General features: G+C 39.3%; 5 protein-coding genes across 10 annotated transcripts in view; 3 read left to right on the top strand and 2 right to left on the bottom strand.

Annotated features, from left to right (window-relative positions):
* The window catches only part of LOC138853961 (SOSS complex subunit C homolog), a 5,734-nt gene extending 2,435 nt beyond the window's left edge, over positions 1–3,299 (top strand). For both annotated transcript variants that reach the window (XM_070094025.1, XM_070094026.1), the window contains exons 2-3: positions 2,060–2,172; positions 3,144–3,299. In XM_070094025.1, the coding sequence (XP_069950126.1) occupies positions 2,060–2,172; positions 3,144–3,299 (269 nt within the window). The remainder of the gene's footprint in view (positions 1–2,059; positions 2,173–3,143) is intronic.
* Positions 3,300–3,404: 105 nt separating this feature from the next.
* On the top strand, positions 3,405–5,534 carry Mettl5 (Methyltransferase like 5). The gene is made up of 2 exons (XM_070094024.1): positions 3,405–3,634; positions 4,150–5,534. The coding sequence occupies exons 1-2, from the start codon at positions 3,405–3,407 to the stop codon at positions 4,553–4,555; spliced, it is 636 nt and encodes a 211-aa protein (XP_069950125.1). The 3' UTR covers positions 4,556–5,534.
* Positions 5,535–8,693: 3,159 nt separating this feature from the next.
* Positions 8,694–20,048, bottom strand: LOC128697493 (uncharacterized). Of its 4 annotated transcripts, none has more exons than XM_070094023.1 (6): positions 20,031–20,048; positions 15,883–16,012; positions 14,929–15,156; positions 12,650–12,740; positions 11,823–12,053; positions 8,694–9,794 (listed from the first exon to the last, which is right to left on the bottom strand). In XM_070094023.1, the coding sequence occupies exons 3-6, from the start codon at positions 15,141–15,143 to the stop codon at positions 9,678–9,680; spliced, it is 654 nt and encodes a 217-aa protein (XP_069950124.1). In that variant the 5' UTR covers positions 15,144–15,156; positions 15,883–16,012; positions 20,031–20,048; the 3' UTR covers positions 8,694–9,677. The 4 variants fall into 4 exon arrangements, with proteins under 4 accessions (XP_069950124.1, XP_053645201.1, XP_069950123.1 ...); XM_053789226.2 differs by lacking the exon at positions 20,031–20,048 and adding an exon at positions 17,087–17,424; XM_070094022.1 differs by lacking the exon at positions 20,031–20,048 and adding an exon at positions 16,892–17,025.
* An 18,369-nt stretch (positions 20,049–38,417) lies between these two features.
* On the top strand, positions 38,418–110,734 carry LOC128697490 (condensin-2 complex subunit H2). Of its 2 annotated transcripts, none has more exons than XM_070094028.1 (15): positions 38,418–38,497; positions 40,645–40,785; positions 41,709–41,834; positions 45,473–45,705; positions 48,872–49,091; positions 49,797–49,878; positions 60,987–61,152; positions 62,621–62,789; positions 67,147–67,275; positions 67,415–67,625; positions 75,426–75,595; positions 77,218–77,337; positions 78,684–78,797; positions 99,428–99,570; positions 104,531–110,734. In XM_070094028.1, the coding sequence occupies exons 2-15, from the start codon at positions 40,684–40,686 to the stop codon at positions 104,706–104,708; spliced, it is 2,163 nt and encodes a 720-aa protein (XP_069950129.1). In that variant the 5' UTR covers positions 38,418–38,497; positions 40,645–40,683; the 3' UTR covers positions 104,709–110,734. The 2 variants fall into 2 exon arrangements, with proteins under 2 accessions (XP_069950129.1, XP_069950128.1); XM_070094027.1 differs by lacking the exon at positions 38,418–38,497 and adding an exon at positions 38,601–38,705.
* Positions 110,735–131,450: 20,716 nt separating this feature from the next.
* On the bottom strand, positions 131,451–141,627 carry LOC128697489 (transmembrane protein 263). The gene is made up of 4 exons (XM_053789216.2): positions 141,502–141,627; positions 141,202–141,318; positions 139,427–139,601; positions 131,451–133,482 (listed from the first exon to the last, which is right to left on the bottom strand). The coding sequence occupies exons 2-4, from the start codon at positions 141,241–141,243 to the stop codon at positions 133,298–133,300; spliced, it is 402 nt and encodes a 133-aa protein (XP_053645191.1). The 5' UTR covers positions 141,244–141,318; positions 141,502–141,627; the 3' UTR covers positions 131,451–133,297.
* Between the last annotated feature and the right edge of the window lie 2,552 nt (positions 141,628–144,179).

Genomic DNA, 144,179 nt, shown 5'->3' with positions numbered 1-144,179 from the left:
TAGTATATCTGGTATCATATTTTCATTAATAAGATATCTTGACATGTCACATAGGTTATTAAGTAAGTAAGTAAGTAAGTTTATTCAGGTATACACAAATACAGTTACATAGAATTATCATACATAGCAGCATATGTGTAGTGGACAGTTAAGCACATAGTGTTCAAGACAGTGACCATATGCCTGATCACATAATTTACATTTAGTTTGATCATCATGTGTGCCTCCCAAACTGCCAGAAGTACTTGTAACCAAGCCTAAGCCTGGCCACTACAACATCAGTCAGTACTTGTAACCAAGCCTAAGCCTGGCCACTACAACATCAGTCAGTCTGTTCACATTGCACATTGCTCCATAAACATACTTATCTATGTTCATGTTATCATAGTGGGTTATAGATCTACTGAGGCTTCTAACTGCACTCCTATAACAATCATTTTCATTATTTACTAATCTCCTAACATTATTCCTAATGCTAGACACAGATATACCAAAGTTATATTCTACATTCTCCTTCTAGGTACTCTTCTTGGCTAACATATCAACTTTATCATGAAGGAGTAATCCAGTGTGTGATGGGATCCATAGCAATTGTACATTAATTCCTTTGTCCCTGATTTTTGAGTATCTATACCTGGCTTCTCCAATGAGCATGTTGTTGGAATCATTTTTGAGTTGAGAGCAGATTCTCAGTAATGCTCCTTAAGGAGCAAAATCCAGCATTAGCGGGGTAAAAAGCTCAGCACCCCAAGTCACGGTCGTGGTGCCTCTTGTTAATCATCTTAGCAAACATAGATAAAAATGCTTGCCACTTTTGTATCATCATATGCAGATGGCACCAAAATAAGGATGAAAGTCACGTAGATAGAAAACACGCAAAACTTGTAGGAAGATATAAGTAGGATTTTCATGTGGGCAGTGAAAACAACATAATGTTCAGTGGTGATAAGTTCCAGCTCCTTAAGTGTGGAACGAATGAAGAACTCAAAAGGAATATTGTATACAAAAGGAACAATTGAAAGACCCTGGAGTAATCATGTCTGCTGACCTTCCTTTCAAAAAGCAATAAGACAAATGTCACAAAAGTCAGGAAAATGACAGAGTAGATAATGGGAGCTTTAAAAACAATCGAAATTGTGCCATTGGTGACACTATTCAAATCACTTGTGCTCACTCATTTAGAGTATTGTTCATTGTTGATGGCTTGTTCAGGGCCAGGAAAATATCAGAGCTGGAACAGATATGTACAAAGTCCTAAATATGTACAATATTGGTTGCAGTGGAGGAGAGAGAGAGATACATGATTATATATACATTAGATGGAAAGTACTTGAAGGCCTAATTCCAAATCTGCGCACTGCCATAACAACATACTAGAATGAAGTGCAAATAAACATGGGGGTGCCATGGGCACATCAAGAGAACATTGTATCACTATCCATTGTCCCAGAGTGTTCAAAATCAGAAACACTGCTTGGACAAGTTAGATGTCTTCAGGAGAAAACTGGATAAGTATTTTATTATTTTATTAACACATCAGCTGTCTCCCACCAAAGCAGGGTGGCCTGTAAAAGAAAAACTTTCACCATCATTCATTCCATCACTGCCTTTCCAGAGGTCCGCTTACATTACAGTTGTAAAACTGCAATATTAACACCCCTTCTTCAGAGGATAAGTATCTCCACCAAATGACAGATCAACAAAGCTGTGATGGATATGGAGGGCAGCAGGCTGCCAGGAGCAAAAGCCACACACACATTACCAGGTCCAGTACAGGTTGGACAGTAATATGCCATGTTTGCATGAGAGCCAATTCCAGTATTTTTACATTACGTACAGTAAAGTAATTGAAAAAGCAAAGAGGTACATTATTCTTATGTTTATGACCATTCTTGATAAATTTAAGATCATTCTTCATATGTTTAGGATAATTTTTGTGCATTTTATCATTTTTCAAATGTTTAATACTGATTTCCAGAAAGTGTGTGTCACTTTCTTGATATGCTTGAGAAAACAGCTTCAGAAAAAGAAATATAATTGCATTTCTAATCTCTTGCAGATAGCAACACCCAGCGTAAGATTTTAGAGGATTTGCAGTTAAAGAAACAGATGATTCTGAAGCAGGGTGTATCTCAGGCTCTTAGTGCACCAGCAACTTCCCAGCAACCAACTGTAAGTTGGCATTAGAGATGAATGAAAGTGGCTATAATGTTGCTGAAAAAAATTGCCATAATATTAAGAAAAGTAGCACATCAGCGAGAAAAATGAGTGCTTGCGAGAGAAAAATGGAAACAGTAATGACCAAAAGAGGGCTACCATATCGGGGAAAAAATAGTAGCTATGGTGTTGAGAAAACCAGAGGTGTTTCTGTTCTACATGATCCTTAAGCCTAATCCTCCCTCTACCTTAGGTTAAGTTTGGATAAATTAGATTGTTATACATTTATAAAAATTAATGAATTATAGCATACTGATACAGTATGGTATGCTTTCCAGACAAGATGAACTGTTCATATATATCTTTATCCACATAATACCAATCAACTGAAAAAGGGGACCCATTGGGCACATGCAAATACCCAGTTTAGGGCTCATGACTAGTCACCTTTTTGACTGTCTTAATAACAGGATGGGTTTGGTAACTAAGTTTTAGGCTAAGACACTATAGTTGTCATAGCCAAGTTGTCTTTAGTAAATTACTTGATACAGTAGTCTGTATAATTGTGGGAGCCATATTTAGCCCTCCAAACAAGTTATTTTCTTTTCTTTCATTAATGTCTGAATAACTATTTTATAAATGGTGTCTTATAATTTTGGTTTTCATTTTATATATAAGAGTCAGTTGGAATGTTGCAGTGATGTGCAGTACTACATTTTCACTCAAACAAAATAAACAATCTCATTGCATAATGTTCACCTACTCTTTGACAATTCTTTTTATATAATTTTGCAACATGTTTGCTGATGAGTTTACAGTATATTATCTCACTGTCTTTTAAACATGTTTATGCAATAGTTTATGACATGCTTACTCACTGTCTTGCAGTGGGTAAGCTTTTGGTGTTTTATTCTTGACAGAGAGTGAAGTAAGGTTTTCTGCAAGTCTTTATGAACATCTTGTAAGAGTGATGCACTGTTCCACAGGGTTGGTCATCAGGCACAGACGGACACATTGCTGGAAACAGTCAGAGGTCCAACTTGCTTCAGGCAACCTCCTCTAGTTTTGGTTATTTTATCCCACAAGATTCATCCTTTGGAAATTTTATATTACCAGTTTTGCCTCGCTTAGATCCTAAATGAAAGTTTGTGTTCCTGACAGAAGAGTGTACAACACTCAGGTCTAGCGAAGTACTGAAAATAGCACATCAGTTTGATGATTAGAAAATAGTACATGACCTATAGAAAATGATGAAACTAAAAGAATTAGAAATGTGGCTTCAAGATGTTAAGGGGTTTGAAGCTCCCAAAATACAGTTAGAGCAGTATGAAACCCCCGTCCACATTGCTGCTCGCATGATTCATACAATGGAATCTTCATTTGGAGATTTAGAGGGAAAAGTTTTGGCAGATTTGGGATGTGGTTGTGGAATGCTGTTGATTGGCTCTGCCCTTATGGGAGCATCAGCAACATTTGGGTAAGTACTGTACATGTTGAATTTTTTTTTTTTTTTTTATGAATACAGTACTAGCAGTATAATGCCATTCATTATTTCTTCTTTCTTCTTGATAATTTCCAGCAACACTTAGATACAGGTAGTAATACTGATGCTAGTACAGTACTGTGATCTTTATTTTGAAATTCTCAGTTTTGCCATTCATCTGGAGCTCAGGAATTTTTTTTATTGCCGTTTCAAAAGATAAATAATATTATTTTGACTCTTTGGATCCAGTATGCTTGTCATTCACAAAATACATCATGCTGCATTCAAAAATGAGCCTTCGAGAATTAAACTGTAGATCTACATCTTAAATAATTTAAAGATTAAAATAAGCTGAGGCAAGATTATATCTTAGGTTCCATTGGGTTGAATCTCTCTCTCTCTCTCTCTTTTTCAGATTTTCATTATAGGTATGTATTAATTTATTTTGTTTTAGTAAATTGTTAGTAGCCTGCTACTAACAATTTACTGAAGATGTATTTCTTTTTCAGTTTTGATATTGATAGAGATGCCCTTGAGATATGTCGAGGAAATTTGGAAGATGCGGAAATCACATCTGCTGAGTTGCTGCAAATGAATGTAAAAGATTTAGCAGTGCAATACTCACGATTTCTCAAGTTTTTTGATACTGTTGTTCTCAACCCACCATTTGGCACAAAACAAAACCAGGGAACCGATTTGGAGTTTCTCAGAGTTGCTCTCAGTTTGTCCAGGAGTGCAGTCTACAGCTTGCACAAGTCTGCTACACGTGCTCATGTAACCAAGAAAGCTGCTGACTGGGGCGTCAAGGTACAAGTTTTAGCTCAGCTCAGGTATAATCTTCCCAGTACATATAAATTTCACAAAAAGAAATCAGTTGACATTGAGGTAGATTTCATCAGATTTTCTCATAAATAATTTGTTACATAATTTTTAGATATTTTGTATGAAAAAAAGAAAATTATGTATAAGTCAGTGAAATACTGTAGTTTGAAATATGCCTTAATAATTTGATTGAATGTCAGGATGGAGGGGAGCTGGGAGGAACTGTCATATCTGAGAAGTTTTTTCTTTCTTTTTGGGTCACCCTGCCTTGGTGGAAAACGGTCGTGTTAAAAAAAAATTCACGTTTGTCAAAATTTGCTGAGGATTAGTTTGATTTCATTCTGTGCCACTGCTGATATTGCCAGTGTCGTAGTCACTACCATGTTTTTCACCCCTGATGCTACCATTGCTTCTTATAAAATAGTCCTCTGAGACTATCTCGCCCTTAATTCTGACACACTTCCTCAGCTTTGCTACCTCATGTGCAAACTATCCTCCTTTCTCTTTCTGATGTCTTCTCAATGTCTGCCACTTCCTTTCAGTCATATTTTTCATCTGTATAACTCTCATGGGTATAACTATGACTAATAATTATTTGTAGCTACATATAGGTAAAGAAGCCTTAAGCCCAAAAAACTATGACAGTAAACTCTAGGTCCGTCTTCCTCGTTTGGTTTTGTTTTATTTCTCTCCCACGATGGGATATTCCTGATCAGAATCTGCTCATAACTCTTTCCTTTCTCAGACTTTTTTTTTATCCAATCTCAATCTTTCTTACCACATCTCATTTTGATGCTATTGCATTATTATACCTGTTGATTTTTACTGTTTTCTATAAAAAGCTTGCATCACATCATGCAGCACAGTTTGTTACCAGACAAAGAGAACATTATTCTGCAAAATTTATTTAAACAGTTAAATACAACAAAATGATACATTACTAAAAAATTAATACATTGCTAAAAATCATATTAATCTTCATCTCCATAAGACAAATACTACATGGAATACATTCCTTAGGTTTTGCACCATTTGTCAATTGATCAAAATAAATAAAACACATTTAAAATTACTCTGATATATTAATTAGTTTACCACAAGAATAAACGGGTCAAACTCTGATAGCTGCTGAAAGTGAGAGATCATTTAGTTGCCAATCAGTATGGTTAAAAATGTAATGAACAGCTATTGCACAACTTGAGTGTTCTGTGTATTTTAAAAAGTAATATGTGAAAGGATACTATGTTCTTGACAGTGCAGTCAAGTTCAAGCACCTCATATGGTACAGCTAGAGATGTCAAAAGCCTTAACTAAATATTGTAACACATTTTGAAGCATAAAACCTTTGAAATTCGTGTGCATGAAATGCTTGTTGGCAAAATGAAAATATAGACAAGGCATATAAATGAACAGTACCAAACTACAGATGTCATTGTTATTTAGTTGTAGACAAGTGTCAAGCCCATGGCAGCTGTATTAAGCTCACCCCTCAAGGAAGGTTCCTTGATGTTGGTGAGGGGCTCTTGATTTAGGGAATTGGATCTGTGCTCCAGTTCCCCGAATTAAGCCTGAATGCCTTCCACATCCCCCCCCCCCCAGGCGCTGTATAATCCTCCGGGTTTAGCGCTTCCCCCTTGATTATATTATTATTATTATTATAATCAAGGGGAAGCGCTAAACCCGGAGGATTATACAGCGCCTGGGAGGGGGATGTGGAAGGCATTCAGGCTTAATTCGGGGAACTGGAGCACAGATCCAATTCCCTAAATCAAGAGCCCCTCACCAACATCAAGGAACCTTCCTTGAGGGGTCCCTTGATTATAATAATAATAATAATGTATTAAGCTCAATCAGTCCATAAACACTAATTCCATAGAATAATTGATATTCTTTATTGAAATATCCCTAATTCATAAGTCATCAAATAAATGGGAATTCTTTTTAAAATGAAATTAGGAATTTCAGTTCCGAGATAAATTCTTGAATTTAAAATTACTGTAGTTTTATAATAAAGCATCATTCACCTACTGCTGAACTACCACGATGGCCAGAATTTCCCATAATGAAAACACACGCCTGTGACAAGCCTTCAACTAGTTCACTGCTATATGACCCTTGTGGGTTTAGCACTTAGTTTTGATTATAATGACATTAACCAGTTCCAAGAGTTCTACCTCTGCATCCTGGTCTGAGACCAGGCTTCTCAGTGTTCTTGATAAGAAAAATTATTACTGTATACAAAAGTTTTTATGAGAATTATAAATGCAAAGTACAATACTGTAAATAACACCTTGTTGGGTTATGCTTTCTTCAACATGCAGTATTAGTTCAATATAATATGTATATTGCAAATCTGAATACTTAGTCGAGTACATGGTTTCTGCATTTTGATTACATAATTATCGTGTACTCTAGAATTGTATACACAGCAGTTTATATCCTACATTCAGTATCAGCCACTAATCTAGTGATGTGCATTTTAAACTATGCAGCACTGAATGACCCTTTTGGGTTTAGCATTTTTCATTATTACTGCTTATAAACTATAGAGGGCTACTTTATAACAGCACCAGCAATAATATAACAACACTTACGCATTATGTTAACCCTTAAACTGTTCAAACGTAGATCTACATTTTTTTACATTTGAAAGCATGTAAAAAACTTTTTTTTTTTTGTTATATTTGAAAATATGTAAAAAACGTAGATCTCTTTTGGAGCACTACACATGTGAACATAGATCTATGTTTGGACAGTTTAAGGGTTAAAAGGTATTGTGGCAATCTTGTGTAATAAGGTGACATTCAGATAAAGAATAAATTTCATTAGCTATAATAGTGCTTTAAAAAGTTTCAATTACAGTAAGTGTAAGATGAACTCTGACTTTTTTCTTTACTTCAACTCATGAATCAGTAACTGCACAAGCACTGTTTTGCAAATCTTACAACTAATATATGTGAAGAGCTCAACAATATTAAAACAATTGAGATTCATGCAAAAAGTTACTGGTTACATCTCTCAGGAATCTTGGTATAAAGCACTATATTCAACAAAGCCTAGCTTTGAGCTTCCTAGGTAAAGGCTCAAAAATTTTACTGCGATCATCTTTGGGACCTCTGCTCTCACAGTCTTGACTTCCCTAGTCAGTCCCCTCAAGAGGTTCTTTGATGCTGGTGAAGGGTCCTTGATCCAAGAAATTACACTAACTCCCTTTCCTTGGATCAAACTCAAATGTCTCCATAACCCCCAGGCCCTGTATGACCCCTATGGGTTTAGGGGTGCTTTATCCAATTCTTGGGATGAAGCACCCTTCACTGGTGTCAAGGAACCTCCTTTGAAGGGTGCGCTCTCCCCTAAATACATTAATCCCTTGGGCAACCAGCCTGCTGCTGCCCACGGCCCATAGGCATATACAGCCACTATAACCTAGCATTGCGCAAATTTTATTTAGTTATTCTTTGAAAAACTGTACTTTGCTCTGGTAAAAGCTTTAATATTGGCTGGTAGAAGTTTGAAAAGTTGTGGAATTCAGATGACACTAACTGTGACTAAGAATCTGTATGACCCTTGTGTGTTTAGCACTTAGTTTTGATTAATTGTGACGGACTATCCCATTTCTCAATCAGTTAATTTTTTACACTTGCTTCCAAATCTCTCATGCCAGTAAGTTACAATAATGTGTATTATAACAAATCCAGGAACACATCAGTTATACAGCAAAGTCCATGAGAGAATACTGAACGTTCTGATATATGTACACAGTACAGTATGTAATTTAGTTTAATGACAGGTTTAAGCTGCGAATGACTGGACAGATAAAATTACAAGATTTATCATAGAAACTTGAGTACTATAATGCAGCAAATATTCATTAAGCATGTTCATACCTGGTACTTTATTTAATTGGTATTAAATCAGTAATCATTCAATAAATGTACTCGCGCATTCACTGCAGCTGTAGCTATAACTCTCCTACAAGAAAACATAAAACTGATTTAAAGTAAGAAGCTTCAAAATGACTTATTACAAAAGAAGTCAAAATATTTGATAATTGGGAATGGTTGTAATCTGATAGGAATGATTTTATTATAGACTTAACAATGAAATGGAAAAAAAAATTCTTGCAATACATAGTTTTTATCAGAAGAAATGGGTAATATACTGTTTTGTGAAGTTAATAATAATAATGTAAACAGTTTTACAACTGTTTACATTATTTTTTGAGTACCAATATACTATTCCAGGCACTATACTTGCTAAGTACAGTACTATATTAGGTACAGTACTATATTAGGTAAGCACCAAGTACTGTCTTTGGTGCATCTCATACACATTGTTCCAGGCACTGTATTTGGCAATTACCAATATACTGAACCATGCAAGTAGAGTACCAATGTATTGTCCATTATTTTACTTAATTACCAATGTACTACCCCAACTACTGTACTTGATAATTGCCAATAAATTGCACCAAGTACCCTTATACTGTTTGTTACTTTACTTGGTAAACACCTATATACTATACCAGGTATGACATGTATTTGGTAATTAAGAGTACATATCTTAAAACATTGTCATGTTCCTCACAATTTTATAAATACATCTCATTCCTTGATTAATATAAAATTGGGTAAAATTGTGCAAAAACTATTGTGATGTATGTAGTTATACTACTCTTCCATATGAAACAAAATGGTGAAATTGATACTGTAAAATGGGTGAACTGTTTATAATACTACTAAAATATTTGTGACAACATACTTTTACCTTATAAACAAGAAAATTAATAGTTTTATAAATTTATTCTTCAACTATAGATGTGCCTCTCATGAAGAGAAATGCTAAAAAAATAAACTTTAAATTATAGTTACGATAATTTTTTAGGCATCACTTACATTCAAATGGAAGATTTTAAATAAATACTGTATATGCAACAGTATTAAGATTACTTTATAGTTTTTGGGGTCATTATAGGATCTCATATATAAATTATTTACATAAATCTATTTTAAGAGATCTAAAGTTCTAACATTACTGGCATCCCTAAACATCTTGGGCTTAACAAAATACAATGATACATTAATATCAAAAGTTCAATTTTATGCTAAAAATGCAACAGAAATATTAATATTTGGTCTTGAAATCTCTTTAGAGATATTAACAAAATCTGAAGTTACTGTAATATTTATTAAATTGTATTTAAATTAAGGTAAACTTAGGCTTGGAGATTTTCTACTTCACGCTGGATATTTTCCCGGGCAGTTTTTTCTCGTTCAGTTTGGAACTCTCTTGTTGCATATATATTAGGCATCAGGACTAAATTCTTTAGCATCTGTGTAAGAAAAAGCAAAGTGAAAGTTAAAATAGAACATTGTTAATTATGTTTATTTTTAATGCAAATAAATAAACAGCCTGTACATAAACATTTATTCTTTATGAAGAAACACAGGTTTAACCCTTTCAGGGTCGACAGGCCCTCTGCTAAACTTGTTCTCAGGGTTGAAAATTTTTCGGAAAAAACAAAAAAAAAAATCTTATGAATGATAATCTTTCCTGACCATAATGACACTGAAAGTATGAAATCTGATGGAAAACTTACGGAATTATGCTCTCATGAAGTTAGCGGTCTCGACGGTGTTTATGCATCGGCGATTTCGCCCAATTTGAGCCCTATTTTTGGCCAATTCCAATGTACCAGTTGACAAAAATCATATCTATTTCACTAGAGCTCCATTTTTTCTACTGAATGAGTACAAGAAACCACCCATTTACTGATTTCAACTATCCAATAAAGTGGTCAGAAATTGGCAATTTTGCCAATTTCACACAAATTTCAAAAGATGCCAATTTCCAAATAGGGTCCAGAATAAACAAGACAGACATTCCTGGAACTAAAATAACATTTTCTCTGTTCATTAGTCCCATCCCCAGGCCTCTCTTACATTTCTTTTGCTTTCCACTTTGAATTTTTATTCTCGCAAAAAATAGAAGACTTACTGTTATATGCAGACTACTGCATTAGTGTAGAAATGGTATAAATATCAGTGCACTTGTGAAAGAATATCAGACTCGCCAGTTGACGTGTATTGGACGCGTGGCATGATTTGATTACTTTTGAACTTGGGCAAAAACTGAACATTTCTGCTACTTTGAGCTCAATTTCAAGGTACTTTTCATCATGAAACCAATCAAAATCATCTCAATTTCTGTAATATGTCTTCCATTCTATAAAACGAGACCAGGAAAACTAGAATACAACCATAAATAGCATAGGAAAATACACTGCACAATCGCTGTTTTAGAGCAGAAACACGGTTGGTTTTTTTTTTTCTCTTTATGCACTGTGTGCTGCGGAATTTTTTTTTACACTGTGCACACTGACCACATAGACCCATTCTTTCATATGTAGGCCTACCAGTTTTCTCTCGCTAGATTTGAAGGGGCTAGAGTTTATGCGTACTAGTACTGCACCAACCCTGAAAGGGTTAATGATATTGTTTAACAATGTTAATAATTTACATGGAAAAATGCCTAGTTATTCAATGTATTTCTGGCAGATTAACTTAAAACTGCTTGTCACTGATTACCTCAAGGTTGATTATGTGAAGTCTAAGGTTGACATAACTACTTTGAGGATAAGAATACTAATACACTTGATTATTCTAAGTAACAAAACTTTGTATATTTATTACGACAATGTTAATATGAAGCGACCAACAAAACAGTACTGACAAGTAAAAAAGAATAGGGGTAGGACATAGCTGAGCCAAGAAGTACAAGAGTATAACTGCTGATTGGCATCTGGGTAAGCAAATTAATAACATCAAATTCAGGTGATTTTTTTTTTATTATTATATTTTTGTAGTTGGTTGATAGGAAACTTAATCAAGTTAATATTACATTAATTAGAAAGAATGACCAGAACAGGCATACATTTGGGGATGGGAAATTCATTTAGCACAAAATCTTATGGTTACATAAGATTTTGTGCTAATTGAATTTAGGAGTTATACACCAAGCAAGAAAAAATGAATACTGTTAAAAAATACACATCAAAGTCCACAAATGAGGAAGCCCACAAATTTGTAGGGATGATTATACCTAATACCCCACTGCTATATAGTTATATCTGCAAGAATGACAATCAGCACTATTGCACCAACTGCCAACAATGAGGAATACTTAACTAAAATCAGTCAGATGGGAGATATGACTGTGGATCATCCTGTGACCAGAGGTTAAGTCACAGGATAAATTCTGCACTAACTCTACTACTGACCAAATTAACATTATTATCAACATCACTATACTCTTAAAAGTTATTTCAAAATGTATACAGTAAAGAGTACAGTTTACTAACTTTAAGTCTAAGCTGGTTGTATGCATTTGTAGGAAGATGAATATATTCAGCTTGAATCTTAGTGGTGTACTGATCATATTCTGGTGCTGGGACCCCTAACACTGCTGTGGTAAAATCCAAGAAGTAGTGGACATCATCTGAGCCAGAGCCTCCCTCCATCATGTGGGCATCTGTTAAGTTACTAACTGAAGCCTCCAGCAATGAACGTACTGCTACTGCCAATGATGAATCCTGAAAAAAAGTAACCTTATCACCTCACAAATACTTTAAACATGTATAATCTTCCCAAAGTTCAAAATATGCTGCAATATCTTCATTTTTTTTAAGTTAGTAAATTTCCAAACATTTATCCATGCCAGTCAATTTCTTTTCTTCATACGGTTCTAGGATTTCTTGTCATAAGGATTACAAAAAAAACTACGTATCCATATTTTCTTTACAACATGACAGTAACCTCCAAGTATTCCTCTTTGATCCTCACTAATCTATTCAACCAATCTTACAGATTTACACAGAGCTCTTTAGTACTTTACAATTAATGGAATAATGTAGATACAATGCAGTATATCTGCACAAGTAACACAATTTGGAAATGAAATTTAAAGATTTTGGGCAATTGCAGACATTATCAAATTGCAAGTCTTCATTTAAATTTAAATTTGTGGGTTAGTTGTGAGTTGTTCCAGCCATGATATTGTGGCTTTTATTCATGCAGTGTACTTGGTTAGGGAGAAAGCTTAATATAATTCCGTATTTACATTCCTTCTTGAAATTTGAAAAACAGCTGTAAAGTTACTATACAAAAAAAATCAGTCTAGGCATGTTACCTGTTGGCCTTCTCCTGCCTCTGAGATGAATTCGTCAAACCTCTCGATGTTCTTGATGTCAGAGTCACCACAACGTGGGTTATACTCCAGTCTAAAAACGGTATACAGTACACATGTATTACAAAGTAGTAGCTACGTATTACTGATTTAGAGTATTTGCTGTACTTTCTGGCATTTTTCTATCTCAAAAGCTGTCTTCCACCAAGGCATGGTGGCTCAAGGAAAATGCATTCACAAGCATTCAGTCAACTGCTATCTTGCCAGAGGTGTGCTGACATTGCAATTCAGATTACCCTCCAACTGCAGCATCCCAGCCCCTCCTCCCTCAGAATGCAGGCACTGCCTTTTCCACCTCAAAGACTCGAGTCTGGCTAACTAGTTTTCCCTGAACTCCTTCATAAATGTTGCCTTGCTCTCACTTACAGCACGTCAACTAAATATGTTCTCAAGCCTACTGCATGTTCGAGTCCCTAGCACTCAAAACTTCCCTTAACCCCTCCCTCCAACCTTTCCTGGGGCATCTGCTATCTTTCTGGCCTTCTTTCCACATCATCTATTCTGTTTTAGCCATACCTAAAGCATCTCAACAACCCCTCCTCAACCCTCTGGTGACCCCACATCGCCTTTTAATTTATACAATCTGAATTCTCCAAATGATATTCACACCACACAGAGCTCTCAAACATCACGTTTCCACTGCCTCCAGCACCCGCCTCACTACAATGCTGAAAACCCATTATGCACATCAATATAAAAATGTGAATATCACTATACTCTGGTGCAAACCCCTTCATGCCTCCACAGGTATCTCAACACACCATTTACGTTTCTTTCTCGTCAACCATTCTATGATTCACCTCGTTTTTCGTAGACTCATTTACCAGCACGTCCACTTCCAAATGTTTGAATACATTTACTTCCTCCACACTCCCTCAAGTCTGATATACAATTTTTCATTGCTTAGATTTTTTCCATCACCCTGCTCTTTTTTTCTATGAACACAGAAATGAGATACCTTGGAGATATACATAATTCCTAAGCATTCAAAGTAGTCAGGTAAATGGACACATTCAACTTAATCAGATGTATATTAAGGCAATGTTTTGCCCACCAGGGGCTTTGTCATTAAGTTGTCTGTGTCTATTTACATAACTAATGTCAGTACAGTATTAATACCCATAATTACACATTCAAAGGAACAGTATCTCATAGTTTTATAAGTAGAGACTGATTTACTGTCAGTTCGTTTGCAAATTAAAAGTGTTTCTTATGAAACATGCATACAACTGAATAAATTAGTAATGCAGATAAATAGTGAAGAAATTATTTTAATGTGGTTAATTATCACGAATAGTGAACTGCTACAGACCTACTGGGTAGAATGGTTTAGCTAGTAAATGAGCATATCAAATCAGAAGTGTGTGATAAACCAAGGCAGCCAAAAAGTATTAGATGAACCGGGTAATGGACTCAGATTTTTTCAAGTTTCCCTCAGGTAGATTTGATATACTTTGGAGCTCATCCAGCACATTTACAACATTCTAAAACAGGGAGCCTACACCACCCTGTCATAATTTCCCAGCTAAATGTCAGAAGATTTTATTTTACTCACCTTCCACAACTTGTCAAACCTGCAGGCATACTTTGCCTGTTATCAAAGGTCATCACTCAAACATACTGCTTACCTTCCACTATACACTTACTTCAGCCTCCATGATCCTCACCAAATGTGCTTGTTGAATATTTGCTTTCTCTCCATTATCCTTTTATTCAACCTTTCAGATTTTAACTTGCAAACCTGTAAAAGGTGTATTAAAAGCAAAACTGAAAATAATAAGCAATTTTAATATTTAGGGATTTTGGGAGTAAAAAGCAACCAACTTAAAAGACGTAGTACCTTATACTGTACAATGTACTGTACAAGATCTAAAGGAGCTGCTTTGATTTAAATAAATGAAAGTACATGTAAGGATAATACAACTCAAAAGAAGAGACTTATAATAAGTGGGAAAGTAAAAGTGGACTATGTTGTGGCTCCAACCCAGAAAATCCCAAAATACGTAGATAAATGAACTTAATGAACAGTGAGAAAATAAATTATAAGAATTATAATATACAGTCAAATACAGTGCAAGGAAAGGAAAGTTTTCATGTGCAGCCATACAGTGCCTCTGAGTTTGCGGAAGAAAATGCAAACCTTGGTAAACAATTCAAGTACTATAAATTCGAAACGACTTTTAACACGGATGTACACTACTGTGACAGTTGTACTAACATACTTGTGGAAAAATGTGGCTAATGCCAAAGCTTGAGGATTAGTTAGCTTTTCTTCATACTGATGATAAAGAGAAAATAACTGAGCAAGGTAAGCATGCCCATGGTACACCCGGCCTTCCTCTGTGTACTGACGACTGACGGTGCTCCACCAGCGCTCGCTCACAGCACCTGCAGCAAAGCTGGTAGCAGCGTCCCATTCACTTCTCAGATCTTCCATAGTCTTGCAGTTCCTACAAAGAAATAAGATCCAATATATCCAAAAATAGATCCAATATATAGCACATAGCAATATCTAGTGGCCTGGTGGCTTTCGCTTCACACAGCAAGTGTCTGGGTTCGATTCCCAGCCAGGGTAGAAACATTGGGTGTGTTTCTTTACACCGGTTGTCTATGTTCACCCATCAGTAAAATGTTAGTTGACTGGTGTGGGTTGCATCCTGGGACACTCACCTAATTTGCCTGAAATGCTCAGCATGACAAGGGACTTTCTATACAGTAGTACAAGTCATTGATGTCAGCTAGGTCTGTATACCATGTACATGTACAGTACTTGTAGTATAGGAGGGCCCTGCTCTACAGTTTCACTAATGCAGTGGTTTTCAGTTATACCCATTCTTCATTTATTCAGACTTCCTACAATAAATACAGTCACCATTCACTATAAGCTTAGGACGAAACTATTTTAAGGTAAGTAATGTGTGTACTGTATATGCATTTTTTAGGCCTAGCTATATTGCTTACTTAATATATGATAATATAAACATGTTATCAGGCTTTTATATGCATTTGAAAGTGAAAAAAGGCTATGTTTCACTTTAGTGATTTTTGCTTTATAATAGTAGCCCAGAACCTAACCTGCTGCATAAGTGGGGCCTGCCTGTATTGCACATGCCATCTCTCTACCATCAATGTATCTTTAAAACCTTGTGTACCATATTACATAAAAATATACTTACTGGTGAAAAAATAAGATGGAGTGGCAGGAGAAACTGAATATTCAAATAGCTTCAGGAAACAATCGAAATATTTTTCCTCGAAGCCTTTTTATTTACATCTCCAAGGCTATGTGGGTCTTCACAATCTGTACTAGAGGTGGATCCCAATATATATGTTATTAAAAACAGCACAGTAAATTGTTATTGTGAAGAATACCATGGTAATATGGAGTTTGAACTCTCAAAACCTTCCAAGACAGAGAACATAATGTTGCAGAAGGCAGAAAAGAAAAGAGCAGCAGGTCAGGTCAAATAGAACACTAATAGGTAAAGTCAGACAGCAGAAAATTTATAGCAGGTCAGGTCAGACTGCAGAAAGATCACTGCAGGTCAGGTCAGACTAGTAAAAAGGTGTCACAGTTAAGGCTGTAGCAAAAGGTCAGGTTGGATCAGAGAGCAAGGACATTACAGTTATATGGGAAGCGATAAACCCATAAGGGTGATACACAGTCTGGGGAATAGAAGCCAATCAAGTTTGATCCAAGGATCAGGACAAGTCCAATTCCTTGGATCAAGAACCCCTCATCAGCAACAAGGAATTCCCTTAGGACAACGTGAATAATGCAGGTCAATTCAGGTTAGACATTATGAAGAACAGTGCAGATCATGTCAGATATTATGAAGAACAGCACAGATCATGTCAGACATTATGAAGAACAGCACAGATCATGTCAGACATTATGAAGAACAGCACAGATCATGTCAGACATGAAGAACAGTGCAGATCGTGCCAGACATTATGAAGAACAGCACAGGTGAGGGTAGACAGCAGAAGAAACTGACCCCATGGGATCAACATTCTCAGAAAGTTCTACCATAACGTTAACATTCAGAGAACAATGTACAAATCAGCAATGTGCTTGTTATTTACCCAGTTTACTCTGAAAATCAAGAGCACCACTGCCTACAAATCACATACACAAATGCTACAAATCACACCCACACCATATCAATGACACCCAATCAGCACCTCTTAAAACAAGGAAGATCAATGAAGTAATATATCATTTAAACCACCCCGGGTCTGGCCCTTCCCGGGACAACGAGGTCATTTTAACACCAATGTACTTATAACCCCGAGCTGAAAAGTTGCACATGCAGCACCCGCGTCAGCTCCAGCATTTCTGTGGGAGAAGAGAGGGCTAAAAAATGTAAGTGGGCTTACTGTTAGCAAGTATAAAGAGGAGAGGGAGATACCGCCCACTTCAGCAGCAGTTTGACTGGTGACTCACACCACAGCAGACTACACTACATTATATGTACATACATACACACACTCCTCATTTATATTTATTTAGTCTCTCATGCTTAATTTTAAACTTTAGTAGTGCTTTTGTGTTGTAAATTTTGTAAAACTGAATCTTGGATAATTGAGTAATGTCTAGCAGTGTGGATTAGATTTAGATTTAGATTTTGCCACCGAAGTTGCTAGTCTATTGTGACCTCCATATCCGTCCTGTGGAGGGTAGTGCAAGAGTATATGATACACAAAAAAGGTCCCAGGAACTAGGTCTCAAAAGGGTTAACAGGTGTACATATGGGTTTTTATTTATCTACATATCTACATTTAACTTATGTTACAAGCAAATTTACGAAATTTGCTTAGTATATCGGGTATCTTATTTTCATTAATAAGATAGCTTGACATGTCACATAGGTTATTATACTGTTTCTGTATTCCTAAATAAGTGGACAATATATATATATATATATCTATATATATATATATATATATATATATATATATATATATATATATATATATATATATATATATATATATATATATTGTATCAATCGCATCTGCTAGAAAAATGACAGGATGGATAATGAGAACCTTCAAAACTAGGGAGGCCAAGCCCATGATGACACTCTTCAGGTCACTTGTTCTATCTAGGCTGGAATATTGCTGCACTCTAACAGCACCTTTCAAGGCAGGTGAAATTGCCGACCTAGAAAATGTACAGAGAACTTTCACGGCGCGCATAACGGAGATAAAACACCTCAATTACTGGGAGCGCTTGAGGTTTCTAAACCTGTATTCCCTGGAACGCAGGAGGGAGAGATACATGATTATATACACCTGGAAAATCCTAGAGGGACTAGTACCGAACTTGCACACGAAAATCACTCACTACGAAAGCAAAAGACTTGGCAGACGATGCACCATCCCCCCAATGAAAAGCAGGGGTGTCACTAGCACGTTAAGAGACCATACAATAAGTGTCAGGGGCCCGAGACTGTTCAACTGCCTCCCAGCACACATAAGGGGGATTACCAACAGACCCCTGGCAGTCTTCAAGCTGGCACTGGACAAGCACCTAAAGTCAGTTCCTGATCAGCCGGGCTGTGGCTCGTACGTTGGTTTGCGTGCAGCCAGCAGCAACAGCCTGGTTGATCAGGCGCTGATCCACCAGGAGGCCTGGTCACAGACCGGGCCGCGGGGGCGTTGACCCCCGAAACTCTCTCCAGGCAAACTAAGCACATAGTGTTCAAGACAGTGACCATATGCCTGATCATCTAATTTGCATTTAGTTTGATCATCATCTGTGTCTCCCAAACTGCCAGAAGTACTTGTAACCAAGCCTAAGCCTGGCCACTACAACATCAGTCAGTAGACATGGGATATCTGGAAAAACAGATGGGACGCGAGACTTGGACCACCCTAGAAGATGCCGTGCCCATATGACAACGGGAAAATGCAAACTCCCTTCTTGTAAGCTTTTTCACCCTGAAATGTGTCCCTCTTCAGTACAGGAAAGACTGCTATAACTTAAATTGCCAGGCACACCATCTAAGGGGACAAAAAGATACAAAACATCCATACCATTGGAAAACCTGGGTAGCAACAGCCACTCAAGAGGGGGAGGTGTTTTAGTGCCAGGAAGGAAAAACAACTGGCAGGAAATGGCAGAAATCGTACACCAAATCCAGTCATTTCTGGAGTGGAATCACAGTCGATGGCCTCCACTCCAAACCAACAGATACAGATATTAGTGCCGGAAAAAAAAGTCCCCTCCCCCCAGTACCACCAATCCGATGACATTCTTCTTTGCAAATATACAGGGTCTAAAGCCAGCAACGAACAACAAAATACCTTTCATCCGTGGACTGCTTGCAGAGGCAAAGGCAATGTTCGCGGCTTTCACTGAGACCTACATAAAGGATCACTTGGACAACGAAATATGGATCCCAGGTTACAACCTATACAGATGTGACAGAGTGACTTAAGAAATCGTAATGACACGATTGCAAACAAACCATACCCCCGGCAAAAGGAAGGGGGGTTGGCCTGCATATCGCAGAGCCACTTATTTGCACAGAACTGCTTAATGCTTCAAATGATATAGTGGAAGTTTTAGCAGTAAAGATCGAGAACCAAAATCTAGTCATTGTGGTAGTCTACAAGCCTCCAGATGCAACGTCCCAACAATTCCAGGAACAGCTGTTGAAAATTGACCAGTCTGGAAAATCTTCCAGCTCCTGCCCCCAACATCTTGCTCCTGGAGGATTTCAACTTGAGGCACCTAAAATGGAGGAATATAGCAAATAATGTTGTTACAGTGAGGTTCCTGAACCTGTATTCCCTGGAACGCAGGCAGGAGAGATACATGATTATATACACCTGGAAAATCCTAGAGGGACTAGTACCGAACTTGCACACGAAAATCACTCACTACGAAAGCAAAAGACTTGGCAGACGATGCAACATCCCCCCAATGAAAAGCAGGGGTGTCACTGGCACGTTAAGAGACCATACAATAAGTGTCAGGGGCCCGAGACTGTTCAACTGCCTCCCAGCATACATAAGGGGGATTACCAACAGACCCCTGGCAGTCTTCAAGCTGGCACTGGACAAGCACCTAAAGTCGGTTCCTGATCAGCCTGGCTGTGGCTCGTACGTTGGTTTGCGTGCAGCCAGCAGTAACAGCCTGGTTGATCAGGCTCTGATCCACCAAGAGGCCTGGTCACATACCGGGCCGCGGGGGCGTTGACTCCCGGAACTCTCTCCAGGTAAACACCAGGAAGCAGCTCAGACGAGAACACACACACGAGCTTTTAAATCTCTGCACAAATTTCAACTTAAACCAGCAAATAATAGAGCCTACTAGATTGGAGAATGCACTGGACCTCATCTTCACTAACAATGATGATCTGATACGAAATGTCACCATATCAAAAACAATATACTCTTATCACAACATAATCGAGGTTCAGACATGTATGCGCGGAGCCCCAGACCGACAAAATGGGATCAGTCAGGAGGGAGCCTTCATCAAATTCAACTTCGATAACAAGAACATAAAGTGGGACCAAGTAAATCAAGTCTTAAATGATATAAGCTAGGAAGATAGACTAAGCAACACAGACCCTAACTTATGCCTAGAACAGATTAACTCCGTGGCACTCGATGTATACTCAAGGCTTATTCCTTTAAGGAAAAGGAGTAGATGTAAAATAGAAAGAGACAGGCGCTCCCTTTACAGGCGACGGAAAAGAATAACAGAGCGGCTAAAAGAGGCCAATATATCTGCAGTGCGTAGGGAGACACTGGTCAGAGAAATAGCAAACATGGAACTAAAGCTAAAGGAATCTTATAGGAGTTAAGAATCGCGGGAAGAACTAAAAGCCATAAATGAAATCGAAAGAAACCCAAAGTATTTCTTTTCGTATGCCAAATCAAAATCGAGAACAACATCCAGTATTGGGCCCCTACTTAAACAAGATGGGTCCTACACAGATGACAGCAAGGAAATGAGTGAGCTACTCAAGTCCTAGTATGACTCAGTTTTTAGCAAGCCGCTAACCACACTGAGAGTCGAAGATCTAAATTAATTTTTTTATGAGAGAGCCACAGAATTTGGTAAACACAAGCCTATCTGATGTTATCCTGACACCAAATGACTTCGAACAGGCGATAAATGACATGCCCATGCACTCTGCCCCAGGGCCAGACTCATGGAACTCAGTGTTCCATGAGTCCACTCCACAAAGGGGGCAGTAGAGCAATAGCAAAGAACTACAGACCGATAGCGCTAACATCCCATATCATAAAAATCTTTGAAAGGGTCCTAAGAAGCAAGATCACCACCCATCTAGATACCCATCAATTACACAACCCAGGGCAACATGGGGTTAGAGGAGGTCATTCCTGTCTGTCCCAACTACTGGATCACTACGACAAGGTCCTAGATGCACTAGAAGACAAAAAGAATGCAGATGTAATGTATACAGACTTCGCAAAAACCTTCGACAAGTGTGACCATGGCGTAATAGCGCACAAAATGCGTGCTAAAGGAATAACAGGAAAAGTTAGTAGATGGATCTATAATTTCATCACAAACAGAATACAAAGAGTAATAGTCAATAGAGTAAAATCTGAGGCGGCTACGGTGAAAAGCTCTGTTCCGCAAGGCAGAGTACTTGCTCCCATCTTGTTTCTCATCCTCATAGCTGACATAAACAAGGATGTCAGCCACAGCACCGTGTCTTCCTTTGCAGATGACACCCGAATCTGCATGACAGTGTCTTCCATTGCAGACACTGCAAGGCTCCAGACGGACATCAACCAAATATTTCAGTGGGCTGAAGAAAACAATATGAAGTTCAACGATGAGAAATTTCAATTACTCCGATATGGTAAACATGAGGAAATTAAAACTTCATCAGAGTATAAAACAATTTCCAGCCACACAATAGAGTGAAAAACTAACGTCAAAGACCCGGGAGTGATCATGTCGGAGGATCTCACCTTCAAGGACCATAACATTGTATCAATCGCATATGCTAGAAAAATGACAGGATGGATAATGAGAACCTTCAAAACTAGGGATGCCAAGCCAATGACACTCTTCAGGTCGCTTGCTCGATATAGGATGGAATATTGCTGCACACTAACAGCACCTTTCAAGGCAGGTGAAATTGTTGACCTAGAAAATGTACAGAGAACCTACACGGCGCGCATAACGGAGATAAAACACCTCAATTACTGAGAGCGCTTGAAGTTCCTGAACCTGTACTCCCTGGTACGCAGGCGGAAGAGATACATGATTATATACACCTGGAAAATCCTAGAGGGACAAGTACCAAACTTGCGCACGAAAATCACTCTCTACGAAAGCAAAAGACTTGGTAGACGATGCAACATCCCCCCAATGAAAAGCAGGGGTGTCACTACCACGTTAAGAGACAACACAATAAGTGTCAGGGGCCCAAGACTGTTCAACTGCCTGTCTTCAAGCAGGCACTGGACAGACACCTAAAGTCGGTACCTGACCAGCCGGGCTGTGGCTCGTACGTTAGATTGCGTGCAGCCAGCAATAACAGCCTGATTGATCAGGCCCTATTCCACCATGAGGCCTGGTCACAGACCGGGCCTCGGGGGCGTTGACCCCCTGCGGTGTACCTAGAGACATTTCTTTAGACTCACTTCTAAAACCTTGGTAGAGGACAGAGGATACTCTATTTGACAGGTATTTATTTATTTATTTATTTATTATCCAGCAGAGTAAGCTACCACCAATATTCATTTTGGCTAGTTCATGTAGTATAATGGTTCTGTTCGCAATATCAAATGCAGATTTTAGATCAAGAAAAGTGGTAAAACTAGTAGAGGTGTGTGCAGTGAGAAAGGTGGAAATACATTTCTGCACACTTACTTTTCATGAACCCATAGAGGTAGGAAAAAAGATGGTGTCTGATTCTATAGTACAGTCTGTTTAGTATCATTCCTTCAAAAGTTTTACAAAGACAACTAGTTAAGGTGATCAGTCTAAATGTATCAGGCTGCTGGGGCTTAGGTTTAGGCACAATGAGACTATTGGTCCATGAAGAAGGAAGAACTCCCTCAGTGTAACTGGTATTATAATCACGCACAATGGAAATAAGTCACTGTCTGACTTTTTTGGGTTATCCTAGGTTCTCTGCACATATGCTGCTATGTATGATAATCTATGTAACTGTATTTATGTATATTTGAATAAACTTTCTTACACATGCTCATGGAACAGGAAGAGTGACCTAGTAGCGGCCAGTGAACAGACGGGGCCAGGAGCTGTGAATCGACCCCTGCAACCACAATTAGGTGAGTACACACACGTACACTTTTAGAGCATGCACCAGAAAATTTAGAAAAAAAAAGGCAAATGTAGTCTCCATATATAAAAAGGGGAGAAAACATGAGGCTGGTATCTACCTGGAGGTTATTCCGGGGATCAACGCCCCCGCGGTCCGGTCCATGACCAGGCCTCCCGATGGATCAGGGCCTGATCAACTAGGCTGTTACTGCTGGCCGCACGCAGTCCAACGTACGAGCCACAGCCCGGCTGATCCGGCACTGACTTTAGGTATCTGTCCAGCTCTCTTGAAGGCAGCCAGGGGTTTATTGGCAATTCCCCTAATGCTTGATGGGAGGCTGTTGAACAGTTTTGGGCCCCGGACACTTATGGTGTTTTCCCTTAGTGTACCAATGGCGCCCCTACTTTTTATTGGGGGCATTTTGCATCGCTTGCCCAGTTTTTTACTTTCGTAGGGAGTGATTTCTGTGTGCAGATTTGGGACCATTCCTTCCAAGATTTTCCAAGTGTAGATTATGATATATCTCTCCCTCCTGCGTTCCAACGAGTACAAGTCAAGTGCTTCCAAGCGTTCCCAGTAGTTAAGGTGCTTGACAGAACTTATACGTGCAGTAAAGGATCTCTGTACACTCTCTAGATCTGCGATTTCACCTGCTTTGAATGGAGATGTTAATGTACAGCAGTATTCCAGCCTAGAGAGAACAAGTGATTTGAAAAGGATCATCATGGGCTTGGCATCTCTCGTTTTGAAAGTTCTCATTATCCATCCTATCATTTTCTTTGCACGTGCGATCGTGGCACTGTTGTGATCCTTGAAAGTGAGATCCTCAGACATTACTACTCCCAGGTCCCTTACATTATTTTTCCGCTCTATTGTATGGCCGGAGTCAGTAGTATACTCTGTTCTAGTTATTATCTCCTCCAGTTTTCCATAACGGAGTAGTTGGAATTTGTCCTCATTGAACATCATATTGTTTACCGTTGCCCACTGGAAAACTTTGTTTATATCTTCTTGGAGGTTAACCGCGTCCTCAGCAGATGACAGCCTCATGCAGATCCTAGTATCATCCGCAAAGGATGATACGGTGCTGTGGTGTATATCTCTGTTTATGTCTGATACGAGGATAAGGAATAAGATGGGGGCGAGTACTGTGCCTTGTGGAACAGAGCTCTTCACTATGGCAGCCTCCGATTTAACTCTGTTGACCACTACTCTTTGTGTTCGATTTGTTAGGAAGTTGAAGATCCATCTCCCCACTTTCCCAGTTATTCCTTTAGCACGTATTTTATGGGCTATTACGCCATGATCGCATTTGACAGTGTAATACTGTCAAAAAGTCGATGAGAAGAATGTAAAGACAAGGTTATTACAACACAGACTCATGGAACTCTGTGTTCATCAAGAACTGCAAGAAGCCCCTATCACGAGCCTTTTCCATCCTATGGAGAGGGAGCATGGACACGGGGGTCGTCCCACAGTTACTAAAAACAACAGACATAGCCCCACTCCACAAAGGGGGCAGTAAAGCAACAGCAAAGAACTACAGACCAATAGCACTAACATCCCATATCATAAAAATCTTTGAAAGGGTCCTAAGAAGCAAGATCACCACGCATCTAGAAACCCATCAGTTACACAACCCAGGGCAACATGGGTTTAGAACAGGTCGCTCCTGTCTGTCTCAACTATTGGACCACTACGACAAGGTCCTAAATGCACTAGAAGACAAAAAGAATGCAGATGTAATATATACAGACTTTGCAAAAGCCTTCGACAAGTGTGACCATGGCGTAATAGCGCACAAAATGCGTGCTAAAGGAATAACAGGAAAAGTCGGTCGATGGATCTATAATTTCCTCACTAACAGAACACAGAGAGTAGTCGTCAACAGAGTAAAGTCCGAGGCAGCTACGGTGAAAAGCTCTGTTCCACAAGGCACAGTACTCGCTCCCATCTTGTTCCTCATCCTTATATCCGACATAGACAAGGATGTCAGCCACAGCACCGTGTCTTCCTTTGCAGATGACACCCGAATCTGCATGACAGTGTCTTCCATTGCAGACACTGCAAAGCTCCAGGCAGACATCAACCAAATCTTTCAGTGGGCTGCAGAAAACAATATGAAGTTCAACGATGAGAAATTTCAATTACTCAGATATGGTAAACATGAGGAAATTAAATCTTCATCAGAGTACAAAACAAATTCTGGCCACAAAATAGAGCGAAACACCAACGTCAAAGACCTGGGAGTGATCATGTCGGAGGATCTCACCTTCAAGGACCATAACATTGTATCAATCGCATCTGCTAGAAAAATGACAGGATGGATAATGAGAACCTTCAAAACTAGGGAGGCCAAGCCCATGATGACACTCTTCAGGTCACTTGTTCTATCTAGGCTGGAATATTGCTGCACACTAACAGCACCTTTCAAGGCAGGTGAAATTGCCGACCTAGAAAATGTACAGAGAACTTTCACGGCGCGCATAACGGAGATAAAACACCTCAATTATTGGGAGCGCTTGAGGTTCCTAAACCTGTATTCCCTGGAACGCAGGAGGGAGAGATACATGATTATATACACCTGGAAAATCCTAGAGGGACTAGTACCGAACTTGCACACGAAAATCACCCACTACGAAAGCAAAAGACTTGGCAGACGATGCACCATCCCCCCAATGAAAAGCAGGGGTGTCACTAGCACGTTAAGAGACCATACAATAAGTGTCAGGGGCCCGAGACTGTTCAACTGCCTCCCAGCACACATAAGGGGGATTACCAACAGACCCCTGGCAGTCTTCAAGCTGGCACTGGACAAGCACCTAAAGTCAGTTCCGGATCAGCCGGGCTGTGGCTCGTATGTTGGTTTGCGTGCAGCCAGCAGCAACAGCCTGGTTGATCAGGCTCTGATCCACCAGGAGGCCTGGTCTCAGACCGGGCCGCGGGGGCGTTGACCCCCGGAACTCTCTCCAGGTAAACTCCAGGTAAACACATGAAGAGGAGATTTATTCCAAAAAAAAAAAAAAACAGCATAGATGACGGTGATCAAAATGGTCTAGGAGGCAGGGCCAGGAGCTGTCTCGACCCCAGGAAACTAGTTGAGTCCACACTAACACAACTTAGTTCCCAGGTATTTTTATTGCCAACGATAACTGGTGAGAAATAACAGATGGTGGTGGTGGCCCTGGATACCAACTGCAGTATTTACCTTCCCCTTCCTCGGATCACACCCGATCACCTCTCATTCTCCAGATGTATTATCCGGGCCTATCCTCTCAGGTTTAGCGCTTCCCCATGAATATGATAACACACCCATCATTTCTAAACAGCAGAGGTAAAAACATTTCCAAATTTAGCTCAACATTGTCTTATGTATATCATGGTACGTAAAATGGAACACTAAAGAACTATGGGATATGGTCATAGTGCGAGTAAAAGCAAATTTCCGGGAAAACATGGCAATCTAATCTCGTACTTATTTGTGGTTGCAGAAAGCCGAGTCGCAGCTCCTGGCCTCGCCTCTTCACTGGTCGCTATTCATTATATCTTGATTATTTGTTTGAATTTGCCATTCCAGTTTCGTAAACTATGATATTCTATGTAACAGCCTGGTTGATTAGGCCCTGATCCACCACGAGGTCTTGTCGCAGACCGGGCCGTTGGGGCACTGACCCCTGAAACCCTCTTCAGGTATACTCAGGATCAATCCCGAGCTGGGCGAGCCATGGCAGGTCTTTTAATACCTGCTGCCCCTGTTCACCTACATTGAGAGGGATGTAAGGGCTGGCTTCATTGACTAAGAAAGTAAACACCACAGTGGTTTTCCTGGTTTACCTCCATTGTAAAGGGTGGTTTTATTATATTCTATCACACAGGATGGTTTTCCTGTTATATTCCATCATGCAGGATGGTTTTCCTACTATATTCCGTCATGCAGGATGATTTTCCTACTATATTCCGTCATGCAGGATGGTTTTCCTACTATATTCCGTCATGCAGGATGGTTTTCCTACTATATTCCGTCATGCAGGATGGTTTTCGTGTCATACTCCATCACAGTGGGTGATTTTCCCTGTCAAACTCCACCATGAAGGGTTTTCCTACTATATTCCGTCATGCAGAATGGTTTTCCTGTCATATTCTACCGCGCAAGATGGTTTTCATGTCACAATGCATCACAGGGGATGGTTTTCATGTCATAATACATCACTGGGGATGGTTTTCATGTCACAATGCATCACAGGGGATGGTTTTCATGTCATAATGCATCACAGGGGATGGTTTTCATGTCATAATGCATCACAGGGGATGGTTTTCATGTCATAATGCATCACAGGGGATGGTTTTCATGTCATAATGCATCACAGGGGATGGTTTTCATGTCATAATACATCACAGGGGATGGTTTTCATGTCACAATGCATCACAGGGGATGGTTTTCATGTCATAATGCATCACAGGGGATGGTTTTCATGTCATAATGCATCACAGGGGATGGTTTTCATGTCATAATGCATCACAGGGGATGGTTTTCATGTCATAATGCATCACAGGGGATGGTTTTCATGTCATAATACATCACTGGGGATGGTTTTCATGTCATAATACATCACTGGGGATGGTTTTCATGTCATAATACATCACTGGGGATGGTTTTCATGTCATAATACATCACAGGAAATGGTTTTCATGTCATAATGCATCACAGGGGATGGTTTTCATGTCATAATACATCACAGGGGATGGTTTTCATGTCACAATGCATCACAGGGGATGGTTTTCATGTCATAATACATCACTGGGGATGGTTTTCATGTCATAATGCATCACAGGGGATGGTTTTCATGTCATAATACATCACTGGGGATGGTTTTCATGTCATAATACATCACTGGGGATGGTTTTCATGTCATAATACATCACTGGGGATGGTTTTCATGTCATAATACATCACTGGGGATGGTTTTCATGTCATAATACATCACAGGGGATGGTTTTCATGTCATAATGCATCACAGGGGATGGTTTTCATGTCATAATACATCACTGGGGATGGTTTTCATGTCATAATACATCACTGGGGATGGTTTTCATGTCATAATACATCACAGGGGATGGTTTTCATGTCATAATGCATCACAGGGGATGGTTTTCATGTCATAATACATCACTGGGGATGGTTTTCATGTCATAATACATCACTGGGGATGGTTTTCATGTCATAATACATCACAGGGGATGGTTTTCATGTCATAATGCATCACTGGGGATGGTTTTCATGTCATAATACATCACTGGGGATGGTTTTCATGTCATAATACATCACTGGGGATGGTTTTCATGTCATAATACATCACTGGGGATGGTTTTCATGTCATAATACATCACTGGGGATGGTTTTCATGTCATAATACATCACTGGGGATGGTTTTCATGTCATAATACATCACTGGGGATGGTTTTCATGTCATAATACATCACGGGGGATGGTTTTCATGTCATAATGCATCACAGGGGATGGTTTTCATGTCATAATACATCACTGGGGATGGTTTTCATGTCATAATACATCACTGGGGATGGTTTTCATGTCATAATACATCACAGGGGATGGTTTTCATGTCATAATGCATCACAGGGGATGGTTTTCATGTCATAATACATCACTGGGGATGGTTTTCATGTCATAATACATCACTGGGGATGGTTTTCATGTCATAATACATCACAGGGGATGGTTTTCATGTCATAATGCATCACAGGGGATGGTTTTCATGTCATAATACATCACTGGGGATGGTTTTCATGTCATAATACATCACTGGGGATGGTTTTCATGTCATAATACATCACTGGGGATGGTTTTCATGTCATAATACATCACTGGGGATGGTTTTCATGTCATAATACATCACAGGGGATGGTTTTCATGTCATAATGCATCACTGGGGATGGTTTTCATGTCATAATGCATCACAGGGGATGGTTTTCATGTCATAATACATCACTGGGGATGGTTTTCATGTCATAATACATCACTGGGGATGGTTTTCATGTCATAATACATCACTGGGGATGGTTTTCATGTCATAATACATCACAGGGGATGGTTTTCATGTCATAATGCATCACAGGGGATGGTTTTCATGTCATAATACATCACAGGGGATGGTTTTCATGTCATAATACATCACAGGAAATGGTTTTCATGTCATAATGCATCACAGGGGATGGTTTTCATGTCATAATACATCACAGGGGATGGTTTTCATGTCATAATACATCACAGGGGATGGTTTTCATGTCATAATGCATCACAGGGGATGGTTTTCATGTCATAATACATCACTGGGGATGGTTTTCATGTCATAATACATCACAGGAAATGGTTTTCATGTCATAATGCATCACAGGGGATGGTTTTCATGTCATAATACATCACAGGGGATGGTTTTCATGTCATAATACATCACAGGGGATGGTTTTCATGTCATAATACATCACAGGGGATGGTTTTCATGTCATAATACATCACAGGGGATGGTTTTCATGTCATAATACATCACAGGGGATGGTTTTCATGTCATAATACATCACAGGGGATGGTTTTCATGTCATAATACATCACAGGGGATGGTTTTCATGTCATAATACATCACTGGGGATGGTTTTCATGTCATAATACATCACAGGGGATGGTTTTCATGTCATAATACATCACAGGGGATGGTTTTCATGTCATAATACATCACAGGGGATGGTTTTCATGTCATAATACATCACTGGGGATGGTTTTCATGTCATAATACATCACTGGGGATGGTTTTCATGTCATAATACATCACTGGGGATGGTTTTCATGTCATAATACATCACTGGGGATGGTTTTCATGTCATAATACATCACTGGGGATGGTTTTCATGTCATAATACATCACTGGGGATGGTTTTCATGTCATAATGCATCACAGGGGATGGTTTTCATGTCACATTGCATCACAGGGGATGGTTTTCATGTCATAATGCATCACAGGGGATGGTTTTCATGTCACAATGCATCACAGGGGATGGTTTTCATGTCATAATGCATCACAGGGGATGGTTTTCATGTCACAATGCATCACAGGGGATGGTTTTCATGTCACAATGCATCACAGGGGATGGTTTTCATGTCATAATGCATCACAGGGGATGGTTTTCATGTCACAATGCATCACAGGGGATGGTTTTCATGTCACAATGCATCACAGGGGATGGTTTTCATGTCACAATGCATCACAGGGGATGGTTTTCATGTCACAATGCATCACAGGGGATGGTTTTCATGTCACAATGCATCACAGGGGATGGTTTTCATGTCACAATGCATCACAGGGGATGGTTTTCATGTCACAATGCATCACAGGGGATGGTTTTCATGTCACAATGCATCACAGGGGATGGTTTTCATGTCATAATGCATCACAGGGGATGGTTTTCATGTCATAATGCATCACAGGGGATGGTTTTCATGTCATAATGCATCACAGGGGATGGTTTTCATGTCATAATGCATCACAGGGGATGGTTTTCATGTCATAATGCATCACAGGGGATGGTTTTCATGTCATAATGCATCACAGGGGATGGTTTTCATGTCATAATACATCACTGGGGATGGTTTTCATGTCATAATACATCACTGGGGATGGTTTTCATGTCATAATACATCACTGGGGATGGTTTTCATGTCATAATACATCACTGGGGATGGTTTTCATGTCATAATACATCACTGGGGATGGTTTTCATGTCATAATACATCACTGGGGATGGTTTTCATGTCATAATACATCACTGGGGATGGTTTTCATGTCATAATACATCACAGGGGATGGTTTTCATGTCATAATGCATCACAGGGGATGGTTTTCATGTCACAATGCATCACAGGGGATGGTTTTCATGTCATAATGCATCACAGGGGATGGTTTTCATGTCATAATGCATCACAGGGGATGGTTTTCATGTCATAATGCATCACAGGGGATGGTTTACATGTCATAATGCATCACAGGGGATGGTTTTCATGTCATAATGCATCACAGGGGATGGTTTTATGTCATAATGCATCACAGGGGATGGTTTTCATGTCACAATGCATCACAGGGGATGGTTTTCATGTCATAATGCATCACAGGGGATGGTTTTCATGTCATAATGCATCACAGGGGATGGTTTTCATGTCACAATGCATCACAGGGGATGGTTTTCATGTCATAATGCATCACAGGGGATGGTTTTCATGTCATAATGCATCACAGGGGATGGTTTTCATGTCATAATGCATCACAGGGGATGGTTTTCATGTCATAATGCATCACAGGGGATGGTTTTCATGTCATAATGCATCACAGGGGATGGTTTTCATGTCACAATGCATCACAGGGGATGGTTTTCATGTCACAATGCATCACAGGGGATGGTTTTCATGTCACAATGCATCACAGGGGATGGTTTTCATGTCATAATGCATCACAGGGGATGGTTTTCATGTTATAATGCATCACAGGGGATGGTTTTTCCTGTCAAACTCCAGCATCAGAATTTTTCCTGTTGTACCCTCAGCCTAGATAAGGGACTGACCACCTCAAATACTATTTCTCCAACGTTGATGAACTGATTACACCATCACTCCACTGCTACACCTGCTGCCTGTGTATTTGGCTGAAGAAGCCTACTGTGTAGGCGAAACGTTTCATAAATTAAGTTACCCAGAGATTATCAAGACGTTTATTGAGGATACGGCTGGAAGCCTCTGGTGGGCGAAACGTATCCTTAATGTCTTTGATAGGTACAGGTACACATAAGTACAATTATCATAAATAGCAACACACTGCAAAACAACCACGGGGGGGGGGGAGAGAATGATAGCTCTAGGCCTTTCGTGTTGCAATCAACACATTATCAGGAGCTTTCAAAATTGCAGAAAAGAGGAGAATGTCCAAGGAAGTACGATCCCAAAGGACGTCTTCACTGGAGTGAAGACGTCCTTTGGGATCGTACTTGTTTAGACATCCTCAACTTTTCTGCAATTTTTCAAGCTCCTGATGATGTGTTAATTGCAACACGAAAGGCCTAGAGCTATTATTCCCAGACAGGGTAGAAACATGGGCGTGTTTCTCTACACCTATAAATATAAATCAGGAACGTGCACGGTAAGCTGTCCAATATACAAAAACAGTTAGAAACAGAAATACAAATAGCTAGAGCTTCATTTAAGGTTATTAATAGAATATTCAAGAGGTTGCTAGTAGAATTGCAGTAAATCAACCATTCAAATCATTATGAAGCTGTGTGTAGTCTGTGGTCAGTCAAACAAACGGGCTTCCACATGGGTAAATTGTCATTTTTGTGGAAATTGGTGTCACGCCCCTTGTGCAGATATCCAAGAACTAGCTACAAGCAGTGTTAAAACAGGGAAGTGTTTTTGGGTATGCCCAAATGAGATAAATCTGTGGACTAAAATCACAAGGGTATTAAAAGAGGACAACATCAAAGCTGCTTTCATAGAAAACCTGGAAGCTTTCTACAACAGATGGGAACATAAAAAGTCTGGGCTGAATGGTACTGCCCTTGATACTGGCCATGTAGTCAGAAACTGTAAGGCTGGAGATGAAGTCCTGGTAGTCAGTAAATGTGGGGCTGATAGTGCTGTCCTGGGAGACAGTAATGGTGAAGCTGGAGGTGCTGTCCTGGGAGACAGCAATGGTGAAGCTGGAGGTGCTGTCCTGGGAGACAGTAATGGTGAAGCTCGAGATGCTGTCCTGGGAGACAGTAATGGTGAAGCTGGAGATTTTGTCCAGGTAGTCGGGAATTATACGCAGGAAGGAATACATATAAATGACCTCATAGGGAATAGGAGCCATAGTAGGGAAACAAGTGTAGTCAAAGATAAGATAAAACCAATATTGCAAACTAGAAATACCGCAGGAAATAGCAAACAAGAGGACTCCACTAGCAATAGTGAGGATATATTACCAAAAACAACTGGTGGGAGCTCCATTGTTGGTGCTAGGGAGGATAGAAGTAAGACAGGGAAACATGCACCAACAGGGAATACAGTCACAGAAACCCAAGGCAAACGGAAACCAAGCCTGTGCACATACTATGCACTTGGTATCTGCTGGCATGGGAAATCTGGAAAAACAGATGGGACGTGCAACTATGACCACCCTAGAAAATGCCATGCCCATAGGACAACAGGAAAATGCAAACTCCCTTCCTGTAAGCTTTTTCACCCTGAACTGTGTACCTCTTCAGTACAGGAAAGACTGTGCTATAACTTAAATTGCCAGGCACACCATCTAAAGGGGACAAAAAGATACAAAACATCCAGGCCATGGGAAAACCTGGGTAGCCACAGCCACTCAAGAGGGAGAGGTTTTTTAGTGCCAGGAAGGAAAAAAAACTGGCAGGAAATGGCAGAAATCGTACACCAAATCCAGTCATTCCTGGAGTGGAACCACAGTCGATGGCCTCCATTCCAAACCAACAGATACAGATACTAATGCCGGAAAAAAAATCCCCCCCCCAGTACCAACAATACCACCAGTCCGATAACATTCTTCTTTGCAAATATACAGGGTCTAAAGCCAGCAACAAACAACAAAATACCTTTCATCCGTGGACTGCTTGCAGAGGCAAAGGCAATGTTCGCGGCTTTCACTGAGACCTACATAAAGGATCACTTGGACAACGAAATATGGATCCCAGGTTACAACCTATACAGATGTGACAGAGTGAACAGGCAAAAGGGGGTGGTTGGCCTGTACATTGCAGAGTCACTTGTTTGCACAGAACTGCTTAATGCCTCAAATGATGTAGTGGAAGTTTTAGCAGTAAAGGTCGAGAACCAAACCCTAGTCATTGTGGTAGTCTACAAGCCTCCGGATGCAACATCCCAGCAATTCCAGGAACAGCTGTTAAAAATTGACCACTGTCTGGAAAATCTTCCAGCTCCTGCACCCAACATCTTGCTCCTGGGGTATTTCAACTTAAGGCACCTAAAATGGAGGAATATAGCAAATAATATTGTTGCAGTAATAACACCAGGAGGCAGCTCTGATGAAAACTCACACTCACACGAGCTTTTAAATCTCTGCACAAAATTCAATTTAAACCAGCAAATAATAGAGCCTACTAGACTGGAGAATACACTAGACCTCATCTTCACTAACAATGATGATCTGATAAGAAATGTCACCATATCAAAAACAATATACTCAGATCACAACATAATTGAGGTTCAGACATGTATGCGTGGAGCCCCAGACCGACATAATGAGACTAGTTACGAGGGAGCATTCACCAAATTCAACTTCAATAACAAAAACATAAAGTGGGACCAAGTAAACCAAGTCCTAACCGATATAAGCTGGGAAGATATACTAAGCAACACAGACCCCAACTTATGCCTAGAACAGATTAACTCGGTGGCACTCGATGTATGCACAAGGCTTATTCCTCTAAGAAAAAGGAGGAGTAGATGTAAAATAGAAAGAGACAGGCGCTCCCTTTACAGGCGACGGAAAAGAATAACAGAGCGGCTAAAAGAGGTCAATATATTTGAAATGCGTAGGGAGACACTGGTCAGAGAAATAGCAAGCATCGAACTTAAGCTAAAAGAATCCTTTAGGAGTCAGGAATCGCGGGAAGAACTAAAAGCCATAAATGAAATCGAAAGGAACCCAAAGTATTTCTTCTCCTATGCCAAATCAAAATCGAGAACAACGTCCATTATTGGGCCCCTACTTAAACAAGATGGGTCCTACACAGATGACAGCAAGGAAATGAGTGAGCTACTCAAGTCCCAATATGACTCAGTTTTTAGCAAGCCGCTAACCAGACTGAGAGTCGAAGATCAAAATGAATTTTTTATGAGAGAGCCACAAAATTTGATTAACACAAGCCTATCCGATGTTATCCTGACGCCAAATGACTTCGAACAGGCGATAAATGACATGCCCATGCACTCTGCCCCAGGGCCAGACTCATGGAACTCTGTGTTCATCAAGAACTCCAAGAAGCCCCTATCACGAGCCTTTTCCATCCTATGGAGAGGGAGCATGGACACGGGGGTCGTCCCACAGTTACTAAAAACAACAGACATAGCCCCACTCCACAAAGGGGGCAGTAAAGCAACAGCAAAGAACTACAGACCAATAGCACTAACATCCCATATCATAAAAATCTTTGAAAGGGTCCTAAGAAGCAAGATCACCACCTGGAGTTACCTGGAGTTTACCTGGAGAGAGTTCCGGGGGTCAACGCCCCCGCGGCCCGGTCTGAGACCAGGCCTCCTGGTGGATCAGAGCCTGATCAACCAGGCTGTTGCTGCTGGCTGCATGCAAACCAACGTACGAGCCACAGCCCGGCTGATCCGGAACTGACTTTAGGTGCTTGTCCAGTGCCAGCTTGAAGACTGCCAGGGGTCTGTTGGTAATCCCCCTTATGTGTGCTGGGAGGCAGTTGAACAGTCTCGGGCCCCTGACACTTATTGTATGGTCTCTTAACGTGCTAGTGACACCCCTGCTTTTCATTGGGGGGATGGTGCATCGTCTGCCAAGTCTTTTGCTTTCGTAGTGAGTGATTTTCGTGTGCAAGTTCGGTACTAGTCCCTCTAGGATTTTCCAGGTGTATATAATCATGTATCTCTCCCTCCTGCGTTCCAGGGAATACAGGTTTAGGAACCTCAAGCGCTCCCAATAATTGAGGTGTTTTATCTCCGTTATGCGCGCCGTGAAAGTTCTCTGTACATTTTCTAGGTCGGCAATTTCACCTGCCTTGAAAGGTGCTGTTAGTGTGCAGCAATATTCCAGCCTAGATAGAACAAGTGACCTGAAGAGTGTCATCATGGGCTTGGCCTCCCTAGTTTTGAAGGTTCTCATTATCCATCCTGTCATTTTTCTAGCAGATGCGATTGATAAAATGTTATGGTCCTTGAAGGTGAGATCCTCCGACATGATCACTCCCAGGTCTTTGACGTTGGTGTTTCGCTCTATTTTGTGGCCATCAGTTACACAACCCAGGGCAACATGGGTTTAGAACAGGTCGCTCCTGTCTGTCTCAACTATTGGATCACTACGACAAGGTCCTAAATGCACTAGAAGACAAAAAGAATGCAGATGTAATATATACAGACTTTGCAAAAGCCTTCGACAAGTGTGACCATGGCGTAATAGCGCACAAAATGCGTGCTAAAGGAATAACAGGAAAAGTCGGTCGATGGATCTATAATTTCCTCACTAACAGAACACAGAGAGTAGTCGTCAACAGAGTAAAGTCCGAGGCAGCTACGGTGAAAAGCTCTGTTCCACAAGGCACAGTACTCGCTCCCATCTTGTTCCTCATCCTCATATCCGACATAGACAAGGATGTCAGCCACAGCACCGTGTCTTCCTTTGCAGATGACACCCGAATCTGCATGACAGTGTCTTCCATTGCAGACACTGCAAGGCTCCAGGCGGACATCAACCAAATCTTTCAGTGGGCTGCAGAAAACAATATGAAGTTCAACGATGAGAAATTTCAATTACTCAGATATGGTAAACATGAGGAAATTAAATCTTCATCAAAGTACAAAACAAATTCTGGCCACAAAATAGAGCGAAACACCAACGTCAAAGACCTGGGAGTGATCATGTCGGAGGATCTCACCTTCAAGGACCATAACATTGTATCAATCGCATCTGCTAGAAAAATGACAGGATGGATAATGACAGCCTTCAAAACTAGGGAGGCCAAGCCCATGATGACACTCTTCAGGTCACTTGTTCTATCTAGGCTGGAATATTGCTGCACACTAACAGCACCTTTCAAGGCAGGTGAAATTGCCGACCTAGAAAATGTACAGAGAACTTTCACGGCGCGCATAACGGAGATAAAACACCTCAATTACTGGGAGCGCTTGAGGTTCCTAAACCTGTATTCCCTGGAACGCAGGAGGGAGAGATACATGATTATATACACCTGGAAAATCCTAGAGGGACTAGTACCGAACTTGCACACGAAAATCACTCACTACGAAAGCAAAAGACTTGGCAGACGATGCACCATCCCCCCAATGAAAAGCAGGGGTGTCACTAGCACGTTAAGAGACCATACAATAAGTGTCAGGGGCCCGAGACTGTTCAACTGCCTCCCAGCACACATAAGGGGGATTACCAACAGACTCCTGGCAGTCTTCAAGCTGGCATTGGACAAGCACCTAAAGTCAGTTCCTGATCAGCCGGGCTGTGGCTCGTACGTTGGTTTGTGTGCAGCCAGGTGGCCTGGTCACAGACCGGGCCGCGGGGGCGTTGACCCCCGGAACTCTCTCCAGGTAAACTCCAGGTATGTTCACCCGTCAGTAAAATGGGTACCTGGGTGTTAAGATAAGATAAGATAAGATAAGATTTCGTTCGGATTTTTAACCCCGGAGGGTTAGCCACCCAGGATAACCCAAGAAAGTCAGTGCGTCATCGAGGACTGTCTAACTTATTTCCATTGGGGTCCTTAATCTTGTCCCCCAGGATGCGACCCACACCAGTCGACTAACACCCAGGTACCTATTTGCTGCTAGGTGAACAGGACAACAGGTGTAAGGAAACGTATCGAAATGTTTCCACCCGCCGGGAATCGAACCCGGGCCCTCCGTGTGTGAAGCGGGAGCTTTAGCCACCAGACCACCGGGACTGGTGTGGGTCGCATCCTGGGACACTCACCTAATTTACCCGAAATACTCAGTATAAGTGGCTATCTATATAGTAGTACATCATTGATGTCAGCTATGGTCTTTATACCTTGTACATGTACTGGTAGTAAATAAAGATATTTTAATTTTTTTAGTAACGTGTGTAAATCACCTAGTATTATTATTATTATAATCAAAAAGAAGCGCTAAGCCATAAGGGCTATACGGCGCTTAAATCACCTAGGATAACCCCCCCCCCCCCCAAAAAAAAAAAAAAAAAAAAAAAAGTCAGAGTGACTTCTTTCCATTAGGTTCCTTGTACTTGAATTGTAATCATAGGGAAGAGCTCGACCCGTAAGGACCATACGCCTTGGGAATGGGAGGTAATCATATTTGATTGGAGGAAGGTGAGTATAGCTCCATTTCTTTGGATCAAGATCCCTCCACCAGTCACACAGGAAGGTGTCATATGTTTGCTTACACTACTATACACAACGTTCGACTCCGCTACTATGTATATAATTTTATTAGTTCCTCTAATGCAGAAAAGTCAAATGAGTCTTTTAAGTTGAATATCTAGATAAACCTCACGTTATCTCTTAGAATTATTTTTAATAGTAGTTTGCAAACCTCCATATAATTTAAATTTGAATTGGTTAAAGTCATCGACAGCCATTCGAACAAGATCACAGACAGAAAACGGAAGAATGTAAACCAACTGCCATTCCCCTCACATTTACCATTATACTTCCATCATACACCCCAGAAATGACATGTTTATCACGAGTAAGGATATATGAGGCAAATTAGATGCTAGCAGATGATGTTTGGAGGATATTAAGGCTGTTTTGACTTCCCATTTTCGTTCATTCATTCAACTTCAAATTAGTGATAACATGGCGGTGACTCCTTTTACCAAATTGTTGCATCCCTTCTTATTTTGACTTGTTTACCAACACTGGGTTTTTATTTCTTTGTTCTAGCAGTTTTTATGGTGAGTACTGAGTCTCAAGATCATTTTAAAAAGGAAAGGAATTTCACTAATAGATAAAAAGTCAATGAAAATATTGCAAGTTACATTTGGCGGGCAAAAGTAGTTTGGATGTTCCGAGTCAAACGAGATATGAATTTGATCCTGTGTGCAGAGGAGCCTTCCTGGGGGAGGCACAGCGATGATCGGGGAGGTCTCTTGGTCCAGGGAATTGGAGCTACTCTTCTTTTTTTTTCCTTTTATGAAATTGGATTACCTCGCATTCCCCAGCCTCTTGAGGGAGGTTCCTTGCCGTTGGTGAAGGGCTCTTGATCTAGGGAATTGGATCTGTGCTCCAGTTCTCTGAATTGAGCCAGAATACCTTCCATGCACCCCACATGTGCTATATAATCCTACGGGTTTAGCTCTTTATCCTCCAAGATACGTTACTAAGCACCACCATCAGCCCTACTCTATACTATTCACTCGTCTATCCCTACCTCACCTATGCTATTTATGCCTGGGATCAACAGCAGCAACCCACCTAAAGCCAATAATAATCCAACAAAAGCCGCAGTAAGAATTATATCAGGCAATCCAATGCTAGGCAACCCCCCCCCCACTCTTCATAGACCTAAACTTACTGTACAGAACATCCACACTTAGTACTGTGCAACCTACATTTACAAAACCATAAATTCTAATATTAACCCTGGACTAAAACACTTTCTTGATAGTTGCAACAGGACCCATAGACACAATACCAGACACAAAAATCCCTATGACATTCCTTGTATCCGGCAAAATATATACAAAAATTCAATGTGCATAAAAGGGCATAAAATCTGGAGAACTCGAGAACTGCAGACTCGACCACCATTTTCAGAACTACCGTTAAAAAACATCTTATCACCCTAACACACCCCATCATCAGCTAACTGTGAAAACCACCTATTCTCTTTTTTGTTTAATGAACACATCCAAAACAAAATAGACTTTACTCGTTATCTGTAAGTCCCCCAAATTTACACTTACACTCACCCTCACTTTATGTAAACATAAAGTTCCTAATGTAGTTCTTGCCTAATAAATCTTAAATTAGTCCTAAGTTTGCCTGAAATACTCTCCCAATATATCATACTGAGATAAAAGTATTCCCATTACTAAATTTACTAATTGTAATACAGTGGACCCCTGCTTTATGATCACCTCCCAATGCGACCAATTATGTAAGTGTATTTATGTAAGTGCATTTGTACGTGTATGTTTGGGGGTCTGAAATGGACTAATCTACTTCTCAATATTCCTTATGGGAACAAATTCGGTCAGTACTGGCACATGAACATACTTCTGGAATGAAAAAATATTGTAAACCGGGGGTCCACTGTATTGCAATTTTCAGAAATCTTGGGACTAAGAGTACTAATATATGTCAAACATAAAAGCTGTACGACCTCTCCTCACTTAACGACGGTTCCATTTCTAAGAGTAGGTCAGTAAGCAAAATGGTCATTAAAGGAGGAGCATACTATACTGGTAGTGGGTTGTGTTGACCATCTTTAAATATTTTTTTAATGTCACCTTTCCACCATTTGTAACATTTCTGGTATATTTTTAAATGTTTATGCAATACTTTACTGTATGCTGTAATAAACAGAATAGAGGAAATTGGCTCAAATATACATTATTTAGGTTTGCATACTGGTTGGAGAGCTGGCCATAGGTCCTAGTGGTCAGTAAACAAGTACGTTGCTAAGTACGGACAGGCTATACTGTATGTAGAATATGAAAACATAAGAAAGTAGTTGCAATATTAAGAAATTTTTGTTAGTAAATGACTAGAAAATTGTATGGTTGAATTTTATGGTAGTGGGAACATTCAGTTTTTTAAAGGGGATAGTGAATTTTATTAATTGATTGTTCCCTCTTATTTGGTGCAGTGACCATAAGTTTTTTGTTACAGATACCAGTAAGTTTTTATTCATCTCAATAAGTCATCAAGATGCCGCACATACCTTCAACGCAGGAGTTAGATGCACGTTTCTCAGTTTTTCTAAACCCAATCCGTGACCTGACAAAAAACTGGGAAGTGGATATTGCCAAGGTAAGAATATTTTCAGTCTAATTTAAAAATTCTGTGTCCTCCCTGTGGTGTAAATGCCTTTTTTTTTTTAGCATATTCTTTGGTAGTACAATATTTTAAATAAGCCTGTCCACATAAAGAAAAAAGTTTTAATACTACATGCAATTTTTAATGCTATATGCCTTCTCTCCTAAGTTAAGAATGGTTAAATTTTACTTTCATTTCTTCATTAGCATTCATATTCTATTTGAAATTTCTTTCTTATGTTGCTTTTCTGTTGTGCTTTGGCCATGAAATTTTCATTTAAGATTACCTAGATTGATGAAATTATATTAATTCTCCATTTGTACAAAAAAGGTTAAGTTATCAGTAGGATAATAGATAATCTTCTGTTTTATAATACTATGTACTATACTATTAAGAAACACACAGGAAAGTAAAGTGTATGTATATTGAATGTAAGTATAAATTTATATGATTTATAGTATAATTCATACTGTTCCTGGAAGAACTGGTATTGAATTTCACACTGAATTTACTTCATACAAGAATGGAAGGTTCACTAGATGGTACTAAAATACTACAATGAAAAGTAGAGATGCAAAAAGGACACTGAGTTTGACTTAAGCATAAACAGCCAAAGCTTTTCAATACCATTCCTTCAAATATAAAAGTTTAGCAGTGTTGCTCTGCAAGAGAACATTTTATTAGAACCTGGTTACCATCACTGATTAGCCAGATTGTGTTGATTATGGTAGACTATCAGAATAATAGCTGCAAGCACCACAGTCTGGTTAAGACAGTCATCGATCAGAAGGCCTGATCAGTGATGTGGTATGAGTAAAGATATATTTTCCTAGCAAAATGTGTGTCCTAATTGAGATGTACTGATGTTGGCAAAAAAAAAAAGAAAAATATCTATCCTATTTTGCATTCTTTTTCAGTATTTAGAGGAGTATCTTGAGGAACTAGCTGAAGTACAAATTACCTTTGATGGAGGGGAAACTCTAATGAATTTTGCTGAGGCAGCCATGTTAATTCAGGGCTCAGCAACAGTATACAGCAAAAAGGTATTTGTACTTTTTATTATATTTTTTATCACTTGGGTTGAATAAGAAAGAAGAGAAATCATATACAACAAAGAAAGAGGTAAAATAAGTGATTGCAGGTGTGTTCAGGAGAAGTGTGATATTAAAATATAAAAAGAAACTTGATATGAAATGTCAGTTCTTGCAGTTCAGATCAGTCAGCTGGGCCCTGACCAAGTCACTTGCTCTTTTCAGTAACTTGTTCTTGGTCCACTGCATCCCACAGTTTTTTTCTTCTGCTACCTTTCTTTTGCTGGCTAACAACAGTGCTATCACCAGACTGTTTTTTCCATTTTGAGGAAAAATCTTTCTACTTTCCTTCTTTGTTGGACACCTATACTCTCCTATATCAATGCTGTTCAAGAGGCATCCTAGCTGTTGATCAAACATCCTTTGAGGTAGAGATCCTGAAGCATCTGCTATCTCCAGGCACTTGTGTAAACTCTGGGCTGACTCTTTGCCACCTCTCCTGGTCATGTCTGTTACTCTTCTAGTTCTGTACAATGAGATGATTGTCATTGGATAAGAAAATTTGCATCAAATGAAGTAGGCTGTTGGAGAACAGGTTACTGTCAATGACTTTTGCAATTGCCAGCAAAACCTGCTCTAACTATCCCTCTTATAGAGGAGGCTTTGAGTTTTATGGGCTTGAGCATATAGCAAGCTTGTGTGAGCATGTTAATTGGGAGCGAATAGAAACAGGTAGTTTTTTTTTATGGATGTGCTGTTTGAGTGTGAGCAAGGTAACTTCTGTGAAAGGATTGAGAGGAAACCAGTTAGTTGGACTTGAGTCCTGGCAGTGGGAAGGGCAGTGCCTGTACTCAGAAAGTCTTCTGAATTGTTATATGTAGGTATACTTTTGGAAGAATAGTAGTAGAATAATTGATGGTGATTGTGTTTTCTTCTCTGGGTCACTGTGCCTTAGCAGGATTTTGCTGTTGAGATAAAAAAGTATAATGCAAATGACTGACCTGTAAAAAAAACTAGGAGATTTGTCACTTTGATTGCTCAGTTATTTTAGATGAAATTATAATACTGTACAATGCCTGCACTTTAAAGGAGGAGTTTGGGATATTGGCAGTTTGGAGGGATGTGTTATATATGTTTATGGTTCTAAACTGTTGTATCTGGGCACCTCTGCATAAACAGTGATTATGTATGAGTGAGGTGAGTGTTGAATAATGATGAAAGTATATGATAGGGTGGATAGGGGGGCAATGTGGCAGATGTTGCAGGTGTATGGTATAGGAGGAAGGCTACTGAAAGCAGTGAAGAGTTTTTATGAGGATAGTGAGGCTCAGGTTAGAGTATGTAGGAGAGAGGGAGATTATTTCCCAGTAAAAGTAGACCTTAGACAATGTGATGTAGTTCAGCTGGGCTTGTGAGGTCTCTAGAGAGACCTAATTTAACCAATTATATGGTCACCTTGCCTTGGCAAATGTCTGCCCGAGACACGCCTTTCCGGCTAAAGTCTCAGCATCTTTGTTCGTCATCGGCGTCAGACCTAGGCGTCAGGTAGTACACGTGGTTGTGGGGTGTGCTTGGACAACGATATAAGCCCAGGGAACAGCCGAGCAAGGGGGTTGTTGGTGACAGGTCCGGGGAGCGAGAGCTCTGGACAGCCGCGTGTGTGGTGGACCACGCATTGGGAATCTAGGGTCAGCTGGTCGGTGAATTAAGAGTTGAGTACTAGTCCGTGTTACTGATAACATCTACCTTTCCCCCTGGTAATAAGTCTCATAGGTCAATTGTTATATTATGTAAATGTCCATCAGCATATGTTGTATTTTAGCCCTTTTATGTTATTAAGTAAACTATAGCCATAGTTCCCATTTTTTATTTTGTACCTCCATATGCTATTTCCTATTCTGTTAAGCACTGGGATACACAGGAGACGTGCTCACATGCTGGGATACCTCAGGTAGAGTGGGTAGAGGGCTCACATGGTGGCAGCGGTTTTCATTAAACGCGGCTCATGTGCTTTACGACTGGCCGGTTTTGGCTATCAAAACCAAATATTAATTTCTTTGTGTCGCCTATCATTTGTTTTACCGTTAACTGTGACCGTAAACTTAAGAATAGACCAGGACAATCCTACTCTTATGTTCAATATATTTATACATGGGGTTGCAAGAGAAGTGTATGCTTGGGTCTTGGCAAGAAGTGTGGAGTTAAAAGATAAAGAATCAAACACAAAGTGGGAGTTGTCACAGTTGCTCTTTGCTGATGACACTGCTTTTGGGAGATTCTGAAGAGAAGTTGCAGAGGTTCATGGATGAATTTGGTAGGGTATGCAAAAGAAGAAAATTAAAAGTGAATATGGGAAAGAGTAAGGTTATGAGGATAACAAAAAGATTAGGTGACGAAAGATTGAATATCAGATTGGAGGAAGAGAGTATGGAGGAGGTGAATGTATTCAGATATTTAGGAGTGGACATGTCAGCAGATGGGTTTATGAAGGATGAGATGAATCATAGAATTGATGAGGGGAAAAGGGTGAGTGGTGCACTTAGGAGTCTGTGGAGACAAAGAACTTTGTCTGTGGAAGCAAAGAGGGGAATGTATGAGAGTATAGTTGTACCAACACTTGTATGGATGTGAAACATGGGTGATGAATGTTGCAATGAGGAGAAGGCTGGAGACAGTGGAGATGTCATGTCTGAGGGCAGTGTGTGGTGTGAATATAATGCAGAGAATTCGTAGTTTGGAAATTAGGAGGTGTGGGATTACCAAAACTATTATCCAGAGGGCTGAGGAGGGGTTGTTGAGGTGGTTCGGACATGTAGAGAGAATGGAACAAAGCAGAATGACTTCGAGACTGTATAAATCTGTAGTGGAGGGAAGGCGGGGTAGGGGTTGGCCTAGGAAGGGTTAGAGAGAAGGGGTAAAGGAGGTTTTGTGTGTGAGCAGCTTGGACTTCCAGCAAGTGTGCGTGAGCGTATTTGAAAGGAGTGAATGGAGACAAATGGTTTTTAATACTTGACGTGCTGTTGGAGTGTGAGCAAAATAACATTTATGAAGGAATTCAGGGGAAACTGGCAGGCCGGACTTGAGTTCTGGAGATGGGAAGTACAGTGTCTACACCCTGAAGGAGGGGTGTTAATGTTGCAGTTTTATAACTGTAGTGTAAAGCACCCCTCTGGCAAGACAGTGATGAAGTGAATGATGATGAAAGTTTTTCTTTTTCAGGCCCCCCCTGCCTTAGTGGGAATTGGCTGATGTGTAATAAAAAAATAAAATTTTGTTTTGGGGAATTTTTTTTCTTTTTGGGTCACCCTGCCTTGGTGGGAGACAGCTGACTTGTTGAAAAAAAAATAATTTTCACCGTTAGAATGTCTTAGGCACCTGTACAAACTGTGTACAATCATTGACATTCAGTAGGTAAATATAGGAGTTATTCTATTGCACATGTTTTGTTTGACATAATGACAATAAAATGAGAAAAATAAGCCCAGCCTATGCTGCCTATTTTTTTTGGAGAGGATGATTTCTTTCCCTTAGTGGTAAAACTGAGTTCCTTCTAGTACCTATATCCTATCAGAGGAACTACTTTTTTCACTGTTATCTTATAGCAGGAAAATTGTCTTAAAATAAAATTTTACATATCTTAAATTTTTCAGGTTGAGTTTTTATGGCAGATGGTCCTGCAGATGCTGGATTTGCTCTCCAGTAGACGTAATATAGAAGGTGTTGGAGACAGGACAGGTAAAGAGAGTGGAGTAGGATCAAAAGTTCTTGATCAGTCCCTGGAATTTCACTGTGTTGATAATATTGGACAAGGAAGGAACATTGATTTAAAGGAAGATGAAGAAGAGGAAGAGGAACTAGAAGATTTAAAAAGAAAAGGCTTCAAGTAAGTTGGTTGTTGTAGATTTTACAGTGGAATGCATTAGAGATTTATGGAAAAAATGGGTACAGCATAAATGATGTTAAAATGCCTGGGTAAGTAAATATTTGAAAGGAGCTTTATATAATGCCTTTTTACTGCTTGTGTAGTTGCTGTAGAAATTTAATAAATTCAGACAAAATGCAGGTTAATGCAATTTAACCCTTTGGGGGTCGCCAGGTCCTCTCAGGGTTGCCAAAATTTAAAAAAAAAATTATTTTTTCTTATGAAAAGATAGAGAATCTTTTCCTGATCATAATGACACCAAAAGTTTGAAATTTGATGGAAAACTTATGGAATTATGCTCTCGTGAAGTTAGCGGTCTTGATGATGTTTACGCATTGGCGATTTTGCCCACTTTGAGCCCCATTTTTGGCCAATTCCAGTGTACTAGTCGACAAAAATCATAACTATTTCGCTAGAACTCCATTTTTTCTATCGAATGAATACAAGAAACCACCCATTTACCGATTTCAACTATCCAATAAAGTGGTCAGAATTTAGCAATTTTGCCAATTTCACACAAATTTCAAAAGATGCTAATTTCCGAATAGGGTCCAGAATAAACAAGAAAGACATTCCTGGCACTAAAATAACAAGTTCTCTGTTCGTTAGTCACATCCCCAGGCCCCTCTTATACAGTGGACCCCCGGTTCACGATATTAATCCATTCCTGAGAGCTCATCGTAAACCAAAATTATCGGAAAGCGAATCAATTTTCCCCATAAGAAATAATGGAAATCAAATTAATCCGTGCAAGACACCCAAAAGTATGAAAAAAAAAAACTTTTACCACATGATATATTAAGTTTAATGCAATATAATAATTACAATAGCAATAATAACAATAGAATAATCACAATAGAATAATTGACACTTACCTTTAATGAAGATCTGGTGATGATTGATGGGATGGGAGGAGGGGAGAGTGTCGAAGTTTTTAATGTTTAGAAGGGGAATCCCCCTCCATTAGGACTTGAGGTAGCAAGTCCTTTTCCGGGGTTACTTCCCTACTTCTTTTAATGCCACTGGGACCAGCTTGAGAGTCACTGGACTTCTGTCGCACAACATATCTGTCCATAGAGGCCTGTACCTCTCGTTCCTTTATGACTTTCCTAAAGTGGTTCACAACATTGTCAGTGTACAGGTTGCCAACACAGCTTGCAGTAGCTGTGTCAAGGTGATTTTCATCAAAAAAGGTTTGCACTTCAAGCCACTTTGCACACATTTCCTTAATTTCATTAGCACCCTTGGTCTCGATGGGTTGGCACTAGAAGCTTTCTTGGGGCCCATGGTGACTTATTTTTGCAGAAAAAAGCACCAAAAACAGTGATAATATGGATAATATAGAATGTACCGAATGTATCCTTAGATGCGCGCACACTGGCTGGCTTGTAAACACTGGACACGTCTCGTACGAATCGTATCGCATACCGGGTTTTGTAATGGGAACCGAGGCAAATTTTTTGTGATATAACGGTTACCAATGACTTCGCGAACCGGGGGTCCACTGTATTTCTTCGGCTTTGCACTTTGAATTTTTATTCTTACAAAAAATAGAAGATTTACTCTTATGCAGAAATGGTATAAATAAGTGTAGAAATGGTATAAATAATAATATAATAATAATATAAAGAATATTAGACTCACCAGTTGACGTGTATTGGATGCTTGGCATGATTTGTTTACTTTTGAACTTTTGTAAAAATCGAACATTTCTGCTACTTGAGCTCAATTTCAAGGTACTTTTCATTGTAAAACCAATCAAAATCATCTCAATTTCTGTAATATGTCTTCCATTCTATAAAATGAGACCAGGAAAACTAGAATACAACAATAAATACCATACAAAAATACAGTGCAAAGTCTCTGTTTTAATCCAAAAACACGGTCTAAGTTTTTTTTCTCATTATGCACTGTGTACTGCAGGATTTTTTTTATACTGCGCGCACTGACCATATAGACCCATTCTTTCATGTGTAGGCCTACCAGTTTTCTCTTACTAGATTTGAGGGTGGTAGAATTTAGGCGTACTAGTACGTCAAAAACCCTGGGGCGTAAGCTGTACTAGTACAGCCGAAACCCCCAAAGGGTTAAAGTCAAATGCAGTTGAAAATTTGAATTAACATTTTTATTTATTATGTGCTATTACATTAGATTTATAGAAGATTTGAGGTGGGCCTTGGCAAAATATGATTACATGTATTCTTAAGATTGGCTCTTTGTTAATGCTTTTCACTGCTGAAATTACTGAAATTAAAAAGTTAAAAATTACATTATATTCCTTATTTTTTTTTATCATATCTAGTTATTATTACAGCATTATATTTATATTTTGTTTTTTAATCATCTTAAGTTGAACTTAAATATCTTTTTCCAAGTTCTCAATTTTTAGTGTAAATTTTAACACCAAGTTATGTTTTTAATTTTTAGTACATATATATTACATATATGTAAACAAAAAAAAATGTATATGTCACCCTACCTAGGTGGGAGATGGCCGACTTGTTAAAAAAAAAATGTATATGTATACACGTATGCCACATGTACAGGCATGCCCCGCTTATACAGCAGGTTAGGTTCCGTGCTACTGCTGTAGAGTGAAAATCGCTGTAAAATGAATCATAGTTTTTTTTGTTTTTTCCTTTTATGTTTTTTCACTTTTAAATGAATATAAAAGCCTGATACATGTAACATGTTTACACTATCATATATTAAGTGAGCAATAGAGCTAGGCTTTAAAAATGCATATGCAGTACACACATTACTTACCTTTAAATATTTTCATTAGCCTATAGTGAGTGGTGAATATATTTATTATAGGAAGTCTGAATAAATGAAGAATGGGTATAATTAAAAACTGCTGTATTAGCAAAATGCTGTGAAGTGAAGTGCTGTAAAGCAGAGTCCTCCTATATTGTTCATTTTCTATTATTAGTATAAGTCCTTCCCTAAGTCTGACCCAAATGCATTCCATAACTATGGGCTTTTCCATATAAAAGATAAACATTGTAAACCTGCCTTTGTAACTTATGTGTCTGCTTGGAAAATAAATAGTGTGTTGTATTGTATTTAGTTTTAGTTGTATGGAGTCTGATTGAGAGAGAATTTGAAACTAATGTATTTTGTTCAGGTTTTTACCAGCAACTCCACTACATTTGGTAGAAAAAGATGGAGAAAAGTCTGAACATCGTGTTTCATTGCTGATGAAAAATGGCGAGATGTTTGGGGCAAAAGATGACTTTAGAATCAACAGGTCATACTTGACACCCATGGGAATGTTGTGCATGGAAGTGCCATCAGAAATTTTACGTGACACTGCCCTGAGGCTCCTGAATTCGCCAGTTCTTATAGTGAGTTGATATTGCCTTTTATAAATATGATAATTTAACTGGCTTTTATTTATTTTTAAATTAAAATGTGTGGTAGTCTTAAGGCAGTAGATTAAATTTCTCAGTTTACTTGTACACTATTAAGTCCTATCTTGCATTCTTTGAGAACCCTTGAAAACGACTTTATTGGGACCCTGGGACTTTGTTTTGGGGTGGGTTGATAGCCAGGAGTCTGTTGATCTTATTGGATTCATCATAGACATGCAGCTCTTCCTGTATATTAGAATGATAGATGGACTGACTGGTGTCACTCCCTCAATCCCAAATCAGTGAAGTTCATTTGAAGTACATATTTTTGTTCTTTCTCTGTCATAAATGCAGCATGTACATTGCTTTTTAATTCTGATCTCTTCTGTCCAGAAAAAAATTGTAGTATTTCAAGAGACTAGCTTGAATTACTCTAGAGTTTAATTTCACCATTGACCAAATGATGATGTCTTTTACAATGTAAATGTGTATTTGTCTCTATATTATAGAATGAATATTGGTCATTGTTAGCAACTTATATTTGTAATAGAATTTTTTTTTATGACCACTATAAAATGACTGATTGTCAGACACTACATAGAAATAAATTCTACCTTTTTTTAGTGTTGAAAAAAAGGAATAAAGAAACAGCTAAAGAAATGAACACTAAGAGAGATTTTCCATTTGTTTTTACTGCAGGAGGAAACCGAAGCTGCACCTGCTTCTCTTGAGCCTCCACCAGTTGAGGCACCTCCTCAAGATGTACCTGATGAAATAATTGGTGAGCACTATTCTTTATTAATAAGAAATTTAAATATTTTAGATTAAGTGGCAAGACTTGTTTGGGTTAGTTTGGCAATAAGGAATTTAAACCTTCTTTCAACAAACCAGCTGTGTCCCACCAAGGCAGGATGGCCCAAAGAGAAAAACAGAAGTTTCTTTTCATAACTTTTGTAATGTATACAGGAGAAGGAGTTACTAGCCCCTTGCTCCCAGCATTTTACTCTCCTCTTACAACACTCATAGCTTACGGATGAAGAATTCTGCTCCATTTCCCCATGGAGAAATGAATTTATATGTTTGTGATTGTTGTCGGAATGGTAGATAGAGTGGTTTAGGGAAATAGCTACATATTAAAGTAGGATTATGGAAGATAAATATGTTACCATGGAGCTGGTAAGATTTCAGAGTAGTATATACCTTTACTCTTTAGCATGTGAGTGTAAAACATGGATGTGGAGCAATAGAGGTTGGTCGCATTCTTAGGCTCTCGATATGAAATATCTCATAAAACTGTGGTATAAGTATGTATGTAGATTCTGGGGATCATTGGCCCTGCAGCCTAGTCCTAAACCAGGCTTGATTGATGGCCTGATCAACCAGGCTACTCTTACTAGTAGCACATAGGGCATTGTAAGCATCATAACGTGGCTGATCAGGAGCTAAATTAAAGACCTTTTTAAGTTTCCTCATGAAGACAGCTGGTAATTTCCCTTATATATGAAGGGAGAGTATTGAAGTTTTGAGCTCTTTATACTTACTGAATTATATCTTAATGTTCTTATTGCACCCTTGCTCTTCATATACGTAATTTATACCATCTTCTCAGGAAAGCAACTAATGGGATACTGCACACATATAACACAAGGGGCATAAAGCAAGCTTGATTATCACATTCAGGTTTGGCTGCCCCCATATTATTTGTCTAGCAGATGCTAGTAGATTTAAAAAAAAAATATTTGCCTCAAAATATGTGGCATAGATTACCTTTTATGATCAGTATGTTCACTATATTTATAGAAATTATGTGTGACAGTGGAACCATACATTTTGTTAATCATTTACATTTAGCCCGTTTGTTCATAAAAAAAAATGAAAAAAAAAAAATTTGACTCCTAGAATCGCAGGAGGTAGCAGAACCCTGTTTTTCTGCTTGCTATTCAGCCAGATTACAAAATGGAGGTGTGCTGAATGCCAGTAATAAGATCATCGTATCTGTCATCATAACCCATACTTTTGAAAAAATGTAATGTTTGCAGTGAGTATATTGGTGCAAAAGAATAAACATTGTTGATGAATTCACAAAAACTGAAATATGTACATAATAATTTTTGATGTCCTCTCATCTTGCATAGCATCTCTCATCATCCCAGTCACCTACTTATAGTGCTCAGGTCGCAGATGTGATTTCCTCAAAATGTCGTCTGTGTCAGCTACATCATTAATATTTCTTAAAATATTAAGCGAAACTGAATCTGTAAAATATAAAATGTACTTAAAATACACAACAAGCCCTTCACTAAAACTTTGCATATTTCAAATCAGATTTTAGAATACCATGAGGTTTTAGGAATGACTTTAAAATACAGACTTTTCATTTGACTCTCATGATTCACAAGTCATCAACAGTCAGCCTGACAGGTACCTGCTGTTGCAGCTATTTTTATTCTGAAACCAGCAGTATCAACAATGAATATTACTTGTTATTTCAAGTTGTATTCAGTCATGCTTACAAATTTGCAGGGGGGATTACATCTCTAGATGTTTCATGCAACTAGAAGCTATAAATAATACAATATTAAGTGTGTTTTCTTCTTCTTATTCTTTTTAGTAATCTTTACAGGAAAAGGGGTTACTAGCCCATTGTTCCCGGCATTTTAGTTGACTTTTACAACACGCATGGCTTACGGAGGAAAGATTCTTATTCCACTTCCCCATGGATATAAAAGGAAAAGTAATAAGACCAAGAACTATTAAGATAAAAATCAAAGAAAACTCAGATGAGTGTGTATAAATAAACGTATAAATAAATAAAGGTAGTAGGTTGGTAGACAGCAACCACCCAGGGAGGTACTACCGTCCTGCCAAGTGAGTGTAAAACGAAGGCCTGTGATTGTTTTACATGATGGTAGGATTGCTGATGTCTTTTGTCTGTCTCATAAATATGCAAGATTACAGGCATGTCTTGCTACTTCTACTTACACTTAGGTCACACTATACATACATGTACACATTTATTTATACACACTCATCTGAGTTTTCTTTGATTTTTATCTTAATAGTTCTTGGTCTTATTAATTTTCCTTTTATATCCATGGGGAAGTGGAATAAGAATCTTTCCTCCGTAAGCCATGCGTGTTGTAAAAGTCAACTAAAATGCCAGGAACAATGGGCTAGTAACCCATTTTCCTGTAAAGATTACTAAAAAGAATAAGAAGAAGAAAATTGTCAAAGTGGGAAGTCTGAATGTGCGTGGATGTTGTGCAGATGATAAGAAAGAGATGATTGTGGATGTTATGAATGAGAAGAAGCTGGATGTCCTGGCTTTAAGTGAAACAAAGCTGAAGGGGGTGGGAGAGTTTCAGTGGAGAGGAATAAATGGGATTAGGTCAGGGGTTTCAAATAGAGTTAGAGCTAAAGAAGGAGTAGCAATAATGTTGAAGGATAAGCTATGGCAGGAAAAGAGGGACTATAAATGTATTAATTCAAGGATTATGTGGCGTAAAATAAAGATTGGATGTGAAAAGTGGGTTATAATAAGCGTGTATGCACCTGGAGAAGAGAGAAGTGTAGAGGAGAGAGAGAGATTTTGGGAAATGTTGAGTGAATGCGTGGGGAGTTTTGAATCAAGTGTGAGAGTAATGGTGGTTGGGGATTTCAATGCTAAAGTGGGTAAAAATGTTATGGAGGGAGTAGTAGGTAAATTTGGGGTGCCAGGGGTAAATGTAAATGGGGAGCCTTTAATTGAGCTATGTGTAGAAAGAAATTTGGTAATAAGTAATACATATTTTATGAAAAAGAGGATAAATAAATATACAAGGTATGATGTAGCACGTAATGAAAGTAGTTTATTAGATTATGTATTGGTGGATAAAAGGTTGATGGGTAGGCTCCAGGATGTACATGTTTATAGAGGGGCAACTGATATATCGGATCATTATTTAGTTGTAGCTACAGTTAGAGTAAGAGGTAGATGGGAAAAGAGGAAGGTGGCAACAACAAGTAAGAGGGAGGTGAAAGTGTATAAATTAAGGGAGGAGGAAGTTCGGGTGAGATAAAAGCGACTATTGGCAGAAAGGTGGGCTAGTGCAAAGATGAGTAGTGGGGGGGTTGAAGAGAGTTGGAATAGTTTTAAAAATGCAGTATTAGAATGTGGGGCAGAAGTTTGTGGTTATAGGAGGGTGGGGGCAGGAGGAAAGAGGAGTGATTGGTGGAATGATGAAGTAAAGGGTGTGATAAAAGAGAAAAAGGTAGCTTATGAGAGGTTTTTACAAAGCAGAAGTGTTATAAGAAGAGCAGAGTATATGGAGAGTAAAAGAAAGGTAAAGAGAGTAGTGAGAGAGTGCAAAAGGAGAGCAGATGATAGAGTGGGAGAGGCACTGTCAAGAAATTTTAATGAAAATAAGAAAAAAATTTGGAGTGAGATAAACAAGTTAAGAAAGCCTAGGGAAAATATGGATTTGTCAGTTAAAAACAGAGTAGGGGAGTTAGTAGATGGGGAGATGGAGGTATTGGGTAGATAGCGAGAATATTTTGAGGAACTTTTAAATGTTAAGGAAGAAACAGAGGCAGTAATTTCATGCACTGGTCAGGGAGGTATACCATCTTTTAGGAGTGAAGAAGAGCAGAATGTAAGTGTGGGGGAGGTACGTGAGGCATTACGTAAAATGAAAGGGGGTAAAGCAGCTGGAACTGATGGGATCATGACAGAAATGTTAAAAGCAGGGGGGGATATAGTGTTGGAGTGGTTGGTACTTTTGTTTAATAAATGTATGAAAGAGGGGAAGGTACCTAGGGATTGGCGGAGAGCATGTATAGTCCCTTTATATAAAGGGAAAGGGGACAAAAGAGACTGTAAAAATTATAGAGGAATAAGCTTATTGAGTATACCAGGAAAAGTGTATGGTAGGGTTATAATTGAAAGAATTAGAGGTAAGACAGAATGTAGGATTGCGGATGAGCAAGGAGGTTTCAGAGTGGGTAGGGGATGTGTAGATCAAGTGTTTACATTGAAGCATATATGTGAACAGTATTTAGATAAAGGTAGGGAAGTTTTTATTGCATTTATGGATTTAGAAAAGGCATATGATAGAGTGGATAGAGGAGCAATGTGGCAGATGTTGCAAGTATATGGAATAGGTGGTAAGTTATTAAATGCTGTAAAGAGTTTTTATGAGGATAGTGAGGCTCAGGTTAGGGTGTGTAGAAGAGAGGGAGACTACTTCCCGGTAAAAGTAGGTCTTAGACAGGGATGTGTAATGTCACCATGGTTGTTTAATATATTTATAGATGGGGTTGTAAAGGAAGTAAATGCTAGGGTGTTCGGGAGAGGGGTGGGATTAAATTTTGGGGAATCAAATTCAGAATGGGAATTGACACAGTTACTTTTTGCTGATGATACTGTGCTTATGGGAGATTCTAAAGAAAAATTGCAAAGGTTAGTGGATGAGTTTGGGAATGTGTGTAAAGGTAGAAAGTTGAAAGTGAACATAGAAAAGAGTAAGGTGATGAGGGTGTCAAATGATTTAGATAAAGAAAAATTGGATATCAAATTGGGGAGGAGGAGTATGGAAGAAGTGAATGTTTTCAGATACTTGGGAGTTGACGTGTCGGCGGATGGATTTATGAAGGATGAGGTTAATCATAGAATTGATGAGGGAAAAAAGGTGAGTGGTGCGTTGAGGTATATGTGGAGTCAAAAAACGTTATCTATGGAGGCAAAGAAGGGAATGTGTGAAAGTATAGTAGTACCAACACTCTTATATGGGTGTGAAGCTTGGGTGGTAAATGCAGTAGCGAGGAGACGGTTGGAGGCAGTGGAGATGTCCTGTTTAAGGGCAATGTGTGGTGTAAATATTATGCAGAAAATTCGGAGTGTGGAAATTAGGAGAAGGTGTGGAGTTAATAAAAGTATTAGTCAGAGGGCAGAAGAGGGGTTGTTGAGGTGGTTTGGTCATTTAGAGAGAATGGATCAAAGTAGAATGACATGGAAAGCATATAAATCTATAGGGGAAGGAAGGCGGGGTAGGGGTCGTCCTCGAAAGGGTTGGAGAGAGGGGGTAAAGGAGGTTTTGTGGGCAAGGGGCTTGGACTTCCAGCAAGCGTGCGTGAGCGTGTTAGATAGGAGTGAATGGAGACGAATAGTACTTGGGACCTGACGATCTGTTGGAGTGTGAGCAGGGTAATATTTAGTGAAGGGATTCAGGGAAACCGGTTATTTTCATATAGTCGGACTTGAGTCCTGGAAATGGGAAGTACAATGCCTGCACTTTAAAGGAGGGGTTTGGGATATTGGCAGTTTGGAGGGATATGTTGTGTATCTCTATACGTATATGCTTCTAAACTGTTATATTCTGAGCACCTCTGCAAAAGCAGTGATAATGTGTGAGTGTGGTGAAAGTGTTGAATGATGATGAAAGTATTTTCTTTTTGGGGATTTTCTTTCTTTTTTTTTGGGTCACCCTGCCTCGGTGGGAGACGACCGACTTGTTGAAAAAAAAAAAAAAAAAATTCAGGGAAACCGGTTATTTTCATATAGTCGGACTTGAGTCCTGGAAATGGGAAGTACAATGCCTGCACTTTAAAGGAGGGGTTTGGGATATTGGCAGTTTGGAGGGATATGTTGTGTATCTTTATATGTGTATGCTTCTAGACTGTTGTATTCTGAGCACCTCTGCAAAAACAGTGATAATGTGCGAGTGTGGTGAAAGTGTTGAATGATGATGAAAGTATTTTCTTTTTGGGGATTTTCTTTCTTTTTTGGGTCACCCTGCCTCGGTGGGAGACGGCCGACTTGTTGAAAAAAAAAAAAAAAAACATGTATGTGTAGTGTGACCTAAGTGTAAGTAGAAGTAGCAAGACGTACCTGTAATCTTGCATATTTATGAGACAAAGAAGGGAATGTATGAAAGTATAGTAGTACCAACACTCTTATATGGATGTGAAGCTTGGGTGGTAAATGTAGCAGCGAGGAGACGGTTGGAGGCAGTGGAGATGTCCTGTCTAAGGGCAGTGTGTGGTGTAAATATTATGCAGAAAATTCGGAGTGTGGAAATTAGGAGAAGGTGTGGAGTTAATAAAAGCATTAGTCAGAGGGCAGAAGAGGGGTTGTTGAGGTGGTTTGGTCATTTAGAGAGAATGGATCAAAGTAGAATGACATGGAAAGCATATAAATCTATAGGGGAAGGAAAGAGGGGTAGGGGTCTTCCTCGAAAGGGTTGGAAAGAGGGGGTAAAGGAGGTTTTGTGGGCGAGGGGCTTGGACTTCCAGCAAGCGTGCATCAGTGTGTTAGATAGGAGTGAATGGAGACGAATGATACTTGGGACCTGACGATCTGTTGGAATGTGAGCAGGGTAATATTTAGTGAAGGGATTCAGGGAAACTGGTTATTTTCATATAGTCGGACTTGAGTCCTGGAAATGGGAAGTACAATGCCTGCACTTTAAAGGAGTGGTTTGGGATATTGGCAGTTTGGAGGGATATGTTGTGTATCTTTATACGTATATGCTTCTAAGCTGTTGTATTCTGAGCACCTCTGCAAAAGCAGTGATAATGTGTGAGTGTGGTGAAAGTGTTGAATGATGATGAAAGTATTTTCTTTTTGGGGATTTTCTTTCTTTTTTGGGTCACCCTGCCTCGGTGGGAGACGACCGACTTGTTGAAAAAAAAAAAAAAAAAATTAAGTGTGTGTAGCATTTAACTGTATTTCAGATTTTGAGTTCATAGTAGTTATGTAATATTGTACTTAATGTTTTTTATTGAACCCTGAACTATGCACTGATATGTGGTCATATGTACAGTAGGGGTTTGGGATATTGGCAGTTTGGACGGATATGTTGTGTATCTTTATATGTATATGCTTCTAAACTGTTGTATTCTGAGCACCTCTGAAAAAACAGTGATAATGTGTGAGTGTGGTGAAAGTGTTGAATGATGATGAAAGCATTTTCTTGTTGGGGATTTTCTTTCTTTTTTGGGTCACCATGCCTTGGTGGGAGATGGCTGACTTGTTGAAAAAAAAAAAATGTACAGTATATGGGTCTTGCCAGGATCCTTATTTTTTTCTTTGTAAACACATCGGCCGTCTCCTACTGAGGCAGGGTGACCCATCTCCCTAAAAAAAAAAAAAAAAAAAAAAACACTTTCACCATCATTCACATAGAATCATTGTTTTTGCAGAAGTTCTCATATACAACAGTTTATATGTCACTCCAAAAAGTATCTTAATATTGTAGAAGAATTATGAAAATTGCTTCAAAAAATATTTGACTTGAGTCCTGGAAATGGGAAGTACAATGCCTGGACTCTAAAGGAGGGGTTTGGGCTATTGGCAGTTTGGGAGGATATATTGTATATATTTATACGTATATACTTATTATTAAATGGAGAGTTAGAGGTATTGGGAAGATGGAAGGAATATTTTGAGGAATTGTTAAATGTTGAAGAAGATAGGGAAGCTGTGATTTCGTGTATAGGGCAAGGAGGAATAACATCTTGTAGGAGTGCGGAAGAGCCAGTTGTGAGTGTGGGGGAAGTTCGTGAGGCAGTAGGTAAAATGAAAGGGGGTAAGGCAGCCGGGATTGATGGGATAAAGATAGAAATGTTAAAAGCAGGTGGGGATATAGTTTTGGAGTGGTTGGTGCAATTATTTAATAAATGTATGGAAGAGGGTAAGCTACCTAGGGATTGGCAGGGAGCATGCATAGTTCCTTTGTATAAAGGCAAAGGGGACAAAAAAAAAGAGTGCAAAAATTTTAGGGGGATAAGTCTGTAGAGTATACCTGTTAAAGTATATGGTAGAGTTATTATTGAAAGAATTAAGAGTAAGATGGAGAATAGGATAGCAGATGAACAAGGAGGCTTTACGAAAGGTAGAGGGTGTGTGGACCAGGTGTTTACAGTGAAACATATAAGTGAACAGTATTTAGATAAGGCTAAAGAGGTTTTTGTGGCATTTATGGATTTGGAAAAGGCTTATGACAGGGTGGATAGGGGGGGCAATGTGGCAGATGTTGCAAGTGTATGGTGTAGGAGGTAGGTTACTGAAAGCAGTGAAAAGTTTTAACGAGGATAGTGAGGCTCAAGTTAGAGTATGTAGCAAAGAGGGAGATTATTTCCCAGTAAAAGTAGGCCTTAGACAAGGATGTGTGATGTCACCATGGTTGTTTAATACAGTGGACCCTCGACCAGTGATGGCATCGACTAACGTTAAATCCGACCAGCGATACATTTTAACGCAAAAATTTTGTCTCGACTAGCGCTAAAAAACTCGACCAACACTATTCGTTCCGTCTGAGACGCGTCCACTTCTGGCCAGTGTTTACAAGCCAGCCAGCCACCGCGGTCGCTTCCAAGCATACAATCGGAACATTTCATATTATCGCAGCCTTTTTAGTGATTGCACCTGCAAAGTAAGTCACCATGGGTCCCAAGAAAACTTCTAGTGCCAACCCTACAGCAAAAAGGGTGAGAATTACTATGGATATGAAGAAAGAGATCATTGCTAAGTATGAAAGTGGAGTGCGTGTCTCCGAGCTGGCCAGGTTGTACACAAAACCCCAATCAACCATCGCTACTATTGTGGCCAAGAAAACGGCAATCAAGGAAGCTGTTCTTGCCAAAGGTGCAACTGTGTTTTCGAAACTGAGATCGCAAGTGATAGATGTTGAGAGACTGTTATTGGTGTGGATAAACGAAAAACAGATAGCAGGAGATAGCATCTCTCAAGCGATCATATGTGAAAAGGCTAGGAAGTTGCATGAGGATTTAATTAGAAAAATGCCAGCAACTAGTGGTGATGTGAGTGAATTTAAGGCCAGCAAAGGTTGGTTTGAGAGATTTAAGAATCGTAGTGGCATACAGAGGTGAGGCTGCCAGTTTGGACCAAAAAGCAGCTGAAAAATATGTGCAGGAATTCAAGGAGTACATAGACAATGAAGAATTGAAACCTGAACAAGCGTTTAATTTTGACACTGACAATGTTGTGAAACACTTTAGGAATGTCATAAAGGAACGGGAGGTACAGGCCTCTATGGACAGATATGTTGTGCAACAGAGGTCCAGTGACTCTCAAGCTGGTCCTAGTGGCATTAAAAGAAGAAGGGAAGTAACCCCGAAAAAGGACTTGCCACCTCAAGTCCTAATGGAAGGGGATTCCCCTTCTAAACACTAACACCATCAACACTCCCCTCCTCCCATCCCATCAGTCGTCACCAGATCTTCAATAAAGGTAAGTGTCATGTAACTGTGCACGTCTTCTTCAGTTTGTGTGTATTAAAATTAATATTTCATGTGGTAAAATTTTTTTTTCAATACTTTTGGGTGTCTTGCACGGATTAATTTGATTTCCATTATTTCTTATGGGGAAAATTAACTCGACTAACGATAATTTCGATTAACGATGAGGTCTCAGGAATGGATTAATATCACTGGTCGAGGGTCCACTGTATATTTATAGATGGGGTTGTAAGAGAAGTAAATGTGAGGGTCTTGGTAAGAGGCGTGGAGTTAATAGATAAAGAATCACACATAAAGTGGGAGTTGTCACAGTTGGTCTTTGCTGATGACACTGTGCTCTTGGGAGATTCTGAAGAGAAGTTGCAGAGGTTGGTGGATGAATTTGGTAGGGTATGCAAAAGAAGAAAAAAGTGAATACAGGAAAGAGTAAGGTTATGAGGATAACAAAAAGATTAGGTGATGAAAGATTGGATATCAGATTGGAGGGAGAGAGTATGGAGGAGGTGAATGTATTTAGATATTTGGGAGTGGACGTGTCAGCGGATGGGTCTGTGAAAGATGAGGTGAATCATAAAATTGATGAGGGGAAAAGGGTGAGCGGTGCACTTAGGAGTCTGTGGAGACAAAGAACTGTCCTTGGAGGCAAAGAGGGGAATGTATGACAGTATAGTTTTACCAACGCTCTTATATGGGTGTGAAGCATGGGTGATGAATGTTGCAGTGAGGAGAAGGCTGGAGGCAGTGGAGATGTCATGTCTGAGGGCAATGTGTGGTGTGAATATAATGCAGAGAATTCGTAGTTTGGAAGTTAGGAGGAAGTGCGTGATTACCAAAACTTGTCCAGAGGGCTGAGGAAGGGTTGTTGAGGTGGTTCGGACATGTAGAGAGAATGGAGCGAAACAGAATGACTTCAAGAGTGTATCAGTCTGTAGTGGAAGGAAGGCGGGGTAGGGGTCGGCCTAGGAAAGGTTGGAGGGAGGGGGTAAAGGAGGTTTTGTGTGCGAGGGGCTTGGACTTCCAGCAGGCATGCGTGAGCGTGTTTGATAGGAGTGAATGGAGACAAATGGTTTTTAATACTTGACGTGCTGTTGGAGTGTGAGCAAAGTAACATTTATGAAGGGATTCAGGGAAACCAGCAGGCCGGACTTGAGTCCTGGAGATGGGAAGTACAGTGCCTGCACTCTGAAGGAGGGGTGTTAATGTTGCAGTTTAAAAACTGTAGTGTAAAGCACCGTTCTGGCAAGACAGTGATGGAGTGAATGATGGTGAAAGTTTTTCTTTTTCGGGCCACCCTGCCTTGGTGGGAATCGGCCAGTGTGTTAATAAAATAAATACTTCTAAACTGTTGTATTCTTGGCACCTCTGCAAAAACAGTGATTATGTGTGAGTGAGGTGAAAGTGTTGAATGATGAAAGTATTTTCTTTTTTGGGGATTTTCTTTCTTTTTGGGTCACCCTGCCTCGGTGGGAGATGGCCGACTTGTTGAAAAAAAAAAATGAAGCTGTACATCCCTAGCAGTGTTGTGGTCTTCAATTTTGTAGTAAATGAATGAGGTTGCAATTGTGCCTTTCTAGCTAGTAGACTTGAAGTGCCCCTGCACTTCTTTGATAAATAACCTCCATCATCCTTATGGGTTTATGTATTGCATTACAGATAATAATGATGGTGATGGTGCAGCTGATCTTCTAGATGACTTTGAGCCAGCAACTGATTACCAGCAGCCAATGAATGTAGAGGAGAATAAAGAGAAGGCTGATATAGAGAAAGATGAACTCAAAAATAACAACAACCTCACTGTCATTGACCTCCCTAATGGACGGTGAGAACAAGGATTTATTAAAGCTTAGTATTTGTGCATATGATAATGGGATACAGTACTGACAAGTTGATAAGTAAGAGCACTGTAGTCTTGAAGATTCTTCAAGACTCTGGTGCTGTTCACCAACTTCAAGGCTGAGGGACTGATTACCTCTTCTTTTTTATTTTTTTCTACAGTCTTCCTTTTATGTCCTTGAATTTGTATTGATAAAGCCAGTGGATGGTGAAACTTCTACAAATAAAGATGTTGCACATTTGTGTAATACTTCATCTTGTTGGTATTGCATACCACTCATGTGCAGACTATCGATAAATAAGTTGCAGTTGATATATTGAACGTGTGTTGAAAATTTATATATTTAATCTATATAGAATTTACATCAGATTTTTAAGATATTTTTTTAACTTTTTGAAGTAATTGGCAGATAGGCAATCTTTTGTCTTTATGGACCTCCCTATTTGCAGGGCCTTTTATTTGCATGGCATTTCTAAGTAGGTTGAACATGGGGTATATCAGAGATTCTCATTTCTTGTATTTCCACAACTTTAATATTCATTATGCTTTTTCAAACTTTTTATATCAACTTGTTTTGCCAATTTATATATGGCATGGAACTTTAAAGATCATTCTCTAGATAATATAACATCTCCTTTCATCACAATTACAGTTACTTGTATTTACATAACTGTTACAGTTTCTTGTACCCTAACCCTCAACAGGGGTCTTGTGTATTTGTGACCAACCAATGTCCTTTGGTATACTGTTCAGTACTCTCTCGCTTTCTTCGCATCATCCAAGTTAATTTTTTTTTTTCAACAAGTCGGCTGTCTCCCACCTAGGCAGGGTAACCCAAAACGAAAATACTTTCATCATCATTCAAAAAGTTAACCTCACTCATGCATCGTCACAGTTTTTGCAGAGGCACCCAGATGCAACAGTTTAGAAGCATATATAAAGATATAATATAAAAAGTGACTGTCAGGACCCCAGTGAGGATCTCACAGTGTGACTTTGTACTGTCCTATTAATTATATTCACATTTTTAATCTACCATAAATGAAATGGAGACGAATGATACTTGGGACCTGACGATCTGTTGGAGTGTGAGCAGGGTAATATTTAGTGAAGGGATTCAGGGAAACCGGTTATTTTCATATAGTCGGACTTGAGTCCTGGAAATGGGAAGTACAGTGCCTGCACTTTAAAGGAGGGGTTTCGGATATTGTCAGTTTGGAGGGATATGTTGTGTATCTTTATACGTATATGCTTCTAAACTGTTGTATTCTGAGCACCTCTGCAAAAAACAGTGATAATGTGTGAGTGAGATGAAAGTGTTGAATGATGATGAAAGTATTTTCTTTTTGGGGATTTTCTTTCTTTTTTGGGTCACCCTGCCTCGGTGGGAGACGGCCGACTTGTTGAAAAAAAAAAATGAAACATACATTTATAATTAAATGCGATGTAACAGTTATGGACTGAGAAAGAGAGGAGGGCCTGAGAAAGAAGTGGTCGCCAAACTGAAGTTGACTGATTCATGGAAGCCACTAGATCCTCACGCACAAACTCCTGCTGCGAGACCAGTAAGGGCTGGCCGACTCCGTAAACCACCTCCATGTAACTGTCACCGCCAGTTACAAGTAAGTTTTATTATTTAATTTTTATTTTTTTATTAACACATCGGCTGTTTCCCACCAAGGCAGGATGGCCTGAAAAAGAAAAACTTTCGTCATCATTCAGTGTAAGCATGCCAGAGGCATGCTTACACTACAGTTATAAAACTGCAACATTAGCACCCTTCCTTCAGAGTGCCAGCACTATACTTCCCACCTCCAGGAATCAAGTCCAGCCTGCCGGTTTCCCTGAATCTCTTAAAAATGTTACCGTGCTTACACTCCAAGAGTATGTCAAGTCCTAAGAACCATTTGTCTCCATTTGCTCCTATCTAACAGGCTCACGCATGCTTGCTGGAAGTCCAAGCCCTTCGCACACAAAACCTCCTTTATCCCCTCCCTCCAACCTTTCCCAGGCTGACCCCTACCCTGCCTTCCCTCCACTACAGATTTATACACTCGAAGTCATTCTATCTTGTTCCTTCCTCTCTACATGTCCAAACCATTTCAATAACCTCTCCTCAGCCCTCTGGATAATAGGTTTGGTAATCCCGCACCTCCTCCTAATCTCCAAACTATGGATTCTCTGCATTATATTCACACCACACATTGTCCTCAGACATGACATCTCCACTGCCTCCAGCCTTCTTGTTGCAACATTCACCACCCATGCCTCACACCCATACAAGAGCGTTGGTATAACTATACTCTCATACATTCCCCCTCTTTGCTTTCATGGATAAAGTTCTTTATCTCCACAGACTCCTCAGTGCACCACTCACCTTTTTTCCCACGTCAATTCTATGATTCTCCTCATCTTTCATAGACCCATCTGCTGACACGTCCACTCACAAATGTCTGAATTCATTCACCTCCATACTTTCTCCTTCTAATCTGATATCCAATTTTCCATTACCAAATTTTTTTGTTATCCTCATCACCTTACTCTTTCCTATATTCACTTTTAATTTCCTTCTTTTACATACCCTACCAAACTCATCGACCAACCTCTGCAACTTCTCTTCAGAATCTCTCAAAAGCAGTGTTACCAGCAAAAAGCAACTGTGACAACTCCATCTTTGTGTTCGATTCTTTATCTTTTGACCCCACAGCTCTTGCCAACACCCAAACATTCACTTCTCTTACAACTCCATCCGTAAATATATTGAACAACCATGGTGACGTCACACATCCCTGTCTAAGACCTAATTTTACTGGGAAATAATCTCCCTCTCGCCTACATACTCTAACCTGAGCCTCACTATCCTCATAAAGACACTTCACTGCTTTCAATAACCTACCTCGTATTCCATACATTTGTAACATCTGCTACATTGCCCCCCTATCTACCCTAGCATATGCCTTTTCCAAATCCATAAATGCCACAAAAACCTCTTTACCCTTATCTAAATACTTGGTCTATACACCCCTACCCTTGCAAAAGCCTTCTTGTTCATCTGCTATCCTGCTCTCCACCTTATTCTTAATTCTTTTTATAATAACTCTACCATACACTGATTCTATGTCATCATTGAAGGCTCTTGGCTCATATAATGACTCCAACAACATGCTCATTGGGGAAGCCAGGTATAGATACTCAAAAATTAGGGACAAAGGAATTAATGTACAATTGCTATGGATCCCATCACACATTGGATTACTCCTTCATGATAAAGTTGATATGTTAGCCAAGAAGAGTATCCAGAAGGAGAACGTAGAATATAACTTTGGTATAACTGTGTCTAGCATTAGGAATAATATTAGGAGAGAAGTAAATAATGAAGATGATTGTTATAGGAATGCAGTTAGAAGCCTGAGTAGATCTATAACCCACTATGGTAACATGAACGTAGATAAGTATGTTTATGGAGCAACTTGCAATGTGAACAGACTGACTGATGTTGTAGTGGCCAGGCTTAGGCTTGGTTACAAGTACTTCTGGCAGTTTGGGAGACACACAGATGATGATCAAACTAAATGTAAATTATGTGATCAGGCATATGGTCACTCTCTTGAACACTATGTGCTTAATTGTCCACTTATTGAGGAATACAGAGACAGACAGTATAATAACCTATGTGACATGTCAAGATATCTTATTAATGAAAATATGATACCAGATATACTAAGCAAATTTCCTAAATTTGCTTGTAACAGATAAGTGAACTATAGATATGTAGATATAAATCCATATGTATTCCTGTTAACCCTTTGGGGCCTAGTTCCTAGGCCTTTTGTGTATCCATATGCTCTCGCGCTACCGTCCACAGGATGGATATGGGGTGCACAATAAACTAGCCACTTCGGTGGCAAAATCTAAATCTACCATACACTTTACCAGGTATATTCAACAGACTTCTTTTCTTTCTTTTTTCAACAGACCAGCCGCATCCCACTGGAGCAGGGTGATCCAAAAAGAAAAAACAAAAGTTTCTCTTTTTAACATTAGTAATATATACAGGAGAAGGGGTTACTAGCCCCTTACTCCCAGCATGTTAGTCACCACTCAACAGACTTATTCCCCTATAATTTTTACACTCTCATTTGTCCCCTTTGCCTTTATACAAAGGAACTGTGCATACTCTCTGCCAATCCTTAGGTACCTTACCCTCTTCCATTCATTTATGAAATAAAAATGCTAACCACTCCAGAGCTATATCCTCACCTGCTTTTAACATTTCTATCTTTATCCCATCAATCCCAGCTGCTTTACCCCCTTTCATTCTACCCACTGCCCCACATTCTTCCCCCACACTCACAACTGGTTCTTCCTCATTCTTATAAGATGTTATTCCTCCTTTCCCTATACATGAAACCACAGCTTCCCTGTCTTCATCAACATTTACCAGTTCCTCTAAATATTCCCTCCATCTTCCTGATACCTCTAACGAGCCATTTAATAACTCTCCTCTCCTACTTTTAACCCTTTCAGGGTCGACAGGCCCTCTCAGAGACTTGTTCTCAGGGTCGGCCAAATTTAAAAAAAAAAAAAATTCTTATGAAAAGATACATAATCTTTTCCCGACCATAATGGCACCAAAAGTATTAAATTTGATGGGAAACTTACGGAATTATGCTCTCATGAAGTTAGCGGTCTCGACGATGTTTACGCATCGGCGATTTTGTCCACTTTGAGCCCTATTTTCGGCCAATTCCAATGTACTAGTCGACCGAAATCATAACTGTTTCGTTAGAACTCCATTTTTTCTATCGAATGAGTACAAGAAACCACCCATTTACCGATTTCAACTATCCAATACAGTGGTCAGAATTTAGCAATTTTCCCAATTTCACACAAATTTCAAAAGCTGCCAATTTCCGAATAGGGTTCAGAATAAACAAGAAAGACATTCCTGGCACTAAAATAACATTTCCTCTGTTCATTAGTCACGTCCCCACGCCCCTCTTACATTCTTTTGCTTTCCACTTTGAATTTTTATTCTCAAAAAAAAAACAAAAAAAATATAAGATTTACTGCTATGCAGACTACTGCATTAGTGTAGAAATGGTACAAATAATATCAGTGCACTTGTGAAAGAATATTAGACTCGCCAGTTAACGTGTATTGGACGCATAGCACGATTTGTTTACTTTTGAACTTTGGTAAAAATCAAACATTTCTGCTACTTTGAGCTCAATTTCAAGGTACTTTTCATTGTAAGACCAGTCAAAATCATCTCAATTTCTGTAATGTCTTCCATTCTATAAAATGAGACCAGGAAAACTAGAATACAATAATAAATACCATACAAAAATACAGTGCAAAGTCGCTGTTTTAATCCAAAAACACGGTCAAAGTTTTTTTTTTCTCATTATGCACTGTGTACTGCAGGATTTTTTTATACTGCGCACACTGACACATAGACCTATTCTTTCTTATGTAGGCCTACCAGCTTTCTCTCATTAAATTTGAGGGCGCTAGAATTTAGGCGTGCTAGTACGTCAAAAGCCCTGGTGCGTAAGCCGTACTGGTACAGCCGAAACCCTGAAAGGGTTAACTAGCAAATCCATTCGTTCCCTAGGCTTTCTCAACTTACTAATCTCGCTCCAAAATTTTTTCTTATTCTCAACAAAATTTGTTGATAACATTGTTTTCAAATGTTGTATATTCTCTGCTTGTTTCTTAGTACATTTTGAAAATTATTGAAAAAAATGTATGATTTTGTAAAGGGCAGTTCTCTAGTGCATAGATAAGTTACCAAAACTGTGTATAAATTTTGCATATGTGGAAGGAAGTGTATCAGAAACCCTTGAATGGCATGGAGGGAGGGTGTTAAGGTGATTTTTCATCCACAGAATTAAAAGCAGTAATAAAATTGAATGACCTTTAATAAGGAGCTAGATGACAATCAATTTTTGCTAATACTTTTGTTCTGTTTTTCAGAATGCACCTAGAAGAACAAGTGTCAAAAAAGGTAAAGGTAATGAATCTAAGAAATCTCTTCCGTCCGTGGAATCTTACATTACTGGGGAGCTCGCTGGAGTAATAGGTTCAACCACTAAAAAATGCACAGTAAGTTGAAATTGGATGGAAGTTGTTAATATGAAGGAGTTAACATAAGTACTAGTAATCACTTCATAGGGAATTTATTTTAAAAATTTAATTTAGGTTAAAAACTTTTGTTCACATTTAATTTTTCGTTATATAACAGGTTCCTCCAGAACTCTTGGAGGAAGTCAATAAGGAAGTAACTAAAAGGCTTGAGCTTAATAAGTGCAAACGAGTGAATGAGTTGCTGAAAGAAGGAGGCACATGTGATGTGGAGGAGGCTTTGCAGAAAGTGACAGAAGATGCAGAACTTGAAGAAAGAGTCGATAATGCACTAGATGATCCCCTGGATTGTGATGGGGCTGTGGATTTGGGTGAGTAAAAGAAACCTGTGAAAGTACAGTCATTTAATTTTGTTCAGTTGGAAGACATCAGAATCTGTTTCTTTATAGTAAATGCTGTACTGTAGTTAGCTTTTGGTGGAATAAAATGTGATTTGCATTAAGCAGACATTAAATAAAGAAAAAATTATAAATATGTAATAGAGACTGCAAGATCAAATTAGATAAAAAAAAAAAAATATAGTTGGAAATGCAATTACAGTAGGGCCCCACTTATACGGCGGGTTAGGTTTCAGGCTGTCGCCAGAAAGCAGACATTGCCGGAAGGCAGAACGCCATTTTTTTCCATTTATAAATGCATATAAATGCCAGACAACAAGTATACACTAAATTATATTAAGTTAGTAATAGAACTAGGCATTAAAAACACACAAAGTAAAATACATTCACAGTAAATTCATTACTTAAAGTATTTGTAATCTTAATGTAGGGAGAGAGGTGAGTAGTACTTGTAGGAAGTCAGGTGCAGGTAGCCCAGGTGTAGGTAGCCCTGGCTCCCCATCTCATACTTAATATACAATATTTAAAACATCCCAGAGAGGTAAAATACACATACAGTACACTCATTATTTACCTTAAAATATGTGTAGTCTTAATATAGGAAGAGACGTGAGTAGTATTTATTTGTAGGAAGTCAGTGTAGGTAGCCGGTAGGTGTAGCCCACCTGGGCTACACCTACCGACTACCTACACTGTGGCCCAGAGCCTTATTATTAACATCGACATGCCTTGTTCACTGAATTTAATAATTTCTAACAACTACCTTTAGATGCCATCATAAACGAAGGTAGAAGTAATGAATAATTCATGCCGAAAATTGTAAACAAAAGGAGAAACTTTTAGAGAGGGTGTGGTAGGTAAGTTTGGGGTGCCAGGTGTAAATGATAATGGGAGCCCTTTGGTTGAACTTTGTATAGAAAGGGGTTTAGCTATAGGTAATACATATTTTAAGAAAAAGAGGATAAATAAGTATACAAGATATGATGTAGGGCGAAATGACAGTAGTTTGTTGGATTATGTATTGGTAGATAAAAGACTGTTGAGTAGACTTCAGGATGTACATGTTTATAGAGGGGCCACAGATACATCAGATCACTTTCTAGTTGTAGCTACACTGAGAGTAAAAGGTAGATGGGATACAAGGAGAATAGAAGCATCAGGGAAGAGAGAGGTGAAGGTTTATAAACTAAAAGAGGAGGCAGTTAGGGAAAGATATAAACAGCTATTGGAGGATAGATGGGCTAATGAGAGCATAGACAATGGGGTCGAAGAGGTATGGGGTAGGTTTAAAAATGTAGTGTTAGAGTGTTCAGCAGAAGTTTGTGGTTACAGGAAAGTGGGTGCGGGAGGGAAGAGGAGCGATTGGTGGAATGATGATGTAAAGAGAGTAGTAAGGGAGAAAAAGTTAGCATATGAGAAGTTTTTACAAAGTAGAAGTGATGCAAGGAGTGAAGAGAGTATATGGAGAAAAAGAGAGAGGTTAAGAGAGTGGTGAAGCAATGTAAAAAGAGAGCAAATGAGAGAGTGGGTGAGATGTTATCAACAAATTTTGTTGAAAATAAGAAAAAGTTTTGGAGTGAGATTAACAAGTTAAGGAAGCCTAGAGAACAAATGGATTTGTCAGTTAAAAATAGGAGAGGAGAGTTATTAAATGGAGAGTTAGAGGTATTGGGAAGATGGAGGGAATATTTTGAGGAATTGTTAAATGTTGATGAAGATAGGGAAGCTGTGATTTCGTGTATAGGGCAAGGAGGAATAACATCTTGTAGGAGTGAGGAAGAGCCAGTTGTGAGTGTGGGGGAAGTTCGTGAGGCAGTAGGTAAAATGAAAGGGGGTAAGGCAGCCGGGATTGATGGGATAAAGATAGAAATGTTAAAAGCAGGTGGGGATATAGTTTTGGAGTGGTTGGTGCAATTATTTAATAAATGTATGGAAGAGGGTAAGGTACCTAGGGATTGGCAGAGAGCATGCATAGTTCCTTTGTATAAAGGCAAAGGGGACAAAAGAGAGTGCAAAAATTATAGGGGGATAAGTCTGTTGAGTATACCTGGTAAAGTGTATGGTAGAGTTATTATTGAAAGAATTAAAAGTAAGACTGAGAATAGGATAGCAGATGAACAAGGAGGCTTTAGGAAAGGTAGGGGGTGTGTGGACCAGGTGTTTACAGTGAAACATATAAGTGAACAGTATTTAGATAAGGCTAAAGAGGTCTTTGTGGCATTTATGGATTTGGAAAAGGCATATGACAGGGTGGATAGGGGGGCAATGTGGCAGATGTTGCAGGTGTATGGTGTAGGAGGTAGGTTACTGAAAGCAGTGAAGAGTTTTTACTAGGATAGTGAGGCTCAAGTTAGAGTACATAGGAAAGAGGGAAATTATTTCCCAGTAAAAGTAGGTAAAAGTAGGTTGTTTAATATATTTATAGATAGGGTTGTAAGAGAAGTAAATGCGAGGGTCTTGGCAAGAGGCGTGGAGTTAAAAGATAAAGAATCACACACAAAGTGGGAGTTGTCACAGCTGCTCTTTGCTGATGACACTGTGCTCTTGGGAGATTCTGAAGAGAAGTTGCAGAGATTGGTGGATGAATTTGGTAGGGTGTGCAAAAGAAGAAAATTAAAGGTGAATACAGGAAAGAGTAAGGTTATGAGGATAACAAAAAGATTAGGTGATGAAAGATTGAATATCAGATTGGAGGGAGAGAGTATGGAGGAGGTGAATGTATTCAGATATTTGGGAGTGGACGTGTCAGCGGATGGGTCTATGAAAGATGAGGTGAATCATAGAATTGATGAGGGGAAAAGAGTGAGTGGTGCACTTAGGAGTCTGTGGAGACAAAGAACTTTGTCCTTGGAGGCAAAGAGGGGAATGTCCATGCCTCACACCCATATAGCTCTTATATGGGTGTGAGGCATGGGTGATGAATGTTGCAGCGAGGAGAAGGCTCGAGGCAGTGGAGATGTCATGTCTGAGGGCAATATGTGGTGTGAATATAATGCAGAGAATTCGTAGTTTGGAAGTTAGGAGGAGGTGCGGGATTACCAAAACTGTTGTCCAGAGGGCTGAGGAAGGGTTGTTGAGGTGGTTCGGACATGTAGAGAGAATGGAGCGAAACAGAATGACTTCAAGAGTGTATCAGTCTGTAGTGGAAGGAAGGCGGGGTAGGGGTCGGCCTAGGAAAGGTTGGAGAGAGGGGGTAAAGGAGGTTTTGTGTGCGAGGGGCTTGGACTTCCAGCAGGCATGCGTGAGCGTGTTTGATAGGAGTGAATGGAGACAAATGGTTTTTAATACTTGACGTGCTGTTGGAGTGTGAGCAAAGTAACATTTATGAAGGGGTTCAGGGAAACCGGCAGGCCGGACTTAAGTCCTGGAGATGGGAAGTACAGTGCCTGCACTCTGAAGGAGGGGTGTTAATGTTGCAGTTTAAAAACTGTAGTGTAAAGCACCCTTCTTGCAAGACAGTGATGGAGTGAATGATGGTGAAAGTTTTTCTTTTTCGGGCCACCCTGCGTTGGTGGGAATCAGCCAGTGTGATAAAAAAAAAAAAAAGCGGAGTGAGGGATTGGCTGTGCCAAACGCAGATTCATACACATTTTCTCTGATGGCTGAGCAGAGAAAACGTAATGTTGTCCCTCCACCCGGCTACCACACAGCTCTACAAGTATTATTATCAGAGCATATAAAATATGCAATAAATGCCAGACAACAAGTTTACACTAATTTATATTAAGTTAGCCATAGAAATAGGCATTAAAAACACAATAAAAGGTAAGATACACACAGAGTACACTTATTACTTACCTTAAAATATTAATATCAATGTGTGAGAGGTGTGTGGCAGGGTGTTTATTGAATAAAATCAGAATGGCACACCATCATTCTCTAACTTGGCACTTAAAGCAAGAGGCTTACGACTTCTCTTTTTATCACAGCTAACCTTAGACGCCATCGTCAATGAGAGCCAACTAGTTAACGAAAGAGTAAACGAGAGAGAGAACGAGATACAGAGTTGAGACAATGTAAGAACACAAACTGAACAGGTAGCGGACGATCACTTGGTCAGGAGAAATAAATGGGTATTAATGTGTGTCTACTTTTAGTTCATTCACGTTCATTTGTAAGAGTTTGTAAAACATTTACCTCAATATTTTTTTTATTATAATAATAATTACCTCACAATACAAATACTCTTACATTGTGTACAAGTTGTATAAGTTAGTTCAGAATAAACAAACAGCAACACCATTTTTAGAGTGGGAGACGGCCGACTTGTTGAAAAAAAAAATAATAATAATAATAATATTATTATTATTATTATTTATTATAAAAAGCACTAAACCCACAAGGGTCGTGAATTGCTATATATAGAGTAAAGGCATACGAAAAGAATATTTTTCTACAGTTATCCCCCAGTTTGACTAGAGAAAACGTAATTCTTCCGACACTACCAACACAGCTGCTTAGTAAACAAATCTCATATTTACGCCAAATTTTATTCTGTGAGTGTATGTATCATGTTTATATGCTATGTAATGAGTTTCATATATAATTTTGAGGAAAATATCATAGATGGATTAATGAAAATGCCTATATTGATGTAAATTAAGACATTTAGTGTGCCAAAGAGTGGTTATTATTACGTAGTATTGGCGTCATGCATAGAGAGAGACTTAGTGATTTTAATGTGTACCTGCACACCAGCACAGTGTTTAAGTATATTTAAGTACAGGTACACTTAAGTATAATTATCAGAGTACATATAAAATATGCAGTAACTTTAAAACACTTGAAATTTTGGAAAGTTTCCTGACATGATAGATGAGGTCACAGAAAATGTAAACAAACCGGGTGGGGGCGCCGTATTTGAAAGACCGCTTGCCGTATAGCAAATTTTGGTCATAATTTGACATCGCCGTATTAGCGGAACGCCATAAGGCAAAACGCCGTAAAGCGGGGCCTTACTGTACTCTGTTAACTCAAGTATGGGTCAAAGCTCTTAAGGTCAGTTTTATTAGCAAGAAGTAAGGAGTCGACTCATTCTTAGGTATTCCTTCTGAAGGACTGAATTCTGTAAACTGTAGACTCTATACTGAAAAAAACAAAACTGCAGTAGGCCTACTGGCTATGCTAGGGAGTTCTGTGTACATTCACATTAGTGCCTAGCATGGGCCTGGAGACTTACTACAATTTCTGTTCTTGCATAGGAAAGCTATATATTTTAATAATGTAGTTCCATATAAATGGGAATACAGTAGACCCCCGGTTTTCATAATTAATCTGTTCCAGAAGGTTGGCCTAAATCTGAAATGTCCGAAAACCGAAGTACATATAATATTTCCCATAAAAAATAATATAAATCCAATTAATTTGTTTCAGACACCCAAAGATATTAAAAAATACATTTTATAGAGAATAACTATAGTTTTACATACAGAAAACAAAGAGAAAGAAATATAAATAACTAATTTTAATGATTAATGAACATTACATACCTTTATTGAAGACTTGTTGGTGAGTAGTATTTATTTGTAGTCCCAGAGGGACTACATCTCAGGTGTATACCTACCGGCTACATACACTGCGGCCTACAGCCATATTATTACTATCGACATACCATGTTCACTGGGTTGAATTGTTTCTAATAACTTTAGATGTCATCATAAACAAAGGGAGAAGTAATGAATAATTCATGCCGAGAATTGTAAAGAAAAGCCTTATGTACTATCAAGGGCGGTTACTGGGCCATCACAGATTCATACACGTTTTCTCTAAAGCTGGACCAGAGAAAACGTAATGTTTACCCTCCACCCGATCCCGCCCCTTGATAGCACATAAACATTGCATGTTTATATGCTATGTAACGTGTTTCTTGTAGTATAATTTTGAAGAAAATATAGATGGATTAATGAAAATGTCTATATTAACCTAAAATAAGACATTTAATGTGCCCAAGAGTGATTATTATTAAACATAGTGCATATAAACACTGCATGTTTATATGCTGTGTAATGTGTGTCTTACATAATTTTGAAGAAAGTATCATAGATGGATTAATGAAAACGTCTGTATTAACGTAAAATAAGACATTTAACGTGCCCAAGTGTGAGTCATGAATGTATAAGCGGCCCAGGTGGACGCATCTGGTACAGTCTATTTCCAAACCTATGTACGAAACCTGGGGTAAAATTTCGCTGGAAAAAGTGCTTGAAATCTGAATTGTACGATTTCCGCACCAGCTGAAAACCGGGGGTCAATGTATTTGGGTGAGTAGAATGATCTGGCAACCACTTATCCAATATAGGAATTGGTCAACTCTGCACTCGTATATACTGAGATATTCTGCATGTCCATCTCAATATACTCTGCCGCTCTCACTGCATGCAAATATTCAGAATAGTGTCTTTTTACTATTTCAAAATTTAATTACAATAATATAATAAAAGATATGAAAATGAGGTTGACTGTAGTGCTCTTTTGTGCTTTTGTAAGAAAACATTAGTTTACCAGTGATGGGGAAGAGTAGGAACTACACTAGCCAGCAAGCCTACTGAGGTGCTCTTTTTGTTTTCTGGTAAGAAAATACTGCTTGAGAGTTGTCAGTGATTGGGATGAGTAGAACCTACCAACCAGTAGGCCTACTGCAGTGCTCCCTTTAAAGTCTACCCTTGTTTTTGCATGGAGCAAATGAATGATGCTCACATGACATATTTCTGATGTAAAACTAATGAAAATAAAAACAAATGAGGATAGGCAAAGGCTGCAAATGGATCTGGACAAATGGCAAGATTAGTCGGATAAGTGGTTGCTTGAGTTTAACCCTAGCATAGGCAGGGTTATGAAGATTGAGGAAGGGGCCAGAATCTGGTAAAGTATAGATCTGGGGAACAGGCTGCAAACCTCACTCAGAGAGAGCTCTAGGGGTGAGCATAGTCTCTAGCATATAGCCCGAAACTCATCATCTGAAAAAAACTTTGCAGCAATGTTTGTCTGACAAATCTAAGAGTAGCTGTCAGGAATGTCAGTGTCATTCCAGGCCCTTCATACAACATATGTCACGCTCATTTTGTAGTATGCTGCATTGCCATGGAACCCACAACTGAAAAGCACAAAGGTATGCAACAAGACTAGTTCCAGGGCTAAGGAGTATGAACTATGAAGAGAAGCTAATATAATTGAATCTAGCAGCTTTGGAGGACAAAGCATGGGAAGACATGATAAAAAAAAAAAATTCTCAGAGGTTTTGATAGGGTAGATAGGAACAAGCTGTTTGAGAGCTAGGAAATAATATTCAGGGGCACAGCTGGATGTTAGACACAGCTGAGGCACAGGGATGCCAAGAAGTATTCCTTCAGTTTCAGGGTAGTCAGGAAGTGGAATGACCTTGATGATGAAGTGGTAGAGGGAGGCTCTGTGTCCAGTTTTAAGAGCAAGTATGATAGGGCCCATGAGGCTAGGAGGGAGCAAATCTGGCAAGTGGCAGGTTAGGAAGCAAGGGCAGAAGCCTCATCAACTAGGCTATTGCTGCTGCTACCTACAGCCCCACATAGTCATCAAAGCTTGATTGATTAGGGACGTGCAGAAACATTTTTAAGTTTCCTCAGTGAGTTTTTCACTTATTATAGTTCAACTGTTAGTTCAGTTTCTTGGAAAGAGAGATCATCTTCTTTCAACAAACCAGCCGTATCCCACTGGAAAGAGAGATACCCAAATCAATATAAGAAAAATCACAATGATCTCCACAAAATTAATTTATTTTTTTAATTATGATTATCTTAGATGGTGATGAACTGCCAGCCCCACCTATATTCCTTCCTGATCCGCATGATACTACAAAAGAGCCTGAGTGTGTCACCAGGAGGCTTGGAGACAGCAGTTTTGATGAACCCATCAGTGATTATGAAGCTTTAGTGCAGAAATGGGTAGCTGATTATATTACTAATGCTCAGGTTTGTATAACTTATGTTGAGAGTTGCTTTAGTGGTGTTTTTATTAATGTTCAACTTGTCTCTGACATTGAAGCTTATTGGTAAATTCTGACTTGTTTAATGTAGTCAACATAAATGCTGTATGTCATGCCTATATGTTGTACTTGCCTATTTGTGGTTGCAAGGGTCAATTCTCAGATCCTGGCCTTGACTCTTAACTTGGCACTCTTCAGATTCACTCACTTAGCCTTGTGGGCCTTATAGTACTTGCTCTTAAAACTATATACGGAGCGTGCCTCCACCACTTCCTCACCAAGATCATAGCACTTCTTGACCACTCTAAGACTGAAGAAATAGTTCCTGTTATCCCTGTGACTCATCTGTGACTTTAACTTCCATCTGTGTCCCTGAGTTTTCATTTTTCACCTCAAATATCTTTCCTTATCCCTGAGTATTTTGTATACTGTTATGTACATCCCCTTGATTCTTCTGTTCTCCATTGGTGTTAGATCCAGTTTTGTTAGCTTCTTGTAGCTTATTTCCCTTAGCTCAGGAAAAAGCCTTGTTGCATATTTCTGCACTTTCTTCAGTTTCATAACATTTTCATAATGTTTCAGAATGACTTTCTCGAGGTTCCTGAAGACTACTTTTAAATTTACCAGACGAGCATTGGCTGCAGAGGTTATTTGGCTGGTGTGAGTCTCTAACGTTATACTTGGCATTGTGCTTAAACCTAGGTCTTTCTCTTGAGTGAAGTCTGTAGCCTGTCTTTCCTAGTTTATGCCCATTTCTGATCTTGCTCCTTACCAAATCTTCATCATCTTGCATTTACTGAGGTGGAATTCAGGCAACCACTCTCGCAATTTGTCCAGATCTCTTTGGAGCCTTTCCTTGTCTTCATGTGTTTTAATTCCCCTCATTAGTTTAACAAAGTGAGAAATCATATGTAGGTAATTACTTGTTTTTAGAGGAAAGACATGTGAGCAAACACTAGACATTTATTTGGAAACATTTCAGTTCTGGGACCATTTTCACTCTGTATTGGGTACAAGAAATGCAGGTTATATAGCTCATAGTTGATATACGTGAAAGAAAAGTGAGGTCAAGTTAGGGGTCAGGTTAAGATATGCTGAAGTGAGGCCAAGTGAGGGGTCAGGTTAAGATGTGCTGAAGTGAGGTCACTTATTAGCAGTGTCAGGACAAGTGACTCGCATGAGCCAAAGTAGTGGAGATGATGCAACTTCAAGCTTTCACTTCTGTTGTGTTTGTAACTGTGATCAAAGATGATTTCAGTCATTGCTGCTCTCTAGGTTCAGATCTTTCTTTCAACAAACTGGCTGTATCCCACTGAGGCAGGGTGGCCCAAAAGGAAAAGGAAAGTCTAGGTTCAGATGTGGTAATAATAAGATGGTCTTATCAGCTCATCATATTGATATTGTATGCCATTCATATGATCCAGAATTTCACAATTTTTGTAGGCACAGCTTGTAGCTGTAGTCTGCAATATTTTGAGTGGAAGGTCAAGAACTATAGTGAAAATGAATGGCTTTTTTTTTTTTTGTGCAGTTTGACTTTTTTTGCTATTGAGAGGTGTAACTATTGATAATTGAATAACTATAGATAATTGAATATTTGCTTTCCAGGAACATGTTAACTGTTCTTCCCTTGTGAAACGTGTGAACAAATGGAGGGAGACTGTTATGCCAAAATTGATTGAAGAAGAACAGAAAAGAGAGTTCGATATTCACAGATATGGTACTCGGGTAAGTTTAATATTAAGCTTTCTGAGAAATAAAATATTTTTTTTAACACTGGCCTTTTTCCATTGAAATAGTGACCCTTACAAAGAAAACACTGTCACTCATTCAGTCACTATTGCCAGATGGGAACCAACATCACAGTTAATAAGACTCTCCAAACCACACCATCCCCACCTCTCTTTGATTGCAGGTACTTCCCGCCTCCAGGACTCAAGTTCAGCTGACTGGTTTCCCTGAATCCCTTCATAAATATTACCTTACTCTCACTCCAACAGCACCTCACATCATAAAAAACACTTACTCCGCTCACTTGTACCTAAGATGATCACACAAGCCTGTTGGAGATCCAAGCCCCTAGCACTCAAAACGTTTGCCTCCTACCTCCAGCCATTGTTGTCCTCAAACACGACATCTCTGCTTCCTCCAGCCTTCTTGCAATGTTCATAACCCTTACTTAACACCCATACAACTGTGTTGGTACCACTATACTCGTATACATTTTCCTTTTTTGCCTCCATGGATAAAGTTCCTAGTCTCCACAGATGCCTCAGTGCACCACCCACCTTTTTTTTCCTTCATTAGTTTCATGGTTCACCTCCTCTTTCATAGATCCATCTGTTGACAAATCCACTCCCAAATATCTGAATGCATTTTTTACCTCCCTCCAAACTAATCTCTAGTCTCTCATTGCCTATATTTTTTTGCTACTGTCATCATCTTTCCTCCGTTTACTTTTAATTTATTGGTTTTAAACTAAACAGTGCGTGGGTTGGGGATTTCAGTTATTTGCTGCATAGGTCTTGGATGATGGGGACCTCAGTGACCAGCACTGTATGTCATGTTTGATGTGACCTTGGCTGTTTTTGCTGCATATTTTGTGTGAGAGGGACCTCAGCTATCTATGCTTCAAAGGCCCCTCAAGGGCATCAAGGAGTTTCTTTGATGCTGATGAGGGGCTCTTGATCTGAAAAATTGGACCAACGTTCCAATACCTTGAATCAAGCCTCATTGCCTTCCACGTCAGCAGATGTTGTATGGCCCCTACGGATTTAGTTCTCCCCATGAATGTAATAATAATATGCTTCATAGGTCTCAAGCAGGAAGACCTCAGCTATTAGTATCCACCAAAATCAACTATTCACATGCAACATGCGCCAGTAGAAATTTCCGGTGTACTGTACGAGTTTGGTGGTAATTTAATAATGCTGGCAAACGTTTTTAGTCCATAAGGTTTTGTAATTACTCAAATTGTTTTATTTTACTCCTGTAATGCTATTTTATTTTATTTGCATTTGCATATAATTTTATTTAGCTATTAACTTTTTAATTTTTTTTGCTGTTGATTGCAGGTGTTAAGCCACTTTCCAGAAAATGGCCGGAAGCAAACAGCATCTTTCAGTACCATAGCAAAGGGTCTAGAATCCTGGGAAGTATCTAGACTCTTCCTCTCATGCCTCATGCTGGTAAGGCTCACTTCTATATCTTTATTTTGATTTTCAAGAAAAATTACTCTCTCTTCTCCCCCCCCTCCCCCCCAAAAAAAAATTAATACTATGTGTACAGTCATAGTGTATTAAAATAAATTGTACTTTTATTCAATCTTAAATATCTTTAAAACTGTTTCTATAAGGTCTAATTTTTTTTCCCCAAAAGCCACAAAAATATAGTTCTTACTATGTAAGGGATTTCTTGTTTGTATCTGCTCTGCCTTCTGGAGGTGTGGCTAATTGCCTATGGAAGCAAATGGTTAAGCTTGCTTGGTTTCTTGAAAATAAATAGATTTCTCTCTCCCACACTGACTTCACCATGTACTATAGTTGAAACATGACATTGGAGAATCTTTTAGTAAAAATGTGTTGTCAGCCTTATTTTATGTTTCATTGGCCTGTGACACCCTGGCATAATGTGAGGGAACTTCTTCACTTACATTCAATCTTGTTGCACATTTTCATTAATTTCAGAGTTGACATTAGGTCATCATTGTTAAATGTTCTATCTCAGATAGGTATTCCATAAATTCATGTTTTTAGCTGTTATATTTCGCTAAGTTGTAATTTTTTTTAACACTTCAGCCATTTCCCAATGAGGCAGGGTGACCCAAAAATAAAGAAAAAACTTTCATCATCATTCAACACGTTCACCATCACTCTTTGCAGAGGCACTCACATATGACAGTTTAGATGTCTCTCCAAACTGCCAATATCTCAAGCCCCTCCTTTAAAGTGCAGGCATTGTATTTCGCATTTCCAGGACTCAATTTCGGCTAACCGGTTTCTCTGAATCCCCTCACAAAATATTACCCTGCTCACACTCCAACAGGTCATCAAGTCCCGAACACTATTTGCCTCTCTTCACTCCTACCTAACACACACACATGCCTAGGGACCTGTACCCTACCTTCCCACCACAACAGATTGAAACACACTCCAAGTCATCCTGTTTTGCTCCATCCTCTCTGAATGTCCAAACCATCACCTCAGCTCTCTGGATAATAGTTTTAGTAACTGTAATCTCCAAACTATGAATTTATGAAGGATGAGGTTAATCATAGAATTGATGAGGGAAAAAAGGTGAGTGGTGCGTCCCACCAAGGCAGGGTGGCCCGAAAAAGAAAAACTTTCACCATCATTCACTCCATCACTGTCTTGCCAGAAGGGTGCTTTACACTACAGTTTTTAAACTGCAACATTAACACCCCTCCAGAGTGCAGGCACTGTACTTCCCATCTCCAGGACTCAAGTCCGGCCTGCCGGTTTCCCTGAATCCCTTCATAAATGTTACTTTGCTCACACTCCAACAGCACGTCAAGTATTAAAAACCATTTGTCTCCATTCACTCCTATCAAACACGCTCACGCATGCCTGCTGGAAGTCCAAGCCCCTCGCACACAAAACCTCCTTTACCCCCTCCCTCCAACCCTTCCTAGGCCGACCCCTACCCCGCCTTCCTTCCACTACAGACTGATACACTCTTGAAGTCATTCTGTTTCGCTCCATTCTCTCTACATGTCCGAACCACCTCAACAACCCTTCCTCAGCCCTCTGGACAACAGTTTTGGTAATCCCGCACCTCCTCCTAACTTCCAAACTACGAATTCTCTGCATTATATTCACACCACACATTGCCCTCAGACATGACATCTCCACTGCCTCCAGCCTTCTCCTCGCTGCAACATTCATCACCCACGCTTCACACCCATATAAGAGCGTTGGTAAAACTATACTCTCATACATTCCCCTCTTTGCCTCCAAGGACAAAGTTCTTTGTCTCCACAGACTCCTAAGTGCACCACTCACTCTTTTTCCCTCATCAATTCTATGATTCACCTCATCTTTCATAGACCCATCCGCTGACACGTCCACTCCCAAATATCTGAATACGTTCACCTCCTCCATACTCTCTCCCTCCAATCTGATATTCAATCTTTCATCACCTAATCTTTTTGTTATCCTCATAACCTTACTCTTTCCTGTATTCACCTTTAATTTTCTTCTTTTGCACACCCTACCAAATTCATCCACCAATCTCTGCAACTTCTCTTCAGAATCTCCCAAGAGCACAGTGTCATCAGCAAAGAGCAGCTGTGACAACTCCCACTTTGTGTGTGATTCTTTATCTTTTAACTCCACGCCTCTTGCCAAGACCCTCGCATTTACTTCTCTTACAACCCCATCTATAAATATATTAAACAACCACGGTGACATCACACATCCTTGTCTAAGGCCTACTTTTACTGGGAAAAAATTTCCCTCTTTCCTACATACTCTAACTTGAGCCTCACTATCCTCGTAAAAACTCTTCACTGCTTTCAGTAACCTACCTCCTACACCATACACTTGCAACATCTGCCACATTGCCCCCCTATCCACCCTGTCATACGCCTTTTCCAAATCCATAAATGCCACAAAGACCTCTTTAGCCTTATCTAAATACTGTTCACTTATATGTTTCACTGTAAACACCTGGTCCACACACCCCCTACCTTTCCTAAAGCCTCCTTGTTCATCTGCTATCCTATTCTCCGTCTTACTCTTAATTCTTTCAATTATAACTCTACCATACACTTTACCAGGTACACTCAACAGACTTATCCCCCTATAATTTTTGCACTCTCTTTTATCCCCTTTGCCTTTATACAAAGGAACTATGCATGCTCTCTGCCAATCCCTAGGTACCTTACCCTCTTCCATACATTTATTAAATAATTGCACCAACCACTCCAAAACTATATCCCCACCTGCTTTTAACATTTCTATCTTTATCCCATCAATCCCGGCTGCCTTACCCCCTTTCATTTTACCTACTGCCTCACGAACTTCCCCCACACTCACAACTGGCTCTTCCTCACTCCTACAAGATGTTATTCCTCCTTGCCCTATACACGAAATCACAGCTTCCCTATCTTCATCAACATTTAACAATTCCTCAAAATATTCCTTCCATCTTCCCAATACCTCTAACTCTCCATTTAATAACTCTCCTCTCCTATTTTTAACTGACAAATCCATTTGTTCTCTAGGCTTTCTTAACTTGTTAATCTCACTCCAAAACTTTTTCTTATTTTCAACAAAATTTGTTGATAACATCTCACCCACTCTCTCATTTGCTCTCTTTTTACATTGCTTCACCACTCTCTTAACTTCTCTCTTTTTCTCCATATACTCTTCCCTCCTTGCATCACTTCTACTTTGTAAAAACTTCTCATATGCTAACTTTTTCTCCCTTACTACTCTCTTTACATCATCATTCCACCAATCGCTCCTCTTCCCTCCTGCACCCACTTTCCTGTAACCACAAACTTCTGCTGAACACTCTAACACTACATTTTTAAACCTACCCCATACCTCTTCGACCCCATTGCCTATGCTCTCATTAGCCCATCTATCCTCCAATAGCTGTTTATATCTTACCCTAACTGCCTCCTCTTTTAGTTTATAAACCTTCACCTCTCTCTTCCCTGATGCTTCTATTCTCCTTGTATCCCATCTACCTTTTACTCTCAGTGTAGCTACAACTAGAAAGTGATCTGATATATCTGTGGCCCCTCTATAAACATGTACATCCTGAAGTCTACTCAACAGTTTGAGGTATATGTGGAGTCAAAAAACGTTATCTATGGAGGCAAAGAAAGGAATGTATGAAAGTATAGTAGTACCAACACTCTTATATGGGTGTGAAGCTTGGGTGGTAAATGCAGCAGCGAGGAGATGGTTGGAGGCAGTGGAGATGTCCTGTTTAAGGGCAATGTGTGGTGTAAATATTATGCAGAAAATTCGGAGTGTGGAAATTTTTTCTTATTTTCATTAAAATTTCTTGACAGTGCCTCTCCCACTCTATCATCTGCTCTCCTTTTGCACTCTCTCACCACTCTCTTTACCTTTCTTTTACTCTCCATATACTCTGCTCTTCTTATAACACTTCTGCTTTGTAAAAATCTCTCATAAGCTACCTTTTTCTCTTATCACACCCTTTACTTCATCATTCCACCAATCAGTCCTCTTTCCTCCTGCCCCCATCCTCCTATAACCATAAACTTCTGCCCCACATTCTAATACTGCATTTTTAAAACTATTCCAACCCTCTTCAACCCCCCCACTACTCATCTTTGCACTAGCCCACCTTTCTGCCAATAGTCGCTTATATCTCACCCGAACATCCTCCTCCCTTAGTTTATACACTTTCACCTCCCTCTTACTTGTTGTTGCCACCTTCCTCTTTTCCCATCTACCTCTTATTCTAACTGTAGCTACAACTAAATAATGATCCGATATATCAGTTGCCCCTCTATAAACATGTACATCCTGGAGCCTACCCATCAACCTTTTATCCACCAATACATTATCTAATAAACTACTTTCATTACGTGCTACATCATACCTTGTATATTTATTTATCCTCTTTTTTCATAAAATATGTATTGCTTATTGTAGGTAGTAGGTTGGTAGACAGCAACCGTCCAGGGAGGTACTACCGTCCTGCCAAGTGAGTGTAAAACGAAAGCCTGTAATTGTTTTACATGATGGTAGGACTGCTGGTGTCTTTTGTCTGTCTCATAAATATGCAAGATTACAGGTAAGTCTTGCTACTTCTACTTACACTTAGGTCACACTACACATACATGTACAAGCATATATATACACACCTCTCTGGATTTTCTATTTTCTTTCTAATTCTTGTTCTTGTTTATTTCCTCTTATCTCGATGGGGAAGTGGAACAGAATTCTTCCTCTGTAAGCCATGCGTGTCGTAAGAGGCGACTAAAATGCCGGGAGCAAGGCGCTACTAACCCCTTCTGTATATATTACTAAATTTAAAAGGAGAAACTTTAGTTTTTTCTTTTGGGCCACCCCACCTCGATGGGATATGGCTGGTATGTTGAAAGAAGAAGATGTATTACTTATTACCAAATCTCTTTCTACATATAGCTAAATTAAAGGCTCCCCATTTACATTTACCCCTGGCACCCCAAATTTACCTACTACTCCCTCCATAACATTTTTACCCACTTTAGCATTGAAATCCCCAACCACCATTACTCTCACACTTGATTCAAAACTCCCCACGAATTCACTCAACATTTCCCAAAATCTCTCTCTCTCCTCTACACTTCTCTCTTCTCCAGGTGCATACACGCTTATTATAACCCACTTTTCACATCCAATCTTTATTTTACTCCACATAATCCTTGAATTAATACATTTATAGTCCCTCTTTTCCTACCATAGCTTATCCTTCAACATTATTGTGACTCCTTCTTTAGCTCTAACTCTATTTGAAACCCCTGACCTAATCCCATTTATTCCTCTCCATTGAAACTCTCCCACCCCCTTCAGCTTTGTTTCACTTAAAGCCAGGACATCCAGCTTCTTCTCATTCATAACATCCACAATCATCTCTTTCTTATCATTTGCACAACATCCACGCACATTCAGACTTCCCACTTTGACAATTTTCTTCTTATTATTCTTTTTAGTTATATATATATAATTATATATATATCATTTATTTTTAACAAGTTGGCTGTCTCTCATCGAGGCAAGGTGACCCAAAAAGAAAGAAAATCTCCAAAAAGAAAATATTTTCATCATCATTCAACGCTTTCACCACAGTCACACATAATCACTGTTTTTGCAGAGGTGCAGGAGGAAAGATGAGTGATTGGTGGAGTGATGAAGTAAAGGGTGTGATAAAAGAGAAAAAGTTAGCTTATGAGAGGTTTTTACAAAGCAGAAGTGTTATAAGAAAAGTAGAGTATATGGACAGTAAAAGAAAGGTGAAGAGAGTGGTGAGAGTGCAAAAGGAGAGCAGATGATAGAGTGGGAGAGGCACTGTCAAGAAAATTTTAATAAAAATAAGTAAAAATTTTGGACTGGGGAATGAATGGATTTGTCAGTTAAAAACAGAGTAGGGGAGTTAGTAGATGGGGAGATGGAGGTTTTGGATAGATGGCGAGAATATTTTGAGGAACTTTTAACCCTTTCAGGGTTTCGGCCGTACTTGTACGGCTTATGCACCAGAGTTTTTGATGTACTAGTACACCTAATTTCTAGTGCCCTCAAATCTAGTGAGAGAAAGCTGGTAGGCCTACATATGAAAGAATGGGTCTATGTGGTCAATGTGCGTGGTATAAAAAAATCCTGCAGCACACAGTGCGTAATGAGAAAAAAAAAACTTTGTGTTTTTGGAATAAAACAGCGACCTTACACTGTATTTTCGTATGGTATTTATTGTTGTATTCTAGTTTTCCTGGTCTCATTTTATAGAATGGAAGACATATTACAGAAATTGAGATGATTTTGACTGGTTTTTACAAAGAAAAGTACCTTGAAATTGCACTCGAAGTACCAGAAATATTTGGTTTTTGCCAAAGTTCAAAAGTAAACAAATCATGCTATGCATCCAATACACGTCAACTGGTGAGTCTAATATTCTTTCACAAGTACGCTGATCATATTTATACCATTTCTACACCAATGCAGTAGTTTGCGTAACAGTAAATCTTCAAGTTTTTCGTGAGAATAAAAATTCGAAGTGGAAAACAAAACAATGTAAGAGGGGCATGGGGATGTGACTAATGAACAGAGGAAATGTTATTTTAGTGCCAGGAATGTCTTTCTTGTTTATTCTGAACCCTATTTGGAAATTGGCATCTTTTGAAATTGGCAAAATTGCTAAATTCTGACCACTGTATTGGATAGTTGAAATCGGTAAATGGGTGGTTATTTTATATGGCCGGACTTGAGTCCTGGAAATGGGAAGTATAATGCCTGCACTCTAAAGGAGAGGTTTGAAATATTAGCAGTTCGCAGAGATATATTGTGTATTTTTATACATATATACATCTAAACTGTTGTATTCTGGGCACCTCTGCAAAAACAGTGATTATGTGTGAGTGAGGTGAAAGTGTTGAATGATGATGAAAATATTTTCTTTCTCTTTGGGTCACCCTGCCTCTGTGGGAGACGGCCGACTTGTTGAAAAATAAATAAATAAATAAATAAATAAATAAATAAATAAATATATATATATATATATATATATATAAATATTTTTTTTTTTTTTTTCAACAAGTCGGTCGTCTCCCACCGAGGCGGGGTGACCCAAAAAAGAAAGAAAATCCCCAAAAAGAAAATACTTTCATCATCATTCAACACTTTCACCACACTCACACATTATCACTGCTTTTGCAGAGGTGCTCAGAATACAACAGTTTAGAAGCATATACGTATAAAGATACACAACATATCCCTCCAAACCGCCAATATCCCAAACCCCTCCTTTAAAGTGCAGGCATTGTACTTCCCATTTCCAGGACTCAAGTCCGACTATATGAAAATAACCGGTTTCCCTGAATCCCTTCACTAAATAATACCCTGCTCACACTCCAACAGATCGTCAGGTCCCAAGTATCATTCGTCTCCATTCACTCCTATCTAACACGCTCATGCACGCTTGCTGGAAGTCCAAGCCCCTCGCCCACAAAACCTCCTTTACCCCCTCTTTCCAACCCTTTCGAGGACGACCCCTACCCCTCTTTCCTTCCCCTATAGATTTATATGCTTTCCATGTCATTCTACTTTGATCCATTCTCTCTAAATGACCAAACCACCTCAACAACCCCTCTTGTGCCCTCTGACTAATGCTTTTATTAACTCCACACCTTCTCCTAATTTCCACACTCCGAATTTTCTGCGTAATATTTACACCACACATTGCCCTTAGACAGGACATCTCCACTGCCTCCAACCGTCTCCTCGCTGCTGCATTTACCACCCTAGCTTCACATCCATATAAGAGTGTTGGTACTACTATACTTTCATACATTATTTCTTTGCGTCCATAGATAACGTTTTTTGACTCCACATATACCTCAATGCACCACTCACCTTTTTTCCCTCATCAATTCTATGATTAACCTCATCCTTCATAAATCCATCCGTATATATATATATATTATATATATATATATATATATATATATATATATATATATATATATATATATATATATATATATATATGTATATACATATATATAAATATATATATATAATACATAATATACACATATATTATATATATATATATATATATATATATATATATATATATATATATATATATATATATATATTATATATATATATATATATATATATATATATATATATATATATATATATATATATATATATATATATATATATATATATATATATATATATATATATATATATATATATTATATATATATCCATGGGGAAGTGGAATAAGAATCTTTCCTCCGTAAGCCATGCGTGTTGTAAAAGTCAACTAAAATGCCGGGAACAATGGGCTAGTAACCCCTTTTCCTGTAAAGATTACTAAAAAGAATAAGAAGAAGAAAATTGTCAAAGTGGGAAGTCTGAATGTGCGTGGATGTTGTGCAGATGATAAGAAAGAGATGATTGTGGATGTTATGAATGAGAAGAAGCTGGATGTCCTGGCTTTAAGTGAAACAAAGCTGAAGGGGGTGGGAGAGTTTCAGTGGAGAGGAATAAATGGGATTAGGTCAGGGGTTTCAAATAGAGTTAGAGCTAAAGAAGGAGTAGCAATAATGTTGAAGGATAAGCTATGGCAGGAAAAGAGGGACTATAAATGTATTAATTCAAGGATTATGTGGAGTAAAATAAAGATTGGATGTGAAAAGTGGGTTATAATAAGCGTGTATGCACCTGGAGAAGAGAGAAGTGTAGAGGAGAGAGAGAGATTTTGGGAAATGTTGAGTGAATGCGTGGGGAGTTTTGAATCAAGTGTGAGAGTAATGGTGGTTGGGGATTTCAATGCTAAAGTGGGTAAAAATGTTATGGAGGGAGTAGTAGGTAAATTTGGGGTGCCAGGGGTAAATGTAAATGGGGAGCCTTTAATTGAGCTATGTGTAGAAAGAAATTTGGTAATAAGTAATACATATTTTATGAAAAAGAGGATAAATAAATATACAAGGTATGATGTAGCACGTAATGAAAGTAGTTTATTAGATTATGTATTGGTGGATAAAAGGTTGATGGGTAGGCTCCAGGATGTACATGTTTATAGAGGGGCAACTGATATATCGGATCATTATTTAGTTGTAGCTACAGTTAGAGTAAGAGGTAGATGGGAAAAGAGGAAGGTGGCAACAACAAGTAAGAGGGAGGTGAAAGTGTATAAACTAAGGGAGGAGGAAGTTCGGGTGAGATATAAGCGACTATTGGCAGAAAGGTGGGATAGTGCAAAGATGAGTAATGGGGGGGTTGAAGAGGGTTGGAATAGTTTTAAAAATGCAGTATTAGAATGTGGGGCAGAAGTTTGTGGTTATAGGAGGGTGGGTGCAGGAGGAAAGAGGAGTGATTGGTGGAATGATGAAGTAAAGGGTGTGATAAAAGAGAAAAAGGTAGCTTATGAGAGGTTTTTACAAAGCAGAAGTGTTATAAGAAGAGCAGAATATATGGAGAGTAAAAGAAAGGTAAAGAGAGTGGTGAGAGAGTGCAAAAGGAGAGCAGATGATAGAGTGGGAGAGGCACTGTCAAGAAATTTTAATGAAAATAAGAAAAAATTTTGGAGTGAGTTAAACAAGTTAAGAAAGCCAAGGGAAAATATGGATTTGTCAGTTAAAAACAGAGTAGGGGAGTTAGTAGATGGGGAGATGGAGGTATTAGGTAGATGGCGAGAATATTTTGAGGAACTTTTAAATGTTAAGGAAGAAACAGAGGCAGTAATTTCATGCACTGGTCAGGGAGGTATACCATCTTTTAGGAGTGAAGAAGAGCAGAATGTAAGTGTGGGGGAGGTACGTGAGGCATTACGTAAAATGAAAGGGGGTAAAGCAGCTGGTACTGATGGGATCATGACAGAAATGTTAAAAGCAGGGGGGGATATAGTGTTGGAGTGGTTGGTACTTTTGTTCAATAAATGTATGAAAGAGGGGAAGGTACCTAGGGATTGGCGGAGAGCATGTATAGTCCCTTTATATAAAGGGAAAGGGGACAAAAGAGATTGTAAAAATTATAGAGGAATAAGCTTACTGAGTATACCAGGAAAAGTGTACGGTAGGGTTATAATTGAAAGAATTAGAGGTAAGACAGAATGTAGGATTGCGGATGAGCAAGGAGGTTTCAGAGTGGGTAGGGGATGTGTAGATCAAGTGTTTACATTGAAGCATATATGTGAACAGTATTTAGATAAAGGTAGGGAAGTTTTTATTGCATTTATGGATTTAGAAAAGGCATATGATAGAGTGGATAGAGGAGCAATGTGGCAGATGTTGCAAGTATATGGAATAGGTGGTAAGTTATTAAATGCTGTAAAGAGTTTTTATGAAGATAGTGAGGCTCAGGTTAGGGTGTGTAGAAGAGAGGGAGACTATTTCCCGGTAAAAGTAGGTCTTAGACAGGGATGTGTAATGTCACCATGGTTGTTTAATATATTTATAGATGGGGTTGTTAAGGAAGTAAATGCTAGGGTGTTTGGGAGAGGGGTGGGATTAAATTATGGGGAATCAAATTCAAAATGGGAATTGACACAGTTACTTTTTGCTGATGATACTGTGCTTATGGGAGATTCTAAAGAAAAATTGCAAAGGTTAGTGGATGAGTTTGGGAGTGTGTGTAAAGGTAGAAAGTTGAAAGTGAACATAGAAAAGAGTAAGGTGATGAGGGTGTCAAATGATTTAGATAAAGAAAAATTGGATATCAAATTGGGGAGGAGGAGTATGGAAGAAGTGAATGTTTTCAGATACTTGGGAGTTGACGTGTCGGCGGATGGATTTATGAAGGATGAGGTTAATCATAGAATTGATGAGGGAAAAAAGGTGAGTGGTGCGTTGAGGTATATGTGGAGTCAAAAAATGTTATCTATGGAGGCAAAGAAGGGAATGTATGAAAGTATAGTAGTACCAACACTCTTATATGGGTGTGAAGCTTGGGTGGTAAATGCAGCAGCGAGGAGACGGTTGGAGGCAGTGGAGATGTCCTGTTTAAGGGCAATGTGTGGTGTAAATATTATGCAGAAAATTCGGAGTGTGGAAATTAGGAGAAGGTGTGGAGTTAATAAAAGTATTAGTCAGAGGGCAGAAGAGGGGTTGTTGAGGTGGTTTGGTCATTTAGAGAGAATGGATCAAAGTAGAATGACATGGAAAGCATATAAATCTATAGGGGAAGGAAGGCGGGGTAGGGGTCGTCCTCGAAAGGGTTGGAGAGAGGGGGTAAAGGAGGTTTTGTGGGTAAGGGGCTTGGACTTCCAGCAAGCGTGCGTGAGCGTGTTAGATAGGAGTGAATGGAGACGAATGGTACTTGGGACCTGACGATCTGTTGGAGTGTGAGCAGGGTAATATTTAGTGAAGGGATTCAGGGAAACCGGTTATTTTCATATAGTCGGACTTGAGTCCTGGAAATGGGAAGTACAATGCCTGCACTTTAAAGGAGGGGTTTTGGGATATTGGCAGTTTGGAGGGATATGTTTGTGTATCTTTATATGTGTATGCTTCTAGACTGTTGTATTCTGAGCACCTCTGCAAAAACAGTGATAATGTGCGAGTGTGGTGAAAGTGTTGAATGATGATGAAAGTATTTTCTTTTTGGGGATTTTCTTTCTTTTTTGGGTCACCCTGCCTCGGTGGGAGACGGCCGACTTGTTGAAAAAAAAAAAAAAAAAATATATATATATATATATATATATATATATATAGATATATATATATATATATATATATATATATATATATATATATATATATTTTTTTATTGTCACACTGGCCGATTCCCACCAAGGCAGGGTGGCCCGAAAAAGAAAAACTTTTACCATCATTCACTCCATCACTGTCTTGCCAGAAGGGTGCTTTACACTACAGTTTTTAAACTGCAACATTAACACCCCTCCTTCAGAGTGCAGGCACTGTACTTCCCATCTCCAGAACTCAAGTCCGGCCTGCCGGTTTCCCTGAACCCCTTCATAAAAGTTACTTTGCTCACACTCCAACAGCACATCAAGTATTAAAAACCATTTGTCTCCATTCACTCCTATCAAACGCTCACGCATGCCTGCTGGAAGTCCAAGCCCCTCGCACACAAAACCTCCTTTACCCCGCCCCTCCAACCTTTCCTAGGCCGACCCCTACCCCGCCTTCCTTCCACTACAGACTGATACACTCTTGAAGTCATTCTGTTTCGCTCCATTCTCTCTACATGTCCGAACCACCTCAACAACCATTCCTCAGCCCTCTGGACAACAGTTTTGGTAATCCCGCACCTCCTCCTAACTTCCAAACTACGAATTCTCTGCATTATATTCACACCACATATTGCCCTCAGACATGACATCTCCACTGCCTCCAGCCTCCAAGGACAAAGTTCTTTGTCTCTACAGACTCCTAAGTGCACCACTCACCCTTTTCCCCTCATCAATTCTATGATTCACCTCATCTTTCATAGACCCATCCGCTGACACGTCCACTCCCAAATCTGAATACATTCACCTCCTCCATACTTTCTTCCTCCAATCTGATGTCCAATCTTTCATCACCTAATCTTTTTGTTATCCTCATAACCTTACTCTTTCCTGTATTCACTTTTAATTTTCTTCTTTTGCACACCCTACCAAATTCATCCACCAATCTCTGCAACTTCTCTTCAGAATCTCCCAAGAGCACAGTGTCATCAGCAAAGAGCAACTGTGACAACTCCCACTTTATGTGTGATTCTTTATCTTTTAACTCCACGCCTCTTGCCAAGACCCTCGCATTTACTTCTCTTACAACCCCATCTATAAATATATTGAACAACCACGGTGACATCACACATCCTCGTCTAAGGCCTACTTTTACTGGGAAATAATTTCCTTCTTTCCTACATACTCTAACTTGAGCCTCACTATCCTCGTAAAAACTCTTCACTGCTTTCAGTAACCTACCTCCTACACCATACACCTGCAACATCTGCCACATTGCCCCCCCTATCCACCCTGTCATACGCCTTTTCCAAATCCATAAATGCCACAAAGACCTCTTTAGCCTTATCTAAATACTGTTCACTTATATGTTTCACTGTAAACAGCTGGTCCACACACCCCCTACCTTTCCTAAAGCCTCCCTGTTCATCTGCTATCCTATTCTCCGTCTTACTCTTAATTCTTTCAATAAAAACTCTACCATACACTTTACCAGGTATACTCAACAGACTATAATTTTTGCACTCTCTTTTGTCCCCTTTGCCTTTATAAAAGAAATAAATAGTAGTAGGTTGGTAGACAGCAACCACCCAGGGAAGTACTACCGTCCTGCCAGATGACTGTGAAACAGAAACCTGTAACTGTTTTGCATGATGGTAGGATTGCTGGTTTCTTTTTCTGTCTCATAAACACGCTAGATAACAGGGATATCTTGCTACTCCTACTTACACTTTGGTCACACTTCACAGACACGCACATGCATATATATATACATACATCTAGGTTTTTCTCCTTTTTCTAAATAGCTCTTGTTCTTCTTTATTTCTTCTATTGTCCATGGGGAAGTGGAAAAGAATCTTTCCTCCGTAAGCCATGTGTGTCGTATGAGGCGACTAAAATGCTGGGAGCAATGGGCTAGTAACCCCTTCTCCTGTAGACATTTACTAAAAAAGAGAAGAAGAAAAACTTTATAAAACTGGGATGCTTAAATGTGCGTGGATGTAGTGCGGATGACAAGAAACAGATGATTGCTGATGTTATGAATGAAAAGAAGTTGGATGTCCTGGCTCTAAGCGAAACAAAGCTGAAGGGGGTAGGAGAGTTTCAGTGGGGGGAAATAAATGGGATTAAATCTGGAGTATCTGAGAGAATTAGAGCAAAGGAAGGGGTAGCAGTAATGTTGAATGATCAGTTATGGAAGGAGAAAAGAGAATATGAATGTGTAAATTCAAGAATTATTTTATTTATTATTTATTATCACACCGGCCGATTCCCACCAAGGCAGGGTGGCCCGAAAAAGAAAAACTTTCACCATCATTCACTCCATCACTGTCTTGCCAGAAGGGTGCTTTACACTACAGTTTTTAAACTGCAACATTAACACCCCTCCTTCAGAGTGCAGGCACTGTACTTCCCATCTCCAGGACTCAAGTCCGGCCTGCCGGTTTCCCTGAATCCCTTCATAAATGTTACTTTGCTCACACTCCAACAGCACGTCAAGTATTAAAAACCATTTGTCTCCATTCACTCCTATCAAACACGCTCACGCATGCCTGCTGGAAGTCCAAGCCCCTCGCACACAAAACCTCCTTTACCCCCTCCCTCCAACCCTTCCTAGGCCGACCCCTACCCCGCCTTCCTTCCACTACAGACTGATACACTCTTGAAGTCATTCTGTTTCGCTCCATTCTCTCTACATGTCCGAACCACCTCAACAACCCTTCCTCAGCCCTCTGGACAACAGTTTTGGTAATCCCGCACCTCCTCCTAACTTCCAAACTACGAATTCTCTGCATTATATTCACACCACACATTGCCCTCAGACATGACATCTCCACTGCCTCCAGCCTTCTCCTCGCTGCAACATTCATCACCCACGCTTCACACCCATATAAGAGCGTTGGTAAAACTATACTCTCATACATTCCCCTCTTTGCCTCCAAGGACAAAGTTCTTTGTCTCCACAGACTCCTAAGTGCACCACTCACTCTTTTTCCCTCATCAATTCTATGATTCACCTCATCTTTCATAGACCCATCCGCTGACACGTCCACTCCCAAATATCTGAATACGTTCACCTCCTCCATACTCTCTCCCTCCAATCTGATATTCAATCTTTCATCACCTAATCTTTTTGTTATCCTCATAACCTTACTCTTTCCTGTATTCACCTTTAATTTTCTTCTTTTGCACACCCTACCAAATTCATCCACCAATCTCTGCAACTTCTCTTCAGAATCTCCCAAGAGCACAGTGTCATCAGCAAAGAGCAACTGTGACAACTCCCACTTTATGTGTGATTCTTTATCTTTTAACTCCACGCCTCTTGCCAAGACCCTCGCATTTACTTCTCTTACAACCCCATCTATAAATATATTGAACAACCACGGTGACATCACACATCCTCGTCTAAGGCCTACTTTTACTGGGAAATAATTTCCTTCTTTCCTACATACTCTAACTTGAGCCTCACTATCCTCGTAAAAACTCTTCACTGCTTTCAGTAACCTACCTCCTACACCATACACCTGCAACATCTGCCACATTGCCCCCCCTATCCACCCTGTCATACGCCTTTTCCAAATCCATAAATGCCACAAAGACCTCTTTAGCCTTATCTAAATACTGTTCACTTATATGTTTCACTGTAAACAGCTGGTCCACACACCCCCTACCTTTCCTAAAGCCTCCCTGTTCATCTGCTATCCTATTCTCCGTCTTACTCTTAATTCTTTCAATAAAAACTCTACCATACACTTTACCAGGTATACTCAACAGACTATAATTTTTGCACTCTCTTTTGTCCCCTTTGCCTTTATAAAAGAAATAAATAGTAGTAGGTTGGTAGACAGCAACCACCCAGGGAAGTACTACCGTCCTGCCAGATGACTGTGAAACAGAAACCTGTAACTGTTTTGCATGATGGTAGGATTGCTGGTTTCTTTTTCTGTCTCATAAACACGCTAGATAACAGGGATATCTTGCTACTCCTACTTACACTTTGGTCACACTTCACAGACACGCACATGCATATATATATACATACATCTAGGTTTTTCTCCTTTTTCTAAATAGCTCTTGTTCTTCTTTATTTCTTCTATTGTCCATGGGGAAGTGGAAAAGAATCTTTCCTCCGTAAGCCATGTGTGTCGTATGAGGCGACTAAAATGCTGGGAGCAATGGGCTAGTAACCCCTTCTCCTGTAGACATTTACTAAAAAAGAGAAGAAGAAAAACTTTATAAAACTGGGATGCTTAAATGTGCGTGGATGTAGTGCGGATGACAAGAAACAGATGATTGCTGATGTTATGAATGAAAAGAAGTTGGATGTCCTGGCTCTAAGCGAAACAAAGCTGAAGGGGGTAGGAGAGTTTCAGTGGGGGGAAATAAATGGGATTAAATCTGGAGTATCTGAGAGAATTAGAGCAAAGGAAGGGGTAGCAGTAATGTTGAATGATCAGTTATGGAAGGAGAAAAGAGAATATGAATGTGTAAATTCAAGAATTATTTTATTTATTATTTATTATCACACCGGCCGATTCCCACCAAGGCAGGGTGGCCCGAAAAAGAAAAACTTTCACCATCATTCACTCCATCACTGTCTTGCCAGAAGGGTGCTTTACACTACAGTTTTTAAACTGCAACATTAACACCCCTCCTTCAGAGTGCAGGCACTGTACTTCCCATCTCCAGGACTCAAGTCCGGCCTGCCGGTTTCCCTGAATCCCTTCATAAATGTTACTTTGCTCACACTCCAACAGCACGTCAAGTATTAAAAACCATTTGTCTCCATTCACTCCTATCAAACACGCTCACGCATGCCTGCTGGAAGTCCAAGCCCCTCGCACACAAAACCTCCTTTACCCCCTCCCTCCAACCCTTCCTAGGCCGACCCCTACCCCGCCTTCCTTCCACTACAGACTGATACACTCTTGAAGTCATTCTGTTTCGCTCCATTCTCTCTACATGTCAGAACCACCTCAACAACCCTTCCTCAGCCCTCTGGACAACAGTTTTGGTAATCCCGCACCTCCTCCTAACTTCCAAACTACGAATTCTCTGCATTATATTCACACCACACATTGCCCTCAGACATGACATCTCCACTGCCTCCAGCCTTCTCCTCGCTGCAACATTCATCACCCACGCTTCACACCCATATAAGAGCGTTGGTAAAACTATACTCTCATACATTCCCCTCTTTGCCTCCAAGGACAAAGTTCTTTGTCTCCACAGACTCCTAAGTGCACCACTCACTCTTTTTCCCTCATCAATTCTATGATTCACCTCATCTTTCATAGACCCATCCGCTGACACGTCCACTCCCAAATATCTGAATACGTTCACCTCCTCCATACTCTCTCCCTCCAATCTGATATTCAATCTTTCATCACCTAATCTTTTTGTTATCCTCATAACCTTACTCTTTCCTGTATTCACCTTTAATTTTCTTCTTTTGCACACCCTACCAAATTCATCCACCAATCTTTGCAACTTCTCTTCAGAATCTCCCAAGAGCACAGTGTCATCAGCAAAGAGCAGCTGTGACAACTCCCACTTTGTGTGTGATTCTTTATCTTTTAACTCCACGCCTCTTGCCAAGACCCTCGCATTTATTTCTCTTACAACCCCATCTATAAATATATTAAACAACCACGGTGACATCACACATCCTTGTCTAAGGCCTACTTTTACTGGGAAAAAATTTCCCTCTTTCCTACATACTCTAACTTGAGCCTCACTATCCTCGTAAAAACTCTTCACTGCTTTCAGTAACCTACCTCCTACACCATACACTTGCAACATCTGCCACATTGCCCCCCTATCCACCCTGTCATACGCCTTTTCCAAATCCATAAATGCCACAAAGACCTCTTTAGCCTTATCTAAATACTGTTCACTTATATGTTTCACTGTAAACACCTGGTCCACACACCCCCTACCTTTCCTAAAGCCTCCTTGTTCATCTGCTATCCTATTCTCCGTCTTACTCTTAATTCTTTCAATTATAACTCTACCATACACTTTACCAGGTACACTTAACAGACTTATCCCCCTATAATTTTTGCACTCTCTTTTATCCCCTTTGCCTTTATACAAAGGAACTATGCATGCTCTCTGCCAATCCCTAGGTACCTTACCCTCTTCCATACATTTATTAAATAATTGCACCAACCACTCCAAAACTATATCCCCACCTGCTTTTAACATTTCTATCTTTATCCCATCAATCCCGGCTGCCTTACCCCCTTTCATTTTACCTACTGCCTCACGAACTTCCCCCACACTCACAACTGGCTCTTCCTCACTCCTACAAGATGTTATTCCTCCTTGCCCTATACACGAAATCACAGCTTCCCTATCTTCATCAACATTTAACAATTCCTCAAAATATTCCTTCCATCTTCCCAATACCTCTAACTCTCCATTTAATAACTCTCCTCTCCTATTTTTAACTGACAAATCCATTTGTTCTCTAGGCTTTCTTAACTTGTTAATCTCACTCCAAAAACTTTTTCTTATTTTCAACAAAATTTGTTGATAACATCTCACCCACTCTCTCATTTGCTCTCTTTTTATATTGCTTCACCACTCTCTTAACTTCTCTCTTTTTCTCCATATACTCTTCCCTCCTTGCATCACTTCTACTTTGTAAAAACTTCTCATATGCTAACTTTTTCTCCCTTACTACTCTCTTTACATCATCATTCCACCAATCGCTCCTCTTCCCTCCCGCACCCACTTTCCTGTAACCACAAACTTCTGCTGAACACTCTAACACTACATTTTTAAACCTACCCCATACCTCTTCGACCCCATTGCCTATGCTCTCATTAGCCCATCTATCCTCCAATAGCTGTTTATATCTTACCCTAACTGCCTCCTCTTTTAGTTTATAAACCTTCACCTCTCTCTTCCCTGATGCTTCTATTCTCCTTGTATCCCATCTACCTTTTACTCTCAGTGTAGCTACAACTAGAAAGTGATCTGATATATCTGTGGCCCCTCTATAAACATGTACATCCTGAAGTCTACTCAACAGTCTTTTATCTACCAATACATAATCCAACAAACTACTGTCATTTCGCCCTACATCATATCGTGTATACTTATTTATCCTCTTTTTCTTAAAATATGTATTACCTATAACTATTATGTGGATTAAAGTAAAGGTTGGATGCGAGAAGTGGGTTATAATAAGCGTGTATGCACCTGGAGAAGAGAGGAATGCAGAGGAGAGAGTGAGATTTTGGGAGATGTTAAGTGAATGTATAGGAGCCTTTGAACCAAGTGAGAGAGTAATTGTGGTAGGGGACATGAATGCTAAAGTAGGAGAAACTTTTAGAGAGGGTGTGGTAGGTAAGTTTGGGGTGCCAGGTGTAAATGATAATGGGAGCCGTTTGATTGAACTTTGTATAGAAAGGGGTTTAGTTATAGGTAATACATATTTTAAGAAAAAGAGGATAAATAAGTATACAAGATATGATGTAGGGCGTAATGACAGTAGTTTGTTGGATTATGTATTGGTAGATAAAAGACTGTTGAGTAGACTTCAGGATGTACATGTTTATAGAGGGGCCACAGATATATCAGATCACTTTCTAGTTGTAGCTACACTGAGAGTAAAAGGTAGATGGGATACAAGGAGAATAGAAGCATCAGGGAAGAGAGAGGTGAAGGTTTATAAACTAAAAGAGGAGGCAGTTAGGGTAAGATATAAACAGCTATTGGAGGATAGATGGGCTAATGAGAGCATAGGCAATGGGGTCGAAGAGGTATGGGGTAGGTTTAAAAATGTAGTGTTAGAGTGTTCAGCAGAAGTTTGTGGTTACAGGAAAGTGGGTGCGGGAGGGAAGAGGAGCGATTGGTGGAATGATGATGTAAAGAGAGTAGAGGTTTTGTGTGCGAGGGGCTTGGACTTCCAGCAGGCATGCGTGAGCGTTTGATAGGAGTGAATGGAGACAAATGGTTTTTAATACTTGATGTGCTGTTGGAGTGTGAGCAAAGTAACATTTATGAAGGGGTTCAGGGAAACCGGCAGGCCGGACTTGAGTTCTGGAGATGGGAAGTACAGTGCCTGCACTCTGAAGGAGGGGTGTTAATGTTGCAGTTTAAAAACTGTAGTGTAAAGCACCCTTCTGGCAAGACAGTGATGGAGTGAATGATGGTGAAAGTTTTTCTTTTTCGGGCCACCCTGCCTTGGTGGGAATCGGCCAGTGTGATAATAAGATAATAAAATATTAAAGGTAGTAGGCTGGTAGACAGCAACCACCCAGGGAGGTACTACCGTCCTGCCAAGTGAGTGTAAAACGAAAGCCTGTATTTGTTTTACATGATGGTAGGATTGCTGGTGTCCTTTTTTCTGTTTCATAAACATGCAAGATTTCAGGTACGTCTTGCTACTTCTACTTACACTTAGGTCACACTGCACATACATGTACAAGCATATATATACATACCCCTGTGGGTTTTCTTCTTTTTTCTTTCTAGTTCTTGTTTATTTTGTCTCATCTCCATGGGGAAGTGGAACAGAATTCTTCCTCCATAAGCCATGCGTGTTGTAAGAGGCAACTAAAATGCCAGGAGCAAGGGCTAAACCCTTTTCCTGTATATATATTACTAAATGTAAAGGGAGAAACTTTAATTTTTCCTTTTGGGCCACCCCGCCTCAGTGGGATATGGCCGGTTTGTTGAAAGAAGAAGATATACATGTACTTTCTTTCTTTCAACAAACCGGCCGTATCCCACCAAGGCTGGGTAGCCCAAAAAGAAAAAGAAAAGTTTCTCTTTTCAAACCTAGTAACCTGTACAGGAGAAGGGGTTACTAGCCCCTTGCTCAAGAAAACATACATATATATATATATTTTTTAACAAGATGGCCATCTGTAATTTTATATTTACTTTCTTTCAGGCTAATACATACAACATAGAATTGAGTGAAGCAGAACCAGGGGACTTGGCCATGGACTGTCTTGAATTAACACTTCTCTCTCGAGTGCGTCACCATGAAGAGCTGGAAGATTATTCAGCACCCTCTCAAGCTTCCCCTCCTTCGTAAGTGTAGTACATTATTTCAGTCTTTAAGTGTTTGTGTGTTTCAAAATTAAAATGGATTTTCTTCCTTTCACACTTCTCGAACTACTGCATTGGAAAATAATGTTATTTTTCTGTTGTGGGACCCCAGAGTGCCGACATGGAATATCCCACACATCATTCATGCCCATACTTGCCTCTGGACATCAGTATGATCTGTACCTATGCTCTGTGCTCAGTAATGACCACCTTTACCTCTGGTCACCATGCTTTCTCATTATGATCATCCCCTGAAATTCCCAGAGCATTTCAAAGGAAAATGTTTTGTCATAGAATTTGCCATAGAAATGATGAGGGGAAAAAGGACGAGTGGTGCGTTGAGGTATATGTGGAAACAAAAAACGTTATCTATGGAGGCAAAGAAGGGAATGTATGAAAGTATAGTAGTACCAACGTTCTTATATGAGTGTAAAGCTTGGGTTGTAAATGCTGCAGCGAGGAGGCGGTTGGAGGCAGTGGAAATGTCCTGTCTAAGGGCAATGTGTGGTGTAAATATTATGCAGGAAATTCGGAGTGTGGAAATTAGAAGGTGTGGAGTTAATAAAAGTATTAGTCAGAGGGCTGAAGAGGGGTTGTTGAGGTGGTTTGGTCATTTAGAGAGAATGTATCAAAGTAGAATGACATGGAGAGCATGTAAATCTGTAGGGGAAGGAAGGCGGGGTAGGGGTCGTCCTCAAAAAGGTTGGAAGGAGGGGGTAAAGGAGATTTTGTGGGCTAGGGGCTTGGACTTCCAGCAAGCATGCATGAGCGTGTTATATAGGAGATTCACTCCTGTCGAATGCGCTCATGCATGAATGGTATTTGGGACCTGACGAGCTGTTGGAGTGTGAACAGGGTAATATTTAGTGAAGGGATTCAGGGAAACCGGTTATTTTTATATAGCCAGACTTGAGTCCTGGAAATGGGAAGTACAATGCCTGCACTTTAAATGAGGGGTTTGGGATATTGGCAGTTTGGAGGGATATGTTGTGTATCTTTATATGTATATGCTTCTAAACTGTTGTATTCTGGGCACCTCTGCAAAAATAGTGATTATGTGTGAGTGAGGTGAAAGTGTTGAATGATGATGAAAGTATTTTCTTTTTGGGGATTTTCTTTCTTTTTGGGTCACCCTGCCTCGGTGGGAGATGGCCCACTTGTTAAAAAAATATATATATATACATATTTATATAGCCGGACTTGAGTACTGGAAATGGGAAGTACAATGCCTGCACTTTAAGAGGAGGGGTTTGGGATATTGGCATTTTGGAGGGATTATCATTTATTATTATTTTTTTATTAACACATCAGCTGATTCCCACCAAGGCAGGGTGGCTCGAAAAAGAAAAACTTTCATCATCATTCACTCCATCACTGTCTTGCCAGAGGGGTGATTTACACTACAGTTATAAAACTGCAACATTAACACCCCTCCTTCAGAGTGTAGACACTGTACTTCCCATCTCCAGGACTGAAGTCCGGCCTGCCGGTTTCCCTGAATCCCTTCATAAATGTTACTTTGCTCACACTCCAACAGCGCATCAAGTATTAAAAACCATTTGTCTCTATTCATTTCTATCAAATACACTCATGCATGCTTGCTGGAAGTCCAAGCTCCTCGCACACAAAACCTCCTTTACCCCCTCCCTCCAAACCTTCCTAAGCCAACCCCTACCCCACCTTCCCTCCACTACAGATTTATGCAGTCTCAAAGTCATTCTGTTTTGTTCCATTCTCTCTGTATGTCTGAACCACCTCAACAACCCCTCCCCAGCTCTCTGGAAAATAATTTTGGTATTCCCACACCTTCTCCTAATTTCCGAACTACGAATTCTCTGCATTATATTCACATCACACATTGCCCTCAGACATGACATCTCCACTGCCTCCAGCCATCTCCTCGTTGCAACATTCATCACCCATACTTCACACTCATACAAGAGTGTTGGTACACTTACACTCTCATACATTCCTGCCTCACGAAATCGTAATGACACAATTGCAAACAAACCATACCACATGCAGGGATAGAACCCGCGATCAGAGAGTCTGAAAACTTCAGACCATCGCGTTAGCCACTGGACCAGCTTCCACGGACAAAGTTCTGTCTCCACAGACTCCTAAGTGCACCACTCACCCTTTTCCCCTCATCAGTTCTGTGATCCACCTCATCCTTCATAGACCCATCTGCTGACACGTCCACTCCCAGATATCTGAATGCATTCATCTCCTCCATACTCTCTCCCTCCAATCTGATATCCAGTCCTTTGTCACCTAATCTTTTTGTTACCTTCATAACCTTACTCTTTTCTATATTCACTTTTAATTTTCTTCTTTTACATCCCCTACCAAATTCATCCACCAACCTCTGCAACTTCTCTTCAGAATCTCCGAAAAGCACAGTGTCATCAGCAAAGAGTAACTGTGACAACTCCCACTTTGTGTTTGATTCTTTATCTTTTAACTCCACACCTCTTGCCAAGACCCTAGCATTCACTTCTCTTACAACCCCATCTATAAATATATTGAACAACCACGGTGACATCACACATCCTTGTCTAAAGCCTACTTTTACTGGGAAATAATCTCCCTCTCTCCTACATACTCTAACCCGAGCCTCACTATCCTTGTAAAAACTCTTCACTGCTTTCAGTAACCTACCTCCTATACCATACACCTGCAACATCTGCCACATTGCCCTCCTATCCACCCTGTCATATGCCATTTATATATCCATAAATGCCACAAAAACCTCTTTACCTTTATCTAAATACTGTTCACCTGTATGTATCACTGTAAATACTTGGTCTACACACCCCTTACCTTTCCTAAAGCCTCCTTGTTCATCTGCTATCCTACTCTCTGTATTACTCTTAACTCTTTCAATAATAACTCTACCATGCACTTTACCAGACTTATTCCCCTATAATTTTTCACTCTCTTTTATCTTCTCAGTCAAAACCCAACCATAGGATTTCGTTTAAAATGGGGTCATTGGATTTTCCATATCCACATTTCTCTTTGTATATGATATTTCTTATCAACCTCAATATTAAAATGGTTGGAGCAATACAGGTCTTCCTCAACATTCGCGAGGGTTAGGGGATCAAGAGCCTTGCGAATGTTGAAAAACCGTGAATGTTTGGTGCCCCAATATATTGTAGGGAAATGTATTACAATACTGCTTCCTTAACTTGTTGAATCATGAATAATCATAAAATACATGAAAACGTCGTAAATTGTACTAAATATATACATGTTATGCTTTAATAACGTATGTTATTTAATAACATGTATGTTAATAACATGTATGTTATTAAATACCACAGACTCCTCCAATGCCTCCACCACTGCGAGTCCCTACTACCCTCCCTCCGACCCCCGCAACTGGCAGCCAGCCCTCCCACCACTCAGTGTGGTGAGTGTTTTGTTTGTTCATTATTTGCTATTAAACTACAGAATAAATAATGTAAACCCATTCATGACTGCATATTGGAATGGCTATTAGGAAAGGTATTAGACAGTGACATCATGTGTTTACTCTTGAACACAGCAAAGAATCGAACATTTCTGCTACAGCTAATAATAACAATAGTAATAATAATAATAATAATAATAATAATAATAATAATAAATACGATATAATTGAAGAAGGAAATTGTACAAAAATACGAAGGAGTGGTTGACACATCGTCGGTGTGACTTTGTTTATGCTGGAGTGAACATTAGTCTCCCTGCTCTTCCAAACATTTCACAATAATTCAGCAGCTGAGGCAGTGGTATTTAATAACATATATGTTACAAATAATAATAGTACATGTTATTATTAATAACATGTATTATTATTATTAACATGTATGTATTTAATAACATACATGTTATAAATAATAATAGTACATATTATTAATAACATGTATTATTATTAACATGTATGTTATTAAATACCATTGCCTCAATCACTGCCTCTACCACTCCAGTCACACTCAATCTACAAGCACCAAACACAATGAATTGTTGTGAAATGTTTGGAAGAGCAGGGAGACTAATGTTTACTCCAGCATAAACAAAGTCACACTGACGATGTGTCAACCACTCCCTCGTATTTTTGTACAATTTCCTTCTTCAATTATATTATATTTATTATTATTATTATTATTATTATTATTATTATTATTATTATTATTATTATTATTACTATTGTTATTATGAGCTGTAGCAGAAATGTTCGATTCTTTGCTGTGTTCAAGAGTAAACACATGATGTCACCTTCCAATACCTGTCCGAATAGCCATTCCAATATGCAGTCATGAATGGGTTTACATTATTTATACTGTAGTTTAATAGCAAATAATGAACAAACAAAACACTCACCACACTGAGTGGTGGGAGGGCTGGCTGCCAGTTGCGGGGGTCGGAGGGAGGGTAGTAGGGACTCGCAGGCGGCGGGAAACTTAAATATGATTTGGCGGCTGGGAATTTGGCGGTTGGGAATTCGCGAATGTGTGAAGCCCGTGAAAGTTGAAAACATGAATGTTGAGGGAGACCTGTATTTAAAATATATGGCCTCTGAAACAAATTGAGAAGCTAATGGATATTTCTAAATATGGCCTTAGTCAAGAAGGGATCATCTCAGGTGTGTAAAGTACATTGCTTTTAACACTGTTGTTTTTAAAAAAATAATATTTTTATTATAAATCTGTCAAGTGGTATGTAAACTGCCACAAGGGTTGTTTATAATTCTTTTGGCATTAAGAAAGCAATTAGGTATTGTATTCCAGTGTATTAATTTACATCTTCACTAATGAATACAGGAAGAGTTTAGCAGGCATGGCATTTCAATTCAATCCACAACAGATACAAAAAGGTACAGGTCTTTTTTTTTTCCATTGTTAAAGAAATACAGTATTAATAGTTATATTTTCTTACAAAATGTTTATTTCAGACGAAAGGGTCGCACCAAACCGAGGCCTCGACCACATACCCCACCTGATGAACCTGGGGTCTATTCTGGGAAACCTCCACCCATCTGTGCTGACATAACACAAATTACATTAGCAGCTAATAATGTGCAACACACATCTGACAGGCATACAAAAGGTAGAATTAGGAGTAAAAGATGACCAAGATGATTGAAATTGTATTTTAAGGTCTTTTACTTAGTGAGCTACAGTGCCTTAGTTGTAGGCCATACTCGGAGTTGTATTTTTATATTGGATATATTTCTTATTGTCTCCATGGGGAAGTGGAACAGAATTCTTCCTCCGTAAGCCATGCGTGTTGTAAGAGGCGACTAAAATGCCGGGAGCAAGGGGCTAGTAACCTCTTCTCCTGTATATATTACTAAATGTAAAAGGAGAAACTTTCGTTTTTCCTTTTGGGCCACCCCGCCTCGGTGGGATACGGCCGGTGTGTTGAAAGAAGATTTCTTATTGTGGAATAAAATGTCATTCTTGCTTAAGTACAGTAAAATTTAAGTATTATACACTTTGGGATCTCATTACAAACCAAATATGGTGAACCACAGGAAATACCAGAAGTTCAGTACATTTTAAATGCACTAATGAAATCATACAGTACAAGAAATTAGTAAAACAGTGTTTTGATAAAAAACAATCAAATAGTGTATCCTATATTCTGAATGTATGCACCAGTATATATACTGTATGTAGTTTGGAATACAGATACAGCAATGGCTATGGCAGCAGTTTTATTTGAAAACAAGCCCTGGCAATAAAAATGTTTTAATTTGAAGGCTAGAGGCAGCAGAGATGCCATGTTTGAAAGCATTGTGTGATGTGAATATCATGCAGAGAATTCAGTGTAGAAATGAAAAGGCAATGTGGGGTCACTAAGGGTATAGTTAAGAGGGCTGAAGAAGGGTTGTCAAGGTGGTTCAAGGATGGGGAGGGACATATTGAGAAAGATATGGGTTGTCCCAGGAATGATTGGAGGGAGCGGGTAAAAGAGGCTTTGAGTTGTAGGACCTTGAACATCCAACAGGCTTATGAGAGCATGTTGGATAGGCACAAATGGAAATGAGTGAGTTCTAATGGATATGCTGTTGGAATATGAGCAAGGTAGCCTTTATGAATGGATTCAGGGGAAACCAGTTCAAGACAAGTCCTGGAAGTGGGAAGAGCAGTGCCTGCACTCTGAAGGAGGAGTGGGGATGTTGCAGTCAGAAGGTAATCTGATTGTGATGTCAGCACACTTCTGGAAAGACAGCAGTTGAATGAATGATGGTGAATGTGTTTTCATCATTGAGTCAATCTGCCTTGGCAGAAGATGGCTGTTGAGTTAAAAAAAAAAAATTCTTTGGGTTGTAAATGATATGGGTGATATCACCAAGCTGTGGATAACAACACTTAGGTACAGATCAGGACATATTACAGGTAATGTTTTGTTACAAGTGTGTTGTATAATAATAATTGATTACAAATACCCAGAATAATTTTTACAATATCACTTATGAAGTTCCGTGCATGAGCAACATTTTACACAGCTTAAAGATAAAAATTTTTTTTAGTAATATGTATATAGACACGAGTTACACTGTATTACCTGATATTTGTAAATAAACTTACACTGGTTGGCCATCACTAATCCATCAATCAGTAATCTGGTTCATCAGTAATCCGGCACTAATTTTTGGCTAGCATAATTTCAAATTTCCAGGGTCGCCACAACTACCTGCCACTGCTATTGGGTGGCACTACTTGCCGCATAAGTCATTCCAATTTCTTTTTCTCCATTTATTTTTATAACCTGCTCACTTTTAGCCCTAGCCATGGTTCCAACGAATAAAACAAATGATTCTCATTGTGTAAAGCACATACACCTTACTTTGTCCAAAAAAGATAAGGTGGCTTTGAAGCCACTGTCGATTGCAACTTTGCTGTGTATTTTTGTATGGTTTTTATGGTTGTATTCTCATTTTTTGGGTCTCATTGATAGAATGGAAGATATATTACAGAAATAGATATAATTTTGATTGGTTACACAATGGAAAGTACCTTGTTATGAATGGTTTTGAAAACCGACAAGTTGAAGAATTGAGACACTTATGCAACATATGGGAATCTTTATTGAAGAAATGTTTCGCCACACAGTGGCTTCATCAGTCCAGTGCAAAGTAGAAATGGGTAAGGAGAGGAGGAGTTTGAGGTAATCAGTCCCTCGACCTGGAATCGATGTGTTCAGTCCATCACTCTTGTAGGAAGTACAGCATGGGGCCAGAGAGGTGGCTTATATACTGTCAGATGAGTCGAAGCAGGAGACGGGATCACAGTGGGACCTGCCACTAGTGTAAGTAGGTCTTCGTCCAAAGGTTGGACAAGCTTTGAAGTCTTTGTACCAAGATACCATGATGTTGCAGTGTCTGACAGATGTGATGAATGGTTTTGAAAACCGACAAGTTGAAATTGAGCTCAAAGTAGTGGAAATGTTTGATTTTTGCCAACGTTCAAGAGTAAACGATACGTGTCCAACTGGCAGGTCTAATACAGTCACAAATGGGTTGACATTATTTATACAATTATTATGATAATGCAGTAGTCTGTATAACACTAAATCTTCTGCTTTTTGTGTGAATAAAAATTCAAAATGGAAAGCAAGTGTAATATAAGAGGGGCCTGGAGATGTGACTAATGAACAGAGAAAATGTTATTTTAGTGCCAGGAATGTCTGCATTGTTTATTCTGGACCCTATTTTGAAATTTGTGTGAAATTAGCCAAATTACCAATTTCTGACCACTTTATTGGGTAGTTGAAATAGGTAAATGGGCAGTTTCTTGTACTCAATTGACAAAATAGAAGGAATACTAATGAAATAGCTATGAGTTTGGTAGACTGGAACAATGGAATGGACCAAAAATAGGGCATAAAGCGGGTGAAATTGCCAGTGCGTAAATATTGCTGATCGGTTGAAATGTATTCTAACCTAACCACTCTGTAATCCGTCAAAATCATTAATCCAGCACCCTACAGGTCCTGATGATGCCGAATTAGTGATGGTCAACCTGTAATAGAAACTGATATATGTAAATAAAATAAGAACAACATTAGCATATTTACTTAACCCTTAAACTGGGCTCAATAAAAATATACTGCTGTGCAGTCAACTCAGCAAAGCATAAATTTACACACAAATCTTAGCAGGTTAAATCAAAATACCAAGTAACGATTTATATTGGTTCAGCATCTTTGCATTTGTGTGCCAGGTTTATATTTAGCCATAAAGTCTCATGGTAAGACAGAACAGATGTTCAATATCTGGGAGCCACAGTGTGAACATTATTGGGATGAATAAAACAATCATGTTATACTGTATATGATGCATATCCCAAATCATATTTTTATATAAAAAGTAAATTATACACAACTGAAATGCATGTAAATATACTATATTCATGTTTGCTGCTTACTGAGTACTGTGGCCCCCCACAGTTATGGTGTATTGTTCAGATAGAGCAAATAAAATATATATTTCATAGTACTATTCATCTATCAATACCATGAGCTCTTTGACTGGCAAGTATTACATTTTCTTTGTTTCACAAACTACCACAGTGAAACATCAAATGATAAAACATGAATTGTGCATAAATACATATTTAGACATACAGTAAACCCTTGATAAAATAGACTAATAGAAGGAAAGGATTGTCCAAGTATCCTTTCGATCAAAACACAACCTCTCTTCACTTAGCGACGTACTCGTTTACCGACTCCTCGGACTTGCAGCAGTCTCTCTGACCAGTATTCATACTTAAATAATGTATATTAGGGCTGATTTCCTCTTATTCTGTTTATTTCAGTATACAGTACATTACTGTATAAACATTTAAAAATATACCAAAAATGTTATAAATGGTGCAAGGGTGACATTAAAACAATATGAAAGATGGTTGACACACTCACTACCATTATAGTATGCTCCTCACTTAGTGACGAATTCGTTTAACAATGTGATCTTAGGAACGGAACTCCGTCGTTAAGTGAGAAGAGGCTGTAATGTTAAATCAGAATAACAATAAAAATAAAATGCACTAAGGCACTCTACACCTAATAGTGTACACAGTTTACAGATACAGTGTACTGCAATAAACACTGAAAATAAGGAAGATAAATGTACAATTTTACCAATGAATTTTGCCCATAAATTTAAAAGTTCTAGGTAGTAGGTTGGTAGACAGCAATTGCCCAGGGAGGTACTACCATCCTGCCAAGTGAGTGTAAAATGGAAGCCTGTACTTGTTAGAGTGTTCAGCAGAAGTGTGTGGTTACAGGAAAGTGGGTGTGGAAGGGAAGAGGAGCGATTGGTGGAATGATGATGTAAAGAGAGTAGTAAGGGAGAAAAAGTTAGCATATGAGAAGTTTTTACAAAGTAGAAGTGATGCAAGGAGGGAAGAATATATGGAGAAAAAGAGAGTGGTGAAGCAATGTAAAAAGAGAGCAAATGAGAGAGTGGGTGAGATGTTATCAACAAATTTTGTTGAAAATAAGAAAAAGTTTTGGAGTGAGATTAACAAGTTAAGGAAGCCTAGAGAACAAATGGATTTGTCAGTTAAAAATAGAGAGTTATTAAATGGAGAGTTAGAGGTATTGGGAAGATGGAGGGAATATTTTGAGGAATTGTTAAATGTTGATGAAGATAGGGAAGCTGTGATTTCGTGTATAGGGCAAGGAGGAATAACATCTTGTAGGAGTGAGGAAGAGCCAGTTGTGAGTGTGGGGGAAGTTCATGAGGCAGTAGGTAAAATGAAAGGGGGTAAGGCAGCCGGGATTGATAGGATAAAGATAGAAATGTTAAAAGCAGGTGGAGATATAGTTTTGGAGTGGTTGGTGTAATTATTTAATAAATGTATGGAAGAGGGTAAGGTACCTAGGGATTGGCAGAGAGCATGCATAGTTCCTTTGTATAAAGGCAAAGGGGACAAAAGAGAGTGCAAAAATTATAGGGGGATAAGTCTGTTGAGTATACCTGGTAAAGTGTATGGTCGAGTTATTATTGAAAGAATTAAGAGTAAGATGGAGAATAGGATAGCAGATGAACAAGGAGGCTTTAGGAAAGGTAGGGGGTGTGTGGACCAGGTGTTTACAGTGAAACATATAAGTGAACAGTATTTAGATAAGGCTAAAGAGGTTTTTGTGGCATTTATGGATTTGGAAAAGGCGTATGACAGGGTGGATAGGGGGGCAGATGTTGCAGGTGTATGGTGTAGGAGGTAGGTTACTGAAAGCAGTGAAGAGTTTTTACGAGGATAGTGAGGCTCAAGTTAGAGTATGTAGGAAAGAGAGAAATTATTTCCCAGTAAAAGTAGGCCTTAGACAAGGATGTGTGATGTCACCGTGGTTGTTTAATATATTTATAGATGGGGTTGTAAGTGAAGTAAATGCAAGGGTCTTGGCAAGAGGCGTGGAGTTAAAAGATAAAGAATCACACATAAAGTGGGAGTTGTCACAGTTGCTCTTTGCTGATGACACTGTGCTCTTGGGAGATTCTGAAGAGGAGTTGCAGAGATTGGTGGATGAATTTGGTAGGGTGTGCAAAAGAAGAAAATTAAAAGTGAATACAGGAAAGAGTAAGGTTATGAGGATAACAAAAAGATTAGGTGATGAAAGATTAGATATCAGATTGGAGGGAGAGAGTATGGAGGAGGTGAATGTATTCAGATATTTGGGAGTGGACATGTCAGCGGATGGGTCTATGAAAGATGAGGTGAATCATAGAATTGATGAGGGGAAAAGAGTGAGTGGTGCACTTAGGAGTCTGTGGAGACAAAGAACTTTGTCCTTGGAGGCAAAGAGGGGAATGTATGAGAGTATAGTTTTACCAACGCTCTTATATGGGTGTGAAGCATGGGTGATGAATGTTGCAGCGAGGAGAAGGCTGGAAGCAGTGGAGATGTCATGTCTGAGGGCAATGTGTGGTGTGAATATAATGCAGAGAATTCGTAGTTTGGAAGTTAGGAGGAGGTGCAGGATTACCAAAACTGTTATCCAGAGGGCTGAGGAAGGGTTGTTGAGGTGGTTTGGACATGTAGAGAGAATGGAGCAAAACAGAGTGACTTCAAGAGTGTATCAGTCTGTAGTGGAAGGAAGGCGGGGTAGGGGTCGGCCTAGGAAAGGCTGGAGGGAGGGGGTAAAGTAGGTTTTGTGTGCGAGGGACTTGGACTTCCAGCAGGCATGTGTGAGCGTGTTTGATAGGAGTGAATGGAGACAAATGGTTTTTAATACTTGACATGCTGTTGGAGTGTGAGCATAGTATCATTTATGAAGGGGTTCAGGGAAACCGGCAGGCCGGACTTGAGTCCTGGAGATGCGAAGTACAGTGCCTGCACTCTGAAGGAGGGGTGTTAATGTTGCAGTTTAAACTGTAGTGTAAAGCACCCTTCTGGCAAGACAGTGATGGAGTGAATGATGGTGAAAGTTTTTCTTTTTCGGGCCACCCTGCCTTGGTGGGAATCGGCCAGCGTGATAATAAAAAAAAAATACTTGTATTACATGATAGGATTGCTGGTGTCTTTTCTGTCTCATAAACATGCAAAATTTCAGCTATGTCTTGCTCCTACTTACACTTAGGTAACACTACACATATATGTACAAGCATATATATATACACACCCCTCTGGGTTTTCTACTTTCTTGCTAGTTCTTGTTCTTGTTTATTTCCACTTATCTCCATTGGGAAGTGGAACAATTCTTCCTCCATGAGCCATGCGTGTTGTAAGAGGCGGCTAAAATGCTGAGAGCAAGGGGCTAGTAACCCCTTCTCCTGTGTAAATTACTAAATTTAAAAAGAAACTTTTGCTTTTCTTTTTGGGCCACCCTGCCTCGGTGGAATATGGCCAGTTTGTTGAAAGAAAAAGAAATTTAAGTTAAAAGTATTATATTGAGGGTTTACTGTGTATATTTTATTCATATTGAACATATATATTTTGATGCAATGCAAGATTATGCCAACTTCCATTACTAGGCTTCAAGCAACATACTTCAACCTTTGGAAGGTAATCAGTCATTATTCAAGTTAATTTTTTCTAATTATATTCTATTTTGCAGGATCTGTAATCCTGTAAGAAAAAAATCTGACCACAGCAGGGCTCTCATGCACAGTTTAAGGGTTAATTAGCTAATGAAGATTTACTTGTCACATCCTACATATTCAAGTGTGGGTTATAGCCAGTGACTTAGTTGGGACTGTGAAAAAGGGACTTCACTTTGTGCCACTAATATTAATGTTATTTTTCAGTCCTGTCTTTACTACTGATGCTACCATTATTGCTGATACTACTGTGACTGTAAAGACCTTTTTGAGTGGTCCAGCCCTCAAGACTGCATTGTGTTTTTTGTCCTTGCTCATTGTCTTAATCACAACTGTACTGTGTGGCTCTCTATAACTTCCGAGTCTAGCACTTTTACATGAAGATAATACTAATTCTCCTTAAAACACACACTTCTACAATCCCTTTCAACCTTGCTGTGCATCATTGACAGGGAAGTTACTTGATACTGGCAGGGTCTCCTGGTCCAAGGAATTGAACCTGCTGTTCCTTTGGATTGAATCTGAATGCCTCCCATTCCCATTGCACTGTTTGACCCCCATAGGTAGGTGAGTGCATGCTTAGCACTGAATGACTCGCATAGGTTTAGGACTTTTAATTAATACTGTACTACTGTATAATAGTATGGCACATAATTGGTTATTTGAACTATGTGTATTGTTTGTAATAGCAATAAAAGGAAATGTTATCAAATTATTCTATTCATATGGAAGTGCTAAATCCATAGTGGTCATGCAGCACCTGGTGAATGGGAGGTTAATCATGTTTGATCCAAGGAAGGGAGGATAGCTCCAATTCCTTGGATCAAGAGTCCTTCACTGGCATCAAGGCACCCCCTTGAAGGCTTTTATAATATATAGAAAGCATTCAGGTACATTCTTTGCCTTTAGTGGTATAGATACTCTTGCACTACTAAAATTTATTATGCAATAAAATTTTATTCTACGGCAGAAACATACTGTATGTCTGAGATACATTAAAGCTAAAGAAGCTTAAACAGCCATCCGTACAAATTCAAAGGATTCAATATTTACCCGTTTTGATTATTCAGTGTTATAACTAACTAGCAATCCACAAATAATATTGGTCACTGAAAGGCTTTCTGCCAGTATCCATTTTTTGACAGTTGTCACTCGACCTCTAAATTGAAAACTAACCATAAGATTTTAAAACTGTAGATGGGACATAAGCAAATGGCAACAGCAAGTAAGAGAGAGGTGAATGTGTATAAACTAAGGGAGGAGGAAGTTAGGGCGAGATATAAGCAGCTATTGGTAGAAAGGTGGACTAATGCAAGTATGAGTAGTGGGGGGAGTTGAAGAGGGTTGGGATAGTTTTAAAAATGCAGTATTAGAATGTGGGGCAGAAGTTTGTGGTTATAGGAGGGTGGGTGCAGGGGGAAAGAGGAGTAATCGGTGGAATGATGAAGCAAAGGGTGTGATAAAAGAGAAAAAGGTAGCTTATGAGAGGTTTTTACAAAGCAGACATGTTATAAGGAGAGCAGGGTATACGGAGAGGAAAAGAAAGGTGAAGAGAGTGCAAAGGGAGAGCAGATGAGAGTGGGAGAGGCACTCGCAAGAAAATTTGCTGAAAATAAGAACAAATTTTGGAGTGAGATAAGCAAGTTAAGAAAGCCTAGGGACCAAATGGATTTGTCAGTTAAAAACAGAGTAGGGGAGTTAGTAGATGGGGAGCTGGAGGTATTGGGTAGGAATATTTTGAGGAACTTTTAAATGTCGATGAAGAAAGGATAGTGAGGCTCAGGTTAGGGCATGTAAGAGAGAGGGAGATTACTTCTGGGTACAAGTAGGTCTTAGACAGGGATGTGTAATGTCACCATGTTGTTTAATATATTTATAGATGGGGTTGTAAAAGAAGTAAATGCTTGGGTATTGGGGAGAGGAGTGGGATTAAATTATGGGGAATCAAGTACAAAATGGGAGTTGACACAGTTACTTTTTACTGATGATACTGTGCTTATAGGAGATTCTAAAGAAAAGTTGCAAAGGTTAGTGGACAAGTTTGGGAGGGTGTGTAAAGGTAGAAAGTTGAAAGTGACCATAGATAAGAGTAAGGTTATGAAGGTATCAAACAATTTAGATAAAGAAAAATTGGATATCACATTGGAGAGAGGGAGTATGGAAGAAGTGAATGTTTTCAGATATTTGGGAGTTGACTTGTCAGCAAATGGGTTTACGAAGGATGAGGTTAGCCATAGAATTGATGAAGAGAAAAAAGGTGAGTGGTGTGCTGAGGTATCTGTGGAGACAAAAAAAACATTATCTATGGAGGCAAAGAAGGGAATGTATGAAAGTATAGTAGTACCAACACTCTTATATGGGTGTGAAACTTGGGTTGTAAATGCTGCCGCAAGGAGGCGGCTGGAAGCAGTGGAGATGTCCTGTCTAGGGTCAGTGTGTGGTGTAAATATTATGCAGAGAATTCGGAGTGTGGAAATTAGGAGGTGTGGAGTTAATATAAGTATTAGCCAGAGGGCTGTTGAGGTGGTTTGGTCATTTAGAGAGAATGGATCAAAGTAGAATGACATGGAAAGCATATAAATCTATAGGGGAAGGAAGGAGGGGTAGGGGTCGTCCTCGAAAGGGTTGGAAAGAGTGGGTAAAGGAGGTTTTGTGGGCAAGGGGCTTGGACTTCCAGCAAGCGTGTTAGATAGGAGTGAATGGAGACGAATGATACTTGGGACTTGATGATCTGTTGGAGTGTGAGCAGGGTAATATTTAGTGAAGGGATTCAGGGAAACCGGTTATTTTCATATAGTCGGACTTGAGTCCTGGAAATGGGAAGTACAATGCCTGCACTTTAAAGGAGGGGTTTGGGATATTGGCAGTTTGGAGGGATATGTTGTGTATCTTTATACGTATATGCTTCTAAACTGTTGTATACTGAGCACCTCTGCAAAAACAGTGATAATGTGTGAGTGTGGTGAAAGTGTTGAATGATGATGAAAGTATTTTCTTTTTGTGGATTTTCTTTCTTTTTTGGGTCACCCTGCCTCGGTGGGAGACGGCCCACTTGTTAAAAAAAAAAAAAAACATGCAAGATTTCAGGTATGTTTTGCTGCTTCTACTTACATTTAGGTCGCACTACACATGCATGTACAAGCATATATATACACACCCTTCTGGGTTTTCTTCTATTTTTCTTACTAGTTCTTGTTCTTTATTTCCACTTATCTCCATGGGGAAGTGGAACGGAATTCTTCCTCCATAAGCCATGCGACTAAAATACCAGGAGCAAGGGGCTCGTAACCCCTTTTCCTATATATACAGTGGACCCCCGCATAGCGACCTTAATCCGTGCAAGAGGGCTGGCTGTTATGCGAAATGTTCGCTATGCGAATGAATTTTCCCCATAAGAAATAATGGAAATAAAATTAATCCGTGCAAGACACCCAAAAGTATGAAAAAAAAAATTTTTTACCACAAAAAAATGTTAATTTTAGTACACACAAACTGAAAAAGGCATGCACAATTACATGACACTTACTTTTATTGAAGATCTGGTGATGATTGATGGGATGGGAGGAGGGGAGAGAGAGTGTTAGAGTTTTGAAGGGGAATCCCCTTCCATTAGGACTTGAGGTAGCAAGTCCTTTTCTGGGGTTACTTCCCTTCTTCTTTTAATGCCACTAGGACCAGCTTCAGAGTCACTGGACTTCTTTCGCACAACATATCTGTCCATAGTGGCCTGTACCTCTCGTTCCTTTATGATTTGTCTAAAGTGGTTCACAACACTGTCATTGTAACAGTCACCAGCACGGCTTGCAATAGCTGTGTGAGGGTGATTTTCATCAAAAAAGGTTTGCACTTCAAGCCATTTTGCACACATTTCCTTAATCTTTGAAGTAGGCAATTCCTTCAATTTCTCTCTCCCCTCCTTTGAACCAGTTTCCCCAGGTCTGGCCTCTTGCTCTTGAAGTTGATCTATCAGCTCATCAGTGGTTAGTTCTTCATTGTCCTCCTCCACCAACTCTTCCACATCCTCCCCACTAACCTCCAACCCCAAGGACTTCCCCAATTCCACAATTGATTCCTCAACTGGTATACTCCTCTCAGGGTTAGCCTGAAACCCTTCAAAATCCCTTTTGTCTACACATTCTGGCCATAGTTTCTTCCAAGCAGAGTTCAAGGTTCTCTTAGTCACTCCCTCCCAAGCCTTACCTATAAGGTTTACACAATTGAGGATATTAAAGTGATCCTTCCAAAACTCTTTTAGAGTCAATCGAGTGTCTGTGGTCACTTCAAAGCACTTTTGAAACAGAGCTTTTGTGTACAGTTTCTTGAAGTTGGAAATGACCTGCTGGTCCATGGGCTGCAGGAGAGGAGTGGTATTAGGAGGCAAAAACTTCACCTTAATGAAGCTCATGTCCCCATAAAGTCGCTCTGCCACGTCTGTAGGATGACCAGGGGCATTGTCTAACACCAGGAGGCACTTAAGGTCTAATTTCTTTTCAGTTAGGTAATCTTTCACATTGGGGGCAAATGCATGGTGTTACCAGTTATAGAAAAATTCCCTAGTGACCCATGCCTTACTGTTTGCCCTCCACAGCACACACAAATTATCCTTGAGGACATTCTTTTGCCTGAACGCTCTGGGAGTTTCAGAGTGATACACTAATAAAGGCTTAACTTTGCAATCACCACTAGCATTGGCACACATCAACAAAGTAAGCCTGTCTTTCATAGGCTTATGTCCTGGGAGTGCCTTTTCCTCCTGAGTAATGTAGGTCCTGCTTGGCATTTTCTTCCAGAACAGGCCTGTTTCATCACAATTAAACACTTGTTCAGGTTTCAGTCCTTCAGTTTCTATGTACTCCTTGAATTCATGCACATATTTTTCAGCCGCTTTGTGGTCCGAACTGGCAGCCTCACCATGCCGTATCACACTATGGATGCCACTACGCTTCTTAAATCTCTCAAACCAACCTTTGCTGGCCTTAAATTCACTCACATCATCACTAGTTGCAGGCATTTTTTTAATTAAATCGTCATGCAACTTCCTAGCCTTTTCACATATGATCGCTTGAGAGACGCTATCTCCTGCTAGCTGTTTTTCATTTATCCACACCAATAAGAGTCTCTCAACATCTTCCATCACTTGCGATCTTTGTTTCGAAAACACAGTTAAACCTTTGGCAACAACAGCTTCCTTGATTGCCGTTTTCTTGCCCACAATAGAAGAGATGGTTGATTTTGGTTTCTTGTACAACCTGACCAGGTCGGTGATACGTACTCCACTTTCATACTTATCAATGATCTCTTTCTTTATTTCAATAGGAATCCTAACCCTTATTGCTGTAGGGTTGGAACTAGAAGCTTTCTTGGGGCCCATGGTCACTTATTTTCCAGAAACACCACCGAAAACACTGTAATAATACGAAATATTCCGAGTGTATGCTTGAATGTTACCGCGGAGGCTGGCTGGTAAACAATGGCACAGGCGGCACATGTGAGGCTGGCTGAGGGCGCACATTGGACGCGTCTCGGACGAAGGCCGCTGAGCGGGTTTTTGTCCACTATGCGGGGCAAAATTTTAGCGAACAAAGCGTCCGCTATGCGGATTGTCCGCTATGCAAGGCGTCCGCTATGCGGGGGTCCACTGTATATTACTAAGTGTAAAAGGAGAAACTTTCGTTTTTCCTTTTGGGTCACCCTGCCTCAGTGGGATATGGCCAGTACGTTGAAAGCAAGAAGATATACATGTATATATCAATAGCAACACTGCGACTGGCCAAGGACTTGAACCAATGTCGTTTTGGCCCGCCTCATGGTGAGCAAAAATCACATGATGTTCTAACCCACAGGACCATGAAATCCAACTAGAATCAAGCACCCAGCAGAGCTAGGTGTTCTACCTTAATCCAAGGACATACGGTGGTGTGGGTTCCTCTGAGCTAATTTCATTCTACTCCCCATTTGGTGTACTAGCCTCCACAAATAGTATTTTATATTTTTGTAACCATGAACGAGTGGTATTTAATCAGCAACACTGCAACTAGCCAAGGACTCAAACCCATATTGTTTTGGCCCACCTCGTGGTGAGTGAAAATCACATGACGCTCTAACCCACAGGACCACCAAATCCTACAAGAACCACACACCCAGCAGAGCTAGGTGATTTACCATTATCCAAGGTTTTCGTGATTTCCCTTGGATTTCGGTGGTCATACGGGACGTGGCCCCGTGCACATAAAGCCTCCCACAGATGCATTCAGAGTCAGTGTGGCATTGTTTCTCAGTGAGTGAACATTACCCTGCGAGGTAATACGAAACATTCGTAATAATACATTGTTTTTTGCTCTTGTTTATTGTGTGTGACTGCTAAATAAGCCACCATGGGCCCAAAGAAAGCTGCTAGTGCCAGCCCTTTGATAAAGAAGGCGAGAAACACAATAGAATTCAAGAAAGAACACACCAGCCAGGGTACTTCCCCACACACACACGCACCAGCCAGGGTACTTCCCCACACACACACACCAGCCAGGGTACTTCCCCACACACCAGACAGGGTAGTTTCCCACACACTAGACAGGGTACTTCCCCACACCAGCCAGGGCACTTCCCATACACCAGCCAGGGTACTTCCCCACACCAGCCAGGGTACTTCCCCACACACCAGACAGGGTACTTTCCCACACCAGCCAGGGTACTTCCCCACACACCAGCCAGGGTACTTCTCCACAAACCAACCAGGGTACTTCCCCACACACACCAGCCAGGGCACTTCCCCACACACCAGCCAGGGCACTTCCCCACACACCAGACAGCTTACTTCTTCACACACCAGCCAGAGTACTTCCCCATACCAACCAGGGCACTTCCCCACACACCAGCCAAGGTACTTCCCCACACACCAGCCAAGGTACTTCCCCACACACCAGCCAAGGCACTTCCCCACACACCAGCCAGGGTACCTCCCCACACACCAGCCAGGGTACTTCCTCACACACACCTGACAACCCTATGCCTGTTGTGGAATCTATTGTAGCTTTGGGAAAGTCCATGGGGTTGAATGTGAGTGGCCAGGATGTGGAAGAGTTGGTGGACAGCCACAGTGAAGAGCTGCAAGACCTTCATCTGGAACAGCAAACAGACCAAAGCTGAGGAAATTGCTTCAGAGGAGGAGGAAGAGAGAGGGAAGAAGGTGCCTTCTTCAGCAATTAAGGACATTTGTGTAAAGTGGAATGAGTTGCAAAGTTTTGTGGAGAAATGTTACCCTAGCAAAGCTGTTGCAGGCCGTGTCTGCAACATGTTCAATGACAATGCCTTGTCCCATTTTAGGGAAATCTTAAAGAGACGCCAGAAACAGAGCTCTCTGGAAAAAAAATTTTGTGCGACAGGGGTCCAGTGACTCTCAAGCTAGTCCTACTGCCAGTAAAAACAAAGAAGGGAAGTAACCCCTGAAAAGGACTTAGTACTTGAAATCTATGGAAGGGGATTCCCCTTCCAAACAATAATCAGTCCTCCCTGTCTTCCATACACCAACAAGAGTCTTCAGTAAAGGTAAGTGTGATGTTATTATTGCTTTATATTGATTTGTCATTCTTTTCTGTATGTAAATCGATATTTAATCTCTAAAAAAAAAATATTTTTTGTTAATACTTTTGGGCGTCTGGAACGAATTAATTGGATTTACATTATTCCTTATGGGGAAAATGGTTTTGGTCTTCGGCAGACTCTCTGGAACGGATTAATCACAGTTTAAGGGTTAATGTTAAATACTGTACGTGTATTAATATTTTTTTTTTTTTTAACAAGTTGGCCGTCTCCCACAGAGGCAGGGTGACCCAAGAAGAAAGAAAATCCCCAAAGAGAAAATACTTTCATCATCATTCAGCACTTTCACCTCACTCACACATAATCACTGTTTATGCAGAGGTGCTCAGATCACAACAGTTAGAAGCATATACATGTACATATAAAGATACACAACATATCCCTCCAAACTGCTAATACAGTGGACCCCCGCATACCGATTTTAATCCGTGCAAGAGGGCTCATTGGTATGCGAAATAATCGGTATGCGAATGAATTTTCCCCATAAGAAATAATGGAAATCAAATTAATCCGTGCAAGACACCCAAAAGTATGAAAAAAAAAATTTTACCACGTGAAATATACATTTTCCTACACACAAAGAGAAGGATACATGCACAATAGTAGAGTAGTACATGCACAGTATATATTGTGCATGTACTAGTCTACTAAATGAAGAATAAATGACACTTACCTTTATTGAAGATGCAGCAATGACTGATGAGACACTGTGTCCTGGGAGTGCCTTTTCCACCTGAGTACTGTAGGTCCTGTTTGGTATTTTCTTCCAGAACATGCCTTATCACACTGTGTATGTCACTACGATTCTTAAATCTCTCAAACCAACCTTTGCTGGCTTTAAATTCACCAATATGAGCACTAGTTCCAGGCATTTTTCCCTGTTCACCTGGGTGTTAGTCGACTGGTGTGGGTTGCATCCTGGGAGACAAGATTAAGGACCCCAATGGAAATAAGTTAGACAGTCTTCGATGACACTGACTTTTTTGGGTTATCCTGGGTGGCAAATTCTCTGGGGTTAATTGTTTCTTGGTATATTCTCAATAAGCCACACCAACAACAGTGTTACAGCAGCAGCAGACGATGCTACAGCAGCAGCAGCAGCAGACGATGCTACAGCAGCAGCAGCTGACAGTGCTAGAGCAGCAGCAGACGATGCTACAGCAGCAGCAGACGATGCTACAGCAGCAGCAGACGATGCTACAGCAGCAGCAGACGATGCTACAGCAGCAGCAGACGATGCTACAGCAGCAGCAGACGATGCTACAGCAGCAGCAGACGATGCTACAGCAGCAGCAGACGATGCTACAGCAGCAGCAGACGATGCTACAGCAGCAGCAGCAGCAGCTGACAGTGCAGCAGCAGCAGCAGCTGTACCACCAATAGTAGCGATGGTTGATTGGGGTTTATTATACAACCTGGCCAGCTCGGAGACACGCACTCCACTTTCATACTTATCAATGATCTTTTTCTTCATCTCTATAGTAATTCTCACCCTTATTGCTGTAGGGTTGGCACTAGAAGCTTTCTTGGGGCCCATGGTCACTTATTTTCCAGATAAAATCACCAAAAACACTAATAATATGAAATGTTACGATTGTATGCTTGGATGCTACCGCGGAGGCTGGCTGGTAAACAATGCCACCGGCGGAACATGTGAGGCTGGCTAAGGCGCTTATTGGACGCGTCTCGAACGAACAGCGGTGAGCGGGTTTTTAAGCGGTATGCGAGGCAAAATTTTAGCGATAAAATGTATCGGTATGCGGATTAAACGTTATGTGATGCCAACGGTATGCGGGGGTCCACTGTATTCCAAAACCCCTCCTTTAGAGTGCAGGCATTGTACTTCCCATTTTTAGGACTCAAGTCCGGTTATATAAAAATAACCAGTTTTCCTGAATCCCTTCACCCCAGGAGTCTTCTAGCAGGGCTGCATCTGCTCTTGTTGCCACCTCCCTAGTTAAGAACGATAATAAATTTGTTGAGTTAGGCATAAGAATTAACAACTGGGCGTCTACACTGCAAACTGAATTGTTTGCAATCCTAATGGCGCTAAAGCTAACCTATGACACTGAGCTTGACTCTGTCATCATTACTGATTCTATGTCATCATTGAAGGCTCTTGACTCATATAATGACTCCAACAACATGCTCATTGGGGAAGCCAGGTATAGATACTCAAAAATTAGGGACAAAGGAATTAATGTACGATTGCTATGGATCCCATCACACATTGGATTACTCCTTCATGATAAAGTTGATATGTTAGCCAAGAAGAGTACCCAGAAGGAGAATGTAGAATATAACTTTGGTATAACTGTGTCTAGCATTAGGAATAATATTAGGAGAGAAGTAAATAATGAAAATGATTGTTATAGGAATGCAGTTAGAAGCCTGAGTAGATCTATAACCCACTATGATAACATGAACGTAGATAAGTATGTTTATGGAGCAACTTGCAATGTGAACAGACTGACTGATGTTGTAGTGGCCAGGCTTAGGCTTGGTTACAAGTACTTCTGGCAGTTTGGGAGACACACAGATGATGATCAAACTAAATGTAAATTATGTGATCAGGCATATGGTCACTCTCTTGAACACTATGTGCTTAATTGTCCACTCATTGAGGAATACAGAGACAGACAGTATAATAACCTATGTGACATGTCAAGATATCTTATTAATGAAAATAAGATACCAGATATACTAAGCAAATTTCCTAAATTTGCTTGTAACAGATAAGTGAACTATAGATATGTAGATATAAATCCATATGTATTCCTGTTAACCCTTTGGGGCCTAGTTCCTAGGCCTTTTGTGTATCCATATGCTCTCGCGCTACCGTCCACAGGATGTATATGGGGTGCACAATAAACTAGCCACTTCGGTGGCAAAATCTAATCTTCACTAAATATTATATGCTGTATAGTCCTTGTGGCTTAGCGCTTCTTTTTGATTATAATAATAATTCACTAAATATTACCCTGCTCACGCTCCAACAGATTGTCAGGTCCCAAATACCATTCGTCTCCATTCATTCCTATCAAACACACTCATGCACACCTGCTGGAAAATATAATTAAGAAAAATATAATTTAATAATTTTGTAACATAAATATTAATGTAAATTCAGCAAAATTTACGCATACAATATAATACTGTATACATTTTTTAGTGCTGTAGAGAGAACACAAAGTGACCGTAGAGGAAAACATGGCTTCAGATGGTAAAATATCCCTGTACTCAGAGGCATAAGGTTTCATAGTACCCAATCTGAGAGCATTATTCATTTCTCCTTGCTGCTGATTGGGTGCTGGCCTGTGACGTATATCCAGCAGATGAGGCAAAGCATTCGCGCATCATAACTGTTTACTGTGTGTAGCTATCTCGAGTGTTTGTCCAACTTTTTTCGCATTTTTCGTTTTGTGCTCGTTTAAGCCCTAAGATGCCGCCCAAACGCCCCACACCTTTTAAGGCTTCTGGAAATAAACCTAAGCGCCAGCATGAAACCTGACTAAAAGAAGAAGACCCTCCTGAAGAGGAAGCCCCACCCGTGGAGCTGCAAATCCTCCACTTTGCTTTGCTGTGCAGTCATTATTTTCATTACCTTCATCGTACTGCACAGCTAATTCATCACCATCATCTTCAATTGGTATCATTCATTATTGGTGAGTACCTGTACATTTAACTTTACTTTTACTAAATTAAATTATTACTATATATTTACTGTACATATACCAAAGAAAACGGGGCTATATGAATTACAGTACATCGGGGTAACATCGGTATTTTACATTCTAGCACTGCAGGAGACAGCAGTACAGTACTGTACCTGGGTTTATCTTTACATTTTTTTTTTTTAAGGATGATGTATGAAGCTGAGTTTGAAGTTACAGTGTTTTGGGGGCGTATTTAAGGTTTAAACTATAAAAATAGGCATTTATAGGAATTTTTTTTTAACTGCGTCCAGAATTTGCGTTTTTTCCAAATGTAACCCCTGCGAATCTGGGGGGACTACTGTATTTCCTTCATAAGCCACGTGTCATACTATTTAGGAAATTTTAAAGTTGGGTTGCTTGAATGTGTGTGACTGTAACAATCAATTTTGATCTACATATTAGTGTTATGAATGAAAGAGGTAAATGTCTTAACACTAAGAGAAACAGGGATGGGAGGATTTCAATGGGAAAGGTTAAATCAAGTGTATCTGAAAGTAGGGCTAAAGGATAACTGGTGTTAATGTTAAATAATAACTGAAAAAAAAGGAGGGATGCAAGTGTTTAAATTCAATAATTATGTAGATTTGGATAAAGGTGGGGTTTTAAGAAAATAGGTTCTAGTAAGTATTTATGCACTGTTCACAGAGCCATCTAAGTTACTGGATGACATCCACACACTTTTGCCAATACAACAATTAAATGAGTTATAGTGATTTTTTTTCTATTTCTGAAGTTGGCCTAACTTGGTGGGAAACACCAAAATGTTACACTAATCATGATTTATTCTGTGATATACGTAGTAGTATGTTTTGGGTGATTTTGTTATCATTTAACCCTTAAACTGTCCAAACGTAGATCTACGTTTTTTCAACATTTGCAAGTATGTAAAAAAAGTAGATCTTTTTTTTTTTTACATTTGAAAACGTGTAAAAAAAAACTTAGATCAAGGTTTTTTTTTTTTTTGTTATATTTGAAAATATGTAAAAAAAGACGTAGATCTACTTTTGGAGCACTACACATGTGAACATAGATCTGCTTGGACAGTTTAAGGGTTAAGTGTAGACCCCTCTTCCCCCCCCCCCCCCTTTTTTTTTTTTTTTTTTTTTTTTTTTTTTTTTTTTTTTTTTTTTTTGCCCTTGTTGATCTTGTATAATGCCAGAGTTTGATAGAACAAATGTTATCAATAGCCATTAATATAGAGGGAGGAATAGAAGAGGACCCAGGATGCTTCCTTGAGTCATCTACGGTATATTCACTGATAGAGTAACTGATTATAATTTAGCATTTTATTACTGAAATAAAATTGGAAGCACAGTACAATACTTGGTTATTAATTTTTATATGCTTTTCTCTTGATAGCCTTTGTACCTTTTTTTGTTTATTATGACTAATGCATGTGTACCCTATTGTATTCCATTTGGAAAAAATTTATCAGAAGAATTGCAACGATTACTTTTTAATACATGTGATGACTATTCACATGTACACTAAACTGTTCCTCTGAAAGATGATACAAACTAAGGTGCATGTATATAAAAGTACAAAACTAATGAACTGTCGCCCATTTCACACAGTATTAAGATTTGCCTGGAACAGGATTGGTGGTAAATACAAAATGGCCTGCACATCTTTAAGTACTCTATACAAAATAATACTGTACAACTTTGCTGTTTGATATTTTGGCACTGGTGTAACCCAACTAATGGTGAATAGTCCCCTGAAATTATTTTATCACTAGACTAGAAATTGGTTAGCAGTCAGGAACAAGGACTATTACTGTAGATAGCAACAATCATTGCTGTACTGAAATGCTGCATTTAAAGCACATACTGGTAAAGGGATATACTGTAGTTGTCACAGTAATACACCTACAATACCACTTCCCTCATTCCAGGAATATATTTTTTTTATTCTATGACAAATAGGGAAAACAGACACAATCCAACATCCACATTAATTAAGCCATTAAAAGTTTGTTTACAAATTCCAATCACAATAAATTCTGAAGGTAAGTTTGCCTTTTACTATTTTCCTGTTCAAATAGCAATCTTCATTTGACTCAGGTTACATCATTTAAAACTTCTTTATGTGTTCTTAAACATTTGAGTGACTTGCAGGTATTAGAGAGATCTTTCTGCCATTAAAACAACTGTGTATATGATCAGGCTAATGTAGCAACAGCATAAAAACAAGAAATTAACAGGAAAGCAAAAACTATGGACCAAGGAAGCATGAAACTTCAGCATTATTATTATTATTATTATTACATTAAAAGAAAGCTCCTGGGAAATGGGAGATAATCAGGCTTGAACCAAAGAAGGGAAGGGCAACTCCCATTCTTTGCATCATAGCACCCTCCTTGAAGGGTGAAAATATAGTAAACCAATGTGATGTAATGTAAACAAGATATTTTAAGTACAGTGGACCCCCGGTTAACGATATTTTTTCACTCCAGAAGTATGTTCAGGTGCCAGTACTGACCGAATTTGTTCCCATAAGGAATATTGTGAAGTAGATTAGTCCATTTCAGACCCCCAAACATACACGTACAAACGCACTTACATAAATACACTTACATAATTGGTCGCATTCGGAGGTGATCGTTATGCGGGGGTCCACTGTATATTAAAAAATGTAGCCCTATATAACTGCGACCAACCTGTATTTTTGAGTCATCCCTCCAAATTTGTCGTTAACAACAAGGAAAAATATTCACTTGAGCTCTATCTTTGTTTATTTTTTTCACTGTGGTGAACATCCATTTCAGAGGCAATTGAAGCATAATAGAGTATTCACCTAGTACCAGCTGAGATTATTATATGACCAGTTTAGCGCTTTCTTTGATTATAATAATAATAATCATATGACCAGAAAAGAAGAACAAGGAGCCACAGGTCACTAACAAAACCTTTAGAAATTGACATTAAATACTGCTGAAATTAAGAGCAAACTCAACATCGTAACTATGGTAAAAGAATCTTAACACTAGGGGTGTGCCAATGTATTGTACTGGCAGGTTATCGGCTAATTTTGAAGGTATCTGCAAAAATTTTAGTATACCATCCCAACTTGATACTACAGTAGACTGTCGATTAACATAACTGAGAAAGTGCGGCATATTTTCTTTAAATACTCAGTATTTATCACACTATATGAAGCAAATGTAGGGGAAAGAATATGGTATGTTGTAGGTTCATTCCCTTCCATTTCACAGTGAGCAAGACCATTTTCCTGTGGGGGAGACCTACTTACTGTATACAACCTACCTAACCTCAATGCTCCATACATACATGTCCAATACTGTATTCAGACTGTCTTAATAAAATTATTTTATCTTATCATCCTATTTTGTCTCTGGATAGTAATCATGGCACCTAAGAAAATTAAGTGTGGTTGTGGAAGTGCAAAGCAGCAGCATAAGAATAACGGTATTGGTGTTATGAAGGAAATAGATATTAGACAAGCGGCACAAGTGTAGAGACAGTACAAGTCCATAGCCTGCGCGAGGCATCAATTTGTACAATTAAGAAGAATGAGGTAAAGATACATGCTTGTGCAATAATTAACCCAGGTTGTGACCTAAAAAGAATGGCACAAAGGTCACAACAGCTAAATAAAATGGAAGAGTTACTGAACCAGTGGATTGAGCGGAAATCCAAGAAAGGTGTGCCACTTAATTTCATCTTAAGGAAAAAAAAAAGCCTTAAGATACTACAAGTGTGTGATGAGGAAGGCAGTCCTGAACAAGAGTGTATGCTTAATACAGGTTGGGTCCACAAGTTCAAATTGTGCAATCAGCTGCATAATAAATTTTCTGGTGAAAGTGCTTCTGCTGACTGCACTGCTGCAGAAAATTTCCCTTCTGAATTACAAAAAATTATTTCCAAGGGTGGCTACAAGCCACAACAAGTGTTTAATGCAGATGAAATGAAGTTTTGCCTGCATTCATGGTTCTTGATAATTCCCACACACCTAGTACTCTTCAAGGATGCACCCCATGTAAAATTTTTAACACCAAACACATCTTTAATATAACCACTGGATCAAGGAGTTACTAAGACATTTAAGTGCAGTTACACATGAAAAGTTATGCAGAAAACTGTTAGAGCAATGGATGATGACTTATGCCAGACCTCTGGCATAAGTTTAATAATATAGGTGCCGTCATCATTATAATCAAAATAAACACTCAACCCACAAGGAGCAGGCGCTATCAACTACGTCAAAAGTGCATGGAGTGAAGTGCCCATATCAACATTAAATGCAGGTAGATGTAGGTTGTAGGTTGGTAGACAGCAACCACCCAGGGAGGTACTACCGTCCTGCCAAGTGAGTGTAAAACGAAAGCCTGTAATTGTTTTACATGATGGTAGGATTGCTGGTGTCTTTTGTCTGTCTCATAAATATGCAAGATTACAGGCATGTCTTGCTACTTCTACTTACACTTAGGTCACACTACACATACATGTACACGTTTATTTATACACACTCATCTGAGTTTTCTTTGATTTTATCTTAATAGTTCTTGGTCTTATTACTTTTCCTTTTATATCCATGGGGAAGTGGAATAAGAATCTTTCCTCCGTAAGCCATGCGTGTTGTAAAAGTCAACTAAAATGCTGGGAACAATGGGCTAGTAACCCCTTTTCCTGTAAAGATTACTAAAAAGAATAAGAAGAAGAAAATTGTCAAAGTGGGAAGTCTGAATGTGCGTGGATGTTGTGCAAATGATAAGAAAGAGATGATTGTGGATGTTATGAATGAGAAGAAACTGGATGTCCTGGCTTTAAGTGAAACAAAGCTGAAGGGGGTGGGAGAGTTTCAATGGAGAGGAATAAATGGGATTAGGTCAGGGGTTTCAAATAGAGTTAGAGATAAAGAAGGAGTAGCAATATTGTTGAAGGATAAGCTATGGCAGGAAAAGAGGGACTACAAATGTATAAATTCAAGGATTATGTGGAGTAAAATAAAGATTGGATGTGAAAAGTGGGTTATAGTAAGCGTGTATGCACCTGGAGAAGAGAGAAGTATAGAGGAGAGAGAGAGATTCTGGGAAATGTTGAGTGAATGCGTGGGGAGTTTTGAATCAAGTGTGAGAGTAATGGTGGTTGGGGATTTCAATGCTAAAGTGGGTAAAAATGTTACGGAGCGAGTAGTAGGTAAATTTGGGGTGCCAGGGGTAAATGTAAATGGGGAGCCTTTAATTGAGCTATGTGTAGAAAGAAATTTGGTAATAAGTAATACATATTTTATGAAAAAGAGGATAAATAAATATACAAGGTATGATGTAGCACGTAATGAAAGTAGTTTGTTAGATTATGTATTGGTGGATAAAAGGTTGATAGGTAGGCTCCAGGATGTACATGTTTATAGAGGGGCAACTGATATATCGGATCATTATTTAGTTGTAGCTACAGTTAGAGTAAGAGGTAGATGGGAAAAGAGGAAGGTGGCAACAACAAGTAAGAGGGAGGTGAAAGTGTATAAACTAAGGGAGGAGGAAGTTCGGGCGAGATATAAGCGACTATTGGCAGAAAGGTGGGCTTGTGCAAAGATGAGTAGTGGGGGGGTTGAAGAGGGTTGGAATAGTTTTAAAAATGCAGTATTAGAATGTGGGGCAGAAGTTTGTGGTTATAGGGGGGTGGGGACAGGAGGAAAGAGGAGTGATTGGTGGAATGATGAAGTAAAGGGTGTGATAAAAGAGAAAAAGGTAGCTTACGAGAGGTTTTTACAAAGCAGAAGTGTTATAAGAAGAGCAGAGTATATAGAGAGTAAAAGAAAGGTGAAGAGAGTGGTGAGAGAGTGCAAAAGGAGAGCAGATGAAAGAGTGGGAGAGGCACTGTCAAGAAATTTTAATGAAAATAAGAAAAAATTTTGGAGTGAGTTAAACAAGTTAAGAAAGCCTAGGGAAAGTATGGATTTGTCAGTTAAAAACAGAGTAGGGGAGTTAGTAGATGGGGAGAGGGAGGTATTAGGTAGATGGCGAGAATATTTTGAGGAACTTTTAAATGTTGAGGAAGAAAGGGAGGCGGTAATTTCATGCACTGGCCAGGGAGGTATACCATCTTTTAGGAGTGAAGAAGAGCAGAATGTAAGTGTGGTGGAGGTACGTGAGGCATTACGTAGAATGAAAGGGGGTAAAGCAGCTGGAACTGTTGGGATCATGACAGAAATGTTAAAAGCAGGGGGGATATAGTGTTGGAGTGGTTGGTACTTTTGTTTAATAAATGTATGAAAGAGGAGAAGGTACCTAGGGATTGGCGGAGAGCATGTATAGTCCCTTTATATAAAGGGAAAGGGGACAAAAGAGATTGTAAAAATTATAGAGGAATAAGTTTACTGAGTATACCAGGAAAAGTATACGGTAGGGTTATAATTGAAAGAATTAGAGGTAAGACAGAATGTAGGATTGCAGATGAGCAGGGAGGCTTCAGAGTGGGTAAGGGATGTGTAGATCAAGTGTTTACATTGAAGCATATATGTGAACAGTATTTAGATAAAGGTAGGGAAGTTTTTATTGCATTTATGGATTTAGAAAAGGCATATGATAGAGTGGATAGAGGAGCAATGTGGCAGATGTTGCAAGTATATGGAATAGGTGGTAAGTTACTAAATGCTGTAAAGAGCTTTTATGAGGATAGTGAGGCTCAGGTTAGGGTGTGTAGAAGAGAGAGAGACTACTTCCCGGTAAAAGTAGGTCTTAGACAGGGATGTGTAATGTTACCATGGTTGTTTAATATATTTATAGATGGGGTTGTAAAAGAAGTAAATGCTAGGGTGTTCGGGAGAGGGGTGGGATTAAATTATGGGGAATCAAATTCAAAATGGGAATTGACACAGTTACTTTTTGCTGATGATACTGTGCTTATGGGAGATTCTAAAGAAAAATTGCAAAGGTTAGTAGATGAGTTTGAGAATGTGTGTAAAGGTAGAAAGTTGAAAGTGAACATAGAAAAGAGTAAGGTGATGAGGGTATCAAATGATTTAGATAAAGAAAAATTGGATATCAAATTGGGGAGGAGTATGGAAGAAGTCAATGTTTTCAGATACTTGGGAGTTGACGTGTCGGCGGATGGATTTATGAAGGATGAGGTTAATCATTGAATTGATGAGGGAAAAAAGGTGAGTGGTGCGTTGAGGTATATGTGGAGTCAAAAAACATTATCTATGGAGGCAAAGAAGGGAATGTATGAAAGTATAGTAGTACCAACACTCTTATATGGATGTGAAACTTGGGTGGTAAATGCAGCAGCGAGGAGACGGTTGGAGGCAGTGGGGATGTCCTGTCTAAGGGCAATGTGTGGTGTAAATATTATGCAGAAAATTCGGAGTGTGGAAATTAGGAGAAGGTGTGGAGTTAATAAAAGCATTAGTCAGAGGGCAGAAGAGGGGTTGTTGAGGTGGTTTGGTCATTTAGAGAGAATGGATCAAAGTAGAATGACATGGAAAGCATATAAATCTATAGAGGAAGGAAGGAGGGGTAGGGGTCGTCCTCGAAAGGGTTGGAGAGAGGGGGTAAAGGAGGTTTTTTGGGCGAGGGGCTTGGACTTCCAGCAAGCGTGCACGAGCATGTTAGATAGGAGTGAATGGAGACGAATGATACTTGGGACCTGACGATCTGTTGGAGTGTGAGCAGGGTAATATTTAGTGAAGGGATTCAGGGAAACCGGTTATTTTCATATAGTCGGACTTGAGTCCTGGAAATGGGAAGTACAATGCCTGCACTTGAAATGAGGGGTTTGGGATATTGGCAGTTTGGAGGGGTATGTTGTGTATCTTTATACGTATATGCTTCTAAACTGTTGTATTCTGAGCACCTCTGCAAAAGCAGTGATAATGTGCGAGTGTGGTGAAAGTGTTGAATGATTATGAAAGTATTTTCTTTTTGGGGATTTTTTCTTTTTTGGGTCACCCTGCCTCGGTGGGAGACGGCCGACTTGTTAAGAGAAAAAAAAAGATGTAAACTATGGCCTTGTGTGGTTTACACTTTCACAGGCTTTCCCTCACTTGAGACCCAAGTGCAGGAAATTGTTCAACTGGCAAAGAGTGCCAGATAAGGGCTCTGAAGATATGCAGGATGATGTGAATTAACTCTTAGAAGATGAGTATGAACAAAGCCCAGAGGAAATGGCAAGAGTTCAATGCCCAGATACAAAGCAGGCAGTAACAGAAGATAAAGAACAACCTGCAGAAGAAGTTAACTTTGCAACAGTTATGCAAAAAGTTCCATGTTACTGCTAAACTAACAGTTTCACTGAAGACACTGACAAATCTAAAAGCAACACTTTGAAACAGGGCCTAAAGTAGCCGATTATGCCTTATTGTCAGTTGTATAAAGTACTGCAGAGTAAAACAAACTAGAGATGCATTACAAAATTCCTCAGTATTCCAGTATAACTATCAAGATCAGTGAAAGAACCTCAACCATCCACCTCAGTCCATCAGCGCAACATCAAAATCTATCTTTGACGTACACCAGCAACCAGCATTTAAGGTAAGAAATATGATTTATGTAATTTTTATAGCATAAATATTTTATTGAGTATGTGTAACATCACTGCATCCACCTACAATTACCTGAATTTTATGACAATGTCAAGACCTAAACAAAAAAATTTGTTTAGCTCTTTTGGGGGTCTGAGAAATGTAACCATGGATTCTTAATTTCAGTTTGCACAATTTTTAATTTACATGCCATTTTCAAGAATTTAATTATGGTGTTAATCGACAGCCAACTGGACACCACACCTTTATGTATGTAAAAATCAAGTATCATATTCATAACCAAGTGCTAAACATAAGAGAGAAAAAGTAATAAATTCTTAATTAAATTATTATTACTGGTAGCATCAAGGTGTACATAAACTAGTCTCACAGGTTAGACTATTGTAAGAACTCCCTAAACTCTTAGAACAAGTCTCTCATGCTAGTCTGAAAATATTGGCAATATGTCCTACTTTGTAACTAAGGATATCTTCATTCTTGACTTGCATACAGAGTCTTATGGCATAGCTTTTGTAAATTCAGAAGCTGAGTTTAGTCTTACTATCATTGTAACAATGCCTCGCCAACAGTCATTAAGAGCAACAATGGAATAATAACTATTAAATTTTTACCTAACAGGCTTGCCTGTAAGAATTAAGAAAATCATTAAAAAATTATAATCTTGTAATATACAGTATACTCTTATCTAGTACTAATTACACAAAAATACTGATCTCTTTAATATAATACCACTGGTGCATCTTGGAGGCATTATCTATCATATCAAAATAGTGTATCTCTATCCAACAAATATTAAATTGGAAATTTTATCACAATGAAGTGGAGGTGCTATTCTGGCCCTTCTGCAATAGGTACTAAGCTCTTAAGTGAAATAAAAATTTAATGAACACTTAATCTTAAAATATATTTACCAATTATTTCTATGAAATTATAAAATATATAAAAAATCTGAAACAAAAGCAGATGTGTAAGTCTGATATCTTAATAGAATTGATTATCAGTCAAATCTATGTCAAGTTTATTTCTTCTAAAGTCAAGGAATGAAACTTATGCTTACAGAATTCAAGAAAGGAAACTCAACATTAGAAAGATTCCAATTATATTTCAACAATTTTAAAGATAGCAAAAGGAAATTTAACAGACATGCCACTACATTTTAAGGATAAATGATCACAAACAGCCAAGTCAACTGTCATGGAAGATGACCAAATATAAAAGTTGATCTATTTGTGCAATATCTTGTCATCTGTCTTAAGCAAGCACATTAAATAATACTCAATCACTCTTAATAAAAAAAAAAGTAAATTTAGCTAATGGTTTACATTTTGGCAAAGCATTATAGCATGCACAGTGCAGAGTAGTTAGTTATCTTAACACTCTTCAGCTCAAATACACCAAATATTTTAATACTTATTTCATATAAATGTGATTTATTTAATTAGGTATTATAAAATTTTAAGCAAAGTATTTACACCTTATTAATTTACATTACCAGAGTAAATCACAAATTGTGTGTAATTTCAAATTAACACATACAAGTTATCAGAAGAATGTGATTATTGAAGATAATACAGTACACATGTCAATCTTTAGCTACTAATGTAATAGATTTTCCATTTGTCTCATTTATTACAATATCAGCAAGTCTTCTCTGAAGGCTTTAATACTATGAACTACATTTGTTATTTTTTCTAATATTTAATAATCAAACTCACTAAAAGGTTCAACTAATAACACTTGTACACAAGCCCATTACAAACTTACAAAAATACCCTTGGGTAGCATATCTTAATAGTAAGAAAAAAAATTAAAAATTAAAGTGTAGTTTGATATCTATATCATTAATACATCAGTCCGAGTGTTCTTTCTTCTTTGTAGTGACCTTTGATATTACTGCTGATGCTCCACTTGCAACAGTGCCCGCTGTTCCAGCAACAACAGAACCAGCAGTGCCTACGACACCTGCTCCTACACTGTAAGTTGTTCCTGCAACCCACTTGACACCTGTTACACCTGCACCCACAGTCGATGAACCTGAAAAAAAAAAATATCCATCACAAGTATATACATGTCTGTCTGTAGTTTGGAGACTCAGAGGATGAAGCAATGTACATAAAATAGTCATTTTAGTAACACACTGGCTGATTCCCACCAAGGCAGGGTGGCCTGAAAAAGAAAAACTTTTATCATCATTCACTCCATCACTGTCTTGCCAGAAGGGTGCTTTACAGTACAGTTTATAAAACTGCAACATTAACACCCCTCCTTCAGAGTGCAGACACTGTACTTCCCATCTCCAGGACTCAGACTCCGGCCTGCCGGTTTCCCTAAATCCCTTCATAAATGTTACTTTGCTCACACTCCAACAGTGTATAAATCTGTAGTGGAGGGAAGGCAGGGTAAGGGCTGCCTTAGGAAAGGTTGCAGGGAGTGGGATAAAGGTTTTGTGTAATGGGGCGTGTAGTGAGGCGTGTATTTTATCCTGTCAATTTAAATCTAGTTATATTCTAATTCTTGTAAACAACTTATATAAGACCTTAGTGCAATTACAATTGAGAGTCTTGTGCCTTTTTTATATTATTAGATTAAACACAGTTGTACTATAGTCAATACCAAATTCATATATTAGACCATAGTGCAATTACTAGTGAGAGACTGGTGCTATTTTTAATTTGTATTTTTATATTATTAGATTAAATCTAGTTGTACTATAGCTCATTCTAGCTCAAAACATAGACTCCACAAAAGTCATTATATTAGACCTTAGTGCAATTACAAGTGAGTCTTGTTCTATTTTAAATTTGTATTTTTATATTACTAGTTTATACCTAGTTGTACTTTAGTTCATTCCAGCACAACACATAGACAACATCAACTTCATTATGTGTAGTAGTGACTATACTCTATATGACCAAAATACTCTAGCTATATACTTATCCAAACTTCCCACCACTACAGATATCAGTACTAGAACTCAACACACAACTCAGGATATAAATAACCATAATTTAAACCTAGAAGATAATTGATCACGTTGACCCTGATCTAAACCTCCATAATCTGACACCCAATCAAAACCTATTGGAAAGTAACTGCCTTTATTACACAGCAACAAGCCAGCACTATCCTAAACAATGCTAAAAGTCTATCAGTACTTAACTACAACATCAGGTCCTTAAGCAAACACTATGATGACCTCCTGGCACTCCTTGAATCACTAGACACCCTTCTCCTGCATTATTCTTACTGAGACCTGGCTTAAGCAGGACACAATAGATATCTACCCTCTACCAGGATACACAGCAATTCACAACTGCAGACCAAACCAAGTTGGGGGTAGTATTGCAATCTATTACTCTAACCAATTATCTTGTATTAGCACCACTTGCTTTAGTGATGAATATGGGGAATACATTTTTGCTAATTTTACTGTAAAAAACCTTAAGACACCTATAACAATCGGTGCCATTTACTGGATACCTCACAAACATCCCAAATTTCAGTGAGAAATTAAAGTCACTAATAACAAACAGACAAATGAATAAGCACCACCTTCTCTTAGCTGGAGACTTCAACATCAACCTCGGCTTACTAGATGATCAGCCTGTAACTGATTTCATCAACAATATGAACAACACACTTCTCATACCAACAATAACTAAACCTACCAGGCTCACTGAGACAAGTGCAACCATAATAGACCACATATGGACCAATATACTAGCCCCCCTTAAATCAGGGATAATCAGATAGCACTACAGACCACTACCCTACCTTCCTCCTGACAAACATTAGTAAACCACCACTTGAATTCAACAAAGTCTCATTTAGACTCCATGACGAGGCCTCAATAAGGAAGTTCACAGCTGACCTAGAGATTGTTGACTGGCCTACAGAATTCTCCAAGGCCAATGGTATTGATGACTGGACAGACATTTTTCTTAACAAATTACTTAGACTATACAACAAACATTGTCCTATAAAAATGAAACAGATCACAAACAAACGGCTTGGTTGCCCATGGCTAACCAGTACCATTCTGAAATCCATTGACAAGAAACACTAATATGAAAAGCAATATAGACAGGGCTTAATACACAAAGATATTCTTAAACACTATTCATCAGTTCTCACCAAAGTAATAAAGAAAGCCAAACAACTATACTACTCCAGTAGATTCACAGACACTAGAGGAGATATAAAAAAGACCTGGAAAACACTCTCAGATTCTAGGGACCCACAAACTGAAAAAAACCAAGAATATTGTCCTAACTAAACCTAATGAAACACCGCTACATCCCACTGACACAGCTAACAAGATAAACGACTTCTTCTCAACCATAGGATCTAATCTCACCAATAAAATCCCACATACCAATGCCCATGCCGGGGACTACCTAGATGGGAATTTCCCAAATTCCTTCTATCTCGCACCAACTGAGCCCTCGGAAGTCACCGAGATTATAAAGTCACTTAAAAACAACTCAGGGAATCTGTCTAATGTCCCACCATTACTGTACAAGCGAGCGGCCCATATCCTTTCGCATGCTATTTCATTACTTTTTAACAAGTCACTAGAAACTAGCACCTTCCCGAAACTACTCAAGATGGCAAGGGTTACACCAATACATAAAGGTGGTGACCATACAGACTTAAACAACTATAGGCCAATATCAAACTTACCATTGCTGTCCAAAATCTTAGAGACACTCGTGCACAGGAGACTATATTCATTTATAACAACACAAAACATACTCAACCCCTGCCAATTTGGATTCAGGAAAAATAAAAGCACTAATGATGGAATCATAAAAATGCTAGATCTGCTTTACACAGCATTGGAAAATAAGGAATATCCACTAGGAATTTTTATTGACCTAAGAAAAGCTTTTGACACAGTAGACCACGACATCCTACTCCACAAACTTGACCATTACGGTATAAGAGGCCATGCGCTTGCTTATTTCAAATCTTACCTTACTAATAGGTATCAGTATGTCACCATTAAAGACACAGCATCAACAACACGGCCACTTGATACTGGAGTTCCGCAGGGAAGTGTCCTTGGTCCCCTGCTCTTCCTCGTATACATCAATGATCTTCCAAACGTATCCCAACACCTGAAACCCATTCTCTTTGCTGACGACACGACTTATGTCATCTCTCACCCTAATCTTGCCACCCTCAACACCATTGTTAACGAGGAGCTGATCAAAATATCGACTTGGATGACAGCCAATAAACTTGCGCTTAACACTGACAAAACCTACTATATCATGTTTGGTAGCAGAGCAGGAGATGCACAAATTAACATTAAGATCGACAACACTCTAATTACCAGACATAATGAGGGCAAATTCCTAGGCCTATACCTTGACAACAACCTGAATTTCAGCACCCATATCCAACACATAACCAAAAAAGTATCCAAAACGGTTGGGATCCTCTCCAAGATACGATACTACGTGCCGCAAAATGCCCTTCTCACACTATATCACTCGCTTATTTATCCATACCTCACCTATGCTATTTGTGCTTGGGGATCAACTGCAGCAACACACCTAAAGCCAATAATAACCCAACAAAAAGCTGCAGTAAGAATAATCACTAAATCCCATCCCTGGCAACACACCCCCCCACTCTTCATAGATCTAAACTTACTCCCTGTTCAGTACATCCACACTTACTACTGTGCAATCTACATCTACAGGACCTTAAACTCCAATATCAACCTTGACCTAAAACGCTTTCTTGATAGTTGTGACAGAACCCACAGGCATAACACCAGACACAAACATCTCTACGACACTCCCCGTGTTCGACTAAACCTTTACAAAAATTCAATGTATGTCAAAGGCCCTAAAATCTGGAACACCCTACCTGAGAACTCTAGAACTGCAGACACATTCATCACCTTCAAAACTACCATTAGAAAACATCTTATCTCCCTGATACACGCCATCAACTAACTACACTAATACCACCTGGTGGTTCACACTTACACTCACTCACCCATTTGACCATAAACAGAAATATTAATCTCAATCTTAAAATAATGAATCCTATGATACTCCAATACTGAAACTATGTACTGTGCCAAAACAAAAGCATTCACATTGCTAAACTCACAAACTAGTATTTAGTCACTTAGCCATAATACCAACTTACCTCATAATTTGTAATATTTTAAAATAAAGAATTAAACTAAGTCTGCCCGAAATGCCTAGCCATGCTAGGCGTTCTAGTGGTACACTCTGTAATCATTATTTAACTACATGTAAACCACACAACAACCAAATTCTGTAAATTCAACATTGTAATCTTTATAGAGAATAAACTTTGAATTTGAATTTGAAGCATGTGCTTGTGTTTTAAGAGTGGTTTTTGGGACAAACTATGGTTAGCCAGACTGAGTCCTGGAGGTGGGAAGTACAGTGCCTGCACTCTGAAGGAGGAATGGAGATATTTGCAGTCTGGAGGGTCATCTGAACTGCAGTATGTGTACACCTCTGGCAAGATAAGTGATAAAGTGAATGATGGTAAAAAGAATTTCTTCTTTTTTGGATCACCTACCTTGGTGGGATGGCCAGTGTGTAAAAAAAAAATTTAATGCACTTCGTCTATTTCATGCCTATTTAGATTAAAAAAAAAATAAGCACCTATGTAATTCACAATCAGCTTTCAAAAATCTAATATCCTCACAAACATTACCTTACATATGCCAAGGGCAATTTGAGTTAATTAGTATACAACTTGCATCTAACATATTGGATATATATATATATATATTTTTTATGATGACCATTTTCATTTCGCTTGTCACACTACCCTTGAGTTGAAAACCAGCAATCAGAATTTTGCTCAAAACAATTTATTAACAATAGCAATTTTTTTAAATGTACAGGTAGGCCCCGCTTTACAGCATTTCGTTAATACAGCAGTTTTCAATTATGTATACCCATTCTTCATTTATTCAGACTTACTATAATATATTCACCACTCTCTATAAGCCAAGAACAAAAATATTTTAAAGGTGAGTACTGTGTGTACTGTATATGCATTTTTTTACACCTAGCTATATTCCTTACTTAATGTATGAAAGTATAAACATGTTATCAGGCTTTTATATGCATTTGAAAGTGAAAAAAGGCTATGATTCACTTTACAGCAGTAGCCTGGAACCTAATCTACTATACAAGCAGGTCCCTCTTGTACATAGATATTACGAGAGGGTTAACAATGAATGCATAAAAAAAAAAAAAAACTAGCTATGCATAGTATCTTGGGCAGTCAAAACTAGAATTAAGCTATAAACATAAAAGTAAGGTTAATCTTTTCCAACTCAGGCTGTCGTAAGAATACATGATATGGATAACACTGACGAATATAACATCCTATAATAATATACAATCTTCACAATCATTAGGAAAGGTCGTGGATTTTATTCCTGTCAAGGAAGCAAAGCTAAATGTACTATTGTATAATGAAATGTAAATAAAGATATAAATTTAAAATACAAAAACAAGACTGCACAGTGCACATAATAAAATATTAAAGAGACTTCTTAAATGTTTAAACAATTTGGTACTTGCTAAGGACATGCAGCATTTTTCAATTTGGTCACAGACTATATATACAGCTTTCTGAATTGTTTGATAATTTATTCCTTTAGTGTACATAAATCCAGAGAGATTCGAATGAACAAGAAATATAAAGAGTCCTTGTTTTTAGGGTGGTGCTTATGTGTTCCAGTACAGCTGCCAAGGAAGCTTACATCTGGGCAGCATTATAGTTCAGGGCCCTAAAGATGTGGAATGAGCAGTTCAATGTGTTAATGGCAATTCTACTTCAGCAGTTGATTTAGATATTTGAAATGGGGTCTCGAGTGTTGTCTGCAGTCGAGGGTTGTTGCAGCTCCAACTGCTGTCTTTTGTTAGGCGATGAGTGGTTTGAAATTTTAAATTGATAAACTGCTTACCTACAGTATAAAGCCCTGAGGCTACTCCTGAAACTGCCCTCTTCAGGTAGCCAGGTGTCTGTTCTGGGTTAGTGTTGGGAGAAGTGGTGGGAGACGTGGGTTCACAAGGATTTGGGCCTTCCGTGGTGCTGGATGTGGTTGATGAAGGAGAGGAAGGTGAAGTAGCATTAGATCCCTGAAATTGTTATATAGTTAGGATCTAAAAGACAAGATACTTATCTGGTAGTGATGCAGTGTCCATTGTATAAAATAAAATCCATCACTGAAAAAAAAAGCAAGGAAAACTAAATGAGGCTACAAGAATATTGCAACAAGAAATAATACTAAGCAGAAGGGATTTACTAAAAAATATAAATCAACATAGGTCATTCAGCACATTACAGTAAAGGGGTGCCTATGCCACTGAAAGGAAGTGTAAAGGGTATGTGCAAAAGGAACGAAGGAATAGTTGTTGCAACAAGTCACTCATTAAAGAAGTCAGTATCTTTAAGATTAAACTCCTGGAGGGCAGCCAGGGTGAGAACATCAGGGTATTGAAACCAAGGCTTGGACTCTAGGCTTGGTTCAGATAACTTTCACAGATTGCTGCCAAACAATGGTGATAAACCTGACAAATCAAGTGTTGCATACAGTTCCACACAATAAGCTATATTGCACTATAAAAGTTAAGTAAACCCTGACTACTTGAAGATTTCTAGAATGACCTGCACTGGTAAAGAGAAGTCCTTTTTTCTCCAACAGCATATTAAATCTACGAGTGTGTGCCCAGTGAAGTTAAGGCACTGATGTTTAAAAATAGAGGCAAACTTTGACAAAATGGCAGGTCCCTTCACAAGCCATAAGCTTGCTGTCCCTTACGAGGCAATACGAGATGATGACCAACAAAAATACACGTGCAAAAATTTGTATCCAATGATAGAAACCATTTAGCATGCATGCTTAGTGTAGTCTAATTTAATAGGGCTGATTAAAAACATCAATGGAGATGAAGAAAAATGTTTAAAAGGAAAAAATAATGCTGAAACTCAAGAGGGTCATTTGAATTATGAAATCTGCACATAATGGCAACTACGATTATAATAAAAAAAATAAATATTTTAGGCTTTATAAGGCAATATGAAATTTAACTTGGTTAAGAAATTTAAAAGTTAAATAAATAACACTCAATTTTTTAAGTTACGTGAAAAATATTTTTTAAAAAAAAAGCTGCAAGATTTTATTCTTCCGAGTCGGTAGCCACTTCAACTTGCACACTGGGGGGGGGGGGGCAGGAGTTTGATCCCCGGCTCAGGTCAAAACATTAGTCATCTTTCCTTACACCTGTTGCCCCTCTTAACCTAGCAGCAAGTAGGTACCTGGGTGTTGGCAAACCAGGTGTGGATTGCATCCTGGGGAGAAGAATAAAGGACATCAAAGGGAATAAAGTTGTTGATGACAACCTGACTACTGGAGAATTCTGGGTTAATAACCCTCTGGGTTTATAATTAAAAAAAATCACTTGTTTTTAGAAAGTAAAACATTTTATGCTGTATGACCCTCGTGGGTTTAGCACTTAGTTTTGATTGTAATAATAAAAACTCGGATAAGTGTAATTACTAATCTGAACCTTTCACTTAATAAGGGAATTAGTAATGCAATGGCCGATAAACACTGTAAATAACATTAATGAGTGATGGTGATGTAAGAAGACTGTTTCCTAGGGATCCTGGAGTGCCTCTTTTGGCACTATCACGTTACCAATCCACTCACTACACAGCACATGCAGGTATATTCACCGGTCTGATGTATCCGTAGAAACCTTTGACGTAGCTGGTCATGGTTGATGGAGGCAGGACTGTGGCAGAGACAGACGGCCTTGTTGTAACCCAAGTTGACGTCAAATGGCACAAGTCCTGTCAACACAAACAACTCCCGATATTTCTCTCAATTTTAACTTATAAAACAACCTATATCAACATATAAAGCTTTCGGCGAGCTCGCCATAGGCCGTTCTTAAACTTTGATGGTAAAGCACATAATTGTCAGTGTATAATAAGCTGAAATAGAGGTTAAAAATGATGAGACTCCGCACTCACCTCTAATGGTCTTGTTTACTTTACACAGCTGCGCGTGGCACAGTCCCAACCTTAACTGTGATTGGTGGAGAGCTTAGTGTCTCCACCAATCAGCAGCCTCCTGCCAACCCTGCTGCCGCCTCGGTGACGTTTGACATATAATATGTATCATAGTTACTGTAATTATGTCTATAATTATCTCAATATGAAGGCCAGCCTTAACCACCATAATAATAAGGAGAATGAGGAGAGAAATAAATGATGATGATAATAATGGTTAAAAATAACAGAAAAAAGTAATATCAAGAGGTACGTCATCATTTGAAACTTTTAACTTCAAGTTACAGTAATTTTATTGGGTCATCGAAAGTTAATTTAATAAGTTCATTTAGGTACAAATACACATAAATACAGTTACACAAATTATCATACATAGTAACATATGTAAAACAACCACTGGGAGAGTTGAATGATAGCTCTAGGCCTTTCGTGGTGCAATCAACACATCATCAGGAGCTTGCAGTGTTGCAGAAATGAGCAGGAAGTCCAAGCAGATTCGCTCAGGGGAACGTTTTCTAGCTCGAATTAACTAGAAAATGTTCCCCTGAACGAATCTGCTTGGATTTACTGCGCATTTCTGCAACTTTGCAAGCTCCTGGAGATGTGTTGAGTGCAACACGAAAGACCTAAAACTATCATTCAACTTCCCCGGTAGCTGTTTTGCATCTTTTATCACGTGTTCGCGATTACACACACACACACACGAGGAGAGGTTAAGGGAAATCAACCTGACGACACTGGAGGACAGGAGAGATAGGGGGGACATGATAACGACATACAAAATACTGAGAGGAATTGACAAGGTGGACAAAGACAGGATGTTCCAGAGATTGGACACAGTAACAAGGGGACACAGTTGGAAGCTGAAGACACAGATGAATCACAGGGATGTTAGGAAGTATTTCTTCAGCCACAGAGTAGTCAGTAAGTGGAATAGTTTGGGAAGCGATGTAGTGGAGGCAGGATCCATACATAGCTTTAAGCAGAGGTATGATAAAGCTCACGGCTCAGGGAGAGTGACCTAGTAGCGATCAGTGAAGAGGCGGGGCCAGGAGCTCGGACTCGACCCCCGCAACCTCAACTAGGTGAGTACAACTAGGTGAGTACACACACACACACACACACACACGTCAAGCACGTCAAGAAATTAGAGAAAGTGCAAAGGTTTGCAACAAGACTAGTCCCAGAGCTACGGGGATTGTCCTATGAAGAAAGGTTGAGGGAAATCGGCCTGACGACACAGGAGGCCAGGAGGGTCAGGGGAGACATGATAACGACATATAAAATACTGCGCGGAATAGACAAGGTGGACAAAGACGGGATGTTCCAGAGATGGGACACAGACACAAGAGGTCACAATTGGAAGTTGAAGACTCAGATGAATCAAAGAGATGTTAGGAAGTATTTCTTCAGTCATAGAGTAGTCAGGCCATGGAATAGCCTAGAAAGTGATGTGGTGGAGGCAGGAACCATACATAGTTTTAAGGCGAGGTATGATAGAGCTCATGGGGCAGGGAGAGAGAGGACCTAGTAGCAATCAGCGAAGAGGCGGGGCTAGGAGCTGTGACTCGACCCCTGCAACCAAAATAGGTGAGTACAAGTGAAGAGGCGATGGCCAGGAGCTGTGAATCGATCCCTGCAACCACAACTACACACACACACACACACACACACATCAGGATTTACCTGGACTGTTAAGAAGGCGTTTGACACAGTTCCACACAAGAGATTAGTGCAAAAACTAGAGGACCAAGCAGGGATAACAGGGAAGGCACTACATTGGATCAGGGAATACCTGTCAGGAAGACAACAGCAAGTCATGGTATGTGGCGAAGTGTCAGAGTGGGTGCCTGTGACCAGCGGGGTCCCACAGGGGTCAGTCCTAGGACCTGCGCTGTTTCTGGTATTCGTGAACGACATAATGGAAGAAATAGACTCCGAAGTGTCCCTGTTTGCAGATGATGTGAAGCTGATGAGAAGAATTCAGTCGGACGAGGACCAGGCAGAACTACAAAGGTATCTGGACAGGCTGCAGACCTGGTCCAGCAACTGGCTCCTGGAGTTCAACCCACACCGAGTGCAAAGTCATAAAGATTGGGAACGGGCAAAGAAGACCACAGACGGAGTACAATCTAGGGGGCCAGAGACTACAAACCTCGCTCAAGGAAAAGGACCTTGGGGTGAGTATAACACCAGGCACATCTCCTGAGGCGCACATCAACCAAATAACTGCTGCAGCATTCGGTCGTCTAGGAAACCTCAGAACAGCATTCCGACATCTTAATAAGGAATCGTTCAGGACCCTGTACACCGTGTACGTTAGACCCATATTGGAGTATGCGGCACCAGTTTGGAACCCACACCTGGAATCTAGAGAAAGTGCAAAGGTTTGCATCAAGACTAGTCCCAGAGCTAAGGGGTATGTCCTACGAGGAGAGGTTAAGGGAAATCGACCTGACGACACTGGAGGACAGGAGAGATAGGGGGGACATGATAACGACATATAAAATACTGAGAGGAATTGACAAGGTGGACAAAGACAGGATGTTCCAGAGATGGGACACAGCAACAAGGGGACATAGTTGGAAGTTGAAGACTCAGATGAATCACAGAGATGTTAGGAAGTGTTTCTTCAGTCA

This window comes from Cherax quadricarinatus, chromosome 44 (assembly GCF_038502225.1).
Source record: "Cherax quadricarinatus isolate ZL_2023a chromosome 44, ASM3850222v1, whole genome shotgun sequence".
In the NCBI taxonomy this organism is placed as follows: Eukaryota; Metazoa; Arthropoda; class Malacostraca; order Decapoda; family Parastacidae; genus Cherax; species Cherax quadricarinatus.
This window is presented reverse-complemented; position numbering and strand designations above follow the sequence as displayed.

What these genes read in the sequence shown, in the direction of transcription:
- Mettl5 (XM_070094024.1), top strand. Translation starts at nt 3,405, where the DNA reads ATGATGAAACTAAAAGAATTAGAAATGTGGCTTCAAGATGTTAAGGGG. An exon ending in GGAGCATCAGCAACATTTGG is followed by an intron (nt 3,635 to 4,149) that starts GTAAGTACTGTA and finishes TTTCTTTTTCAG; the next exon opens with TTTTGATATTGATAGAGATG.
- LOC128697493 (XM_070094023.1), bottom strand. Translation starts at nt 15,143, where the DNA reads ATGGAAGATCTGAGAAGTGAATGGGACGCTGCTACCAGCTTTGCTGCA. An exon ending in TTAGCCACATTTTTCCACAA is followed by an intron (nt 12,741 to 14,928) that starts GTATGTTAGTAC and finishes TACCGTTTTTAG; the next exon opens with ACTGGAGTATAACCCACGTT. An exon ending in ACAACCAGCTTAGACTTAAA is followed by an intron (nt 9,795 to 11,822) that starts GTTAGTAAACTG and finishes TTTCTTACACAG; the next exon opens with ATGCTAAAGAATTTAGTCCT.
- LOC128697490 (XM_070094028.1), top strand. Translation starts at nt 40,684, where the DNA reads ATGCCGCACATACCTTCAACGCAGGAGTTAGATGCACGTTTCTCAGTT. An exon ending in TTAAAAAGAAAAGGCTTCAA is followed by an intron (nt 45,706 to 48,871) that starts GTAAGTTGGTTG and finishes TATTTTGTTCAG; the next exon opens with GTTTTTACCAGCAACTCCAC. An exon ending in TGATGGGGCTGTGGATTTGG is followed by an intron (nt 67,626 to 75,425) that starts GTGAGTAAAAGA and finishes TGATTATCTTAG; the next exon opens with ATGGTGATGAACTGCCAGCC.
- LOC128697489 (XM_053789216.2), bottom strand. Translation starts at nt 141,243, where the DNA reads ATGACCAGCTACGTCAAAGGTTTCTACGGATACATCAGACCG. An exon ending in TCTACGGATACATCAGACCG is followed by an intron (nt 139,602 to 141,201) that starts GTGAATATACCT and finishes TAACAATTTCAG; the next exon opens with GGATCTAATGCTACTTCACC. An exon ending in CTCAGGGCTTTATACTGTAG is followed by an intron (nt 133,483 to 139,426) that starts GTAAGCAGTTTA and finishes TTTTTTTTTCAG; the next exon opens with GTTCATCGACTGTGGGTGCA.